Source organism: Triturus cristatus, chromosome 5_2 (genome assembly GCF_964204655.1).
Source record: "Triturus cristatus chromosome 5_2, aTriCri1.1, whole genome shotgun sequence".
NCBI lineage: Eukaryota > Metazoa > Chordata > Amphibia > Caudata > Salamandridae > Triturus > Triturus cristatus.
In genome coordinates, this window is record NC_140588.1 from 86,710,910 (window position 1) to 86,855,088 (window position 144,179).

The following is a 144,179-nucleotide window of genomic DNA, read 5'->3' on the forward strand; positions in this document are numbered from 1 at the left end:
TGGGGGGTGAACCACGACGTTGACCTGTGTGTGAGAGAGACAATGTTAATTTTGGTCCATGCAACATCCATGTTTCATCTGTTTCAAAGTTGGCACATTTCCTCTTGGAATTGGGATCTGTCTTGCATTCCACTCACAGTGCACTTGTGCATGGGTGTGTCCCTTGGGCACCACTTTGGCCCCTTTAACTATGTGTGGCACAGTCTTACTTGCTGCGTCAAGTGTGACTGCAGTCAGCAGTGGAGTGGGCAGGTGTGGCGAGCCATGCATTGGCGCCTTCCGTGTAGCACTGTACATGTGCACATGGAGTGGATCCACACACTTATATGATCCAGGTAGCTGTCGTTGTGCTCGTGAACAGGTTGTGACATGGCCCTGTGTCTTGCCATGGTGAAGAGGGGGGGTTCTGGGACTGGCCACCCTTGTCTACATGCACGCAGTCTACCTGCTGACGAGCAGACATTCGCACACGCCACACGGCTGATTTGGTATCCCTGTGTCTCGCTCCCTCTCTGTCCCCCTCTCCCTCCCTCTCTGTCGCCCTCTCCCTCCCTCTCTGTCCCCCTCTCCATCCCTCTCTGTCCCCCTCTCCCTCCCTCCGTGTGTCAGCCTCCTCCCTCTGTCCGTCTCCCTCCCTCTCTGTCCCCCTCTCCCTCCCTCTGTGTGTCACCCTCTGTCACCTCAGCCCAGCTTCCTGGGCACACACTGTTAGCAGATCTTTGAGTGGCCCTTGGTTTGTTTCTGATCTCCAGGCACCCATTGGGTGTGATGTGTGTCTGTGCGCTGCTGCTGTGGTGGTGTGTGCTGCCACTCTTTCACAATGTTGGCTGTTCATTAGCTGCTGTCATGTGCAAAACAGTGCCTTCACCCCCATGTGTTGATGCAAAGCGTCCGCCATTTGCTGGCGAGTCTTTCCTGTGTGGGGACACACTGCTTTTTCTGGCTGTGACCTGGGCCATATGGGCAGAGGGCATTGTTGTCTGCTTCTGAGTTGCACTATGTGATTTTTGGGGCCCACCCTCCCGCCATCCGGGTTACCGTGTCATGTGTTGGTGTCTTCTGTGGCCTGTGACTTGACATTGTCCAGCTGGGTGCATGGGGCATGGTGGCAGCAGTGGCATGTGCGTGCTCATGGAGTGTGGTTGAGTCATGCGATGGCTTGGGGTGGTTGCGTGCCTGTTAGTGATTTTGGTTGTGGATGCCGTTCCCCCCATGTGAGGTGCGTTGTTTGTGTACTCACCCGGGTCTCGGAGTCCTTCTAATCCTTCAACTGCCTCCACCGGCAGTATGGCCATCACCCTCTCCTCCCAGGGCTGGTAGTGTACGGGTCTGCGGGAGGGCCCTCCTCCGGTGGCGTTGGCCTGGTCGTGTTCCTCCTGCCTCTCGGCTCGGACCCTCCTCCGCAGATCGTACCACCTGTTCTGGCATTCCTGCCTGGTCCTTCTGGTGTCCGCAACAGCATTCACAGCATCGACGATGGTCTGCCACATGGCTGTTTTAGCTGCCATGCTGGTGTTTCTGACCAATGTTCCAAAGAGCTGTGGCTCGACTCTGAGGATTTCGTCGACAAGAACCTCCAACTCTCGGTTACTGAACTTTGGATTCTTGGTAGTGGGCATGGTGAGGGGTGTGGGTGTGGATGGTGGGGGGGGGGTGGATGGTGGGGGGGTGTGTGGATGGTTGTGGGTGTGTGGGTGTGGTTGTGCAGGTGTGTGTGTGAATGTGATGAGGGTGTGTTTGTGAAGGTGGTTGTGTGGAGATGTGCAAGTGTAAGGTGTGGTGAAGCTTGTAGTAAGGTGCTGTAAGTTGTCTGTGGTGTCTGGCAGCAGTGAGTCTGTTGCAAAGGCTCATGGTTTGTGTGTGTGGGCCCTTTTTATTGGTCCATTGGTGGGTGTGGCTGTGTTTGAAGTTTGGGTGGGTGTGTTATAAGGAGTGGTGGTGTTTAGGGCCTCTGTTTCTTTTTGGCAGTTGCAGGTCAGTGAATGTGTGTTTTATGAGTGTTTGTTGGCCATGTTTAGTGGCTTTGTGCCATTCGAATAGTGTATTCTTGTGTTGTTTTGTTTTGTCCTGGTTGTGTACGTGCGTTTTGAGCGTGTGTACGGTGTGTAGATGGGCCATTTGGTTGTACAGTGCTGTCCTTGTGTGTGGCTTGGCACGACTCGTACATGCGGTTGTGATGTTGGGGCATGGGGTGCGCTCCGTACTTAGGAGGTTGTTTCGGGAGTGCGACTGGAACGTACTGGGGTGTACTTAGACGGTGGTACGACACGTACAAGGGTGGGGGTATGACTCGAACGTACTGGGGTGTGGGTACACGGGGGTACGACACGTACAGGGGTGGGTGTACGACTCGAACGTACTGGGGTGTACTTAGACGGTGGTACGACACGTACTGGGGTGGGGGTACGACTCGAACGTACTGGGGTGTGGGTACACGGTGGTACGACACGTACAGGGGTGGGGGTACGACTCGAACGTACTGGGGTGTACTTAGACGGTGGTACGACACGTACAGGGGTGGGGGTACGACTCGAACGTACTGGGGTGTACTTAGATGGTGGTACGACACGTACTGGGGTGGGGTTACGACTCAAACGTACTGGGGTGTGGGTACACGGTGGTACGACATGTACAGGGGTGGGGGTACGACTCGAACGTACTGGGGTGTGGGTACACGGGGGTACGACACGTACAGGGGTGGGGGTACGACTCGAACGTACTGGGGTGTGGGTACACTGGGGTGCGACACGTACAGGGGTGGGGGTACGACTCGAACGTACTGGGGTGTGGGTACATGGGGGTGTGACACGTACAGGGGTGGGGGTACGACTCGAACGTACAGGGGTGTGGGTACACGGTGGTACGACACGTACAGGGGTGGGGGTACGACTCGAACGTACTGGGGTGTGGGTACACGGGGGTACGACACGTACAGGGGTGGGGGTACGACTCGAACGTACTGGGGTGTGGGTACACGGTGGTACGACACGTACAGGGGTGGGGGTACGACTCGAACGTACTGGGGTGTGGGTACACGGTGGTACGACACGTACAGGGGTGGGGGTACGACTCGAACGTACGGGGGTGTGGGTACACGGGGGTGTGACACGTACAGGGGTGGGGGTACGACTGGAACGTACTGGGGTGTGGGTACACGGGGGTGCGACACGTACAGGGGTGGGGGTACGACTCGAACGTACTGGGGTGTGGGTACACGGTGGTACGACACGTACAGGGGTGGTGGTACGACTCGAACGTACTGGGGTGTGGGTACACGGGGGTACGACACGTACAGGGGTGGGGGTACGACTCGAACGTACTGGGGTGTGGGTACACGGGGGTGCGACACGTACAGGGGTGGGGGTACGACTCGAACGTACTGGGGTGTACATACACGGGTGGGGGTTCGACACGTACACGGGTGTACATACGGGGGGGTGTACATTAACGGGGAGTACGACTCGAACGTAAGGGTGCTGGGGGGAGTGTTTGGCGCGTATGCGGGCACATATCTCCATGGTTGCAATGGGAGTTCGGTGCGGACGGTATTTTTTCCATACGGTTGTAACATCGGACGCACGGGATGGATCGTGATTCCTCGGTCGGACTTGACTTTTCACATTTGTACGGTAAATCGTCCGAGGACGTGTCGGACACATTTTCCGACCCGAGGACGTGTGGGGAATCATTCCCAATGCGGTTCGTATGGACTTTTTACCATGCGAATCGTGATTGCCAGTTCGTACGGCACTTGTACGATTCGTACGGTAAAAAGTCAGGATACGAGTCGCACGGGGAATTTTTTTGCCGGATCGTAATCGGCACCGAAATGTCTGAGTTAGAGGATTTGTTGCTTGAGAAAATTAGTTAAAAGATTGAACATATTATGAATGTTACGAGATACTTTACTAATCTGGTATTGTTTCTTTGCAGACTTCCTTATCCAGTTCCACAAGAAGTGTGATGAACCTCACATCAGTGTTTGCTATCTCATCCCCCTACCCTTTTCCCCTCTGAAAGGGCTGGTGTGATTTCTGTTACAATAAGAAGTAATATGTATTGGTGATGTAATTCTGTGGATCTTTTGAAGAATGCTTTGCGATCTTTGGCCCTGCTCTGATCCAATGAGGTCCTGATGTTCTTTTTTAGAAATTAACCAGTGTTTTGGCAACCGTTATTACATCCCTGTTTATTGGACTCCAGTTCTCAAGAAGGGGTGGTCCTAGTCCTCCAAATATATGTTGAATGATTCCACTCCTCGACACAAAGGCGAGAATATGTACAGGGGTTCTTTTTAGAGAACTCCAAGTCTTGGTGAAAGCCTTGAGGATTTCCCCCACCCACTACAACAAATTGAATTTAAGTAGTGAAACTAGCACAACGGTTTTGTGCTGTTGAAGATGTCTAGAAGGACACCTCATCGTGTTCATATGCTAATATATGGCTGCCTCATAGACTTGTCAACTGACTTTGATGAGATAATTATGGTAATGGTATGGGAGAAGTTGATAAAGTGGAGAATTAATTTTGCCTTTGAACGAGAATAGTGCTTCTCCACAATGAAATGTATGTTCAGGTGAAGGTAGACAACATCACCTATGTATGCACGAGAATTTATATTAAAGAGGTTTGAAACACATTTGTGTCCCGACCCCTCTCCTCTTCTCCCTACATACTTTTTAGATGGGCTAGAAACTTAGGGGGATATTCTCAAGAACGTGTGAAAACTACCGCAAAAAGTAGCTTAAGGCAACACTTCACATCGCAGTCCATCACGGGTAAATAAAACCGTGGTAACGTGGTATTCCCAAGCCGGTGTTACCATGCGATAGTCCCACGATAACATGTCAAATGTCCACGATACAGTCAACGTGACGCCGCAAAACTGCGAAACACAAACGACAAAAACGTTGCAATGAGGCCAATCGCGATACAAAAACCAGCGAAAAACAGCCACCGGCCTGCAAATCCCACGCGTCGGAAAATGCACTATAAAAGCAACAGGAAAAAAAAGGGAGGAAAAAAGTAACTGCGTAGCACCATGGATGCACCCGGACCGAGTGCAGAGGCCAACGTGAACCCCACAAGCCCCACGGACCACCAGCAAGGAACCTCGTGGTCGGGTAAGGCCAAGGAGAAGAGGAAGAGGCAGACAGGGTGCAGTCCACAGGAAAACCAGTTCGGCGGCACGGAGGTGACAGAACACCACCATCCACTGAACGACAATACGACAAACGTGAATGTAGTCGGAGTGTCGAGGAGGCCAAGAGGTGCTGTCACGATGTGTAAAGCCAAACTAAGTACAAACCCGCTGCCAACAGGAAGGCAGCAACGGCGACAGGTGGTGGGAGTCCAGCGCCACAGGAGGAGCTGGTGGAAATGGAGGCCACAGTCATCAGGGTGGAGATGGCGCAAGGAGTCGGGAGTCCGGACACAGCTTGATAGGAGTTGACACAACATCAACAGGGTGAGTAACAACCAGGGACTGGGGGGATAGAGGGAGATGGGCACAATGGCACACATGCAAGACGATGTGTAGCACACTGCACAACCACAATGACCCTGGATCATGTCCCTGATCCCCATGGCAAACCGCAGCACACACACATAGCAACAACAGCACATCCCACGACACTGTGGAACAAAGTGCAACACCGACACTGTGTCACCCCATGAGCAAAAAGAGGCCAATCACATCTAACATAGCAGGAAACTGCGGGATGGAAATGTACGTGTACAACCTCACCTACGTCATGTAGTCCAAATGTCCACTGTCCCGCATCAAACATATTGCACCTCGCAAACAGTCACAATGAACATCGTCATACAAACTGCTTGTAAACCAGAAGAATGCGCCAACAAACATGTCAACACAATGTCAACATGCATATCCCCTTCACATTGCAGAGGGACAAACAACACCTCCAGCAGAGCAGACCAGACTACTCATCAGTGATGTTGGAGAGGACTGCCACACCTTCGACACCGATGCCCTACAACAGCCCATGGACATCTTAGGTGACCCACCACCAGGAGCAGTGCAGCCAAGCCACATAGAGGAGACACCAACCCCTGCACAGACCACACAGCAGGGAGCACCCACCTCCACGTCTGGCTCCCATCACTCCACCTCGGCACACATCGCATTCCAACACCAGGTGTCAGAATTCCAAACGGAGGTGGCCACACAGGTGCGGGTGGGGTCAGAGCACTTGGAAGCCGAACTAGATCACACATGAGTGTGTTCAAGTCCCACCAGGGACCACCTACACCCCACAAAGTAGACCCACACCTCGACAGAGACACATGCATACTTTCTGCAATGAACCACGCCTAGAGCCCAGGAATCATCATACACACCCCCATGCAGGACCTCCATACGACGGCCCAGTCCACTCCTCCCACACACTGAGAAGGTGACGACAAAGCTGCATGTCCAAGGTCTTACCCGCTGCCAGAGGTAACATGGTTGCACCTGCTGTACACAGCACAATGTAATGTTGTAGGCCCAGGGACCCTCAAGCATACATCATGACCACACGGACACACTGAGATAGTTTCTGGAACTGGCTACGGGCACGTGCGCCCGGATCCTTTATTGGCAGGGACATATGTACAGTGATGCCTGTGCTGGATGGGTGTGGGGTGAGTGTAAGCCAGCCCGCATGGAGTGGCTGGTGATGGCAACAACTTTTACAGTCAACACTATGGAAACGGAAACAGAAAACACCAGCATTACAGAGACAACCGCGGAGCATCATGGTGGTAGCCGGAGCAAGAACAGAGGTCACCCAACATGCAAACAGAAGTGTCCATGAGTTGCAGTGCACTGATGTTGGGGCACTAGAGCTGAGCTTGCTCATGTGAAGAAAATGTCTAGGATTGTGTCCCTTTGAGAAACACCTGATGCAGCTGCAGTGGGGTGTGTTACACCTGCATCATCTTCCTCATCATCGTGCCAGGTCTCCCACACTGCCTGAGGTGACATTGTTGCGTGACCTCTCCCCAGCACAAAACTCAATCAGAAACGGTCCATGAGTCTTGGTGCTCTGAGTCAGTGGCACCTGGAGTGCAGAGCAGGGTATCAGGCAGATGATGGCATCCATGACAGGTGTGACCAACTCTGATAGTCTGGCAGCAAGACACTTTCGACTCTGGCAGTTGTCGGCTGGAGGTGGCCCTGGCAGTGGTGGCATGTGCCTCCTGCGATGATGCGACGTCCGGTCCGGTCAGGACTCGAATAGATGTGTGAGCCCTGGTGGCCTGCAGTTGAGGCTGGATGCAGCAGAAAGCGGAGGGCCACAGACACATGGCGTTGATGACCCAAGGCCACCGTCTCAGAGGCCATCCAATATCTCATTAGACAGGGTCCCTGACTTGTGCTGCACAGACTTAGTGGCCCCGGATGCACTGCGGGCGGCACAGGCACACCCGCAAGGAACGGTGACTTTTGGTGCACTGAGATAGGGGCACATGAAGTGCTGAGTGGGTCCTCGTCAATGTCCAAGGTGGATGTGGCAGAGGCTTGCGGGGGACAGTGGAAGGTGTCCTCCAGGGCATGATGCAGAGGGCAGAAGCCGGCAGGAAGCAGCAAATTGAGGAGTGGAATGCTACAGCCTCATTTCTGCCACAAAGTCAGTACCACCGACATGATGATGAAGACAACCCCCAGTCCATAGACTCAGTCGCCACCAAAGTTCACACAGGAAGTGTCCATGGATGTCGGGGAACAGACTTAGTGGCACCGGAGCTGAAAGGGGATGCAGTCTGCGATGAGGCCAGTGTAATGATTTACAATCTGCCATGAATAAAATCGAGACTGAGTTCCCTTTTTTTTTTTTTCCTTTTTCAAAACCTTTATTGAAGATAAATCAAAGTTACAGCCTTACTTGAGATATAAGCACGTACATACAGTGAAGGTATATAGTATAAACCGTTTCAAATAATTTTAAAACAAATTTATCTGAAGTTTTTTTCCTTTTTTTTTTTTTTCTTCCCCTTCCCCCTCCCCTCCCCTTAAAGAGAAAAGGAAAAAGAAGAAAAAAAAAACAAAAACAAAAAAAGGGAGATAGGAAACCAAGCTAAAAACCAAAAAAGATTTAACTATTATTGTGTAAATCATTTGCCCAATCACTAAGTGGTCTCCAAATCTTTAATCCCTTAATTTTTCCTCTTCTCCCCTTTTGAGCATAGAGGGCCGTCTCCAAATGAAATACATGTAGCAAACGTGTTTTCCATTGCCCAAATGTTGGAGGTTGTGGATCAAACCACGAGGAGGCAATACATAGTCTAAGTATAGACATCGAAATAAAAAGAAACTCCTTGCAGTTGTCCTCTGGTATTGATACCCCAAGTAGCATAAGTTGGGGAGATAACAATATCCTTCTGTTAAGAACATATTGCAGAAACGAGGTAACCTCCAGCCTAAGTTTCTCGAGCTCCGGGCATGTAGAAAAAATATGCACCAAGTCTGCACCCAGATTTTTACATCTAAAACAGTGAATACCCTCCGACCCACCCCATTTAATGATTTTAGCAGGAGAGATATAAAGATCAAAGAATGTTTTAAAACATTGTGCGCGGAGGTTAGCAGTAGACAATACAGTATTAGCTAATACAATAGCGCTTTCCAAACACGAGTCGGTAACCTCAAGCCTTTCCTGCCATTTATTAGAATGCTTTTCAATATCATCAGGTACCCCTTCCATGAGTATCCCATAGAGCCTCGAAATTGTGGGGGGGTCGCTGCCGGTAATGATCTCTAACAGCGGGATAGCAGTAAATCCAATAGTGCCTCCAATTATCTTAGTAATGAAATCCCTTATTTGTAGAAACTTAAAAAAGTCGCTGTTAGTAAGATTAAACCTATTTTTAACTATATCAAATGAGGCTAGCTGATGCCCATCCAGCAGATCTGCTATATTACGAACTCCGGCCCTTATCCACCGGTCAAAATATCCATCCAGCAGTGTTTCGGGGACCTGACTGTTGTCAAGGAATGGGGTGTATCTACTAAACCTGCCCATACCTAATTTGTTTCTAACCCTGGTCCAAATTTGATATGCAGTGATCAAACTCTTAAATCGAGTTCTTTTGTAGTAGCTGGGCTCATACATTTTTAAAAAACAGCCACGTACTCCCGGGCCCATTAGCATCTCATATATAGTAGGCAGGGCATTCACTATCGTGGTCCTATTATCGAGGGATCGAAACAGGGGCCAGTAATATTTGAGTGATGCCGCCAAATAGTATAGTCTAAAATTTGGTAACCCAAGTCCGCCTCTTTCAGCTGGTAGAGCTAGAAAACAATTTGCACGGCGGGTTTTTTTATAAGACCAAATGAATCTCGCTATCTCTCGCTCAATCAGCTGAAACCACGAATTATGTATTTCCAGGGGTATTGTGCGGAAAATGCATAGTAATTTCGGTAAAACTACCATTTTAACCAAGTTACATCTCCCGATAATAGATAGCTTCAGATTATCCCATCGACCCATATCCTTCTTAATTTTATGTATTATAGGAGTTATATTTGCCTCTACTATCTCCTCAGTTTTAGCCCTAACACGAATACCAAGATATACCGCCTCCTCCACTATTCTATCATCTATGGAAATCATAGATTTATTAACTAGAATCTGGGTTTTGTCCCTGTTAAGCCGATAGCCAGAAATTCGACCGAACTTCTCGGCCAGCATTTCGACTTAAGGCAATGCAGTGGATAATTCCGACGTGACAACAGCGACATCGTCAGCGTATGCCAACATTTTAATATCCATATGATTTAGTCTAAAAGGGGAGATGTTCTCTGAGGTCTCTAAGGCCCTGAGAAATGGGTCCATATACAGTGCATATAGCAAGGGGGAAGATGGGCATCCTTGTCTTGTTCCTCGTTCTATGGGGAAAGTTTCAGAGAGGACTCCCATGATCTGTACCTGCTCTGACGATTTGTAATAAAGAGCCTGCATTGCCCTAATGAAGCCTTCTCCTAAATTATTAGCTTTAAGGCATTTCCATAAATAGCTCCAGGAGACACGGTCAAATGCCTTTTTGGCGTCTAGAAGTGCCACTGCTACTGGGAGTTTTAAAACATCAGAGGCATCAAGCACTGTAATAAGTCTTCTTATGTGATCCTCTGTCCCCCTTCCGTGTATAAATCCGTGCTGCCACCGGGAAACCAATTGCGGCATAACTCTATTGAGGCGGGAAGAGAGAATCTTAGAATATAACTTAGCATCGCTGTTTAGGAGTGTTATGGGTCTATAGGATCCCATATTTAGCGGGTCCTTATCTTTTTTTAAGAATATGACAATATTTGCCGAACCCCAGGAGGCCGGTGGTATGTCTCCCCTCTTTATGGAATTAAAAAGACCAAGAAGCTCCGCTCCCAACTCCTTAAAATTTTTTTTATAAAATTCTAAGGGTATAGCGTCAATACCGGTAGCTTTAGATGATGGTAGATCATATAGTGCCTTCTGGAGTTCTTTATCTGAGAATCCCACATCGAGAAGACACGCCTCCTCGTCTGCCAGTTTTACTTTAGGTAAAAGCAGAGGATCCCAACCTTCTCTTGGGATCGCTTCTGGGGTCGCTTCTGCCACGTACAGGGCTCTATAGAAATCTTTAAAAGAGTTTCTAATCTCGACCTCATCAGAGATTAGAGCACCATTCATATTTTTTATTTGGCTTATATGATGGGCAGAAATTTGTTGTCTGGTCCTGATTGCAAGTAGTCGCCCGACAGATTCGCTATATTCATAGCATTCTCGCTGCTTACCTAAATATAGACCTGCCAGCTTGCTTAAGTAGAGATCGTTTAAAGTTGATTTGATCACTAAAATTGAGTCCAAAACATCAGAAAGTTCGGTTTTATCTCTTATTTTTACTATTAATTCAGACTCGAGTTGAGAAAGTTTCTGGTAATAGCCCTTCACCTGATCAGTGTATCTTTTCCTTCTGCCCGCTCCGAAGCTAATGGTCTTCCCTCGTATCCAGGCCTTAAATGTGTCCCAGACCATTCCTGGAGAAGCCGTGCCCTTGTTGGTGCTAAAAAATTCACCTATCCTACTTCTCATATAGTTTCTATAGTCTTGATCTAAAAGAATAGCCCTTTCGAATGACCATTTTTTATGTTTATTTACCATACAGTCAGTAGGAAACTCAAAAATCAATGGGTTGTGATCGGATAAAACCCTGGGGAGTCATTCAATTTTTGCAGCCTTACCAAGTGATGGTGAGACCAAGAAGTAATCCAGTCTGGCACATTTTTGATGAGGGGCTGAATAATAAGTGAAGCCTGGATCCTTGCCCCTTAATTTAGGCCAAACATCTATGAGCCCCATATCTATTATTAAGTCCTTTAATGCCCTACGCACTTGTGGTTTACGGTCGCTGGTTCCAGTGCTGCCAGCGATTTCAGCCCCATTGATATTTAAATCGCCACATAATATGTAAGGTTCTGGCCAGGACGGGAGCTCGCTAGATAGGAATCTCAGTACTGAGGGATCATCTAATACCGAGGAGTAGACCGAGCCCAATGTAAAGTGGCCAGATCCTCCCTTGATGACCATAAGAGTCCATCTACCCAATTTATCCACACTTTTGCGATCACAGATCAGACTAGTGTTTCTAGATAGCACGGCAACTCCTTTTGTCCTGCAGTCCTGGGTGGTATGTGCTAGTCTCTTAAACCCCATAGTATCTAACAAATTACATTCTTTATTGGATATGTGGGTCTCTTGTAGACATAATAAATCTACACCAAAAAGTTTGAAGTCTTCTTGTGCCCTTCTTCTGTTATTCTTATCGTTGAGCCCACATATGTTGATGGTGGCTATACAGAGATAAGAGCTAGTCATAGCTAATTATTATTACTTCCATCGATTTTATAAGAGCATTCTGGTCTAGTTCTAATTCTTTGGCCAGGGCCTAACTTGTCATAAAGATAGACAATAATCCTACTGAGTTTGACTTTCAAATAACAGTTTAATAGAAAAACCTTGCCCACACCTGGCTGTACTGTGCTTGCAAAACATGCTAACCTTACATCATTTAGACTAAACAACAAGTTGTGTTTTTCCCCCCCTTCCCCCCCCCCCCCACCTCTCACTCCCCCCCCGGGCCGCTCTAAACGAACCCCCTCCCCATCCCCCACCCCCTCCCCTTATACACGGCAAAAGGACCAGTGGGTCCCTAGTGATGTGGAGCGGCAAGGCTCCCCTGTAGAAATCCCCCCCCAAAAAAAGAAGAGAGGGAACAGAATACACCAGCACATACATAATAGTAACATGGCATAGCTGGGCTGGCCCCAAAAAAAAAAAAAAGATTAGTGACATTCAAGTCATATACTTATTAGCCCAGAGAATACACATCCCAGGAATTCCCAGGACTCACAGCGGCTAATTAGAATGTGTTTAGGAATTCTTTGGCCAAGATTTCTGATAAGAAAAACAGTTGCTTTCCTTGATGCAATATTTTTAGTTTTGCCGGATTGAGCAAAAATACTTGCACACCTTTCGCCTGAAACAGAGGCATTAGTGAGCGAAGCTGCCACCTTCGCTCAACTGTAGCCTGGCAAAAATCTGGCCTAACAAAAAATTCTTGACCCTTTCCCCTTCTCTTCCGATTAGGTCTGGCTACATTATAGACTGCTTCACGGGCCAAAAAGTTATTGAGGGAAATCAGTATGGCACGGGGTGGCACATTGTCTTGATTTGACTGCTGTCGCACTTTAAAGGGGAAACGATGGGCCCTTTGTATTTCAGAGTTCCAGTCCCAGCTCTTTAGATCCGGAAAAGCTTCAGTAAATAGTTCTACCACAAACTGACGCACATCTGATGTTTCAAGGCCTTCCGGTATACCAAGAATGCGAAGGTTGTTCCTTCTCATTCGATTTTCTAGGTCAGTGAGCTTCCAGGTGACATCCTCCCTCTGACTTCTCAGACTCTCGGTGGCCCCTCTCTGTGCACTCAGCTCATCCTCGAGTTTTGAGACCCGGTCCTCCACCTCGCATGTCCTAGCTGCGATATCGGCACACGTTTTGGCAACTCTTTTAATTGAATTCTGTAGTTTGCGGCAGGCGCTCTGGGCCCTAGAGCTCTCCGCCCTGGTCTCTGATCTGTGCGCCATAATAAGCTGGTAGATAGAATGAAGAGTGACTTCCTTAGGAGCCTCCTGTTCCGCACCAGGCCCCAAGGTAGCAACCCCTTGTTCAGTAGTTAAATCAGCAACACTGCTAGTGAATGAATAATCCCAAGCTAATGGCTCTTGTATATTATTAACCAAAGGGTCCCCCAGATACCCTTGTACCTTAGCTTTCCGGATTGTGTCTGGCTCATTGGTTGTCATCTCCTCCGGCTGATTTTCATCCTCGAAAGAAGAAATACTTTCGCTGTCCTCGTCAAGTAGTTTTTTACTCTGACTGCCGTCTTCGGATGATGTTGAGGGATCAGACATTGAGTAGAATTTATCACCCATTTCAGACTCCTTTACAGATTCAGACCCAGTAGTTGCAGAAAAGATGGTACCAGCTTGACTAATTATGCCACAAATATTGCTGTGGCCGTGTTTCTCAGGTGTAGACCCAGAGTTAGGCAGCAAAACTACAGGACCCAGAATGCCTCTGCCACTCTCAGCACCACTCTGTCCTGGATCACAGCTCGCAAGCCCCTCAGACAGAGATGGAATCGATCCGGAATTGACAACCGGCACCGGGGACGCATTCACCGCTGCCGGAACAGAGGCGGAAAACTCATGTGCGTTTGTAGGTTTACTTTCGTCTTTCGCGCGCTGCGGCTTGAAGAGTGGATGCACATCTTGCTTTGCTCGAACTGACTTAGGTGTCGGCTCCTTCTGATTACTGATTACCGGAGCTTTCTTAGTAACTTTTACCGGGCTATTGGTGCCGCCCGCTGTCTGACGAGACTTGGTGACCTTGGGGAGAGTTTTTGGCGCCATGCCGGAATGAGCTGACCACACCACCGGATACTTCAGTTGTAAGGCACGGAGCGGTCTGGAGGCGCTGCACGGGGGTCGCGGATCTGTATGCTGAGGTAAGACCAGCCGCCAAATCATCATAGTCCGTTGTACTGGTGAATTGCACTCCCTCCCTCTTACTGTCGGCTAAAAGGCATTAGCGGGGATCGTTAACATTGGAGCCCGGAAGTCCTGCTCACACGGCTGTCTGACCAGCCGCCATCTTGCCGCCTCTTCTCGAGACTGAGTTCCCAATGTGTGACCTACTGGACTGCAGTGTAGGCCGGAGACAGCTGGCCGCATGGGCCCACAGCCATGTGTCGTTGGGATGCTATGCACCGAGTTGCTGCCACCTGATTGAAGGGTGTACAGTGAAGTAAGGCTGTTAAAGATTGCAGGGACCTGTTAGCATGAGCTGAAAGTCATTTTGTACTCGGCGGCCATTTTAGTTAGCTATGTGCTGGCCATTTGCTTTCTCCCTCTTCCAGAGCCTTGCACATGCTCAGAAGGGCCTAGCTAGTAGAATGCACCTGTTCCTAGTATAGAACTGTCAGGCTGTTCTAACTGATGTCAGCAACTTATTACTCCTCCTACTTGTTGTCTGTGCATTTTCTGTATGACCATCTATGTGTGTAACTCTTCTCATGTGTACTTGTACCGCCTTCTTTTGAACCCCTGTGTGGGTATATAAGGCCCCTGTTCTCTGTACTCCTTAGAATGCCTCCTACAGTGACTTGAGATTACTGTATGATGCAATCTCCCTCTTCTGAGGTTAATAAAAAAGATGTATTTTATATTACAGCTTCTGTGCCAATCTCTTCTTTGCTGTTGGTTTAAAAGGACCAGGTGTATCAGTGAAACCACTGAGAAGGTTTTGATTTCTTCAAGGATGCCATGTATGTATGGCCTCTGACATCATGTAATCAAGACACAGTTCCATATGTGTGACCAAGTTCACCACAGTGTCAGCCCAAGGCAGCGGTCAGCAGGGGCACACAGGCACGTGTCGTTGGACCGTGATGCACAGAGTTAGTGACACCAGAGCCGTTGTCAGCAGTGTTCGATCACCTCCGTAACGATGATCATTGTCTCCTCCGGACTGAACCGCGTCTTCCTCTTACACCTCTCCCTGCGTGCAATGATATGAACTCTGGCATACATGGATCAAGACTCAGTTCCAAGTGTGTGACCAACTCGGACTCAGTGTAGGCTGAAGGTGGTAGTCAGCAAGGGACCACAGACAGGTGTAGTTCGAATGCCATGCACAAAGTTGGTGGCCCCACATAGAAGGGAGAACACAGATAAGACTCAGCCATGATGTGTGTACTCTTCCATTGAATAATCAAGATTGAGTTCCAAATGTGTGACCTACTTGACCGTAGTGTAGGCCGGGGGCAGCCGTAGGGTACGTCAACGAGAAAGGAGTAAAGCGGGCCTGTGACGTGGACGCTGTAATAGTCTGAGGAACCTGCCAAGGTCGCGGGCCTCGGCTTGGAGCTTGTGCCGGCATGTGGTGGGCCGTCCTCGACACACGCCTGTGTCAGCAGGTGAGCAGTGTGGCCTGGCTGCGCTGGGGCGGGCCTGATGGGTTCGGGGTCCAGCGGCCCGGGGTACAGCAGGCACACAGGATTGCAGGCAACTCAGCTCACGACGAAGGTGTCGGCCTCGTGGCAGTGTGAGAGGCGCCACCCTGGCAGAGACGTTGGGCATTCTGGAAGAGAACCACGCCCAGGGCTATGTGCTTTTTATTCACACCCCTACACTGGGCTGGTGTACACCGGTCCAGGTCACTCCGCTCATGCTTACAGGGGGGAAGTAACAGGCCACATTTCTGCGAACTCCCCCACTGACTGTTGTGACATAGTTGCGTCCACTGTCCACTACACTCCATACACCAGCCGTGTATGTCTCCATGGATATAGGTGTGTTCTGCATACTCTGGTCTGTCCAGCATATCTCTGCCACACTTGGCATTATGTACCTACCCATTCATGGTTCACTTGCCTCCTTCACACATGCCTGGTTCCCACTTCTCCCCACATTCCGCTATTGTGTGGCTGAGGTGCCATGACGTTGATGGCTCATGTTCACGGCTAGCCCAGGTTACCTTAGTAAGTTGTGCTGTTGTGTCTGGTGGGTGGGCATGTTGTTTTGCATGTTGTATGTGAGTTTGTGAAGTGTGCATTGCCAGAGTTGTGATTTCCATGGTTGTGGAGTTGAGGTGTGTGGGGTGTTCATGTGGTACTTGCCAAGGGGCTGTGCATTTCCATTGGTGCCATCCTGGAAGCGCTGGTTGATGATGGACTGTCAGACGATGAAGGAATAATGCACACTGCCTGGGTAGTTGGCAACGACGTTGGTGGTGATTCCATGATGTTCAGATGTTGCCTGCACATTGATGGAATGCGTGTGCTTTCTGTTGCGGTAATTGTGTGCAGTGTCACCAGGGGGCACAAGTAGGACATGTGTGTTGTCGATTGCCCCAACACGCGCGTGCATCCAGCTATGGCATATGGTCCTTGCTTGGTCTCCAGCTGTTTCTGCGCATTGTGGTGTAGGTATAGGTACTGGGGTACCAAGCTGATGATGGCATCCAGGAGAGGTGTGAGGGACTTGGATGTGGCTGGCTGTGAGACTCCTCCGACTCTGGAGGTTGTTGGTTCGGAGGTACCAGAGGCCAACAGGTGAAGCACAGCCAGCAGCTTTGTCTGGGGTGGGATGTTGGTTGTCCACTGTGTTGGTGCCATGAGCCTGTTGGGCGGTGATGGTCAGGATGCGTAGGATGGTTGTCCTTTTGAGCCTGTAGTGGGCAATGACATTGTCAGATATTAGGTCTGTGAGGCTGGTGCGTTTCCTGGGGGTCCGCCGTCTTTGTCCGCGCTGCCTCTGTGGGGGTCCGGGGGGGTGTTGCGGTTCTGGGTGTGGTGGCGGTGGGTGTTGGGGCCCTGTTGGGGTTCTGAGTTGCTTGATCAGTGGCTCCATGGTGTCTGTTGGTCTTCATGTGTGGCTGTGGTCTGGACTCCCTTTTCTGTTGCCGGTTGTCATCTGACTTTGCACCAGGTCAGAGCAGGTGTTAGATTCCTGTAGCTAATACGCCTTATCGCCTGTTTTGTGATCTTATCGCCGATGTGGCTGGTCGTTGAGAACGTTCGGGTGTGGTGTTGTCACGGGTTATTGCTCGGGAACGCCTACTCTGCATCTCATTAGCGATAGTTGCCGTGGTCATCTGTGGCGATGTTTTTTTAGGGTCCTATCGCAGGAATTCTGGTGATATTGGCTGTTTGCACCAGCTTGTGAATGGGGCGGTAATTTTATCGCAACTTTGGCTGCGGTAAAATGCCGATAACTCGGCATTCGCTCCTTGAGAATATGCCCCTTAGTAAAGAAAGATACTTCCCACTGAAATAGGGCAATGCACCTAACCCAATTATGCTGCAATACTATACTACCAGACCAACCAGCATGTGAACTTCAGTGTTCATTAAAAGCACTAATGATTTACATTAGGGAAACGAAGTCCTGAAAGTATTCTAACAATTGATACTGCCATAAATCTTGTCTTCTCAACTGTTGCTTGAGCTCACAGTGTGTGGAAAACAAATCTGCATAAAACTACATTGGAATCTGTATAGAATCGATAGAGAGTGACAAATTAGACCTGCATATTATAAATTCAAAGCCCAGCGATTTATCATTTGATGTACTCAGACTGGAAACATCCATCCAAGTCCAGCGATTGCCCCAGAACGTAGACATATGAAGATCAAGTGCCTGATATTGTTAATCTGTGGGATGCACAGCTTGAGAAACTGGGAATTTAGATGGATGTGATTCTAAGCAGTGATTAATTTATCAAGGAAGACGTGGATTATGTTGTGTTCCATTTGTCAATTTCAGTCCCCTGATCCGTTAACATTTCAAGACGGCCTGTTCTGTTATGGGATTACAGACAATTTATCTGAAATATACTCTCAAACCTTAGTGTGTACCAATTGACTAATTCTAGATTAAATTGCAGAATGGGGTTGAATATTTTAGAGACAATTTGTCAATTTCCTGGTACAAAAACCCGATAAAGAACCTACCTACCTTCAGGTTAACAGCAACTAAGGGGCATATCAACAACAACCGGCGATAATTATCGCTCAGCGCTCTTAGCGTGAGGATAATTATCGCCGGCTAGCGTGAATTTTTATCGCTGAGATAGCGTGCTATTAGCAACGCTTATCTCAATAGCGATAAAAATCTACACGCTAACAGGCTAACGTGAGATTATCGCTGGAAACCCAGCGATAATCACACGTTACCTTGTTGATAGGGACAGACAAACTTAGCCATGATATCCTCCTTCCATAGGATATCATGGCTAAGTCTGAAAATTAGCAGACGTAAAAAAGCAGCGTTAACCGCGGTTAGCGCTGCTTTTTTTGTCTCTAACAGGGTTAGCGACATTCTTGATAATAGGAGAAATGTCGCTTAGCGACATTTCTCCTGTTATTTTACTCTGTAACGCCCCCTTTGCATCTCATTAGAGATGCAAGGGGAAGCGTAGAGTAAAAGGGTGCTAACATGCAAATTTGCATGTTAGCACCCTGTTGTTGATAGGGCGCTAGTTTTATCTCTCCTTTTTTGGCTTTTAAAGCCAAAAAAGCAGAGATGAAGCCCTTGTTGATATGCCCCATAGTTTTCTGAAAAGCTTTAAATTAACTCTCAATCGTTCCTAAAACGGAAGTAAACGTATTGATGCGTATGGGCATTACATTAGGCATAATCTTGTTAATCAGGAGTTCTGCAAGACTGTGATTACTTTTCATTTTAATTCAAACACCAGGCTTTTTTTTAATACATTTTATATTTATTAACTGATGCTGTACAGATAGTATTTTTTAACTTTGCCTTTTCCTTACTGTAATGAAACGGTAGGAAAGTTGTTATATTTAATCAATGACGCCATGCTTTCAATACTTACTGCAGTCTTGAGGTTAGAGGCCGTAGTTTCATTAGGAGTTTATGGAAGTCAAACAACCCGAGTTCACAAGACACTTTCTGTATGTAAAAGCCATGGAGGAATTAAGGAGAAATACGCACATTATTCCAACTATGCATACATTGAACTAAGATGAAAGATAAAAATGTATTTAGTGCGTACATGCTGGAGGCAATTGTATAATTTTTTGCTGTCTTGTCAGGAAATCCCTTTAGGCTCTGTTAGTAAAGGCCCACATGTAATTATAGAGAAAAAAGTTGCAGAGAACTCCCTGATTAACATTATGACTCACAATCGACAACAGGGGATACCCAAGGGGTTAAGGAGCTGTGTTGTGCTATCATCTACTTTGAGCCAGATTTCACCAGGAGTGTGCAAAATGGATTTTTTTAAGCACATGCGCAACTACTGTTAAAAAATGTTCCGTGCAAACCAGTCTTCCGCAGGCATTTCTATTTATTTATTTAAATGAAATACATGTTCACTGGAAAAAGGTGCGCAAAATCATGTTATGTGAATTTTTGAGAAATTATTCATAACACAAAATACTGAAATTCTGCATATTCTGCCTACGTAATTAACATTTTCCACAAGTCTAATTTCGACCATATGGATAGATGTCAATTGTGCGAGTAACGGAGCCAGTGAAGCTTGAATTCATGATTATTTCATCATTTTAAGCAATTTCATTCAAGTGAGAAATAGCCAGGATTTGAGAGTGTCAAGGAAGATCCCGATAAGTATCTCATTCAGGATTACAATTCAGCACCTAAATTGCTGCGAACCGATGGGATTGTCCTTCCAAGTGCATGTCGGGTAACATGCTTTCCTAACTGAGACATGAGACTGTGGCCCACATTTCCTAATGGTTCGTGTTGGCTTTAGTATGATGTAAAGAGACATATGCTATTAACTATCTCATACAAAGGAAAATACCCTTTGAACTGGAAATGAGGGGGCAGATTTACAAGCCCCGAACGCCACAATTGCACCGCCGTTGCGTCACTTTTTTAACGCAGCGGCGGCGCAAAGCCAGCGCTATGCTGCGGGGTATTTACAACATTACGCATCTAGGGAGATGCGTCACGTTGTAAACCCCTGCACCACATGTGTGTGTTCCGGCACGGGGGGGGGCGTTCTGTGGTAAATAATTTAATTACCGGGACTTAATTTGATGCGGAAAATCTATAACAATAGCTCAGTAAAATAAGAGGCAAAATCCGTGGTATTAGAGGTTCGGAACGGGCTTTATTCCAGAATCAATTTAAATTGATGAGCTCCATATTCCATCACCACGAAGGTTCAGGAAGTGAAGACTCAACTTTATTGACAGGTAATCATTTTTATACAATAGGCATTACAGTGAAACGGATGGAGGAGGCGTAACAATTGATAGCAAAGATAAGACATACATGCGTAGCAAAAATGGGTGTAACTGGGTGTAACTAAAGAACGTCATTGGATATGACGTCATAAATGGGTGGTTCCATGAGAGAATTTCGCAATGTCAGCAGAAATACTTGGCAGAGATGCGCACGCAGCAGCATGACGTGTGACTGACGTGTAACTAGGGGGTGAAGGGGACTTGACATTTAGCTCTACATGTGGAGACAGAAGTCTGGGGTTATGTCAACCTAATCCCAAATCATATCTAATATCCTATGTTTAGAGAACTATGTTATCCAGAAAGAAAGGTCTTCTTAGAGTAGAATCTTATTCTATACTGACTATACTGACTGTTAGTGCGTGTACAAGCGTCTAAGTGTCTACACTAGATGCGAGGGCCGAAATCTTTCATATTAACAGGGCTATGAATTACTTGCATAAAAACAGAGAAGCCGGGCCTTTTGCTCGGTAGCTGAAAGAATGTTTACTTTAAACTACTAGACAGGAATGCATTGGATAGGGAGCGGAGCAAAGCAGATAATCTTGAAGGTGAAATACAGTTTTTGGCAAGCAACAGGCTAGAGTCAGGCACCGTTAGCCGCGCAGGGAGTAGGACAAAGTTCATGGGTACAGATGCGAGCTCGGACTGGAGCTTTCAGAGGCAGAAGGCAGGAAAAGGCTTGATGGCAGAATCAGGGCCTACTCGTCTGAACTGTAAAATGGGATAAGTGAACCATATAAAAGCCGGTGGCCTTTCATACTTAGGAATACAATATCCGGCCCATTCATGGTGGATCTGAAAGAGGACATGTTGGCGGTGGACGCACATGTGTTTGCGTCTTCATAACTGGAACTGGAGGAAACATACATGTACTTGTGATTTATACATGAAACCGTTGGGGTCCAAGATAGGGGACATAACCGACTAGAAAAATCCATATTTCCACATTCCCTCCTTGTCCCCTACTTGCCCGTCAAGAGATATCAATCTTCATTAATCCATCGATCTGTTCATATAGCATCATTTGTTCTTCTTTCTTCTTCCGTGATGAATGAAATCTTGGTGGTGGAATACACGATGTGGCACACAGACCACAGATCGCTGGTCCACATTGTAGGCATAAGCAGCAACTGAATAGTATGAGAAAGCCAATACCTAGGAAGGATAGGACCTTCCATCCAAAGGTAGATAATACACTCCAAAACCAACCGGACCAAGTCCAGGTGCCTGGATTCTGGTGTATCTGGCTTACAATCTTATGAAGGCGAGTTATGGCTTTATATACAGATGGCGAATTTTCTGGTATGAAAATGCAACAGTTTGATCCGATGACCCTACAAGCTCCGCCCCTATCGGCCAAGATGACGTCAAGGACAAGACGATTTTGAAGCACAACAATCCGCATAGCAGACTGTTCTTCTGTTAGATTGCCTAAGGCGGAAATAGTTTCGTTCACTACTGCTTAAAGGGTTCTGGTTAATCTACGTATCAGCTTACTATTGGTAACTGTACCTATATAGGGAAAAAGACCTTTATTGAAATCTGTGTATTTTTCCCATGCTGTCTCAGTGTAATCGACTATTGGGAGATCTCTCCTTTCTCTATTGTGTACTAAATGAGTATTTCTGTGATAATCAGGAGGAGCTAGGAAAACAGGTGGCAAAAGGAATCCGATGTAGCAAGTACCACCCCAATCTAGTGGCAAACGTATGTATGCCGTCTGACCACATATGAAGTAGGAATGGCGGGAAGCTTTAAATGTAGACTTGCCTTGATCACTGAATTCTATTACAGTGGTGCATTTACTGTGGCCCATGTGTATAGAGCCATTCTTTCTTATGCATAATTCACCTTTAACTGGAAATACTGACATAGCGGGCAAAATTGGGGCAGCTTCAGATTCAACATTCAAGATCAAGAGATTGAGCGTAAAATTACCTAATCCATACACTTCATTTTCTAGATCAGTTCCTGTTCTTTTGGGAAGTCCCTCCTTGTCAGGGTAGCAGACTTTAAGTAAAACTAAGTGCAAGTTTCCCCATACCCAGTTGTCTTGATAAACTACGGAATTCGAATCTAGGGAATTAATTAAACTAAACCATGCTCCACAGGAGCCATTGTGTGTGAACGGATATGGGAAGAGAGGCAGAATTCCTTGATAGTTCTGATAGGGAGGGAGTCGGCCACATATCCAACAATTTGTAGCATTGCTAACCTGATGGGAATGATGTAACATACTAATAAAAGTGTTGTTGCGCAGCGCAAATCTATATGACAACTCATGCGGGGGAAATTCACTAAAAGAATGTTCAGCAGTAACATTATGAACATGTTTAGAAATAGGATAATATGTGTGCAACAATATACTTGCAGTAATTATTAAAAGACTTAGGAAAAACAAAATTAATAACGTCACTGTGCAATGACTACGCAGTGATTTACAGTACGCATGTCGTTTCAACTTGATCCTTCTGTTGCTTTCTCTATACAGGTCTAATTGATGCATGTCAGAGACAAATTCGACCGATTCACCTTGGAGAGGACTTAAACAATCAAATTGCCTGACTTGTTAGACCTAAGTTTTAGTCTATATTGCTCTGAGTTATTTTGTTCAACCAAAGGAAGCTTTGAGTCAATCGGTGAAGAAATACAGGGTTTAGTCTCTATATCAGATGGTAGTCCATGAAATTTCTTGATATGACTTGAATGTATCCAGCCTTTTCGACCTTCGATCTTCACGGCTGTCCTCGTTGTTAACAACACGAGCTGAGGCGATCTCCACCTAGGATCCAGCTGGGACTTCCGATCAAAGTTCCTCACTAGAACTAGATCCCCTGGAATTACCTCATGGGGTTTCACCTCGGTGTTGTCGGGAAAGGCTGCAGCTACCTGTGAACGACAAGATTGTAGTGCAGACATCAAGGAAGCCAGGTAATCTGTCAGCATATTACAGTCAATATCAGTTCTTTTTCGTGGTATAGGCGTCCCCCACATATTTGGTGGTCTACCGAAGATCACCTCATAAGGGGATAGCCCTGTTCGAGAGTGCGCTACCATTCTCATGTAAAAGAGTGCAACTGGTAGGGCTACTACCCAGTCGACACCTTTCTCTCTACATATTTTGGACAATCTAATTTTCAGAGTTTGATTATGTCGTTCCACGAGACCTGCTGCCTCGGGGTGTCGGACACAGTGGAATCTCCACTGATAGCCTAACAAAAGTGAAACGTGTTTCATTAGTTCGGAGGAGAACGGCTGGCCGTTATCTGAGTAGACAGCACGTGGTAAACCGTACCGTGGGAAAAATTCTCGAACTAACTGTTTGGCAGTAGTCGGGGCAGTGTAATCTGAAACCGGGTATGCCTCTGTCCAACGGGAAAGAGCACAAACAACTACGAGAACATATTTGAATCCTCGACATCGTTCCATCTGGATATAATCCATCTGGAGGACTTCAAAAGGGTGATCAGGAGGCTGAAATCCACCCTGTTCTACGGGAATGCTTTTACCTGGGTTAAACTGACAACAGATCATACAGGTACGGACTTTTTGTTTAGCTGCTGCTCGTAAATGTTTGTTGAACCAAATGTGTTGAATGCTGTCTAGCATAGCTTTTTCTCCTAGGTGCGCTGGACTATGTACAGTGTTAATGACAACTTGGACCATTGAATCAGGAAGGAACCACACAGATTTTTCCTTCGTCATCCATCCTTGATCCGTTTGGGTCCCTCCTAATTCAGTCCATTTCTTTATTTCATCTGGTGTAGCATGTGTCTGTATGTCGATTACATCAAGAGCGGGATCCTTAACTGTCATGCAATGTGTTGGTGTCGGAACTATTGTCTTTGTCATGTCAGACGTGTGGGTTTGAGCAGTCTGTTTAGCTGTTCTGTCAGCTAAATCATTGCCTTGGGAAATGATATCAGTAACTTTCGTATGAGCTTTACATTTCATAATTGATATTGCAGTGGGTAGATGTATTGCATCTAGTAAGGCATGAATAAGGGGTCCGTGCTGGATGTGGGTACCGTGGGAAGTTAAATAACCTCTCTCTCGCCACAGCACGCCGAAGTCATGTACAACTCCGAATGCATAACGTGAATCAGTATATATGTTGACTTTCTTATTCGTAGCTTGAATACAGGCTTGTGTCAGAGCGATGAGCTCTGCTGCTTGAGCTGACAAGGTATTAATACGATTTGTTTCAATGACTTCAGTGCCTGTTGTGACTGCATACGCGGCCACTAACTCTCCTGTACTTGTTCTCATACATGAACCATCTACATACAACGTCAGGTCTGGATCTGACAATGGGACATCTGTCAAGTCTTGTCTAGGTTTCGTCGTGATAGTGATAACTTCAATACAATCATGTGCAAGTGGGTCTGTTCCGTTTACTGGTAACAGTGTGGCAGGATTCAATGTACTACAACGTCTGATTTCTATATGTGGCTGAAACAATGTTAACTCGTAACCAGTGAGTCGTGCTATAGTCAAGTGTTGTGTCTGTGTGCGGTTCAAGAGAACCTCTACTGCATGTGGTACTTGTACTGTCAATTGGTGTCCTAACACTATGGCATCGCTTTGTCTAATTGCTAAAGCTGTTGCTGCCACTGATTTCAGGCACGCAGGCAGAGCCTGAGCTACGGGATCTAATGTACTAGAAAAATAAGCACACGGTTTGTGTGATCCTGCTTGTTCCTGTGTGAGTACTGACAAAGCAGTACCTTCGCGTTCTGTAACAAAGAGCATACATTGTTTGCTGTAACATGGTGTTGCTAGGACAGGTGCTTGACATAAAGCTTTCTTTAGGCTTTCAAAAGCGTGTGTATGTTCCTGAGTCCAAGGGAGGACAGTCGATGTGGCTGCCTCCTGTGTTGTCAATTGAATGAGTGGTTTTGCTAGAAATGCATACTGAGGGATCCACTGCCTACAATATGAAGTGAGGCCTATAAAAGCCCGCACCTCCTTTTGTGTCTTGGGTATTGGCATGTTAGCTATTAACTGGATGCGATCTGGTGTAAGCTGCCTACCCTCCTTGGACAGCGAGTGACCAAGGTAAACAACTCGCTGGACACAGAATTGTAGCTTAGAAGGGGACACCTTGTGCCCCTTTTCGGCCAAAAAATGTAAAACCGTCAGTGAGGCTTTTTCACATTCAGGTTCGCTTCTAGCGGTGATCAGCAGATCATCGACATATTGAAGCAGGGCAGTGTTGACTGGCATGTGTATACTGTCAAGTTCTCGTTTCAGTGCTTGGCTATAGATGCTGGGGCTTTCTGTGAATCCTTGAGGTGCGCGTGTGAATTTAAAGCTTCGTCCATTTAAACTAAATCCGAACAAGTATTGGCTTCCCGGATCTATTGGGACGCTGAAAAAGGCATTTTTGAGATCAATTACAGTAAAGAATGTTGCTTCGGAATCAATAGCTGTCAGTAATGAAGAAATGTCTGGAACTACGGGGTATTGTGGTACAATACATTTATTTAATTCGCGCAGATCAATAACCAATCGATATACTGGCGGAGCCTTTGGATCAGTTCGTTTAAGAATCGGAATTATCGGTGAATTACATACATTGGAGTCGGTCTCCACAACCACTCCTTGGCCAATAAGCTCGTCAATGATTTGCAGTAAAGCCACTACAGCATCTGGGGGTAACTTGTATTGTCGCATTCGTGGTAGTACCACTCCTGCCTTTAGAGTGACTCGATATGGTGTAATGTTCATGCAACCAACATCTGTAGGGCCTTGTGCCCATAAATGTGTGGGTAAAGTCTGTAGTCGGGAATCCATGTCTCGGGACACATAGTGCCCTTTGAAATCACGTAAAAACAATCTTACTCCTTCCGGAGAACAACATATTATAGCTCCTAGAGCTTTCAAAGTTTTTATACCTAAAAAGTTTTCTGGGCATGATTTAGTAAGCAATAAATCTGTAGTTCGTGTCAAAGGACCAATCGTAAGTGGAAGAGGCTGTGATACTTCGTTAACGATAGGTTTTCCTGAAAACCCAAGGGAAATATTCTGTGAGCCTGAGAGGGGTGCCCCTGGAACTTCACTACGTTTTATTGTTGTTCGGCTTGCCCCTGTATCAAGTAAAAATTTTCTATCTTGGCCTAATAGTTCACTGTGTACATAAGGTCCTTCTTGATCTACAGGGACCTCAATAAGGGGTAAGCCAAGTTCCCTCTCTAGGCTGTTTCATGAGTATCGTTGATAATCAGGATAGTCATACTGTGCGGTCTGGTACATCTGTCGTGTCGTTGTTTGTGTGGCAGCAATAGGCTGCTGTGGCGGAGCTGGCATGGACTGTTGCGGAGCTGGCATGGACTGTGCATGCTGCGGAGCTCCTTGTGTGTTCTGATCCTGTCTAGGTGGCCGTGGTCTTTCTTTAGTATTACCTATGGCGATATTATGTTTTAAAACTGGACAATCGTGTACATAATGACCTGGCTGTTTACAATAGTTGCACATTCCTTTTACAGGACCTGTTGGAACACTGGACTGTGTCATACCCTTTTTATGACCGTCAGCTGGAACTGTCTGGGAAACTAGCATTTTCATTTTCGTGTCTTTCATGCGTCTTTGTTCATGTTCTTGTTCCTCTCTAATTCTATTGTGATGGTACTGTAGCATTTGTAACATTTGTGACGGAGTGTTACCTTGCCAGGTACTCTCGAATTTCAATACTCTATTCTTAACTTGGGGCAAAGAATTTTCAACTAACTTTGTCACAAACAGATGTGGATAAGATTCGCTACTTGCTTTTATTCCACTATTTATACCAAAACATTTTTCGAATCGGGCATAGAAATCACTAGTGTCTTCATCTTGCTTTTGTTTACAGGCTGAGATTGCACCCCAGTCTTCCTTTTTCGTAGTTAATAAACGTGGCAGTACCTGTACTAGTAAACCTGGTAGTGTTTTGGTCTTCTCCCCAAGCCCTGCACCTGGACCTCGGGCTTTTTCTTCGTTTTCTAATGCGGTCCAATCTATTTTTTGGTCTCCCACTTCCCAATCTTTTTCCTTGAGTTTTTCATAAATGCCCGCAGGCATTAATACCTTTAATATTGTCATAATGTCTGGATAGGTATACTCTCCCATGAGCAACATGTCTTTAATTTCACGGTGGAAACCCGCTGGGTCTTTGTCATGACTGGGTACCACCTTCTTCATTTCCAATAGTTCTATTTTAGATATGGGTGTGTATACAAACACACGTTTAAACTGATTGTCATCACCTTTTATCGGGTGCACTTCGCGTAAGGGATTCTGTCTATCCATATAGTACGTCGTTCTTTCCTTGATGGGCAGTGAAACATGTTCGGGACATACAAAAAGAATGTACTGCTTTCTGGATTCTAGTATTTCTCTAATTAACTCAGTACCTGAACCTCTCCATTTATTCGTGAGTAATTTAGTCAATATATCAGGTAATGGACCAGGATCGGAGTGTTGGCCTTTATATAATATAAGGAGTTGTTGAATCATATAGGTACCAGCTAAACGCTGTTCATCTGGAGCGAGGTTCAAAAACGTGTGTGCTAATGTATCATCACTATATTTTCCGGGACTGTCAACCCAATGAACGGCTGACCTGGCTAATTCTTGTTCGTCCATAGAATCGAGTATATGATAACCCCTTCGTTCTCGGAGTAGGTTGTCAGCGGCTTGAAACGAATGTTCGGGGGACCTTATATTTATTATAGGAGTTTGGAAATTTCTGCTATTATCTGGACGTACCGGACGTATCGGATCAGTGAAGCATCTAGTATTATTGCAAGATCTTCCTCTACCTACATAGGCCATGGTTTCTAACTGTCCTGTGGGCAGTTCTAATTCTTCCTCCTCCTCGTTTTGTTCAGGTTCGTCTACTGCTAATCTGTCTTCGTGTATTCGTTCTATTTCTTTGCGGATTTTTCGGCACATAGCTACTATACATGATCGTTTATCGTGTCTCCCCTCTGATATATTCTGACTCCATGTGGTAAGAATTTGCATTTCTTTCGGATTTACCCCTGGTCGGTCTTGATTTCTAATCACACAATTTATGAGGAAACGTAACAGTTCCCCCTGTATTTCCACTTTTTGGTACTCCATGGCTCGGTCAATACTTTCGGAATCTCGTCCTGACTGGACAAAGTGATATATATTTTCTAAGTGCGTAGTCATTCCTGGTAGCTTCCCTAAATATATAGCAGCTCGTCGGATACGTAATGATGCTAGCACCATTTCGTCCCCTTTTCTGGGCACCGGGTCATATCTACAGTCTATTAGAAGTTCCTTGAGCGTGTTGGGAGTTACTAGTTTGGGCGTACGTTGGTGAGCTAATTCTTGAAAGGAAAGTTTATTTACTCTGGGTGGCGTGGAAAAAATGTTTGATGCACCTCCGGTAGCCCCACCTGGGGTGCTGGATGTGAAAGGATTCGTCGAACGTGACATAGCAACTATAGGTGTGGATACAGATGTCGAAGCAGATGTGCTTGCCTGAACTTGTGTCGGAGTTTGCTGTTGCGGAGGTACAGACGGAAGAGGGTCTTGACGTTGAACCCCCTCTGCAGGCGGTCTATGTGGCGCAGCATTAGTATACTCGGGAGCTGCGTCGTCTAAATAAGAGGAAAGAAAAACATCTTCTGCGGTTCTGGGATGTCCTTTGGGATGTACCTTTATCGGAAACAATGGGGGTGGCAAGTCTTTTGGTATCTCCGGCGTAGCCTTAGGTAATCCTTCGGCCAGGAGAGGATACATACCATTCATAAGGGCATTTCGTTGTCTGTCTACTTGTTCTGATTTTACTCGAGTACCTTCTTCAATTAATATATTTTCTCGAACTTTATTTGAATTCTCCTTACTCTTCTCTTCCTGTCTACGTGCTTTTTCCGTACGTCTATACGATTCTTTACGCCATAATTCAATGGCGTCTTTCTGTGATTGTCTAGCTTTCTTTTTCCATAATTCTTCCTCTACTTTCACGATGCACTCTGCATCCCAGGTCCCAGCTGCGGGCCACCTGTGACTTTCTGGTAATTCCTTGGTGTAGTCTACCCATAAATCAAGAAATAATATGGCGTCTAGGCCATGTTTATGATACATAAAGTACCCTGGAGTGTCCCTAGGAGGAATGGGAACAGCTTCTTCGAGTAACCCTTTTCTAGTTTTGATCTGTCTTAATTTCGAAAAGAGCGGCATTTTGAGAACTGATCTGATCTGATACCTAAATTTTGAACATGTTTAATACAACGAGACACAATAATGAACAGTCATTCATACCACAATATGCAGAACATATTTAAAACATTTAACATTTAACATTTAATGAACAACAATGATGGCCGTTCACTAAGCATAATACTCGATACTAACTAGATAATTCTGACTTCATATACTAGACATACTTGATATACTGCTAAACAGTACAGATACACTGCTGAAACAGTGCAGACCGGATTTGTGTACCCAAACCCGTCTTGACCGGCACAACCTATGTGCACGTCAGAACGCCTCCCCGACAATGGTACTCACCGGGTAGCTCGGAACGGAAGGCCTCGGAACTGAACTGAACTGGACTTGGACCGGACTGGACTCGACTCGATACTTCGGAGCTTCGGGACTTCGGAACTGGTGGGCCTCTGTATACCTCGGATCTTGCTCTCTCAGCTAGGCTCTGGTCGGGATACTTCGCACTTCTCACCGCCTCGTCTGGGTGTTGATCGCAGCCTCAGTTACCCCCGCTCGGCAGGAGGGAGATACAGGAAATCCTGTGGGTACGCGTTGTTGTCCGTCCAGCTGTGACAGGAGACCGGGCCTGCAACGCACCGCCGGCGCGTGAGATGAGAAAGTGTCCCTGTTCGGGCGCCATTCATGTGGTAAATAATTTAATTACCGGGACTTAATTTGATGCGGAAAATCTATAACAATAGCTCAGTAAAATAAGAGGCAAAATCCGTGGTATTAGAGGTTCGGAACGGGCTTTATTCCAGAATCAATTTAAATTGATGAGCTCCATATTCCATCACCACGAAGGTTCAGGAAGTGAAGACTCAACTTTATTGACAGGTAATCATTTTTATACAATAGGCATTACAGTGAAACGGATGGAGGAGGCGTAACAATTGATAGCAAAGATAAGACATACATGCGTAGCAAAAATGGGTGTAACTGGGTGTAACTAAAGAACGTCATTGGATATGACGTCATAAATTGGTGGTTCCATGAGAGAATTTCGCAATGTCAGCAGAAATACTTGGCAGAGATGCGCACGCAGCAGCATGACGTGTGACTGACGTGTAACTAGGGGGTGAAGGGGACTTGACATTTAGCTCTACATGTGGAGACAGAAGTCTGGGGTTATGTCAACCTAATCCCAAATCATATCTAATATCCTATGTTTAGAGAACTATGTTATCCAGAAAGAAAGGTCTTCTTAGAGTAGAATCTTATTCTATACTGACTATACTGACTGTTAGTGCGTGTACAAGCGTCTAAGTGTCTACACTAGATGCGAGGGCCGAAATCTTTCATATTAACAGGGCTATGAATTACTTGCATAAAAACAGAGAAGCCGGGCCTTTTGCTCGGTAGCTGAAAGAATGTTTACTTTAAACTACTAGACAGGAATGCATTGGATAGGGAGCGGAGCAAAGCAGATAATCTTGAAGGTGAAATACAGTTTTTGGCAAGCAACAGGCTAGAGTCAGGCACCGTTAGCCGCGCAGGGAGTAGGACAAAGTTCATGGGTACAGATGCGAGCTCGGACTGGAGCTTTCAGAGGCAGAAGGCAGGAAAAGGCTTGATGGCAGAATCAGGGCCTACTCGTCTGAACTGTAAAATGGGATAAGTGAACCATATAAAAGCCGGTGGCCTTTCATACTTAGGAATACAATATCCGGCCCATTCATGGTGGATCTGAAAGAGGACATGTTGGCGGTGGACGCACATGTGTTTGCGTCTTCATAACTGGAACTGGAGGAAACATACATGTACTTGTGATTTATACATGAAACCGTTGGGGTCCAAGATAGGGGACATAACCGACTAGAAAAATCCATATTTCCACAGTTCCGGTGCAGGAACGCCTCCGAAAAGTGGCTGAGTGAAATCTACAAGATTTCACTCAGTCATTTTTACGGCCATGCTGCGTCAAAACCCTGCACCTGCTTGAAGCAGGCGTAAGGATTGACGCAGCATGTTAGGAATAGGGGCACCCCGAGCCTTGCTGGAGCTGTGTCGCACTTGCGATGAGACTCCAGCAATGTGCTGCCTTTCCGTCGGGGGATGCGACACGCATCTGCCCATCCGTGCGCCACGGTACGCCGCATTGTAAATGCGGCGTATCAGTGGTGGCGCACGGGTGGGCAGACTCTTTTGGCGCATACCTGCTGATTAGCAGAGATGCGCCAGAAGTTGTAAATCTGCCCTGTGGAGTTTTCACAGCTCAAAATCCACGTTGCACCACTTTGTTCAAAGGCGAGTGTTACTGAGGCAGATCAGCTCAAACAGCCATGGGCCTAATCTACTAAAATAGCAAGACTGGGCGTGGTGTCAAAAGCGAATACCTACTTGAGACAGGTGCAACATTTCTCAATTAAAACAATGCATTGCATTTGTGGTGTAAAACAATTCACAACTAATGCATAGGAACCTTCTGAGTTTTTCTACGTATGGCAAATTGATCTAGAAGGGTAGTCCTCCAGTACAAATCTAAAGCTTGACAGTGCTCACTCACCTCTGCACCATGGTGCAGGGCTATAGGCTACGCAAAGCAGCATGAGGTGAGCTCCAGCAAAGGGGACGTCACCAGAAGCATGCCAATTGTTGCAAATATTGAGCTGCACTGATGTGTCCTCCATTTTACAAAGTGTTGCATCATATTTGACAGTTGCAGTGTTGATTGGAAAATGTGTAATCCCTGAGATTATCCTGACCGAAATGGCAAATAAATATATTTCTCTAAAAGAAAGGTAATGCTCTGAAAGGGAGGCTGAAGCAAAAAATAACGTTCAGTGGACAAGTAAAATTAGCTTAGTTGAACATTAATGTACATATTTAATTACATATGTATTTATTTAACAGTTTCAAATAGTCCACCAGGGAAATAGTTGGAGTGCTTTATATTTGAAACAGATACATACATGTTGATGAATAGTTAGGTAGCAAGATTGTATAAGGGGTTAGATATAATATCAGAAAGGCAGCTTGTAGGCTACATCTAAAACTGGTAAGCAATTCAGGGGCATATTCACAAGGACTTATTTCTGATTTATCTCCACCTTGACGCATCAAAAGTGGAGATAGACCGAACACCCCATTCACAAGCTGGTGCAAACTGCAGACATCGCCAGTATTCCCACGATAACTGCCTCAAAATTTATCACAACGGTGGACGTTCCCGTGTAAAAAAATACTAAAAAAACCACAACACCACTTTCACAACGAACTGCTAGATCTGCAAAGCGAACCAAAAACAGGCGCTAAGCCGCGGTACCTGCAGGTATTTAACACCTGCCTCAAGCAGGTGTAAAGACGGACAACAACCTGCAGTAGGCAATGGAGCCCCGCACACAGCCACACCCGCAGAACAAACGACATCATGAAGCTACTCATCATGCAGCTCGGAGCCCCAACAGGGCCAAAACACTCACCGCCACCGCCTCCAGGACCACCACCACCCCCAGGACCCAGACCAGCCTCCCGGACCACCACAGAGGCAGCACAGAGTAAGACAGCGGACCTACAGAAAACGCACCACTCTCACAGACCTTACGCCCGAGGAAGTCATTGCCCACTACTGGCTCAAAAGGGCATCTATCCTCCATATGATGACCCACATCGCCCACAGGCTGATAGTCCCAATACAGTTGAGAACCAACATCCTTCCGCAGACAAAGATGCTGGCTGTGCTGCACCTGTTGGCCTCTGGTACCTTCCAACCAACAACTACCAGAGTCAGAGGGGTCTCACAGCCGGTCCTATCAAAGTTCATCACACCTGCCCTGGATGCCATCCTCAGCTTCATAACCCAGTACCTTCACTTCCCCAACACTATGCAGGAACAGCTGGAGACAAAGCAAGGCTTCTACGCCATAGCCAGATTCCCGGCCGTGTTGAGGGCAATCGACTGCACACATGTCCCACTTGTGCCCCCTGTGGATACTGCACACCACTACCACAACAGAAAGCATCAGCATTCCATCAAAGTGCAGGCAATAGTGGACCACCGGGCAGTGTGCATGATTCCTTCATCTTCCAACAGTCCATCATCAACCAGCGCTTCCAGGATGGCACACACCCCAAAGCCACCAACACACCTCCAGACACGACAACACCCCTCCATGGTCATCCTGGGCTACCCCTGAACCCAATACAGACATTTCATGGCACCATAGCCACACAACAGCTGAACGTGTGGAGATGCGAAATGCAGCCATGTGTGAGGATGCAAGTGACCTGTGAGTGGGAATGTACACAACGAGAAGTGAGGCATGAATGTGCAGGACAGACATGGCAATGCAAACCACTGATATGTCCATGCAGACCACAACTGCTGGTGAATGGAGAGTAGTGAGCAGTGGACGCAACCATGTCACCCCAGGCCGTGGGACAGATAGCGGAAGTGTCGCACGCTGCATCCCCCCCTGTGTGCATGAGCGTAGTGGGTTGGCCCTGAGCACGCCAGGGCTGCGCAGGGGTGTGGTGAAAAACCCCATTGTGCAGAGCGTGGTTCACTCCCGGGAGGGCCAACGTCACTGACAGTGCAGTACCACGCAGCCTGCCACGAGGCCGACACCGTGAACAGAGGGGCCTGCGACCCTGTGTGCCTGCTGCACCCCAGGACGCTGATGCACAGACCAGGCCTGCCCACCCCAGCGCACCAGGGCTGCACTGCTCACCTGCCGACACTGTCGTGTGTCAAAGAGGGCCCAAAAAATTCCACTGCAAGCTCCAATCCCCAGTCCTGCGACCTCTGCAGGCTCTGCAGACCATCGCGGCCCCTGGCGCTGGTCCACAACACTCCTTACTTATTAACATGCTCTACCAGCTTCCTCTTCGGTCCAGTAGGTCCCACATGAAACAGTGTCCTGAGTCCTGAATGGCAGTGACCCCAAGTCCGTGGCTGCGGCCACAGCACCAGACTCCCTTCGATCATTGAGGCATTATTCCATACTGCAGGCTTGCGACACGTGGTGCCACTAACCCTGTGCGCCATGAGTGACCGTCATCCTCCAGCGGAACATCGTTGGTGTCTGAGCCTGTGGCCTGGGGGTTGTCATCAGCAATGGACAGGTATGGACTTGGTGTCTGGCCTGGGTCTGTGGCATTCACATCCGCCATGTTGCCGAACACAGCTGGCAAGTGCCCTCTGCATCATACCCTGGGGTAGGCCTCCCATTCTCCCCCGTAACACTCCGCGGAAGGCACCCATGACACATGCGAGGCCCTGCTCTGCCCTTATGACCCTGCCCCAGACTCCCGCAGGTCAGCGTCCCGTGGTGGTGGGCCCGTGTTGGCCGCTGTACATCTGGGGCCACTACCCCTGTGCGACTCGAGTCATTCCCCCTTGTTGTACTGACATTGTATTTCTGAGTGCCCGATGACTGTTGGAGATGTTGCCAGCACCAGCTACTCACTGGGGGCTGGCTTACACTCACCCCACACACAGCCAGCACAGGAGTCACTGTATTAGTCGGCCTGCCATCACATTCTGCCAAACCAAGTATTGACTCTTTACTCCCTGCACTGTCACAGGTGATCAAGGATATGCACTCTGTCCTTGGATGATGACACCCCTCCGAGACCCGGACACAAACGTACAGAGGCAGTACAATGCAGGCCACATACGCACCAGGGGCATGGTTGAACGCACATTTGGCGTGTTGAAGACACGTTTCAGGTGCCTGGAAGGCACAGGTGGAAAGATCCTGTACAGCCCGGACATCGTGTGCAAGATGATCATTGCATGTTGTGTGTTGCACAACATCTGTGTTCGCACCAATGCCCCATGGATCCCAGTTCCAGAGGTATCGGACGATGGTGGTGACGATGGGGCAGGTGGTCCACATCCCACTGCAGCTGCGGCAGGAATGGCCCATAGAAACTCCATCAATGACACTTACTTCTCATGAGCACGTCTCATTGTGGTCGTCCATGCCAATCATGGGACAATAGAAGATGTCCAATTGCACTGCATGTGTGATTAAAACAGATTTGCAGGTTACAGGTTGTACTTGCAAATTGCCATGTTACATTTTCCTGCAGTTTCAGATGTGATTTGTCATGTTGTGCACATTTGCGGAACCAGTTGTGTCCTGTGTTCTGTTGTGGAGGGGTTGCTGTTTGTGCCGGGATGTTGTCAATGTCGAGGTGCACTTATGCTTATGTGCGTATGCTGCACGGTGGGCGAGTCGCTCCTGCAGCCCTGATTTGTCTGCCACTGGTTTCTTTCAAGTGGTGTTCCTGTCGGTTCTGTTCTTCCACGGTGCTTGGATGTTGTGGTGTACATGTTGTCCTCTGCAGTCAGTCAGGGAGCATCCGTGGTACTCCACTGTTGCTGTATTTTTTTCTGTGGCATTTTCCGTATGCTGTTCTTGTGCTTTTTCCCGCATTACGCGTGAGTATTGCTGCCCTCGCGCTGGCTGTCACTGTTTTCTTATCGCGCTTTGGTCCTCCGCAGGATTTTTGGCATTGGGGTTTGTGTTTTTATCTTCATCAAGGTGGTTGTTTCGTGGGCATTGGCCGCGGTTTCAGCAAACTATCGCATGGGGATGCCTTGTTGTGAATTTCACGTTGACACTGGTTTATTTTTCTGCGATGTGCAAAGTTGCGTTAACATGTTTTAGTGATGTTTAGCACACGTTCTTGTGATTAAACCCCTCAGTGTATTTTGAGCAAGGTATGGAAGATTGATCCAAAGATTCCGTGATAGAATTCCAACATGTTGCTATCTGCTCAAGAAAATAAGTAAATGGTGCTGGATTTGCCCTGTATTCTGAGCCCTAGCTTCTTTCTACTTTTGGTTTGTCAGATCTGTTGAGGAGATTGTCTAAATATTCTGGTTGATTCATGAGCAGGGATTTGAAGCGTAGGCATCACATTTTAAGCTACACTCGTGCTTTAATTCACAAAAAGTTTAGTGGGAAAGAATTGGGGAGATATTGTCCAACTTCTTTGTTGACGTTAACAGTCTGGATGTAGAGTGTAAATTTTTTTTGATAGGTTTGAGAGAGATTTGAGGCTCTCCTGGAAGAATGACATTGCCCAACCTCAAATGTTGAGAAAACAACATGTGGCTAACAATTTTTAGATGACAGAGGCGTAGGTATTTGAGAGCATAGAGGTGAAACTGCAATTTGGGCTATAGGGTCGCAGAATAAAATCTAAATATTTAACTGTAGAAGATAGGGAAGTAGAGACTTGGAATGTTTTGCACTAACACAGTTCATCTTAGGGCCCATGCATAAAGCCCTCCAAACTCTAGACGGTATATTCACAAACAGTCCCAAAATCACAGTGGATAAAGTATTACCCCTTATCTGGACTACTATAGGGCAATTTATTTTAATCTAACTTGAATGGAGAATAGTAGATCGCAGTCAAACAAACCGCCCAGCTAAAGAAAGATCATGGAAAAAAATCAAGAAAGAAGATCTGGTAGAGGCACTAGAAAAAAGCCTACCTCTGTTAGTGGCAGACATAAACAAGGGGGCAGACAATTGTGATGGTTGGATTATAGCAGCCACAGATCAGTTGGCCCCAGTAAGGACTATCAAAGTCCGGAAGAATAGAACCTCAGCACCTTAGTATAAATCAGTCCTCAAACTCATTGAATCTAAGTGTAGACGAGTAGAGAGGGTATGGAGGGCAGATTATAGTGAACAAGGTAAACATAACTACAATATAGCACTAGCGGAGTATGAGGTAGCAATTATAAGGACTACTTTACTACTAATTCGAATCTGCCAAAAACTCATCAAAAGAGCTTTTTAAAACCGTCATCGCCTTGTCCCAAATGCAACTAGTGAGTCCATTCACAACGGACCAAGCTCTCTGTGACAAAATGGCTAAATTCTTTCAGGAGAAGGTCAGTTCGGTATATGATGAACTAGCTAGAGAGGTCCCAGTTTCGACCGGACTCCCCCTACTGGTGGTGGAGGCCATGACCGATACCACAACATGCCAGTTGAACAATTTCTCCTTATTAACTATGGACAAAGTCAACAAGCTGCTATTAGATACAAAATCAGGGTCTCCGTATGATCCCTGTCCCCCGCAATAACACATCTGGCCTCTGATATCATCAGTTCCAACCTAACTCCACTTTTAAATAATGTTATTAGTACAGGATCTTATCCAGTCTCCTGGAAAAAACATGCATTAGACTTATTTTGAAAAAAAACCTCTCTCTTGACCCACTGGATGTGAAAAATAACCGATCTATATCCTGCATGCCACTGGTGGCAAAAATACTAGAAAAATCAATTAATCAAGATCTAATTGGCTATTTGGATGCCAATGATCTTTTGGACCAAGGCACTCCACAGAGTCAGTGCTAATCATGGCAATGGAGGAAATCTGCAAACAGCTGGACGGAGGAGGCAGAGCCGTACTGATACTTCTTGACCTATGAGCTGCGTTCGATACAATGAACCATTTGGTTCTGACGCAACCCTCCTCACCTCGTTCCTAACCACAAGAGAACAAAGGGTCTGTTGGGACAACTTTACATCTGAGAGGTTTTCCCTTCCCTGTGGAGTTCTGCCGGGTCAGTCATGTCACCAACCCTATTTAATATTTATGTCACCCCATTAGCCAACTTAACGAGGGCCACGGGTTCTCAGTGGTAACCTATGCCGATGACAGCAGACTGTCATCTCCATCTCCTCAAATGCCGACAAGGTGGCTAGAACATTTCATAACGGTTTGAAGCAAATCATGTAGTGGATGCACCAGAGCTATCTCAGACTGAATACAATTAAAACTGAGGTGATGGAGTTTGGGATAGGGCTTCCACTTGGGGACCAATCATGGTGGCTGGCAGAAGCGGGTCTTTGCCCAATCCCCGCAGCAAAGGTTAGGAATCCAGGATTTTTATTTGATATCCAACTTAACTTTGCTGGTCAGATTAACCAGCTAAACACACAAGATGATGGACAGAATGTTGCACATTGGCAAAACATTCACCCCCAGTCACAGATCTGGGTTTAATCCATCGTTATTTTGCTCACCAGACATGGCCATATGCAAATCAGTCTTGACCCTGTGCCTCATGGGAACAGTTCAGCCCGAACTGCCAAGCCATGACTTCCCTGGACCGGAATCAAGCATCCTAGGACCAGTTTCGGGGTTTCACCCCTCTTCAGCCAGGATAGCTTGACTCCAGTGTCGTAGTGAGCATGGGACCCACATCTGGGCGTACCCTTCCCACATAGGGCAAACAGCAAAATACACAAGATGATGGACGGAATGTTGCACATTGGCAAAACATTCACCCCCAGTCACAGATCTGGGTTTAATCCATCGTTATTTTGCTCACCAGCTCACCAGCTGACATCATCTTGCTTCTTCCTATTGAAAGTCTTGCGTAAAATCCTGCCATTCATCCCTTTAGACCTCAGGAAAATGGTCATAGTGTCCCTAGTCCTCCCCCATTACTGTAATGCACTTTTTCTGGGAGTTGAGAAGCGCCGACTGTTCAATCAGTGCAAAACACAGCAGCTCGAGTGTTGCTTAATATCCCTAAATATCAACACATCTCAAATAGTATAAGAGAACTGCTTTGGCTTCTAATCAAGAAGCACATTGAGTGTAAGACTCTGTACCTGGTGCTCAAAGCACTGCATGACGGAGGCACGGGAGGCCGCAGAAACAATTCCAGTGGTACTCACCTAAAATGCAGCTTAGATGAGCCAATAAAGGATTAGTTCAGGTCCCAGTAAGGCTAGATGGGACGGCAGAAGTCTCTCATACTGAGCATCCAAGCTCTGGAATGAGCTCCCATCAGGCATAAGATTCCAGAACTCCAGGCCACGGTTCAGAAAAATGTTAAAAACCTGGATTTTCCCGGGCAGGTAATGAAGCTGCATTTACCAGTTCAATACCTGCTCCCCGGCTACATATCATACCAACAACATAATTGCCAATACTGATCCTTATGCAACAAATAATTTGCACCGATCACACGTGACACTCATAGTGGCTGAAAAAAGATACATTTTTATTTTGCTTTTTTGTCTCTAAAGATTTGATTTCATAAAAGAATTGATTTGTAAGTTCATGTTATTGCTTCACTGAACAATCTCAGCAATTTGATCTGAACCACATTAAATTAAATACATATAAGACATTGATCATAAGTCACATATATGACAACACATTACTAAATGGCATTTAGACAGCACATTTTAGTGCATAAACAAGCTCAAGTTCCAAAAGAAATAGATGAAAAGAAAAGTAGAGAAAACACAGGGAAGGGGTTGAAAAGATATACAACAGATGAATTCTTTTTGTTGTGATCGGGGGTAAATCCCCCCTTCTCAGGTTGGACTTATTGTTGTTTCGGTCCAGAAACCCATATCCTTGCTTTTTACTGTGACGTGGAGCTTTATTTAAAATAATTGTTAGTCTGACCTAGTAGTATTCTTACGATGTCTTGCGCTGATATCCATACATAATTTTATTAATTATTTAAACAAATGTAGAGTGTTTTATCGATTGTATTTTTAAATAACTGTTCTGCTCTTTTATGGTATTGTTGGATACCGAATAAAGTAAATTTGAATTGAATTGAATTGAATTGATATACGTAGTAAATCAAGTTGAGGGAGATAGAAGGAGATGTGGTCCATTCACCTTCCGGCAAGTAGTTTGTAATCAAAAATAGGATGGATCACTTGTACCTGTTTTCCAGGGTTATATGGTTTTTCATCTAATCCTTAAAAAACCCTCATTCATGTTTAGATGGATCATATGGCGGTATATCTTGATTCTCCGCCTAAAAAACGTGACGGCATCATCATTGGGTTTTGTTTATGCTTCCTCCACCCGGAGGGAACCACTGGATATTTGCAGTAGTGATCAGAAATAAAAACTATAATAAAGTGCTTGTGCTCAGTGAAAAAATATGTTAAAAAAAGGGGGTTATTTCCTCATGCTACCTGGACTGTATTTTATTATTGTCTGGTGCATGGGAAAAGAATAAAATAGGAGGAAGTTGTGCAGAATGGGCGTATAATGTGTCCACTGCACAATCAGTCCAAGTGGTGGGTCGACATGTTTCAGCCCTTTATTTGCCCCGCAGGGTCGAGGGGGCTTTCGTCAGGACCTTAAGAGTGTTAAAGGGTGGTGATACAAGGGAATAATACCCAATATCGAAAAGGGGAGTTCAAATGTCAATTTGTTGAGCTCCGGAACAGAGGTTATTACCTGTGGCGGAGAAATAGTACAAAGATAAAGAATATGTCAATGTCCTTACCTAATAAGTAGGACATATGTTAAAAACCAATGATGAAACATGCTGTGTTGAAGCATAAAATGGCAATTCTTGTAGATACAGTAAAAAAGCAAGTGGTGTTCGAACACGTAGCTGGTGGTAGGACCAGAATTGGGACAAGAGCAAGTATAAAAATGGCAAACCTTTTCACTGATATCTGTATGTGTATTTTGGTATAGTCGTTTCTCGTTAAGCTCATTGGTATGAACTAGGACGAAACGTTCTCGGCATGTTAGTCGATATATAGCAACCCTTTTGGTACCACTAACCTGAAGGTTATTAGCATAGTGTGGCGTTTCAAAAGTATATTGCAGATATTTACGGGGAGCAATCATGCACAAGGGTGAGATATCTGTATGTTACTCGACCTAACCTAGGCACAATCTAGTACTTCAGCGTGGTGTTGTGGATAATTGGGGAGAGTAAACATACTGCCAATTTCAGTATATCTGCGGCGGTGGAATACGCTGTTGTCAGTTAGATTAGCTGCTTGTTGTCCAACATAACCCTCTACCATTACTAAATAGTGCGTCTTGAGCTTCAATACAAGGTGCTTAAATGGCGATATTCGTGTTAGTAGTCAAAAAAGGGAACAGACGGAACTTAAATGAAAACATAAATATATATATACAGCGTCGTCCGTGTACCTTCTGGTGCTTCAATTCGAAACTTCGCTAAATAGGTACGGACGCGATTTAGCTGTTGAGAGGTAAAGGAAAAAGGGGGGGGGAACAACGAGACAAAGTTTACAATTAAGAATTTAGTGGTGGAATAACGTTACGTGTCTTCTTTGCAGGCGGTCATCTGTGGGATGTTCCTACCAAATTTTCGCTGAGTGCACGACTTGTGCTGACGCTGTCTTCCTGTTTGTGAGGAGCAGCCCGGTTCGGTGTTTTCTTAGCAACTAAAACAGTGTGGAGTGAAGAAAGACTGCTGTGCTGTCGATGTTGGCAGCGAGCCCAGTGTTATATTAAACTGAAAAAAGGGGAACTAAAATGAAAAAATTGAAAAATTAAAAATAAAAGAGGACACTGATTAGGATATCGCCAAATTTGTGCCAATGAACTCTAGGTACAGTCAATATGGGTTTTAGTTCGTATTTGAGACATACTATGTTGTATTGATCGTAAAATGTCATTGTGGACTTTAAGAGTTATAGATTTATAGTACATTAAGCCAAGGGATGTCGTCGTTCAACCGTATTAAATTTGTTTTTAAACGGTGCACCCATCTTTGTTCTTTCTCAAACAGTAGTTTCTCGACGTTTGGTGATTTCGAGATCAGAGTCTCTAGAACAATCCATTTAAGGTCATTAAGGGTGTGTGGATGGTCAATATAATGACTACTCATCTTGGTGGTGCTTCGTTTGCACTTGACGTTGCTTCTGTGTTCACAGATTTGCTGCTTAATTTTGCGGCAAGTCATCCCAATGTATTTGAGTTTACAGGTACAGGTAATCATGTAAATAACATGCGTTGTATTGCAGTTAGTGTGTTGTCTCATTGTCCATTTTAGGTTCAGTGTCCATTCGATACATTTAGTAGTTTCTGTGAGATGGCATACAGAGCAATGTCCACAGGGATAATGACCTGGAACTGGTGGCATACCCCATAGGGTGTTCGTTGTGGAGTTCATCTCTTGTTCCAGAGGTCGGGTGTGGACCAACATGTCCTTAAAAATTTTTGTTCTCCTATTTGCAAAGAGGGGTCTAGGCCAGTCTAGATTGCCTGATGTCAGTATGCGCCAGTTTTTATTGATGATTTTCTTGACCGCATTACTAGCTGTGTTGTATGTTGTTACACATATTAGTTGGTCGGGCGACTGAGCTTTAGGTGTTGTCTCAAGAAGACTCTCTCTGGATTGATTTCTTGCTCTTTTTTGACATTTGTTAACAATTTTGATGGGGTAGTCACGTTTTGAAAGTTTTATGCAAAGGTCTTGTGCTAATAACCTTCAGGTTAGTGGTACCAAAAGGGTTGCTATATATCGACTAACATGCCGAGAACGTTTCGTCCTAGTTCATACCAATGAGCTTAACGAGAAACGACTATACCAAAATACACATACAGATATCAGTGAAAAGATTTGCCATTTTTATACTTGCTCTTGTCCCAATTCTGGTCCTACCACCAGCTACGTGTTCGAACACCACTTGCTTTTTTACTGTATCTACAAGATTTGCCATTTTATGCTTCAACACAGCATGTTTCATCATTGATTTTTAACATATGTCCTACTTATTAAGTAAGGACATTGACATATTCTTTATCTTTGTACTATTTCTCCCCCACAGGTAATAACCTCTGTTCCGGAGCTCAACAATTTGACATTTGAACTCCCCTTTTCGATATTGGGTATTATTCCCTTGTATCACCACCCTTTAACACTCTTAAGGTCCTGACGAAAGCCCCCTCGACCCTGCGGGGCGAATAAAGGGCTGAAACATGTCGACCCACCACTTGGACTGATTGTGCAGTGGACACATTAAACGCCCATTCTGCACAACTTCCTCCTATTTTATTCTTTTCCCATGCACCAGACAATAATAAAAATACAGTCCAGGTAGCATGAGGAAATAACCCCCTTTTTTTTAACATATTTTTTCACTGAACACGAGCACTTTATTATAGTTTTTATTTCTGATCACTACTGAAAATATCCAGTGGTTCCCTCCGGGTGGAGGAAGCATAAACAAAACCCAATGATGATGCCGTCACGTTTTGTAGGCGGAGAATCAAGATATACCGCCATATGATCCATCTAAACGTGAATGAGGGTTTTTTAAGGAATAGATGAAAAACCATATAACCCTGGAAAACAGGTACAAGTGATCCATTCTATTTTTGATTGAATTGATATACAACACAAAAATGTCTCTGAATTTTAAAGAGAAACACAAACCCTGTAGGCATAATAACCATACAATGCCGTATTCAGGTTGCCGGAATTAGATAAGCATATGTTTTCATAAAGAAGGACATTTAACTTTTTCTTGGACCTGATACTCAAAATTGAGGTAACTTGTTGGGTATCATAAAAAAAGGTTGACGCGTTTCAAACCCCTAATATACTTAAGGCGGGGTTCTCCTCAGGACCTGGAACAGAGGGGAGCTTATGTAAGCTTTCTTTTAAATGGCACTAACTGTGCCCTCTCCTTAAATTGTGGTGAAAGCAATAGGTGACAATGCAATAGTTTGCATGTGGATGGCTTCTAAGTCTTTAGTTGGGCTGATAGAGGCAATGTTTATTTCAGATGCACCGTCCTACGAAGGCCCTTTATTTGTCAAAAACAGGTGCCTCTTCTTAAAAACGCCACCATGGCAGCCATCAATCCTATTTTTGTGTCACTCTGGGTCGATTTCCTGTATGCCGTCAGTGTATCGGTTGCGCGTTTGTGTCTCACAGCCTGCAGCCAAGCCAAGACACGAACGTGCAACGCGCAACCGATACACTGACGGCGTACAGAAAATCGACTCATGGCTGCCGTGGTGGTGTTTTTAAGAAGAAGCACCCGTTTTTGAAAAATAAAGGTCCTTCGTAGGACGGTGTACCTGAAATACACATTGTCTCTATCCGCCCAACTACAGACTTAGAAGCCGTCCATATGCGAGCATCAGAATGTTGTCAGCCATTCATGTTTCAAGTTTGGAGAGGGAAGTGCTGAGGATTAGGAAGTAGTTTAGGGTGCTATCTGCCTATTGTTGTATAGAGACTCAAGCCTTCTGACAACTCAATGGCTCCATATATAAATTGAACAAGTAGCACTAATGTCATCATTAAGAGTGGCCAGTAAATGGCCGGATTTTTCCCACCCCTAAAATTACCAATACTGTGGATAGCAGTAACTCAGGGGTGGAGGAAATCCGGCCTATCACAAGTTGGAGCCTAAGGTTTCACAATTAAATTATGAATTACTAAGGGTATTAGGGATTCTGTGTCTGATTCCCCAGATAATTAATACTTTCTCCACATAGATTTCCGATGTTTTACCAGCCCCGATCACTGAATGAAAGTAAAGAAATACATGCTGTTCTCATGGAACTGATCATTCCAATGGGCCATTAACTGCTGAAACAGACCCCATCAAAATTTAGAGGCCACTAGTAATGAGCATGTTGTAAGCTACTGAAGCACTACAGAAGAATAGAGTCCAGTAGAGACTGCCTCAAGACTTGACACACAATTGTTGGATGGAATTCAGAACAACTCAAAACATTCACCCCCAGTCAAGAGATACGGGTTAAACCCATCATTCTTTTGCTCACCATGCCACCCTAGTTTAGACCTGGCCATATGCAAATCAGTCTTGACCCTGTGCCTCATGGGAACAGTCCAGCCCGAACTGCCAAGCGAAGTGAAAAGCTTGCAGGAACCAGTCCGAGATTAGCGAGACAGCTGGAGTGGGGTCGCTATCATGTCCCCCAACGGAGTGCCCTGGACAGGTAACTTTGGAGGCCAGATAAGTGCCGGAGATGGGCCCATACTACCTGAGTCCCAGTGTATATCAAATAAGACCTAGGGTGGACGTGATTACAGGGTGAGAGAAAGAGGAGCGGCGGCCGGCACCAGCAATATGGCAGTCCCACAGAAACACTAAAGTGAAGGCATACGAGACTGGGAAGCATAACCAGCCGGCAGTTGAAAATGGCGTGCCCATAATTACATCATATGGTGAGTGGTGATAGTGGATTACTGGTGCAGTTTGCAAGACCTCGGGTGCTCTGAATGGGACAAGACTGCCCATTCCCGAGGTGGAGGATGACGACGTAAGGCCCAACAGTGCTCCTGAGCCCTGTGTGCTGGCCAACTGTCTAGCAACCAAACCAGAAATGCAAGAAGGGCATATGCGAACCACCAGCAACGGCATGATAGAAGAAGCACCCCAAGGTTGAAGATCGAGCTGCAGAAAACGCTCTATTTTGAGGAGGGAGTGCATAATACATTTGCCAGCCTGTGAGAGGAATGGCGACCCAGTGGTCCTGGTGCCCGAGACAGAGAAGACACAGGAGCTAGCTAAGAAGATCCCGACAGTGATATCACCCCGAGTGCGAATGACAGACTGCGATTGCAGAGACTCTTGCTAAAGACCAGCTTTCAGGCGACCAAGTTGGGTGCAAAAGGATTCGAAACTACACTACAAACCAAATTTGATAAATACAAAGCGCCATAACAGGTGAAATTAGATCGATCGCAAAAGGGAAGCACAATCAAAGCTGTGGAATCAGACAAAGACGACCTGACACTACAAGACATTACGAATGCTATCGCAGGAGTGCGCACGTCGTTGGAGTACAGAATGGACTCAATTACTATTGAGATGACACTGATGAGAGTGGATTTACAAAAGACAGGTGAAATGGTCAAGGCCCTAGAAATGACAACCTATGCACTGGGACATCAAACAAATACAACAAGATATCAAAGAACTCCAAACGACTAGCAAATTGTTGGAGGCCAAGCTCAACGATTACGAGGGTCGCTCAAGAAGTAATAATGTCAGAATAATGGGAGCGCCCGCAAAAGCAGAGGGCCCGGCAAGGGATCTCTGTGCAGAGGACCTCATTGTTAATCACCTACAACCACAGAACCTATCCAGATTTTTCAAGGTGGAGAGAGCGCATAGAGTTCTGGGGGGCCGGCCTAAACCGAGAGCGCCCCATGTCCAATCCTGGAGACTTCGGTAGGATGTTCCCCCGGAGAAAAGCAGCCAACCTCTTAAGGATTCAAGTGCGGCTTCATCAGACCGCAGCGGAGTATATGGACACTCAACGTAGTGTCGCTGCTCCCGCTCAGAGCAGTCCGGCTCACCTACCCGCTCCTCTGCATCCTACCGAGAGAATGTAGAACCACACCATACACTGTAGATAGTTTTCATTTAGTCACTAGGTCCTGAGGAATCGCCAACTGATTTATTAGAGACATTTTATAGACGAGAAACATGTTGACCACTAAGGGGTAGAGCGTAATTTTTGTCAGATTAAAACAAAATAGTCGCCCTCCTTCTTCTTTTTACTTTTTAATCAGGTTGTGACCTCTCCAGAATAAAAATAATTATAGAGGATTCCCTTACCTGTTTTAACCCACACACCACATCTACATCTTAGCAGGCCCCTCACACCCACGGCACCTATACGGCAAGGAACAAAAGATCTCTGATAAAGAGCCCCTTTATGGGTGCCCGTCGAGCATTGCAGCGCCGTCTCGACGAGGAGCAGACCCATATTATGAAGCCTTACACCTAGCTTGCTGGGTGTGTGAGGGTCCTAGTTCCGAAAGGAGGTATTTCCCACCTCCCCACCACTCTGAATACTCACCAGGTGGCCAACTTGCCACCCAGGAACACCGTCTTTTGTCTTCTAGTTCTACCCAGGGCAAGTACGGTGGACCTTTATCAAGCCCTCATTGTCCCCCTTGTTGTTTACAAAAGAGCATAACGCCCAGAGAGGGCAAGACTGGCCCCCGGCAAATAAACCATCCCTAAAAGATGGAGTCACAAGAATGGCTGGAGGAGAGGGATCCGGGGAATGAAGACAAAGTTGGCAGGTGCATTAGCAGCAAGGATACGTAAAATCAACACTCAGAGAGGAACGCTAAGTGACACTATTAAAGTTAATTGATATAATAGCATGAATGGGGGTAAGAACAAAAGACAAAGTACATGCTTACTGACAGGGTCTGGGAAGGCTAAATCACCCGAGGTTTTACTTAGTTTATAATTAGGGCGACAGGCACTCTGCACAGTTGGGGACATGGGCAGTTTCAAGCCCAGAGTGCGGGGAAGCAGGGTGGGAGGATGTTGGGGTCTTATGTTAGAATGTAGTAATTTAGATAGCAGCACTCCACTGACAAAAAAGAATAGAGTCCAGTGTTCTTCAATTCAAAGCAGTTGGTTAGAAAAGAAGAGAGCCCACACAAGACTATTACCCTGTATCAAAATATTCTAATGTGCTGCTCCGAATGAAATAACTTAATTAGCATAAGCAGTCAGTAGTGGGCTGAAATAGGAATATTGAAAGGTGGGAGGTGCAGGATCTGATAACAACATTTATTTCAGGCTTGATGACCACTCAGCAGTATGATGATATTCAGCTAAACCTAGGCTCAGACAACCATTCAAATTGACTCTTAGCTTTGTAGTTAAATATATAGGTTGGTTATGCACAGTGGCACCTGCAATTGATTTTGTATGTATTTTATCAAGAGGCCGAGACGTGAAGTGCACATTTCAGGCAAGTTACAAACATTCTTCTTCTTTGGTATGGTGAAACTACCGTAAAACACTGGCATCTGAACGTATATTGATTAATTACTCTGTTTGAAAGCAAAGAATGAAGCTGTATTACATAATCAATGAGATGATGACTCAAATTATCATAATGCTTTGTGGTTATCAATCCTGAATGTAATGAAAGGATCATGTGAAAATGTTATGCACACTAATAATGTGACATACTGTCTTAAACTTTTAAACACTCTGGGTCTTTTGCCTCTGGTTTCCTGGGGACCACCACACTGCACACCTAAAACAGGGAACCCAGTACCCCATCTATCTCTTGACTGTCATTGTAGCGAGGCAGAGTGTGGTACTTTGAAATTTGGGACCGCGTAGGAGGCAGGGCCCTACCCCTGTCTATTCGGGTATTAGTGAACCGCGAATGGCCAATGCGTTATGTACAAGTGCTTTTCATTACATTTCATCGATAAATGCACTATGTATACGATATTATACATTGACTTCATGGGTTCCATCTTAGAGCGGTGGCCTTCTTATGGTTGCCCTCACAGAGGCTACACATTACAAACAAGTACGGGCCTTTAGAACACATGTACTTTCTGTTTGACTTCTCTTTGACCTGTACAGCTTGGCTCCGCTGCCCCAGGTCAGTCCGGTCTCACGAGCTCCCCGTCCTACGGCCACCTGTGATTAGCATCAGGATTTGACACACCATAAAGCCTTTTCATCCCACACAAGCCTCCGGCTAATCTCTTTCACATCTGACTCTGTTTCCTACTTTATGGCTTGTTTTACGAGCAGGTGGTGCCCGTTTTATTGGGGTCTGCTGATATCTGATGAGGGTTCTGAGCCTTGCTGGGTTAAATGATTGAGGGCTGAACGAACTGGAATGTGGGATTGTCATCATGACTCTGCCTTTTCTTTGAAGCCAAAATATGTGAATGACCACTTGTGAAACAGGGGCGCTGTTGCCCAAAGCGTAATATTCTGTATAAAAGGGAAGACTGGTTTTTGTTCTGGAGACTGCCTCAATCAGTTGCTAAGGCTTCTGTGCGACGTAGTCTCACTCATTTGAGTTTAATAAAGATGTCTTTTCATATTTCAGCTTCTTTGCCAAGTTCTTTGTTATATTACCATGCGAGTGGAATTTTATAATACTACGCCAACATGGAAAACGAAGTCATAGGGTGCTACCCCTGGCACCGCTGGGGTCCTAAAATCCCCGGTACTTCAAGAGAAGTCTAGGGAGGTTATCATGAAGCAATGCACTGGCTCAGTGCAGAACTGAACACCTGTTTTTCTGCATGTGACGTGCCTAAAATTAATATATGTAACTCATAATTTCTCTGAACTAGAGTGTGACATGCAGACCGAATAAATTGAAAACCATGAGCATGGAATGACTCTAGCCAGATCACTCACATAAGATCTATGAATACAATATCAAAACACAATAATTTCCACAAATAAATGTTGATACAAAAATATCACTTACATGTTCTTAACTAATAAAACCACAAATATGGAGACCACAAATATCGTTGTTAAAAATATAAATTTCTATATATATCGAAAACAAAAATATTAGAAACAAAAATATTGTCATCTTTGAATAATCTTATATTAATTCAAAACTACTGATTCACAAAATATCAACTACAATACTGTTGTCAAAAAATTTACAAAATCATTAATATAATATTAAATATAACACTTTTTATGTCAAATCAAGTGATAAAAAAATACACAAAACATTTCATACACACGTTTTAACTAAACATATTCCATCACCAAAATATTTACAATTTAACCCCAAAAAATAGACAAATATATTCCCATTACCTACAAACATTTATACTTAAGTCATATATATATTCACTGAAAAAAACAAAGGTTACAGGGCTGTTATAGTTAGGAAATTGAATAAATAAACTTAGAAATTCACTGAAAAAACAAAGGCTACAGAGGCGTTACAGTTAGGCTTATGTTTCACTTGTATAAAACCAGGGAACTTCAACAGTTATAGTTAGCTGATCTAACTATATAACTCACCCCCCACAATGCACTGCTTATGGCCTCACATATTACATCACTCATGACATGGTCAGTAACATCACTCATGACATCTCAAATGACTTCACTGAAGGCATCATTCACTTACTGTGAGTGTTTTTACAAAGTTTATGAGTATTAAATGTATATACACCAAGATGTATTGGTGAATCAGCGGGCCTATGAGTGCCTGCATGGACGCTTCAGTGGATGCATGACTGACTGTATAAGTGAGTGATTAGGCATCTCAGTGAATATATGGGTGAGAGACGAGGTTGTGTGAATGTCTGTATCAGCCTGTTGGTTGGTGTCTAAGTGGCTGTAAGGGTTGGTTAATGGGTATGGGAGTGGTTGTATAGGTGATTGATTGGTTGTCTGAGTACCTGTATGGGTGTATGACTTTGTGTGTGGGTGGGTGGGGGATGTGTGACTGTCTGCATGGAAGATTGAATGGGTGAGTCCGTGGCTGTATTGGTTAGTAAGTGCATCTGTGAGGGACAGTATGGGTGTGTTGGTGAGTGAATGGATGTGTCAGTGGTATATTGGTGGGTAACTGTATATGTGAAAGGCAGTATAGGTGAATGTTGTAGTATATGAGTGACTTTATGTGTGAGTGAGGAGTGATTGAGAGAGGGGCTGTATGGGTGAGTGTGTGCTTGTGTCTTTGTATAGGTGAGTTAATATCTGTATGAATAAGTGAGTAGGTGTGTGTATAACTGTATAGGAGAGTAAGTAGCTGTGTATGGGAGAGTGAGTAGGTGTGTTAGTAGCACTATGGGTGACTGACAGTGTGAGTGGCGTTATGGGTGGATGAGTGGATATATCAGTGGCTTTATTAGTGAGTGAGTTGGTATATGAGTGGCTGTATGGGTGACTGAGTGGATGTCTGTGTAGACCTATGAAGCAGTGAGTGGGTGAGTAAGTAGTGGTAGTGGTGTGTCAATGGTTTCAAGAATGGTAGTGTGGATGTTGGAGTGGGTTCATGAAAGGTTATATTGGTTTGTGAGTTGGTGCGTCAGAGATTCTGTGGATGATATCATCAGTGATGTAATTTGAGACATCATCAGTGAGCCACTGACCATGTCATGAGTGATGTTATGTGTGAGGTCATAAGAAGTGCATTGCGGGGGTGTGAGTTATAGTTAGCTTAGCTAACTATAGCTGCTGAATTTCTCTTGTTTTGTATGAGTGAAACCTGAGCCTAACTTTAAAGTCTCTGTGGTTTTTCAGTGAATTTCCAAGGTTTTTATAATTCTATTTCTTAACTATAAGGTTCCAGTAACCTTTGTTTTTTTTTGGTGAATTTCTAAGGTTTTTAAAATGCTAATTCTTAACTATAACGTCCTGGAACCTTTGTATTTTTCAGTAAATTTCCATTGTTTTTTAACTAGTATTCGCATTTGTAGATTGGTGGAGAAAGGGAGCTGGGCCTCTGACCAACTGTGTAGGACTTACAGAAGTTACCAGGAGGGTTTCTTGGCCCCCAAGGTCCCTCAAGAGTAAGGTGGACTTCATCCCCCAACCAGTAGTGCACCACGAGCTGCATTCTCAGAGTGGTGGAGAAAGGGGGTGTGACCTCCGAAGACCACTTAGCAATCCCTCTGGATGGGATTTATTGGAGATAACAGGAGGGGTAGCTAGACAACAAACCTGACTCTGAGGGCCATATTCTCAAGGAGCTATCGCCAATTTAACATCACTTTAACGCAGCCAAAGTCGCGATAAATTTACGGACCCATTCGCAAGCTGGTGCTAATGGTGCAGTTCAGAACACAAAATTTCCTCCTGCTTCCACGGACGGAATGATTTCTCAGTCACACGCACATACACACATCACACGCTGGTGGGGCCCATAACACCAACATTCATTCTCATCAACTATTCGTGCCTTATAGAGGAGATATCCCGATCTCGAACTACAGCTGTTCACTTTGGATAGAGGAAACACATCTATTGACTTACCCTAACAGTTCCTCCATCCGGAGGTCGAATAGATCATTTAGTTGATTTGGAATTTGATGAAAATCACTTTAACTCTCATATTAATCAATAAAATTTTACAAGAAATAATCACCCGACTCAGTTCTTCAAATAATGATTTTTCTTTATCTAATTAAAATTGCAGGTTAAATCCTAACAATGCCATATTATCTTTTGTCATATTTACCTATTCTGGCTATTTGTCGTTTTCTAAGTCAGCACCAGTCCTCAGAGAGTTCATCTGAATCCTAAAGTCCCGTCCTCTTCCGTCAGCATAAGATCTCCTAGCGAAGAGCAGCCTAAAGTGTCGCGTAGAATAGCATCGATCAGCTAGGGTCAAGAGCACGTTCTCCTCTAGCGTATAGCGGACATTTCCCCCTCTAGACTACTAATATTTATACCAAATTTTTATATAACAGTAACATTTTTCTTTATTTCCAGGCCCCTGATTGGCCATGTCCCAATACTTTAAGAAACATTCTCCAAATTTCACATACGGATGATGAATAAACTAGGCGCATGGGAAAAGCTGTTCCCAGGTCAGGAAAGTATCAGTCTATTGTGAATAGGTGGCTTTTGGTTCCCAAATGGCAACAATTGCTCCATGTTCAGGGACATTGGCATCTCGCCCAGGATAGTCTTCATGGACCTGGTTCGATAGTTCATGGAAAGGCCACGACAAAGTCGGTGCAGGCGCCTTCTCCATTGCTCAAATTATGAAGTCATGTACTTTGGTTAGGATTCAGTCAGCAGCCATCTTTTAGTAGGCCGAAATAGTCAACTTTAAGTAAAGAAACACAAAATCGTAATTAATACATAGAAATGATTAAAACAGTGTCATTCCCTTACTAATACCCTTATGTGTATGCATTTATCAAGCCATATGCAACATTTAAAGCCGTTAATGCTGGTTTATTTAAGCGCAAATCACATTAACACTGCTTAAGCCAAACATATAAATTTAATATGCGTACAATCTTAGTTCACTTATTATTTTAGCCCTGCAAATGCATTCCCACGTCTATTCTCTTGGTTAATAAGGTTGATTAATTAATCTCACATCACTCCATTATTCATTAGAATTAAGTATTATTCATTTTAATATAACATATATAAATGGATTGGGTATACTAAAAAATATATTTTACCCGCTTTATCAATCCCCCCTTTGGTGATTTTATCACCACAAAACCCACAAAAATTCAATTTATTTCCCCTTTTACAGAAATTTGAAATGTTTTCTTGCTTTATTAAAATTCTGTTTCCCTTTCGTCTTCTCTTTTTGTTTTGTCATACATACTCTCCTTCCACTCTTCCATTTCTATTTCATTGAGATCTTTTTCTGGTTTCTTTTCCCTCTTTTTGTAAATTTCTCGTTTAACCTTCTTTTTATTTCTTCTATATCTACAACACATACATCCTAATCTAAGTATTAATAATACAAATATCACACAGGTTAATGGGAATAATATTTTCCCTATTATAGTACTACCTAATTTACCTAGATAAGCTTTAATAGCAGCCATTTCATTACTAATTCTAGTCCAGATACTTTCAACCTCCAATGGTTTTATTTCATCATGCAATTCTGTAATATTCTTAATATAGACTTTTAGATCTCTGCTTTCGTCAGGAATGTAAGTGCAACAATGTTGGACTTTCAGCATTCCACAGACTCCACCCTGTTTTGCCAATAATATATCAAGGGCACGTCGATTTTGCATAATCATAGCAGGCATGGCAACCAGCTCAGTGTTTACCAAGAGAAATCCACCAGCGGTGCTTGTTGACAAGCGATCCACTATGGTTGACAATTTCCGAATATTATTTGCATTCCAAGATATTCCCACTGCTGGTATCAAGGCTCCAAAAATATCACCTACAATTTCTAACCAAGTTTCTCTTCTGCTACGCATTAGTAGGTTATTTGGTCCACTATTTTCTACTCTATCCATGTGAAAGATCTTTGGAAAGACCAGGCCAACATAACATGTGCCATACCAATGGTCGGGCAACCTGTAGTAAGCCTTGTTCCCACAAATATAGTACAGTCCAGGGATCTTCTCCACCTCTAAATCTCCATCCGGATGCAATGAAATATGTATCGTGACACTCACTTGTCCCTATATAAATATAATCATATTGGGACCTTTCCCTCATAATGCATAATTTGCCTTTCTGGGGTGAGTCTATAGCTATTGTTGATCTAACTCCACCCGGTGTCTCCTTTTTCCCATCTATTTCCCAAATGTTTTCCCCTTCCTTATGTCCCTCTGCATTCTTGTGTATTTTCAATCTTCTCTCTTCAACCGTTTTCAACCTGCAAGTTAAATTGTTCTTAAAAATATATTCTAGAGTTAGTCCTTTAGTTTCTATAAAAATTTCTCCTAATACATTAGCATCTTTAGCTGGATTTAATTCTTTATTCATGGGCAATCGTCCAAGAATATTATCTATATTAGACAAATTATACTCTAATTTTCCTACTTGATAAAATATACTAGTTAAAACGCTACATGTTATTCCATAAGTTGCTGGGAGGTGATGATAAGTCACCCCTTTTGAAACAGATGCAGGTAATTGCATACATACGTAGCAATCCCTTACGTCCATTGTTTTTACATATTCATACAATAATTTTGAAAAAACATTGCTAGAAAAATCAGTTATTGACCTATCTTGATGCATATGCTCAGTGCTTGTTCTAACTGGTATTATTTTTTGCGAGCTTTTCACTATGTTAGTCATATTCTCAGTATGTCCTGCTAGTGTATCTAAAGTTACTTTGAAAGAGATCAAAAGAGCGAGTACGCTCCAAAGAAGCATTAATAGTCCTGTACAACAACAACATGTCTTGCACCATCTTCTCATAAAAGTACATCTACCCTTGTTATTATCTATGTTAGCCATCTTGTTAGAATTAACCGTGTCTTTTGACATAGCCTCTTCTACTCCGCCTCTTGTAGCTTTCCTACAAGATCTAAGACCTTATCAGGTGATCCAAATACTTCAATTTCTTATTCAATCCTGTGTATTCCTACAAGGACCGATTTGAAATTACTCAGCTTAGCCTCTCGTCGTTTTTCAGTTCTTTCTCGTCATCCACATACAGGATTTCCTGATCTTCCTCTTCTTCTCCGATGTCGGATAAGATAACTCTCAGGATTTCCCCTGTTTCTTCTTCTTTTATTAATCTCAGCAAAGTCTCCTCTAGATTTCCTTGACTGTCTGCCTCTTCCCTTTGTTCACGCAGTGCCACGTACGTCCATTCAGGTGACTTATATTTCTGATTTGGTTTTCTTGATCGTTTGTTCGCTTCTGACACTTCTGTTTCTCCCTCTTTTTCTGGATGCTGGCTGGTTACTTCATTCACTTGTTCAGCCTCTGAGGGTTTAACTCGTGTCAATCGATATCTCAGCTTCCTAATTTTGTTTGGCCAAAGATCACCTTTAGCATTTCTTCTTGTTTTGCCGTTTCTTTCCTCAATCCAAGTTCTCTTTCTTAGAACTCGTCCCTCTGGTATTTCCGTTTCACTGTCCTCAGATTCTGTCTCGTTTGCCTTTTCCTTTTCAGTAATCTCTTTTTCCACCTCTTGGGTTGGCCCTACTTCTGTCCCTCCTCGGGTCTCCGGCACGCAATCTCCCTGCTGACTACTTGTCCCTTCACGTAGCTGGGTGTTGCAGTTCCCTACACCTCCTCTGGGTTTTTCTGCAATCTGTCCCTCTCTTTCTGTGACTGTCCCTTCTTCTTCTTCTAGTATTTTCTCAGGTGGAACTTCTTCTACTCTCTCATTTGGTGTAAATGTTACTTCTGACTGGACATTCTTTTCGTTTCTTTTCTTCTTTCTGTGTTCACCATTGGCGTTTTGCTCATCCCCAGATTCTGAACCATCTGAAATCTGCAATCTTTTCCGCAGAATTTCTTCTCTGGGAGTCTGAACTAGTCTTGGCTCATTTTCCCCCCTTTCAGGATTTTCTTTTGACTTTTTATTCTCATTGCTTGACTCATCACTTGATTCTGATTCGTCAAAGTATTCTTTTCCAATGCTGTCTACTGGATTTGGAACTCTCAAAGTGTGACTTGCATGTATCCAGTTTTTCAGTCCAGCACACTTCACAGCAGTTGTTGTGGTCAAGATGACTTGTCTTGGCCTTCCCCATCTTGGAACCAGGCAATTTCTTCTTCTGTGGACTTTTATCCTCACCCAGTCCCCTGGGCTCAAATCATGGGCTGGTTTCTTTTCAAGTGTGGTGGCATCCGCTCCAACCTGGTGAAACACAGAATGAACTGCGTCAGCCAGGCCTTTACAGTAATCCAAAATCATGTCATCAGTTATAGTCCTCAGCTTGTTGACTGGTACAAACACGTGTCTCTTGGCGCGTCCCATGATGATCTCGTGTGGACTCAAACCTGTAGATCTGTCTGGAGTAGACCTAATGGTCATCAAAACCAGAGGCAAGACATCAGGCCATTTCATACCTGTGGCTAAACACATTTTCCCAATTCTGTTTTTGATAGTACCATTCATTTGCTCGACCACACCAGAAGCCTCTGGTCGGTAGGCACAATGCAGTTTTTGTTGTACACCCAATCCTTCACAAATCAATTTCATGATCTCATTGTAGAAATGTCCTCCTTTGTCTGATTCTATGGTTATTGGGAACCCGTACCTTGGGATGAATTCCCTCAACAATAGCTTGGCCACTGTGATTCCATCATTTCTTCTGGTCGGGTATGCTTCCACCCACCTAGAGAACAGACAAACTACCACCAAAACATACCTCAGTTTGTTAAAAGGGGGCATTTCAATGAAATCTACTTGCATTCTGGTGAAAGGTCCTCCCTCCCGGCCTATGGTGCCTAGACTCACCACAGTTTTCCTTCCAGGGTTGTACTGCTGACATGTCAGGCATCTCTGACAGAGACTTTCTGCTATCAACCTGAATTTTGGGTTGTACCAGGTCTGCTTAAAAGCCCTTATCATGGCATCCCTTCCCAGATGTCCTTGGCCATGATACATCCGTGCCATGGTTGACATCATGCTATCAGGCATTACTGGTCTTCCATCCCGATAGACCCACACATGATCCTTTTCCCTGGGTGCACATCCTGCTTTTACCCACTGCCTCATTTCCTCATCAACTGCCTCATCCTGCAACTGCCTCACTTCATCCCATGTTCCCACAACGTTAGTAAAAATTATGGAGCAAGAAGACATTTCCCTTTCTTTTGACCGATTAATTGAGTATTTGTTTCGGGCACAATACTGAGCCATGTCGTTTGCAAAACGGTTTCCGGTAGTGATGTAATCACTACCTTGTCCATGAGCAGCACATTTGACCACACTCCTTGCTGGATCATTTTCTCAATCAAAGGGGTTACTCCTGCTATTATTTCAGGTGTCAGTCTGTTTTGTGGAATGTTTGGATAAACTGCTCCTTCCTTTACAGCGATTCTCACTGGGTCTACATTTCTCATCAGGCCTACATCTTCTCCAGTGAAATCCCAGACTGCTGCTTTCACTGTCTGTTTCAATTCTGGGGGCAGCTCATCTGGATTGAATACTGCATAGGTTCCAGAAACCTCACACTCTCGGTTAGCTATGGTCATTTTACCAGAACATCTTCATCTGGAGTTTCAAAGGCTATTCCGTCTGGTGTACAGAATATGGTGCAATTCATCTTGCACAACAAATCCCTACCTAGTAAATTCACAGGACTGGTGTCACACACCACAAATTTATGCATGTCTGAAAATTTCCCTATTCTGACCTTTACAGGATCAGTAAGGTACGTTTTAACCTGGGTGTTAGACACACCAACTACTTGGATTGTTTCATCCGAAAGAGGAAGATTTTTAACATCTGCTGATCTGACAGTGGATCGTGTAGCCCCAGTGTCTACTAGAAAAGTAATGTTTTCATCATTAACTTTCCCATCCACAAATGGTCCTGTCTGATCTATTTCTAGAGATGCGCCAAGTACGTACCCTGCTTCCTCTTTTCGGCACCGTCAATAAATCTCTTCTGGCTCACTTTCGTCATTTTGCAGCCAATACTGTGACACAGCGCTCGCGCGTTGCGGTTTGTTTACCTGTTCTTCATTGTAGAATCCCGTCTCTTTACTATACTTCTGTGTGCTCCGGCTCTGTGGTAAGGGCGGTTTTGGCACCTGATTCTGTGGATTAACAGCCTTCTGCTGTTGCGGCAGTGGGCCACTCCCTTCACACTGCACCTGTGGATTCAATGACGGATTTTCATTGTTAGTACCTGGTGGATATTTACACTTGGATTTCCAGTGCCCTAATCTTCCGCAATTGTGACAGGGGAATTTCTTTTTGGCTTCTTCTATATTACCCTTTCCTTTTCCTGGGCCAAATTTTGATTTAATGCCAGGATTATTAGCTTGTTCTATTAGCTGAGCTTCCTGTCTCTCTGCAACCTTCACTTGAGCCCACATTGCCTTTTCTTTTAATTTTCGCTGCTTTGCCTCAATCTCATCACTAAAGTATTTAGCATGCCTTAGGATCTCATCTATTTTCTTGCTCTGCCAGTCCACGGTGTGCTGCTTAATCATGTCCCCAATCTCGGGACACAGACCATACACAAATCTGTACACAAAATGACTCAGGTCCTTCTCTCCCAGACTGTCATCCCCACTAAACTGTTTGAAAGCCAAAATTAGCCTCTCATAGTGTACGTGGACTGACTCTTTTGCTTCCTGATGTGTTCGATCTATTTTAACCCAGTCTGTTTCTTTTGGAGGCACTTTGTTTTTCAAGAATACCATGACCTGTTCATATTTCTTCATTACCTCTGGGTCTGGGGCTCCTGTTTTGGGATCTCTCAGGTATTCTTTGGTTGGCCAATCTATGACTATCTTACATTCTGCCCACAAGTCTGCTGGCACTATTATATCAAACAGACTATTCAGATCAATCCACAGCACTTTTGACAATTTCACAAATCTGTCTACCTGTCTGTACCACTCGACCGACTTTTCCCGTAATCGAGGGAAGTCATTTTAAATGAAAAAATGTCCTGTCTGGTCCATGGGACATGCACATATCCCCCTCCTGGAATCTCTCTCATAGGGAACTCCATCACCACCTTCTCCTTTTCTCTCACAGGAAACGCTGGAAATGTTCTGTCTGAAGTGTCCTCCCGCTTCCTATACCACCTGCTCTTCCATTTGTCCACATCTCCCCATTTCCTCAATACCGTGATTATGTCCCTAATCTGCCCTATTCGTCCTGCAGCGTTCAGATTCTCAATGTCTTTTTCTGTGAAATCCACTCGGTATGGCTTCTGTAAAGCTTTTACCTTGTCCATGTCAATTCCCATTTCACTCGCTATTTCTGCTAGTCTGTCATGTAAATTCTCCGCTCTCCAAGTGACACTTTTGCATAAGAACAGTAATTCCTCATCTTGGTAATTTTTCAGCTTTTCTGTGGGGATGGTCCCTACAATCAACTCTTCTAACACCATCTGTAATTTCACCACATCAACGGTATGAGATTCTTTTTCTTTATCCTGCAAGCCTTTCAGCGATTCATTCAATTCTTCAATAGTTATGCTCACTGATTTCTCTACATTCCCTGCTTCTGTCAATCTCTGTGGTTCTAATATTGATCCTCCTACCATTCTGCTTCTCTCGGCAGTATCAGGACAATAAAATGGGTTCTTTGACACATGCAATTCCCCTTTACCCATAGTATGTCCCCAGGAATTCTCTTTTGCTCTCATCAGGGGTTGTTCTTCCTGTCTATTGTTCACATACGGGACTGTTAGTCCGTGCTCATTGTCTTTCTGCTTCTCAAAGATGGGCATAACAGGACCTATGGTCACAGGGACTGTAACTGCTTCTAGATTTTTCGTCAATTCTCTTATTTTCTCTGTCAATTCTAATGTGGTTTTTGCTAGTTCCCTAGAATTTTCACTCTCAGCCCTATTTTCCTTTCCCTTTTCCTTAAGAGAATTTCTTCTTTTTACTTCTGGAGTCACAACTTCTGTTTTAATGATTCTCAGAGTCTCTCTCACTGGTGTATCTGCGGTTGGCATTTCTGGTTCCTGCCTGTATGGAGGTGGACTTTTGTAAAACATATTATCTAGGACATCGTCGTCCGTTTCGTTGGCCCCATACCTCCGGGTTTCTACATGATTTTTCTTTTCTAGGCATTTCCTTCCTCCACTTTCTCCTTCTGTTCTAACGGGAAACAATCCTTCAGTCTTACTAGCATCTCGCCACCTTCTCATTCGATCACAATGAGCGTTTGGCCGTCCGAACATGTACTGATACCTACTGCCATTTCTCTGTTTCTCTCGCTCATGCATCTCATCTTCCCATTCTGTTAATGCCTCAAACTGCGTAGGCCTAGGTCGCGGATCTAATCTCATCATCCTCTCCCGTAAGTTCCTCAATATTGCCAAATTAAAGGACCCATCCTCTGGAAACGCTAGAACTCCGTCTTCCTTTGTATACTTTGCCCAATTGTCTAACCAGATGCACGTATGGTACCCATATTTCGCAACCATGAAGGATGCGGGGGATTTCGCTGGGGGAAGTAACTGTCCTTCCCTAGTCACAATCGCTTTGTCTTTCACAAACCAATTCCTCATTTTACTAAATAAAGATTTTTTCTTCTTTTCGGGTGAATGATAATACATTTTCCTTTCTTTTGTGAACCTTTTAATCTTTACTACAACGGTACGATCTTTAGTCCAATAGCAACGCGACTCTTACTCCTGCACCAATCTCGGCGCGTCTACGTCACTGTCACAATTTCCAATCCTTGCGCGACTCACACTAACGCGCCAATCCTGGAGCGTCTACGTCACTGTCACAACCTCCAATCCTTGCGCGACTCACACTAACACACGAATGCTGGAGCATCTACGTCACTGACTAACTGTCCAATGCCAGCGCGGTCCTCCTGACGTCAACAGTCGCTGCAGCAGCTCCTGCTCCTAACTCCTGTCTACGGTCTACCCCTCCTTTAAAAAACTACTCGGTAGACTTTGTTTCAATTTTTACAATACTGGTTAGTTACAACATACAAACATCTCCATTGTCTGTTCCGCTAACCACAGAATAGCAAAAGACCTTTCCCACGAGAATTCTGTTTTTCCCGAGAGCAGCGCTTACCTCTGTCCTACTACAGAATTATTACGTCCGTTGGCAAAATAGCACATCCCTCTACTTCGACCTTCTTTCAAGCATTAATTAACTGTTTTATCCGGAATTAAAACACATAGGTGGAAACGCAATGCTCCTGAGAGATAAAACCAGAGTTCCGCAATCAATCCGAATGCTATTTCATTCACGCACCTTTACACAAGAAAATATAGTTCATTCACACAGAATCCTGCTTTCCTGAGAACAGCGATCAGTCTGTCCTATTACAGAATTATAACATACATTAACGAAGCAGCGCTTACCTCTACTTCGTCCTTCTAACAAGCTCAGAGAACACCTGCTACCTTTTCAGTGATAAGCGTTATCGGCATACCAATTGGTTTCCTGGTACTTAAGACCAAAATTTCACAGGTAACCCTTTGCTATCACACTTCTCTCACACAGAAAGTGTCTCTAATGGCAACACACAGCGATGTCACCGAATCGAACCCAGACAATGCGACGTGCAACTTCAATTGTCACACATTTTCCCCGTGTACCTACGGGCAACCACAATCCCGTCTTTCCCGAGAGCAGCGCTTACCTCTGCCCTACTACGGAACTGTCACCGACTTCTTACATCCCAGAAGCCGTACAGGCTACATAAACTCAATACGACTTCAACATATAGTGTTAGTACATACATCAATACCAATCAATAATAGATAAGCTATATATACATGCCAAAATCATCAAACCAAAACAATAAAAACCATCATCTTGCTACCAGAAATACTGGTGCAGTTCAGAACACAAAATCTCCTCCTGCTTCCACGGACGGAATGATTTCTCAGTCACACGCACATACACACATCACACGCTGGTGGGGCCCATAACACCAACATTCATTCTCATCAACTATCCGTGCCTTATAGAGGAGATATCCCGATCCCGAACTACAGCTATTCACTTTGGATAGAGGAAACACATCTATTGACTTACCCTAACAGTTCCTCCATCCGGAGGTCGAATAGATCATTTAGTTGATTTTGAATTTGATGAAAATCACTTTAACTCTCATATTAATCAATAAAATTTTACAAGAAATAATCACCCGGCACAGTTCTTCAAATAATGATTTTTCTTTATCTAATTAAAATTGCAGGTTAAATCCTAACAATGCCATATTATCTTTTGTCATATTTACCTATTCTGGCTATTTGTCGTTTTCTAAGTCAGCACCAGTCCTCAGAGAGTTCATCTGAATCCTAAAGTCCCGTCCTCTTCCGTCAGCATAAGATCTCCTAGCGAAGAGCAGCCTAAAGTGTCGCGTAGAATAGCATCGATCAGCTAAGGTCAAGAGCGCGTTCTCCTCTAGCGTATAGCGGAAATTTCCCCCTCTAGACTACTAATATTTATACCAAATTTTTATATAACAGTAACATTTTTCTTTATTTCCAAGCCCCTGATTGGCTGAAATCAGCCACGTCCCAATACTTTAAGAAACATTCTCCAAATTTCACATACAGATGATGAATAAACTAGGCGCATGGGAAAAGCTGTTCCCAGGTCAGGAAAGTATCAGTCTATTGTGAATAGGTGGCTTTTGGTTCCCAAATGGCAACAATTGCTCCATGTTCAGGGACATTGGCATCTCGCCCAGGATAGTCTTCATGGACCTGGTTCGATAGTTCATGGAAAGGCCACCACGAAGTCGGTGCAGGCGCCTTCTCCATTGCTCAAATTATGAAGTCATGTACTTTGGTTAGGATTCAGTCGGCAGCCGTCTTTTAGTAGGCCAAAATAGTCAACTTTAAGTAAAGAAACACAAAATCGTAATTAATACATAGAAATGATTAAAACAGTGTCATTCCCTTACTAATACCCTTATGTGTATGCATTTATCTAGCCATATGCAACATTTAAAGCCGTTAATGCTGGTTTATTTAAGCGCAAATCGCTTAAGCCAAACATATAAATTTAATATGCGTACAATCTTAGTTCACTTATTATTTTAGCCATGCAAATGCATTCCCACGTGTATTCTCTTGGTTAATAAGGTTGATTAATTAATCTCACATCACTCCATTATTCATTAGAATTAAGTATTATTCATTTTAATATAACATATATAAATGGATTGGGTATACTAAAAAATATATTTTACCCGCTCCATCACTAACAGCTCATATCACCAGATTTCCGAGTACAGCAGCCGCAAAAAACATCACCACAGATGACCCGTACAACTATCGCTAATGAGATGAAGAGTAGGCATTCCCGTGCAGAAAGCCACTACAACACCACACCCCAACATTCTCAACGACCAGCCTGATCTGCGATAAGATCATAAAAAAGGCGATAAGCGCGTTAGCACCAGGAAATTAACACCTGCTCCGACCTGGTGCAAAGTTGGACTACAACCTGCACCAGAAAAGAGAGCCCAGCCCAGACCCACACCTGAAGAACAACAGATGCCATGGAGCCACTGAACATGCATGCAGGACACCCAAGAGGGCCACAACACACACCGCCACCACCCCCAGGACCCTCCTCTCCGGCACCTCCCAGCCAAAGACATGCCACATCAACTACACAGAATCATGTACCAAATAACCCGCATGATGTCGCACAATCACATCTGGTGACATGCATGTGTCGTCACAAAAATGAGCATCACAAATTCACCTTCAAAGCAACAAATGATAATTTATTAAAATAAACACAGATCAGAAATGAAGACACATGGCGGTTCCCCTCGGGACAATCCGTAGGTCACAGCCTGCAAGACAAAAATCATGATGAGAAGGTGTGTCCTGCGCACATCAAAGGACAGAGAGAGAGCGAAGGAGAGAGAGAGAAAGAAAGAAAGAGAGATAGACGGACAGAGAGGGGGAGAGAGACAGTCGGACAGAGAGGGGGAGAGAGAGATAGAGAAAAGAAGAGAGGGACAGGGAGAGAGAGATCCGACACTGCGCACCCAGGCCACACTGCTCACCTACTGCCACTGGTGTGTCTCCAACCACGTGCCGGTATGTAGTGCAGTTCACCAGGTCCCACATCTGAGACAGACCCGTCATCTTAAACAGAGTCCAGATACCTGAATGGCAAAGTACATACAATTGCACGCGACATCATCGCCTGTCCGCCCCTCCGCACCCAGGCAGCTGCATCCCAGCCCCTCCCGACACCCAGCAGTGCATGCCCGCCCCAGCACACCCAGGCAGCTGCACCCCAGCCCCTCCCGCCACCCAGCGGTGCATGCCTGCCCCTGCGCACGCAGGCCTCACTGCTCACCTTCCATCACAGGCATGTAGAAAAGAGGGCCCACAACGTGCTGCTGCAAGCCAAAAGCCCGGGGCTCGCAGGCATGGCACCCTCCACATCATGCAGCCCCACTCTGCAGGCCACCAGGTCTCACATTAGGTGCTGGGTCTTGATTACTTCATGGCAGAGGACATACCAGTGCACCTGGCATCATAGCAACCTGATAGGTGCCACTAACTCTGTGATCCAGGAGACGATGCCACGTGGCAGTAGGCCCATGCTGCCCGCTGGCTCAGGCCTACACTGTGGTCCAGCAGGGCACACAAAACCTGAGCCATCCGGACTGCTGGGACAGGGCATTATAGCAAGCTGCACACCCACTCAGCACTTAAGGTGCCCATACCTCAGTGCACCAAAAGTCACAGCCCCATGGCGGTGTGCCATGCTGGCCGCAGTGTATCCGGTGCCACCAAGTCTGTGCCCCGCTAGTCATGGACCCTCTATGATTGGGTATCGTGGTGCGGAGGTCATCATGTCACCTCCAGGCCTGCGGAATGTGATGTCGCAGGCCCCTGGGCCCCCATGCCTATATGCACACCACACGGATACATCCCGAGAGAGGTTGGAAATTGCGTCGTGCACGTGCGCCCGGCCCTATTTATTGGCAGGGTCACATGTGCTGTGACACCTGTGCTGGATGGGTGTGGTGAGGGGGGAAACCAGCCATGAGGGAGTGGCTGTGGCATGCTGACAACTAGACCTGTGAGCAGCAGAACACAACAGGGGAGTCCTGGCACATGTGGTGTTGTTGTCCCCCCTGGAGCGTAAGCAGAGTGGGCTGGCCTGGCATATGCCAGTCCAGCTTAAGGGTTTGAACAGTGACCCCGGGTCACTAGGCATGGTTCCGTATGGGTCTGGACATGGAAGTAACAAATGCATATGTCGCTGTTGTTGCGTTGGCCCCACCCGGACGAAAATCAGCAATGTGTCACCCTGCGACCCAAGTCCAACAACATGAGCCACATGGACGTAAGAGGAATTCACTGACCCTACATTCATCCATACTACCACACTTGAAAGACCATAAAGACGACACATCAGTGTGATTTGGAATGTTTAATGCACATTCAGTGGAGTGTTGCATCTGAAGCAGTACAGGGCCATGAAAACCCCACTTTCAAATGTTGGCCTGTGGAGGGCCAGCCAGAGTCATTCAGGGAAGGACAAGTCCAAAGGAAGTGGAAGAGTTCAGTCCGCTGTCTGTTTGATGTGTCATTGGCGATCAAACAGAATATGGCAGTCCATTGCAAGGTCCAAGGTGAGTGTCGCAGATTGTATCAGGGACGATAGAAGGTGATGATGCAGAGGGCAGAACAAATCTGAAACCGGCCATATGACATAGATGAATGCAACAGTTTTCTTCATACAAGTAATGCGGTTTCATCCACATCTTCGTCCTCTGCTGTTACATGTGCCTCACGTGTGGGTGGTGCTAGCCTTTCTCCAGCACTGTGTGGCAGTGGCACCTCAGGGGCCCGAGGTGGAATGTCTGCCGCACTGTGTGGCACTGACACTTTAGGGGGCAGAGATTTGAATGTAGTGGTAGCAGCAGCATGCATCAGCGCCAGGCCTTGTGGCAGCAATGCCATGAGGATGGGTTTGAGGTCATTGTGGAACCCAGCTACCTCTCGCTGGTGTGCAGCCGTGGCAGCCGCTCTTTCCGCATTGGCCCGCTCCATGGTCTCCATGAACCTCCGCATGAGTCCCAACTCCCGGGCGAGCTCGTTTGAGCCACCCTGACTAGACAGTCGCTCTTGTTGCACAGTCAGGACTATGGCAATGTCAGCCATGGTTCATTGGAGGGCATGGAGCAGTCTGTCGGTGTCTCTTAGGGATTGTGAGTGGTCCCTAGTGGGACTTAGACACCCACGTATGGCATCTAGTTTGTGTGCCATGCGATCGAAGCCCACCCGCACCTGTACAGCCAGCTGATCCTGGCATCCCAACACACAGTGTTGGAAGGCCATGTGTTCTTCGTGGGGGTCCTGGGAGGCAGCCGTGGTGGTGGGTGCTGCCTGCTGTGTGGTCTGTGCAGTGGGTGGGGTGTCCCCATTGCAGCTGGGCTGCCCTGCTTCTGGAGGTGGGCTGCAGATACTGTTAATGAACTCTTGGAGGGCATCAGAGTCGAAGCTGTGGTGGTCCTCTCTGTCATCAGAGAAGAGAGGTTCGGGCTACTCTGCAGGAGGTGTTGATTGTCCCTCTGCAATGTGAAGGGGAGATGCAGTTTAACAATGTGTTCACATGTGTGTTTTCGCATTATACATGTTTACATACAGACTGCATGACCGTGTACATCATGGCTGATTCGGAGGGACTGCCCATTTGCTGCGGGACAGTGGACATTTCGACAAGATCGCAGATGTGAGTTTTTACTTGTACAATATCAACTCAGATTTCCCTGCAATGCCACTTGTGATTGGCCATCAATGAATCAATCAATCATTTGTAGAGCGCACTACATACCCGCGAGGGTCTCAAGGCGCTGGGAGGAGGGGCCGCTACTGGTCAAACAGCCAAGCCTTGAGTAGCCTCCTGAAGGTCAGCAGGTCTTGGATCTGTCGTAGGCTCAGTGGGAGGGTGTTCTAGGTCTTGGCGGCGAGGTGGGAGAAGGATCTCCCGCCGGTGGTTGTTCTTTGGATGCGAAGGACGGTGGCGAGTGTGAGGTCGGCAGAGCAGAGCTGGGGGTTGGGAATGTAGAAGGAAAGTCATCTGTTGAGGTAGACTGGGCCGGTCTTGTGGAGTGCCTTGTGTTCGTGGATGAGGAGCTTGAAGGATATCCTCTGGTTGACGGGGAGCCACTGCAGGTTTCTCAGGTGGGGGGTGATGTGGCTGTGGTGAGGTACATCGAGGATCAGTCCTGCAGATGCGTTTTGGATGCGTTGCAGTCGTTTGATGAGCTTGGTCGGGGCTCCCGCGTAGAGGGTGTTTCCGTAGTCGAGTCTGCTGCTGACGAGGGCCTCGGTGTCTACACCCAGTTGGCACCAGTTGTGTCCTGTGTTCTGGTGTGGACATGTTGAGGTTTGTGCCACTTTGTTGTCAGTGTTGATGTGCTCTGCATGTTATGTGTGTGTGTTGCATTGGGGGGTGGCCCCTGCTGCTCTGTTTTGCTGCTCCTTATCCCTTTAATGTGGTGTGCCTTTGACTTCTGTGCTTGTACAGTGCTGACATGTAGCATACTTGGGTACATTGTTCTCTTGGTGGGAGTTTGGGTCTGGGGCATGGTTTGTCCGCAGATGTGCTGTGCTTACTTGTGCATGTGTGCCATTGTGCCCATCTCCCCATCCCCCCAGTCCCTGGTCATCACTCACCCTGGTGCTGTTGTGTCCGGTCCTGTTGAGAAGTGCCAGGTTCCCCAACTCCAGCCACTGTCTACCCACTGATAACTGTGGACACCATTTCCTCCATGTCGTCCAGCTCCTCCTGTGGCGCAGGACTCCCACCTCCAGTCTGCATTGCTGCTTTCCGGTTGTTGGCAAGTTTCAGTTTGGTTTTGTGCTTGACGTCATTCCAGCGCCTCATGACCTCTTCCATTGTCCTCTTCAGCACTCCGACTGCATTCACCTTGTCCACGATGGACTGCGATAGTCCATTTCTTTTTTGCCATTGACACAGTGGAGGTGACGAACAGTAGTTGATGGTGTTCGACCACCTCTGTTATCAGGATCCTGTTTTACTGCGGACTGAAGCGCTTCTTCCTACACTTCTTGTCCTTGCCCTTCCCTGACCCCGAGGTCCCAGGCAGGTCCTCCAAGGGGCTTGTGGGGTTCACATCCATTGTGCTTGGCTGTTGTTTGGCATTTGTCAGTTTTTTTTCTGCTTTTATGGTGATTGCTCCTGCCTGATGCGTGTGAATTGCATGCCTGTAGCTAGTTTTCACTGATTTTTGTATCACGATTGGCCACATCGCAGCTTTTTTTGCATTCGCGTTTCACATTTTTGTGGTGTGGCATCGATTTTATGCACATCTTCACACATGACAATATCCAACACGGTTGATACGAAACGCAAACAAGAGAGCGATCAACAATAACAGAGAAGCCTTACTTGAAACATATGTCAAACCTCCTTCTAATCGTCTGGTGTGTGTCAGTACTTTCAGCTATCTAAGCACAACGATCAAGAAAGCCATCTATTCAAACTGGCATATTTAAAATAAAGGTAAAAAGTCTTGTGAAAAACCGCTGTTTGCTTTTAAACAAAGCAGGAATCTTGGCAATATCCTAGTGCACTCTCGGCCGAGAGCCACACATGATACTAGCCAACAACGGACTATACACACAGGTATACCTGTCCAAGGCCACTTTCCGTATGGCTCTTGTGTAGTCTGTCACCTGACTACACGTATATCACCATTGGATTTAGGATTGAAGACATCCTGGGTACTAACGAGTCACACAAATTGCAATACGGAGGGTGTCGTATATCTCATACAATGCCCCTGTAAATTGTACTACGTGGGAATGACCACTCGTAGAGTTAAAACCAGGATTATTGAACATAAAATTTCAATAAAGCACAAGAAATCCAATACAAAACTAACCAGACATTATTTGGATGTTGGCCATACTGAATAAGATCTACGCTGGGTGGTACTGGACAAACCACACAATCACAAGAACATGGGTCCTCTGAGACGACATTGTTTCATAGAGAACAGCGCTGGATGTTTAGATTGGGCAGCCATCTTAATGGCCTGAATGATGATATACCCTGGTGTGCATTGGTTTCTCACTAACATATACCATATACTCATTTTGATAATGGGCTCACGCGCTATGCGGCTGCATAGCGCTATCTATGTTGGTTTATTTATTATTTTTCTAAACACATAGTTATGCCTCATAATGAATAATATCATCTGAAAATATATAAAAAGTATAGAGAAAATATACTTGATTTCTTTTTTACCCGGCTGCTATTAATCTGAGCTTTGCTCTCTGTGTAGGCTGCTGCCCTTTCTCTGACTTTGGGTAGTATTGTGTTGTCTTCTTCCACTAGTGTTTTAATTGAGTATGATGCTAGTTGCACTTGGCGATTTGGGACCGCGACAATTTTCGTTTCTTTTTACTTTGTGCGCATGGGTATTACACGTTCTTTTAGTTTGGGCTTGATTATCACAACCGCTAATGGCGCTCGGAGCGTTGTTTACCCCATTACTATGACAATCATACGCATGCGAATCATGACGTAGGACGTACGTCGTCGTCCAGACCGGAGTCACTTCCGGATAAATACATGATTCGAACGCCCAGTCCAGTTCTCCCCTCAGAGTCCCGGAAGAAACGCCAAATAATTAACAGGTGAGCGGACGGCACACACGTCTAACTATAGATAAAACTCTTAGCGTTACAATGACTTTTATTGGTTACATGATTGTTATCTTGGAGGCCTGAATTGACCAACAGGAATATCGGTACATTATAGATGCACTGATTGTATAATGAATATTAGAATCAAGAGATGCATGTTTTGAGTCACACGTCATGTAAATTGGAGCCGATAACTACATGTTGACTTGATACATTGACCCGTTCAAGTCAAGGGGATATATAAAGGCACTTCAGGTCATTTCGCTTATCACAGCGGGGTATAGATGTTTTTTCTTTCTTTTCATGAGCAAATTCAATTTTTTCTTTCTCTTTATGAGCAAATTTCTTGTTTTGAGTAAGTTTAACATACTCATAATAATAGCACATAAGATTGCAAACCCCAGATGGCATATTGGGAGTGATACCTGCTATTGGGTGATGAAAGATCATATTACTAGTGAAATAGTTTGAAACCCTGATTCTTTTTCTTGGTGTATCTCTACTATGGTGTCTGCAATATGAACTATTATGACATTGCTAATAAGCATTTACGTTTCCTAATAGCATATCTGACATGGTGTGAGACTGCTGATGGTTGAATATACACATAGACAATATGCTATAGGTAAGAATTTCATTTCTGCCACTGATACTGGGCTATGGTGTACACGGGTGTATGTTTGAATATTTTTAAGACATAGTTCTATTGTTTTTACAGAGCCTTCTGATCCATCATACAGATCTACATTGCGTTTGATGGTCAAGAGATTGAGGCCTAAGTATCACATTATGATTTATACACTTTATCAGCAGAGTGACTAGCTTATGATCCTGATGAATGCCTCAAACTATTTTGTCACCTGGGCAGAAACATGTTGATCACTAGATAGGGTATTTACTTTCAACCCTATAATCGCTTGCATTTTAACTGACTACTACACAGGCAGGAAGAATAAAGGCGTTGCCCCTATGTAGATAGCTTTTTAACTACACTTATTCTTTCTTTTTTCTGCACTCTGTCCCTCCTTACCATATTGAGTTGGTAGAACCAACCCGTGCTTTGCACTCCTGCTCCTTCCCTCTTGGGTGAAGTTGTAGCCCCACCTTGTGGTCCCCGTGTGTTGGAGAAACCCAATGATGAAGCATGTCACCCTCGGGTGAGTGAGGGTTTATGTCCATGCCCGTTTCCCATTGCTATTTTTACTAGTTTTTCTAAGAGCGCTACCCTATACTAAGTGTGAGTACCATCGATTTTATCGTCGTCAGTTGACGCGTTATCTGGTGACTATCGCATGGTACCGCCGTGTTGTGAACTCCTGGTTAACACGGTGTAAAATTCCCGCAATGGACTGCGATGTTGTAGGTTGCGTTAAGTAACTTTTGCGATGGTTATCTCACGTTCTTGAGAATATACCCCTGAGATGTTACAGTTGTTTATATTTTTTCCTTTTGCATTGAGGCTATTTAAGGTTTCCCAGAAATGTGTTGGGTTAGGCTGCCAAGTGTTGTGTATTATTGTTGCCCAAAATTTGTCCTCAGCTGGTCTTTTATCTTCCCATAGCTATTTTTAAGGCTATCTTGAGGCCTTTTTTAAACATGCAGCAAGCAGGCAATTTGAGGGATGCATTTTAAGTTGCCTGGCTAGTTTCTTTAGCTCCTTTCACAACTGAGTACACTGTTTGAGAGGTGGGCTTTCAATCATTTCCTGACTTGCAGGACTGAGAGCTTCTGTGCTGGTGATGTTGGGGTTTGCATTAATGGAGCTTCCACAAAGTCTGAACAGGTAATAATGCAATTTCCCATAGTGCTAATGCATTTGATCATTTACTTTTTGACTAGTATTGTGAGGTCTGCTATGGTTTTTGTTGACCATTGCACTTCTGTTAAATTTGTAGTCGTCGTTAAACCAACTTCTGATTGGGCTCATGTGTGTGTACATGGGGCTATTTCTATCACCTGGAACTGGGATGAGTGATTGCTGCATGTATTGTATTTTATCGAGAAGTGTTTGATCAGCGGGATTAAAGACACAGAAACAATTGTGTAGTCGATTAGTGATTGTCAGTTGGGGCGGTGTATCATCTGGGAACCTTCCATTTATGACCCTCATTTTAAGGAATTTTAGGTCATGGCTATCTTTTCACCTCTTATATCTCATTGCCTGGATTTAAATATGGCCTGGGTCGGGATGTTCAAAAATATATCAGCGAAGTTGAGTATGTCATCATCCTCTATGGTGTACATTAAATTTGAATTAAAATCACCAGTCATTATTACATCCCAAGTGGGATTAGCTTCATTGTAGCTGGATTTTGTGTCTATTGTTTTCTCTATTAAGGCTTTCTTTTTGGCAGTGGTAGGGCGAATATATGACTTGAATGATAGTACTGGAGGTCTATTGTTCTGTGACCATTTTCTTAGGGCCTGATTACAATGACGGTGGGACTACCACTGACAGCATGTCGGTGGTAGTCCCACCACTATGGTAATTGGGTTTTCCGCCCGCCACATTAGGATGGCAGGCGGATGGGTGGTGGTCGGAGAGATCAGCCGCCACAGATCCATTGTGCTCAGGAAGACTGTCAGTCTGTCGGAGGAGCAGCAATACCTACAATGGTGGCGGTGCCTGTCAGGCACTGACGTAGGTATTACAATGTTCCTTTCCGACGGCTCATTCATGGCGGTGAACCCACCATAAAAAGGCAGATGGAAAGGGACCTTAGGGGACTGTGGTGGCCCCCCTTGGCCCCTGGGCCTCACCTTTGTGTTTTGGAGGGCACCTATGGTGACCCCTACATACACCTGCACCATGTGCCTGCCACGTAGTGCAGGGATATGTGTTATGTTCATATTTTGTACTGCAACGTGTTCTGCAATACAAAATATGGACATTGTGACCACCGTGGTGGCAGTCGCATCCTAATGTGCCCAGTGGGACATTCCGACTTGTCGTCAGACGGTCCCATTTGCTAAAGGATGGCGGTTGGGCGAAAGTTTGACCGTCATCCTATTAGTTTGACGATTTGAAGGCCGGCATTTACATGCTGTAATTCTTCTGTGACAATGTTTCATCAGAGGGATATATAGACAGCTAGGCCTTCTTTGAGTCTCCCATATATGATTGATTTGACGGCCAGAGTTTGGTAGGAGAGAAACCTTCTATCTGGAGGTCTGCCACTGACACATTTTTTGAAGGGTGATTATATCCACGTTTGTCAATATCTTTGGGGGATACAATCTTGAAGCAACAATTTTGCCCCAGCTATGTTCCATGATAGAAGGCATAACGCTTCTGCTTCTGGTACTTGGATACTTCATGTGGAGTGTGGGGCAATTAGCGCTGAGAAAAGCCAGTCCCATCTTGACCTGATTTGGTTTGACCTAGGTGTATCCGGGCGCTGGTCCTCCAAGGGATTGGGGGAGGTACTTCTTGTGCCTCTCAGAACTGATTTGACCTCTTTAGTGGTATGGGGGCAGCAAGTTCTTTTGTAACAGTAGGTAAGGGTACTTGGAGAGCAGATGTCTTTTTAGCGAGATACACAAACTTTCAAAGGACGATGTGTAGCAGTAGATCAAGTCTACAGTTTAATTTAACTTCCAGGTTGTTAGAGTGTATTCTGCTTGATGACGGTTATCATTTGGCTGAAATTCTGCTGCTAATGAGTCTGCAGATGTTATGGCTCTTAATCCTGGACTGCCCAAGCAGCTTTAAGATATTTCCTCTGTTGAGGATGTCCTGGTTACCTTGGGTGGTGTATTCAGGCGGGAAAAGAGTTTGGTTAGGGCTGCCTTCAGTTTTAAATGACGATTCTTATGTGAAAGGGATTTTTGAATGGGGATGTTGGATGTTCGTGCTTATCTGGCCACATTTGAACTTGTGCGATACTTAAAGAAAAGGTTTTGAAGTACTCTGGAGGATGATGTGTTTTAGCTCATTGGCTGCGTACATGCTTCTTTTGGAGCTGGTGTTGCATGTTTTGGGTAGGAGAATTTTTCACACCCTGGTTCCACACAAGCTCCACTGTGAGCACCTCATAGCACACCTAACATTTTCAGCTTCGTTTTTTAAGAGTGCTATTTGACTATCAATTCAAGTGTCAGCTGTCAATAAGGCTCGAGGGATAAAGGATCCACAAGGCGGTTTACACAGGCAGAAAAGAGCACTGGCTGGCACGGTACTGGGTGGGCGCACTCAGGCCGCAAGCTGCACCTGATCCAGGTTGGGCTGCTTCTGCGTGCCTGCGACTCAGTCAGTTGGAGTTTGACCTAGGTCCACTACGCCCCTATTTATCAATTTATTCATAATATGATTAATTTAATTTAACAAAATTCATATTTGGAGTTAAGATTGAAGGGGGACATGATGGTGCTGAAGGGCAGGTGGGTACGCTGGTTCCTTGGTGTGGCGCAAGCCACACAACCTATTGCCAGCCGCTTCCACACTGTCGTTAAGGGGACCACAGCCTAATGCCTGACCTCACGCTGCCTACTGCCATGCAATTCCCCCAGTGTGATCCCTCGTCCAGCGTGTCTCACCTGCAGCTCATCTGCAGCCGGGGTCAAGAGCTGCTGCTGGCTCTCCCCCCACCTTCCATTCCATTTGCTTCTGACACACAGGGAGGAGAAGGATGGCGGCAGCATGTGGGCCACAGGAGCACTGGAGTGCTGAAGTGCGTCTCTTCAACCCCCATCAGGGAGCTGAGTGGGTGTCGCCTAAAAGCTACTCCTCCAACCTGACACCTGGTAATTTGTCAGCCAGGCTCCGCATTCTACTGTGTGCCTGCACACCCTGCTCCTCGACTCTTCTTGCAAGCCTGGCAAGTCACGCCTAACTGTTTCAACTTGTGCATCACTCAAATGAGGAAACTAGAGAATGCCACTTAAAAAAAATGAGACCCTTTGGTCTTCATAGATTTTTCAAGGGGGAAAATGTAACTATATAGTTATCATAGTTAATATTGATTTTAATTATTTTAAAATGATTCTTTATAACACTATTATTGTAGCAAAATACATTTACACATTTAACAATATTAATTTGCTTATCTTTAACATAATTAACATTCAATTTTATATAAAATATACATTATTAAAAATCTCTACACCCTAATTCCCTAACATCCTAATATCCCACTGCTAAAAAAATATAAAACCATTATTTGTATACAATAATACAACTACAAACACACATTTTAGCAATTTTATTAATACATTATCCTACTAAAAGGACAAATAAAATAAAAAGCATATAGACTAAACCCCACTACAATGAATTACATAGAAAATAAAACAAATGATAAAACAATCAACAATATTTTCTAAATCAATATGTTTTAAACAATATTAAAAACAAAACTCAAAATGATATTTTTCCCTTCTATATTCCTGTCAATGATATTTTTTACTTCCCAATATTCTAAACAAGTGTTTGTGTATCACAGAAAAACAATCCTGATATTTTGGCCATATACCCTCCAGTCTGTGCTGTCTGAAATAAACTAGTGAATTTCCAGAAAAGAGATTAGGTGTAAGATATGGAGATAGAGAACTTCTGAAAGATGTGAGGACAACAAAGCATCAGACATCAGAAAAGAGTGGTGTGGACAGGAGAACAGCAGTGATTGAAACACTCTAAAGACTACTTCCTCCTCCACAGATCATAGTAATATTTAATTCCCAGTCTGCTTAAAGTAGTTAAAGGACTGTTTGTTGGAAATTGCCTTTTTTGCAGGGCTACACCAAACTTTTTGGCTTCCTCCTCCGATTTTTCTGACCTTCTTTTTGTTGACCTTTGGTCTTTGAGCTAAAGTGTGTGTGCTTCTCCACTGAACATGGTGACATTACTGAATACCTGATTGCCATATTTAGTTTACTTATAAGTCCCTTGTAAAGTGGAATACCATATGCCCAGGGTCTGTAAAGTAATCTAAATGTTACTAGTGGGTCTGCAGCAATGATTGTGCCACCCACGCAAGTAGCCTTTCAAACCTGTCTCAGGGCTACCATTGCACGGCCTGTGTGTGCAGTTTACTACCACTTTGACTTGGTATTTAAAACCAATTGCCAAGTGTTAAACTCTCCTTTTAATACACATAGGTCTCCCTTATGGTAGGCCCTAGATTGCCCATAGGGCAGGGTGCCGTATCACTAAACGTTAGGACATGTACTTTTAAGTTTTGTTTTTTTAAATTCTTTTTATTTAACAGGCTCATCATACATTACAAGTCTGATCAAATTCACATGCACTTTTCCAATGTTCGATTTGCATGCAGAATTACAATTTGGTTAGGTAGGTAATCCATAACCACACATGAGTCATTTGAAGTTTTTCCGCCCTGTATGGTGCGCAAGTCGCTCTCAGTTTATGCTATCTCAGGATCTAACATTTGTATCAGCATATTGGAGGAATCACAACCTCCTTGACATACCTCTGTATTCCTGCCAAGGGGACCATATCTTTACCCACTTTTTAATGCACCCTCTGATTTTGTGAATTACTTTCTCTGCTCTTTGACACCAATCCGAATCAGCCTCCCACTCCACCACTAGTGGAGGACGTGGCGCCTTCTACCGATGTGCTATGTTTCATTTTGCTACTCCTGCTGCCAATGCTAGCCAGAGTCTGCTATGTCAGGCCAGTCTTCCTCTCCCTGTATCATCGGCAGTAGCCACTTAGTGTCCATGGGCACCTTCACCCCACGACCCTGAACATCACTGTCGTCACACCTTGCCAATATGAGCAGATCACGGGGAATTCCCATAAGATGTTGTAGGAGGATCACTCTTGCTTGCATCCCCTCAGACACTGCAGTGTATATACCACTCCCCATTTATGTAGGAAGTGTGAGGGTAGTATGAACGGTGTAAGACTTTAAGTTGTATTATCCGAAATTTCGCTCGGATCGCACTGTCTCTAGGGCTCTGTGATGCTTCTTTCCACTCTTCGGCATCAATGCTGCCTACGTTGTCCATCCAGGCACATCTCAGGGGTCCCAAGGAGTCAGGGGCGTTATTCAATAGCTTCCAATAGACAGTCGATGTCCCCCTATTGGGAATGGGGTCTGCCAATATTTGATCTTTCTGAGAGGAGGAGTCAGGAAAGTCCATGCCCTGCTGAATGTGTACACTGAGGCAGTGCATGAGTCTCAGGTAAGGGAACCTCTGGGAGGGTGCCAGGTTGTATTCTTGACTCAGGGTGTCAAAGGGAAAACGTGCCCTGTTCCTCCACACATCCCCTAGAAGCTCAACACCTATTGTTGACCATCATCTCCCCCGCAGATTGTACACCTCTCTTAGTTGATCCCGAAGCCACTGAGGTCCTACTCATCAATCTAGAGTGCCAACCTAGGTATCAATTTGCCTCTGTCTAACACTTTACCACTGTTGCAGTATGTGATGGAAGGTCTGGATTAGTCTTACCGGCATATAGGAGAGACTCATAATTACCAGCCGGCATCGCCACACTGCCTACCATGTAGGCCGGTTCCTAACGCACCTTTAAGTTTGACACGTAGTGGTAATGACAAACAACTACATTCTTTTTTTTGTTTAAATCTCTTTTACTGAGTTTGTAAACAGAGGAAAAAATATTAACAGCACCAGGCAATTGGCAGAATTAGTCAGGCGAGAATACAGCGCATAAAGCGTTGGTCCACATCAGTGAGGTGTAAATATAGAGCACGCCAATTAGCCACCCATTACAAGAAAATAAGTGCTCAATAAACCATAATTAAAAGGAGGGGTCCCTCCCAGCTCAGAAGTATCAGTATTATTGAAGCAGAAAGGGGACCCTCTATTTCTCGAGCCAAATATACCTGGGCAATTATTTTCGTGTCTACTGCAGAGGGCGTAAGGCACTGAGTGTGAAAGCTAAGTAACATTGTGAAACACAAAGCAGTAAGTACAGCAAGAGGATAAGATCATGGAGGGCAATAACAAGTATAGCATAAGTCAGTCAGTCAGAAAACACTTTATTCGATTAATTAAAATCATAAAAGTACAAATTTCATACGATAATTAAAAACAATAAAAAAACATAAGATATACCAACAATATTAAAACATATTCACAAAGTTAAAAATTCCATGCCTAAAACAACCATTAAAAGTCACTCAAGGATTATACAGATTAAAGAGAATTTTTGATTTACGATGCACAGCTGCTGCCAGAAAATTTGCCACATTAAATATAATACGAGTGCTACTTAGCTGCTGAAGGAATAACAGGGCAGGTCTAACTTGTACAAAACCGGCTTCCTTCAAAATTGGGAGCAGATATTTTTTCCGGCTTGCAGAATATAGGTCACAAAACATAATAAAGTGCAGTGTGTCTTGAAAAGAAAAATTATCACAATGGCATGGCCTACTGCAATCAGATTTACCCCAAGATGGATAAAGACCAAGTGAGTGCTGTATCATATTAAAACGGAATCTCACCAAAAGAAATCTATGATGTGGATTAGATACAATACTTAGATAAGGTTCCAGCGAAGGAGATAAGAGAAGCATAAAATGCGCTCTGACACATGGTTTTAAAAGTTCCCTCTCTTCGCGATCCAATTTAACCCTATCAATAAAGGACTGCTTGATCCAGGCTATATCAGCCTTAAAAATGTGTGATGGGAATGAGAAAAGCTCTGGGCTCCCAAGACGGGAGAGCGCCACTCTGACGTACTCCAGCCAGGGCATTCTTTTAACATGATCCAAAGCTAGGATATCGTTGAGAATCAGATGGTTTAGAGTGATTTCCTGATTAAGCCAGGTTTTCACCCAGCACAACAAACGATCCATCTTCAGCTTATCCGAAACATAGCCCAAACCCGCCTCCACATGAATAGAAAAGACAGGGGTCGATTGCGGGACTGAGAGCAAGTGTCTCAAAAATCTATTTTCAACCACTTGGATCATGTCCTGCGCAACATAGCCCCACAGTGCCGCGCCATAAGTGGCGATAGCCAGACATTTTGAGATATAAACTTTTAGTAGAGCCTCCATTGGTCTTGCCCCCAGTCTTTTAGCAAAGCTCAAAAGCGCAGAAGTGGACCTGGCTACAGAATTGCTTTTGAGCTTTATTTGCGGGCCCCAAGGACCTCTCTCATCAAAGAGAACACCCAGGTAGCAGAAAACCTTAACTCTCGTAATCTCCTCCCCATTACAAAAAAAAGGATAGAGATTTAAGTTTTCTACCCTGTTTCCCCACCACCATAAAATGAGATTTCTTTATGTTCACCTTAAGGTCTAAAGCAGCCATAAAGGCGCCAAAGGCATCCAACAGTCTCTGAAGCCCCACACCAGTGCGTGCCAACAAAACAGCGTCGTCAGTGTATAGGAGAACCGGTATAACTAGATCCCCTACACGCGGTGCATCCGCCCTTGGGATCCCCAGAGACCTTTCTAGACCATTAATATAAATAGTAAAGAGGAGTGGGGCGAGGATACACCCCTGCCTCACCCCTCTCTCTGACCTAAAGTGCTTAGTGCATTTCCCATCCTGAGTGACCCTCACTGAAGCAGAAAGGTCCTGGTGCAGTGCAGCTAAGAAACCTACCAGGGGAGGATCAATACCCAAATCCAACATAATAGACCATAGCTTTGACCGATTGACTAAATCAAAAGCGGAGGACAGGTCCATAAAAGCCATAAAAAGGGAACCATCCTTTGCCACTGTGCATTTACTGAATGAAAGCTGAAGATTTAGACATTGATCCAAAGTCCCCCTATTCGCTCTAAACCCATATTGTAAATTAGACAGAATACCCGACTGTCTAAAGCATCCCTGAGTTTGAGGAGTAAGACCCTGCCCAAGATCTTCACTGCAGAGTCTAACAGGGAGATGGGTCTGTAGCAGGAAGGGTCTCCCCGTTGGCCCTTTTTAAAAATTGGGATAATTACCGCCGTAGCCCATGAATCCGGGAACCTATGACCAGAAACTGCGTTAAAAACGTTTGTTAAAATCCTTGACCATACGTTAGGGGAGGAGCCATATAGGTCTGCCGGCACACCATCAGGGCCCGGCGCCTTGTTACTTGCAGAATCCTTTATGACTTTCTCCACATCCAAAAGGTCAAAAAATAAGCAGGGCAACGAATGAGGTTTTAAGCAAATACTGCCACATGGAGGACTTGGGCCACCCGCCCTGTACATGTTACTAAAATAATCAAACCATTGCTCATCCGGGATTACACAGTCCAACTCAGTGCCCTCGATACCCGAGAAAAAAGGGTGATTAATTGTTGCCCAGAACTTACCGCTGTCCTGTAGGACATCGATAGATAATAGATTGTCCCAGGCCTCTAATTTGATTGCCTTTTTCCGTTTGGCAATAGCCTGTTTATAGGCCCCTCTGGCTGCTACAATTGCCCCCTTATCCCTAGGACAGCTATTTAGCGCCTTGTGAAAAATCCTATGGGCACTAGTACAACTTCCGTCAAACCATCTAGAAGGATTACTGCTTCTGCGGTTATTGGTGGAAGACAGGTCCCTGGAGATCTGAGAACAGATTGCCTTAAAGGCACTAACTACCTCCACCGCAGGTGAGTTATCATTAAGGCAAGTGGCCCGGTGCCCATTAACTTTAGTACAGAGCTCCTCCATAAATGTGACTGGCACCACCTTAGCCCATTTGACCCTACGACCCTTATCTTTCGTGATCAGGGGAAGGTCACTTTGGCAGACATGGCGCGAGTCGCCCAAACTTTCAGCCATAGCCAACTCCAAATAAACCGGGTTATGATCACTAAGGGCAGACGGGACAACATTATAAGCTCTTGCCCTTGCTAAAACGCCAGAGGACATAAAAATGTAGTCAATCACTGACCCTGAGGTAGTACCTTTGTACGTGGTAGCCCTGCCGCCATCCTCTATAATATTAGACTCCAAAATATTGGTGGTGGCAAGGAGTTCCTCTAGGGCCTCCCCCTGCTTAGTGTGCTCAAAATGCGAGGCTACAGCACCAAATGGTCCCTCATAAGCTTCATAGGCCCTCGCATGGCACTCGTCCTCACAGGGATGAACATTAAAATCGCCCATAAGGACGATCTCGAAACCAGTGTTCTGTTTCTGACTGTACTCTAATATAAAACACTGTAAAGCGACCATGTGTTGATTAAGGTCCACACAGTCTCTGGAATTATAAAAATTAATCAATAACATTTTCAGGGAATGGGAGATGGACCATTCGACACAGGGAAAATTATTTGAACCAGAGGCCAGGCAAGTAAATGTACCCTTCAAATGAAGTGCAAAAAGAAGTACTAGGCCCCCTTTCGCTCGACCCGCCCCACCCACAACTGCCGGTAATACATAGCTAGAATAGCCATCCAGATAGAAAATACTTGAAGAGTCCCAGGTTTCCTGCATGGCAATAATGTCATGTCTACCTATGAGGTGAAGCCAAGATACATCCGCTCTCTTGGATCTGATCCCAGCAACATTCCAGCTAATTAATTTACAACTACCCCTGATAACAGGGATTCCCTGACAGGGAACAGAAGGGTGCGTTGAGGTTATCAGTCAATCATTCACCGCCAAATTTGACAGAGGGGTGTAGTAGTTACTCAAAATCAAATTAGTGGAATGGGGCAGAGAAACATTATTGGGTACCAGGCAATCTCTAGGCCTTAACGTCTCCCCCGGACTATGACACCCCGCCCAGGAAGGATGTCTATAAGAAGATTGTGACCTGGGGGGTGGAGGGAGGGAGTTTTTAACAAAACGAACTTCATCCGAGTGACTGTGAATGCCAACTGACAGTATTGTTGTGGGTGGGTAGAAGAACCCTGAGGGGACTGGTCTAATTCCCCTTTGCCCAACCTCGGACCCATCCCAGAACAGTCTGTCTGCAATGTCCGGGCTATTAAAATTGACTATAACACAATCCCCCACAAGCTGCTTCGGCCGCCGCCCAACCCACCCCACCCTTCTCGCCATGATGATATTGGGGGCAATGTCCATTCCCCCACAGCTGGAGGCTGTACACCAGGATCTGGTCGCCCTCAGCAGGTCAAAGGTAGATTCCTGCACTCCCTCACGGAGCGGTGGAACCCCTACAAAAACAGCCACCAATGGGGCCGCTTCTGGGGGAAGGTCAAGGGTAACCAGACTACCCCTTGCCTGCCACACGCTACGGTCCATGGGCTGGGGTACCTCATGACTACATCAATATAAAGGGTCAATGGGACCCAACCTCTGTGCACTGTTGCTGTTACCTATTGGTATAACAACATAATCAATTTTACCAACGTATATTTGTGTGTTTACACCATAAATTAAATCCACAATAGACTCATAAGTTTGTTCAAATGTATTTACAAAATGATCTTCGAATATCAATTCGAAAATAATCAAAGAATGTCCATGAATCCTTCACTACAGGAATATTTTCAAATTAAATTCTTTCACAGGAGTTTTTCAAATTCAATCCATTCATATTGAATCAAAAAAAAATTCGGATGCCCAATGCATTTCGAGTCGGACTGACTCTTCTTCAGGGGCTTCAATTCTATGAAAGAATGAATAAATGAACATAAACAATATATACAACAGGTATGCTATAAGCATCTAACAAATCATGACAACACTAAAACATGACAGTGTTATGTCTTCATTGCGTTACTAAGGTTATTCAAACATTAGCTCATAGACAAAGCAAGAAAGATGAAAGCCTTTCGTTCACCATAAAATTGTCAATAAAATAAACGCAACCAATTAAAACGAGTGAAAGTGAGAAACACTTTCGTGCATCCATATATGTCTTCAAACTGCTAATGTGCCTAGCTCGATGAGCCACCCGTGAAACACCCATTGTATTTGAAAATGCCACAAGAATACCTTTTGTATATCTTGATGTAACTCTTACTATCAGGGACAAGCTGATCCACACACAAGTACACAGAAAACCTACTGATGCTAACAATTCCTTGCACTTCCAAAGTTTTCATCCTCCCAATCTAAAACAGAATTTACCTTATTCACAGTTTTTGCGGATAAAAAGAATTTGTTCTGAACCGGAGGACATGAGCAATCACTTTTCATCACAACAGAAATTGTTTCTAAAAAGAGGGTATCCCCTGAATGCTTATAGCATACCTGTTGTATATATTGTTTATGTTCATTTATTCATTCTTTCTTAGAATTGAAGCCCCTGAAGAAGAGTCAGTCCGACTCGAAATGCATTGGGCATCTGAAATTTTTTTTGATTCAATATGAATGGATTGAATTTGAAAAACTCCTGTGAAAGAATTTAATTTGAAAATATTCCTGTAGTGAAGGATTCATGGACATTCTTTGACTATTTTCGAATTGATATTCGAAGATCATTTTGTAAATACATTTGAACAAACTTATGAGTCTATTGTGGGTTTAATTTATGGTGTAAACACACAAATATACGTTGGTAAAATTGATTATGTTGTTATACCAATAGGTAACAGCAACAGTGCACAGAGGTTGGGTCCCATTGACCCTTTATATTGATGTGGTTTAAGTGGCATGTGTTTGACTGTTACATGCCTTCCCCTGTTGCACGCTTATGATGAAAGTTTAGCAAAATTTGTATAATACTGTGTTGATTTGAAAAAGTATTTTTAAATAAGTGTGTGCCTCTCCGTTTTCATATTGTTGTACCGCATGACTAACCACATGATGCATATTTACGAAAGTGTGTTTGCCTAATAACGGCTGTACAGTAGAAGGGGGTCGGCCCATGCTCAGTACCCTACCTGGGGTACTGCGAATACCCTGTGGATGTGATTGAATCATTGGCCCAGAAGATACTCCCGTGCCCCCTTCTGGCCTATGTGGGCTGTGCATGACCTGACTAATCCCCCCTTGTTGTAAACTAAACTCTTTAATGGAGGCTACAATTTTAGAGCATTTGTTAAGCAGGTCAGCAACACAGGCATTTAAAGTCTCAACAATGTCTTTAGCGATGCCCACCAATAGTGGTTCTAAACGTGAGGTGATTATATCTTCTAGTAAGTCCGCCGTGAGAATCCCTAATGACCCCTCAGTAGATTGCGGAGCTTTGGGGGTTTTAGGGCGTTTCATGTTCTTCTTCTTACTAGGCCTTACAGTTCCAGCAGTACCCCGGGCCAAATGCCCCTGTTGAACATCCACAACCTGAGTAAAATTAACAGGATCACTAACTATGGCGGGATTTGACACAACCACCACCGGTTCCAGAGGTATACTAGGTACTACCACACAATCCGTAGGTTCACAGGGCAATGTAGGGGGTACCAGGCCAAGTTCCTGTTCAGCATTAGCAATTTCTTTGGTTAAAGCCCCAACAGCAGTTGACAGATAGGAAATAATGCAGTCCGATTTTCTAGCAACCTTCGCTTTGTTCCCATCCCCCTCCACAGTCACTGCTTGTTTGCGCTTACCCATAGCAGGAAGTTGGAGGGGTGGCCCGGCCCGACCTCCTCTGGCCTCTGACGGCCGTAGATGGCCCGCCCTTTGCCCGGGCTTCGCCCGGCTCCGCCCGCGCGCGTCCCGTGGGGCGTGAGGCGCGAGGTAGATTTGAAGGTCTGGTGCAGGGGGGAGGGGCCGCGGGTGTTGACGCTGCCCCTCTGCCTCCTGGTGCTTGTAGTCCTCCGGGCGCTAGTGTGGTAAGTTATTCACCCCCTTGTTAGCTCCTGCGGTGCTGCGCGTCCCGCGAAGCGGGAGGCGCGAGGTAGATTTGAAGGTCCGGTGCAGGGGGGAGGGGCCGCTGGTGTTGACCCTGCCCCTCTGCCTCCTGGTGCCTGTAGTCCTCCGGGCGCTAGTGTGGTAAGTTATTCACCCCCTTGTTAGCTCCTGCAGCGCTGCGCGTCCCGCGAAGCAGGAGGCGCGAGGTAGATTTGAAGGTCCGGTGCAGGGGGAGGGGCCGCTGGTGTTGATGCTGCCCCTCTGCCTCCTGGTGCCTGTAGTCCTCCGGGCGCTAGTGTGGTAAGTTATTCACCACCTTGTTAGCTCCTGCGGCGCTGCGCATCCCGCGAAGCGGGAGGCGCGAGGCAGATTTGAAGGTCCGGTGCAGGGGGGAGGGGCTGCTGGTGTTGACGCTGCCCCTCTGCCTCCTGGTGCCTGTAGTCCTCCGGGCGCTAGTGTGGTAAGTTATTCACCCCCTTGTTAGCTCCTGCGGCATAGCATAAGTGTAACAGGACTGAAGGCCATCACTGCGGTTCCCAGAGGTGTATAACATGCCACTTACGCCAAAATAGGCTTGTCGACCTCGTTTAATAACAAGCTCATCTAGGACCAACAGCCGCTAGGTGTACAAAATACATTCTTTTTTAACTACTGTGAGGCCTACTGCTCTCTTTGGCAAGGATTGTGAATTGCTTAAAACACTTTAAAGCTGCAATTCCTGATTTGAAAGGAATAGCTAAATAATGTTTCACTTGTTTGGAATGATAAATCATCTTTAGTGGTAAAGTTGGATTTGCAATTGCTATTTTAGAAATGCTACTTTTTGAAAGCGGACATTTTTCTGCTCTTAACTTTGCTCTGTGAGCCTGAAGCCTGTCTCCAATACACGTCTGGGCTGAAGGACTTTGTGCATTCCCTCTAGAGACATTCCCTCTAGAGATCCATAAACAGTGGAAGGTGAGGCTCATATGTATTCTGAGCACTTATCTTCAATAGGTAGTATTCCGTCTACACACAAAGCACTTATTTACCCCTTACAGATAGCCTGGCAGAAAGGACTGAATTGAAAGGGATCCTTGTGCACTTCAGAGAGCTTCTTTGAAGTCACCCCCTGCATTAAAGACACTTTTGGGTATAAGTTATGGGGCTCTGACTCTATCAAATCAATACACTACTGGACCTGGGAAGACCTATGCTGATCTCTGCCCTACTGATGGCAAGGACTGGACCCATTTCACTTAAATCCAGTGACTCCAAGGGCTTGATGGCTTGCCTCTTGTTTTCTGAAGTCTCAGGGCCACAAAAGACTTCCTGCAATCCTGCTGGTGCTGCTGGACTCTGGAATCTCTGAGTCCTAAGCTTGCCTGAGGTGCCCCCTCCAGTCATGGACCTCAGAAATGGGTTCTGCGGCTGCTTTAACACTCGACATCGACACAGCAGCAACTTCGCACTGCCCAGCACTTCTCCCTTCAATGCAGAGGCAGCGGCTGATCGACAACAGCGTTTCCCGCCTTGATGCAGTTCGATAGCAGTGTTCCGTAAAACAAAGCCGCTTGATGACGACAGCGCGGCTCGATATCGACACCACACTTTTATCGAAAAAAGGTTTGACACCAATACTTTCATTGGTGGTGCAGATTGGTGCTGACGCTCGCCTCCATCCACAGATCGAAAGCGTTGAGGCACCTTCTCAAGTCAAGTCATCAACATCGACAAAAGCTCTGTCCAAAATACTTTGTTAGCAGGACCTTTCTGGGCCCTGAGGCCGGCCTGCCCTTGAGAGCAGTCGACCTGTATTTTGAATTTGAACCAGTCCCTCACGACCTCAAGTAACCTTTCGACCACTAGTGACTTCTAAGCACTGTTTTCACATTTAATCTTTAAAAATTCATATCACAACTTTTAATTATTTGACTTTTGTTGCTTTGATCTTGTTAACCCAGTTAAATTATGTATTTCCCTAAACCAGTAAGGAGATTCTGTAGTGTTTTCATTGAGTTACTGTAATGTGAGTGTTACACAAACACATTATTCATTGCCTCCTAAGTTAAGCCTGACTGCTCTGTGCCAAACAACCGGAGGGTGAGCACAGGTTAATTTAGTGTGTGTATCTGACTTACCCTTACTAGGGTAATGGTCAACATTAGAACAGGGTGCAAACCTCTGCCAACTAGAGACCCCTTTCAAACATTGGTGATCAGCGGTAAGGATAGAACCTGTGTTTGTGTATTAACTTATAATAATTAAGTGTTCACTACAACTCTACACCTAAGACCAATTCAAATATATATATATTCCAGATTGGCAAATTGTTTGTCTGCCTTGTGTTAATTGGCTTTTTTAATTTTTCGATTCTCCCTGAACGCAGGAATTGAATTTGCGCTGCATGGACTTACAAGTTTCTACAAGGGGCTTCATAAGGAATATGCAGCAACAGAAAGTTTTGAGGGCCTGGGCAGAGACGCAGGAGATGGGGGATGACATTCCAGAAGAGGAGGAGCAGGAGATGCATGAGGAGTACGTGACCTGAATCTAGAGTCTGAAGTGGCTCTGGAAATGCCTGTGGATGGGGCCCATGACTTGCTAGGAGCAGTAGGGGTTACCAGATCAGGGAGCAGTGTCTCCTCAAAGAGCCTGTCACCAGAGGCGCTGGCAGACAGGAGGGAGGAAAGAATATTAAAATGTGAGCTTGCCAAGTTGGAGCAGGTTTGTGAAGAAAGGAGGCTGGCCGTGAAGGAGAGGAAACTTGCCCATGAGTAAAGCCTGAGAGAGCTGAACATAACAGCCCTACAAGTGGAGTCCAGCAACAGCAGTAATGATGACAATATACCTACTGGACCTTCAAGCAAGCCCAGATTCCAACTCACCAAAGATATGGTACCCAGCTACAATGTGTGGGATGACATAGATAAATGGTTTGCAGATTATGAAATGGCTTTGAGAGTGCACAAGGTCCCAGAACAGTTCTAGGGTGAGAGTTTGTGGAGGTGTATGCCCATGGTGGGGTGGTACACACTCCTTACACTAGTGATGGAGGACCTAACATGCTACACTGCAATGAAAGCCTTGCTAGTCAGCACACTTGGACTGACCTCTCAGAGGTATAGGCTCAGGTTCAGAGATAGCCGCAGGACCTCTTCACAGACATGTGTGTATTTCTTGGATTATGCCAGCAAAGGACTGAAGGGCTGGGTGAGGGGCAGCAAAGTTTTTGATTATTCATGGCTGTAAAACTAGATTTTGAAGGAGCAGAAGTTTGATATTTGATTTCCAGAGCTGCTCAGACACCAGGTTGATAGCAAGTGAACAGACCACAGGAAGCTTGCTGAGGAGGCAGAAATCTGGGTTAGCACCAGCGTGTCCAGAAAGGTATCTGGGAGTGACCCCAAGAAGGGTGGTTCAGGTTACCTCCAAGAGAGTGTGGGGGAGGTCAAGAGAGACCAAGACAGGTCCCAGGGTAAGAGGGAAGAAAAGGATTCCCATGTCCCTATTGAGAAGACGGAGGGAGGTTCTAGTGGGCGGTGGCCCAGGGCACCCCATTTCCAACCCCTCTGCTTTGATTGTTCCCAGTTAGGACACAAGCACAGGGACTCTGTCTGTGCAAAGAAACTATCTAATGATGGGAATCCAACAGGGCTAGCCCATGTGTCCGAGGGAAAGGTAATCCCTAGGGGCAGGTCATAGAACATGTCATGGTCTCCCTGATATGGGAGATAGACTCAGAGGGTAAGTTGATAATCCCTGATGGTAGAAGTTGTCAATTCCACCAGGTGGGAGTAAAAGGGGTCCCAACCACTGCTCTGAGGGATACTGCGGCTAGCAGGACCATGGTTGTGGAAGAGCTAGTCTCCTCAGAGCAGTACACCTGCGAGGTGTGTAGAGTAACTCCAGCCCATAGGCAGGACTTTTCCCCCCATGGCCCTGGTGTCCCTAGAGTTGGGTGGGGAGGTGACCTGGAGAAGGGCCATAGTTATTTCCCTGATTCCCATTAACTGCATTCTGGGGCAAGTGTTGCCCCAGTGTCAGGTGAACTGGGAGGGGTGCCCACCATAGGCACCCAGACAATGACAGCACGGCTGGAGATCGACGCCATGCCTGCATCTAAATATGGTTCGACACCGATGCCTCCATTGACGGAGTGGATCAGCGCCAACACTCGCCTCCAACTACAGATTGACGATGACCAACCACCTCCTGAACTCCTGACCTCGAGTCTTTGACATCAACAAAAGCTCTGTCCAGGGTATTTTGTTAGCAAGACCTTTCTGGGCCCTCTAGCTGGCCTGCCGTCAATAGCGGTTGGCCTGTATTTTGGATGTGCACTGTTCCCTTACGACCGCAAGTAAACATTTGACCTCTAGTGACTTCTGAGCACTGTTTTCACATTTAGGCCCACATTACGTTGTCAGGCAGACTTGAGTCAGCCAGACACCGTTTCAGTGTGGGAATCGACCGACCATAGGTTGGTGGTTCCGAACCATGTATTATGATGCCATCGCACATGGTGTGGTTGCAACCTCCCTTTTCTCTATGGGAGGTCATGCTGTAGGCTGTTTCTGCCTGCAGCACAAGCTCCCATTGAGAAATTATAGCTTGTGTAAATCCCTGCACCATGTGGCAGGCACCTCATGGTGCCTGCCACACGGTGCAGGGATTTACCCCACAACTGGAGGCCGCTGAGGGATTTGGCCCTGCTAGTGGCCCCCTAAGTCACTTTCCGACAGGCTTTGAATAAAAGAACTCTTCACTATACTCACCCACTCCACAGTCTCAGCCAATTCCTCCACCCCATCACAATACCTCTCCATTTAGCTTGCCAACTTTTTTCACAACTTATCTCCAACATCTATAAGAACTTCCACACACAACCTACTCCCTTGACCCATCAACTATCACCGCGGTTCATTGCAAGAACACCCATACTTTCCAAATGGACACCATCACCACTGACAAAACCACATCACTGATGGCATCTACCCCATCAGGGGCCCCCTTTGACCTATGCCCCCACCAACTCTTCAACCTCAGAGGACCAACAATAAACACAACACTTAAAACAATCATCAACACTTCCATCAGCACTGCCACCATCCCTGATGCCTGGAAGCACACAGAAGACACCCCACTCCTCAAGAAACCAACCGCTGACCCCGAAATCCTCGTCAACTATTGTCCCATCTCACTGCTGCCTTTCCCCATGGAAATCATGGCAAAAACAATCAATACCCTGCTCTCCCAATACATTGAACAACACAACATCCCGGACCACTCACAATCAGGTTTTCACAACAACCACAGCATTTAAACGGCCCTCATCGTGGCAACAGATGACATCTGCATCATCATGGACCAAGGCCACACAGCACCCTGAACCTCCTCAACCTGTACACTGCTTTTGAGACAGTCTCCCAACACACCCTTATCAAGAGGCCGCATGACAGAGAAATCCAGATCTATACCCTCCATTGGCTGTGCTCCTTTCTGACTGGAAGAACATTCCCAAAGACATCATCTGCAGAGTCCCTCAGTGGTCATCACTCAGCCCCACCCTCTTCAATGTCTACATGGCATCACTAGCAGAGATCACTAGATTCTACAGCCACAGCATCATCTCCTATGACATAATATGCAACTAATCCTCTCCCACTCCAAAGACCCCACCAACACGAAAAACAACTTCTAACATTTTGTGGCGGAAGTGTTCAGCACAGGACCCACCAAATCAACCTGAGAGACCCACCCCATCCCCACCCATCGAGCAAGGAACTTGGACATAATCATCGAAACCATCCTCTCCATGAGACTCCAATGGCTCCCCATCTAAGCACTCTGTCTGGTCAAGATCCTCAACCACACCTACAAAGCACTGCACCAGATGGGCTCCAGACTACCTCAACCACCATTTTAACTTCCAGCAACATCCCAAAACCTCCACTCTAACTCCCTTGCTTTTGCCCAGACCCCAAGAATCTGCAGGAGTAAATCTGGAGGATGCTCCTTTTCCTACCTTGAACACCATTCTGCTAGACATCAGATCAGCCTCTATGCTCATAATCTTCTGCAAGAAACTGAAGACCTGTCTATTCCAGTGATTCTGCTCAGTGCCTGTATACCCTCACAGGTGATAAGTTTGCACACTACAAATCTGCCCACATTACAATTGTAATTTTTATATGGCACTGCCTAGTGACTTTGGAAGTGAAGGGAGCTGAGAAAAAAGTCCAGTGCATGCAAGGCACAAGCCATAAGATTGAGTCCATATCGGAATTCATAGTAATTGCTGCATTGCAAAGGCGATGGTAAAGCTTATGTGAATGAATAAAGTGGAGGATAGATTCAATTTTTCACTGCCTACTTGAAAAGGAGGCCAGGAAAGCCTTTACATCTATGAAATTACAATAGGATGATGAGATTGGCCTGACATTTCTGGGAATTTCCCTTGCCAGCATCTCACATGAAAACTGAATGACAGGTCAAATTTAACAATCAAAACACACATGAAACACTGACAGGACACTTATTGGAGGAGAAATGTTCTTCTGCAAGATATATTTACTAGGGCCGGACTGGGAGTTAAAAGCAGTCATAGCAACCAGGGTGGGGCTGCAACGGCTTTTAATTGGTTTTTACAGTTTTATGAGTGACCTTGACCTCAAGACTAATGTTGCAAAATCTCAGATTATTGTGCTGGGTAAACATCCTATCGCTGTAAAGACGTTTTTTATAGGCAGTGAGAAACTGATTCACGTGCCCACCTTTTCCTACTTAGGAGTTATTTTTGACACAAAAGGCACATGGTTGCAGTTAATGGAGACAAGGATTAGGGGGTACTTTAATCAAAGCCTGGAAGCTATCTTTAGATTTAGTAAAAAGCTAGGCTGACGCCCTATAAATGCAATAATTGAGATTTATAAGGCTCGCACGTGCGCTGCCACTTTATATGGAGCAGGAATCTGGGGCTCATGCAATATTTTAGGTCTTCAGCGAGAGGAAAATATGTTTCTGAAACGCTTGCTGACCCTTCCACGAAGCACCCCAGCCCCCATGTGCCATAGCGAACTTGGTGTGATTCCCCTATCCTTTCACTAGCACCTCTCTTACTGTGCAAAAGAAGAAACAGTATTGAATCGTGCCATTATCGCAGATTGCTTAAAACTAGAGTGGGCAAGCAAAATCCCTTGGCTCTCCTATGTTAAAGACCAACTGAGGAATCTGGGTGTGTCAGATTGCTTCGACAACCCAGTAAATATTGCTAAAACATGAAGGGCCAAGTTAAAGAAAGAATACATGGCGTACTTGTACTAGGAAAGAGATACGCAGGAGATGGGAAAAAGAAGGGTCGCTGACCATTCACTTTTAGTTTGCTTAATGGGGACCGAGACTTACCTTTCTTTTTACTTTAGTCATGTCAAATTATTTTACCTTATAAGGTTTAGGTTTGAAACCTCAAATATATTGGTTTTATATCTACAAAATGTTTCTATCGATGCTGGACTGGATTTCTGCCCTTGTGGTTCAAAATCGAAGCAGAGCACGTTGCACTTTATTTTTTTGCAATCTCTATAATATTCCAAGGCGCACTTTTTGAATACCATTTTTAAAACACTTGAAAATAAGAAGATGCCAGGCAGCATTGCACTATCTCCAGCTTTTAAAGGATGAATTTATTTGTCTGATGGTTTATAGATATATCTCTTCTTCAGTTCGACTTAGAAATATTGTTGGGAAATGAGCTCATATTGCATTCCATCATTGCACTATATATTCTTTGATGTTTTACAAAATTTGGCCATATGGCACTAGGAATGTAGATTCTCCTTTGTTTCAGTATAATTATCGTTGTGTCTAGGGCGGTGATACAAATTTTATGAGTTCTTTTTTTTTTTTTAAGAAATATTGTTTATATTGTTTATTTTTCTAAATTAGAAATTCTTTTTTTTAATTTTTTATAATGTATTCTTTTATGGCTTGGAATATAGCCGAATAAGATCTTTGAATGAATGAATGAATGAAGCAGTCATAGCAAAAATATTCAAACCAGCCATGCTCCATTTCTCCCCATTTCTTTATATATTTCTCCCTCTCTTATCCCTGTCTCTTTCTCTCTCCTGAAGCTAGTGCGGTTGCTGCTCTAACTAACCTTAGGGATCTAGAGAAAGTGACAGACGCTACAACAGCTTTCCTGGCTTTTGAAAACCAGCTACTCCCTCCCGGCAGCGAAATGCCTGTTTGGATACATTTTCAGAACCATCCTGCATTTCATAAGAATTCCTAGAAAACCCATTTATATCTGAATTCAGAAATGTCATGAATTTGGAAGGTCAGCAATTTTTTCTGCAGGATTTTTTTAATATCCAAATATTTTATTTATAATATTTTCTTGATTTTCAGAGTGAGAAGGACACTACATAAAAGAATAGCGAAATTATACATTATATAAAAAGATAATAAAATACAACATATTCAACTATTAATGTACCCATAAAAAGTTATAAAAAGTTAAATACTCATGTAATTAGTACAGAAGAACCTAAAAGTGAAGGAAACAAACAAGAGTACTTCATGCATAATGATTCGAATAGATTGGAGAAATCTATATATGTATATATAAGCAATAAACATTACATATACAGTGCAATATGGTCATCAACTGCTTTCCAAAACAATTGAAAAGAAGTAGAAGTATTCACAAAATCTTTAAGGGACAAACGTGCTCCTCGTCTAGTGAACGTAATCCAGGACAACCAGGTGTGAACTGATAATAGAGATGCAGTTTTCTAATTATTTGTAATTGATTTCATAGCTGAAGAATCGAAAAAGTTGTTATGTATGTAAGATAGTTTGGGAGACAAGGAAATTGAAATACAGATGAGCCTCTCATAATAGAGATTATCAGTAATGTGAAGTATTTTTATAATAATGTCCTGAACATCTTTCGAAAAATGTTAAACAACACTACATTAATTCAAACAATGCATGCTATAATGAACCATCAATCATTTTGCAATGCCAACACAGTGGAGATTCTAAAGGTTTGGCTTCGAGTAATTTATATGGAGTCTATATACAGTTAAACAAGGTAAATGTATTAGTTTGCTATAAGGCAAAGGTGGGCCATCCTGAAATGTTTGCTAACCATTTGTTTCTCAAACTATCTACATTCTGGAGAGTTCATTTTTCTAAAAATTACTAATAGCTTGTGTTATGTAGTTGTTTGTAAAAATTAGATACAGCATGTGAAGGAGCATGAAAAGCAGTGATGTATATTTCTGAATCAGATATTTTAAGATTAGGTAAAGTGTCTGGAAATCAATTAAGTACGGAACGTTCATATCTTTAAATATCTGCTGAGGATAATGTAAACATATGTTGTAACTCTGAGAAAGACATGGAGATATTATCACAAATATCACTAAGGTAAAAAATATGTTGTTACTCTGAAAAAGACATGAAGATATTATTATCACAAATATCACTAAGGTAAAAAATACCACCATCAATCCAAGATTTCAAAAATGTGACGGTATTATCAAATTTTAGTAGGGGATTATGCCATAAAGCCAGTTTTGCAGATGCAGCAATAAATGATCAGAATAAAGAGTTAATGTCTTGTGAAGTGAAGTTATTGCATTAGGGCCTGATTTCAAGTTAGGCGTTTCATCGGTCTGCCACACTTGCGATGGCATGGAGTGAAGCGCTGCTCTGGTGGTCCGACCGCTGCATTATGAGTGTGGCAGTCCCACTGCCAGAGTACTGTCACAACCCCTGGGGAACTCTGATTCCTTGGCTGTGGCATGGCAGTCTGGCCCAGCAATATGCTGGCGGTACCGCTGCTTCACTGCCAAGCCTATTATGAATTTCCTCACAAACACAGTTTTCATGGCGGTGAGCCCCCCATGAAAACTCTGCCAGTGAGAAAACTAAGGGGTACTCACAGGGCCGCCTGTTGCCTCTGAGCCAGGAGGTGCATGCATGGGGGCACATGGTGTGCCCCCTTGTCTGCATGCACCCTCAGCTCCTGCACGGCCTGGACTTGAAAGTCATGCCATGCAGGAACATGCTTTCACGCTCCATCTCCGGTGCCTTTCTAACAGGCACCAGCGGGGGACTGCCAAAGCACCGCCAACAGACCAAAAATTAACTAGTAATCTGGTGGGTGGTGTGCAGATGAGTTTGGCGGTGTGGGAGGAGGGCGTTGGCATGGCAGCGCTCTCTCACACTGCCAAACTCATAATCAGGCCTTAATATTTGTGGAGGATTTTACAAGCATATTGGAGTTAGACATGTATAATAATGCTGAAAAGGTAAAAGGCATAACTAATCTTTGTTTAATTTGAAGCCTCTTCAGTGAACTAGTTGGGTCTACCTGTCTAACCCATAAGAAACCTTGTTTTAAAATAAAAGCTTTATGATATTTATAAATATCTGATAAACCAAGACCACAATTTTTTGGGGAAAAATTGAGTTTGGCATAGCTTAAACATGGGGTTAATTGATTCAAAATAAATGTAGATATAAATCTAATAAATATTTTATATAATGTGAGAGGTAATTTCATTGGAAGCACAGATAAAATCTGAAGTATTTGAGGAGCAAGAACCATTTCAATGGACTAAATTCTTACCCAACATGAAGGATGACCAGCAATGAACTTCTGTAATTTTAGAAAGTAAGGGACATATTATCAAGCACTGCGTTAAAATTATCGCCGCTTTAGCGACAGAGAACTGCCGCTAAAGTGGCGATAATGGGCTTGATAATATGCCACAGAGAATTCCCATAGTAGGCCATGTTGACACCAGAACATGGGCTTCTATGGGAATTCTCCAGGTTATATTATCAAGCCCATTATCGTCGCTTTAGCGGCAGTTTTCTGCCACTAAAGCGGCGATAGTTTTAACGCCGTTTCTTGATAATATGCCCCTTAATACTTACAATTAAATGTGAATAATTGTTTAATACAGTGTGAAAATTGAATTTTGACTTTTTGCCATATGATTTGGTAGTGTTAAACATATCAGGGGTAAAAAGAACATTCCAAGGGGGAAAAACTGTTTTATTTGCATTTAAATTATATCCAGAAACAAAAGAATAGTCATGTCTAAGAGTGAGAATATTAAATCTAGCAGTTTCTGGGGTGCTAATAAATAGTAAAACATTGTACATAGCGGCAGCGGTTTTAACGGAAATGTTTTTAATAGTGATTTGTATCAAGCCCTGACACACATACAAACAGTATTCTAAGTTAATGACTTATAGCAAAGAAACAAGCATGGCGTATATAGGTTAATTTAATGTTCTCTTGTAGTAGCTCCAGCCAACACATGTTTTGTCGATCGGGACAAGAGACCCGCGACTTCCTCAGGGCTTTATATATACACCGGATAGCGTTTTGAGCCTTTTAACTGGTTGTAATTCCGTCCCAGCCTTAGTGTGGCTGGGAAAATTCCAAAAGTGGAGTGGTTCCTTCTGTCCTAAATATATCCGACACACACGGTTCAGTGTTGCGTCTGTGCGTCCGATTTAGGCGGTGTATTTTGGCAGCAAGCGATATGCTGTGTGTGGCAGCGTCCTAGTAACATCCGGCCTCGGCACCTCAATATGGCCGTGTGAGTCCACCCAGGGCATAATCATCCCATTTAGTACTCTGTTTTTAATAGTGAGTTCTTGAATTTCATAAGAATTAATGATAATGGAAAGCAAAGGACTAATGACCTCTAAAGAAACATAAAGGTGATAATGGGCCACATTATCTTGTGTCCGTTTCAAGGGTAAATGATTTGGAAAACTCTCCACTGATAAAAAAAGTCTTGTAGAGAAGTGTGAGTATAGAGCTGATATCATTCTAATAAATTATTCTCCATAATTAAAAGTAGAAAGAGTACAAAATAAAAATTGCCAATGAGCCTTGATCAAAGCTTTTTCAACGTCAAGTGCTAGAAGGTCAGAAGGAAAAGGTAAATATGGAATAGCTTCAATAACATGCTACAAAAGTCTTGTATTATTAACAGAATGTCTATTTTTCATAAAATCAATTTGATCCACATCAATGATAGTTGACAAAATGTGAATTATTAAAGAGATAGGGTGGTAATGAGAGACATTAGTATGATCTTTATCTGGCTTTGGTAGCACTATCTATGATCAATGCTTCAGAAAACGATCCTGAAACCATACCAGTAGTACTAAATGTAGTCAATAGTTGAAAACAATAAGGAGTGAGGTGAGAAGAAAATGATTTATAAAATTCCGCTGGGATTCCATCTGGTATCAGTAGCTATTGAAATTTCTTCACTAGAAATGGGTAAATCTAAATTAACCTGTCAGAGTGGGAGAATAGAGGAAGATTAAATATGTTCAAAAAAGAGCCTGTAATATGATTATCAGGGCTTTCAGATTTGCTGTATAATGAAGTCTAAAGTTATAGAAATTCATTAACAATCTCTACAATAGATAATGCAATTTTCCTGCTGTTTGCATGAATAGCATGAATTTTAGTTCTGTCCTTTTTAATGCAAAAACAATTTACTGGCAATTTGGCATTAAACTTAGCTTTTTGATTTGAAACTTGCACTCAGGTTCTTTTACTTAGTAAAGAATTATATTCATAATGAAGCTTCTGCAATTGAAGTGTAAAAGAATTATTATCAGATGTAAGAAATGGATGTTAATACTTAGCTATTTCTTTATCTAGGTCAGGGATGATTTTTGTCTAAATATATTATTTACTTGTGCCATTATGGAAATTGTTAGACCCCTAAAATATACATTATACCATAATGATTAGGAGAAAATTATTCTTCAATTGCATACACCATTTTTGCCTTATTAGCATAATTGAGCGCAGAATCGATATTCATACACCATTTTGATTGAGAAATATTAGAAATATCCGATTGTAAACATGTACAAGTCATAGATTGGTCTGAAATGTCAAAATTTCCAAATATAGGGTCATTGAAAAAATGTACTACACTTCTTAATGATAATAAACAATGAGTTCATGAGTATGAATTGTGAGGATTAGAGAAAAAATCTACATTTTTGGGAGTTATAAAATGCAAGTGCCAAATATCAACAGGTTTAGTCTTTTGAATAATTGTTTGAGTGGTCGAGAAGCTTTGGGCGGTCTTAATTTAGTAGGAGAGACTCCGTCAAACAGAGGATCACAATTAGTGGAACATTACCCAATTTCACAATTTCAGAAGTGATATTTTTCAAAAAAGTCAAGTCATCAGCTGTTGGACCATAAATATTGAATAATGCAACACAGTAGTATCAATTTTTGACCCTAACAAATACAAATCTACCATCTGTATCAGAACACATATCTAATATCTGTAATTTATGTTTTTAGGAAATAAAATTTCCACGCCATTTTTTTACTTATACCCAGAGAAGAAAGCATGTGTCCAATCCATTTAGTATGGTTATTAGATTTTAAAAAACCATTAACACAGTGTTTTTTGAAGAAAACAAATGTCAGCTTTATGTCTAGCTAAGTAATCTAATATTTGTATGCATTTAACTGGATGCCTGAAATATTTAACAATAAAATAAACTATTTTTATACTGTTAGATGTGTCCATAACGGTACCATTTTGAAAAAGCAGAAGTGGGTAAACAGGCATAAACAATGGTACAAGAAAAATATGGACAGAACCAAGAGTTTGAAGTAGCCCTAAGAGTGGGAACACATGAAAAACAAAAGGATGAAAGACAACATAGAAAAGACAATAGTAATCTTGAATCACATATGTGCACGTACAAGAGTAGCCAGAGGGGAGGAAAAGCACGCAATTGAGATTTCATAGTGAATGAAAGCCAATATGTAAATAAAGATGAATGCAATGTATGCATTAGTTGGAAGTCTCATGGTATCCAGAGAGAGAGGAAAATAATGATCTTAAAATGCACCAAGTTCTTCAGGGTGAATAAATGTTTTAAAATGTTTGTCTTTCCAGGTGCACTTAGTTGAAGGATTAAAAAGACCATATTTTAATCCAAATGATTTTAGTCTTGTTCATAAAACAGTGAATTATTTCCATAACGAATAAATGTTTTATTGCTTTCAACCAGAAGAGAAGGGATTTCTCTTGCAGCCTTCCTTAGCATTACTAAGGGCCTTATTACAACTTTAGCAGTTCTCCAGTGATGGATGCCGGCTGGATTACAAGTGTAATCCAGGTCAGGCAGATGGTGCAGCGAGAGCCTAACATGTAGCCCACCACTGTGAAAGTGCCTGCAGCATGTTCCTGCATGGTGTGGCATGCATGCCATACCATGCAAGAACTGTGGTGCAATTGCAGGGGGGCACAAAGTTTACCCTCCTGCATGCACCCCAGACCCAAATCCAGATTTGCATCTCACCACCATTTTCATGGCTGGCTCCCCGCCATAAAGAGGGCGGTAAAAATTCAACTATGCTTGTTGGTGACGGCAGCAGCACCGCCAGCATATTTCGGGTTGCAGACCACCGGGCCAGTAGGACCCTAGATCCCATCAGTGCTGGTGGTCTCGTGTCAGTCAGACTGCCACACTTGTAGTACTGCGGGCAGGCCTGCAGTGTGGTGGTGGTCGGGCCGCCACCGCAAGTATGGTGGTCCTATACACTGCCGTAGTCCTAATCAGGCCCTAAATGATTATGAAGTAGAACCTTAAATAGGACATGTGGTAGTTTGGTTTGATCAGATTTACAGCATGGTGATATGATGTGTGCTCTATTTGTCTCCAATTTCTCAGAAAATTCTAAATTAAGAAGCTAGGTAGTAAGTTATTCTAGTACCAGCTACAATTATTGTCTTGACTGTTTTCAGTCAAATTGAAAATTCTTAAATTATATTGTATAGTTTCATTTTCCAAGGCTATTAGAAGTGTATTCATAGGGAGTAGTTTGTCTGTCTCAGGTTTGTTGTGTATTTCAATTTCATTGTCTGAAACTTTCATGGACAAACTAGCAATATCTTTGCAATTTTATCTATGTGACAGTATTATCAGTAATAGATCAGACAGCTTGTAATTTTTCCAGGATTGTGACCAGAGATGAGTCCGCCAATTCAACAATTTGTGATTTAATTGGTGGTGGAGAAACTGCTTTCTAACACCTATTAGAGGTAACAAAAATACACTTTTCCTCCCTGGGTGATGAAAATAAAAAGGACAATGCCAAGTTGTAATATGAAAGGAAAGAAATAGTGAGATATTTTAAAACAGAGTGAATATGCAGGTGTAGCAGCTAAAACCAGCAGTAGAAGGGTTGTAGGCCAAAGTTGCACCCTTTCCTATACAGACTTCACCTCTCCTTACAGGAATCTCAGCTACGGGAGACAGAGAGCTTCAGAGCAGTTCCCAGCAGCAAACCTGTTGCTTCAACCTGCATAAAACCTGGAACCAAAATCACCATGGATAGCCACAAACATCATGAGTAAGAATAGCTAAGTTTAAAGATCAAAATTGGCCTTAAATAAGTCTTAAATGCTTGTTATTCTTGACGGACTGACAAGGAGCTAACAGAAGGTGGATATCTTGTTTCACACTCTCTTGCAGGTCTTTCTGTCTCAGGATTAATCCAATGCCTTAGGGCCCGATTCACAGAACTAATTTAAGACAAAATCCTAAACTTACTACTTTTGGTATTAACAGAAGTTAGGATTTTGCCTTATGTTTGTCTTAAGACAAACTTAAGACAGACCTAAGACAGACTTAAGACAGACTTAAGACAAATTTAAGACAGACTTAAGACAGACTTAAGACCAACTTAAGACAGACTTAAGACAGACTTAAGTTATTGTGTTAAGTCTGTCTTAAGTCTGTCTTAAGTCTGTCTTAAGTTTGTCTTAAGTTTGTCTTAAGTCTGTCTTAAGTTTGTCTTAAGTCTGTCTTAAGTTTGTCATAAGTCTGTCTTAAGTCTGTCTTAAGTCTGTCTTAAGTTTGTCTTAAGACAAACTTAAGACAAAATCCTAACTTCTGTGAATACCAACAGTAGTAAGTTTAGGATTTTGACTTAAGTTAGTTCTGTGAATCGGCCCCGCAGTGAGGCCATTCCTAACCTGCGGTTCGACAGTTCGATAAAGCATACTGGCATTTCGAAAAGGGCTATCTAATAGGTCAGTATGTGAGACTTTTTTTTACTGACTTTTTTGGCTGTTTGTGGGCCTGTTTTATGGTCTGTTGGGCCAATTTGTTCTGTTGATTTCCAGGATATCACCACAAACATTAGGTGCAGCAAGCACAAATACATGCAGTCTCCCATATCTTGCAAAACATCTATGCAGAGTGACTTTACAAATTATAAACTGCCCCAATATGCAAATGTGGGTCACTTTTTGTAGCTATATGAATCACTTACTGAACTTTGATGCATTTGGACCTGGTTCACAGTATGATACTATGAGAAATAATGAACTTTTGGTTTTAGGTACTTTTACAAACCTTAATTATTGTACTTATAGCTGTTTTATGATGGTATATGTAGTTTAAAGACCAATTGGTCATAATAAACCTATTTTAGATTGATTGATTGATTGCATTGCTTATGGAGCAATATCATTTTGGTGCCCATTTTCTAACCTCTCAACCAAAAGGAGAAAAAAGTCAGCGGGCCTTCAGCTCTCCTGGACACGCGAGTAAATCTGCCTCCGGTGGGAAATTCTCATCATAAAATGCCCTGCACATGAAGAAACATTATTCCATATTGAAACGCCCTGCGCGTGAATAATCATAAATCCAAAATGAAAAGCCCTGCGCATGAAGAAGCATTAACACAAGAGGCCTAAAAAGGGTTGGACTGAAAGACCTTTCAGATATTTGTAAACTCGACCAAACTCCACTTTATTTCTTTTTGGCGCCTTTATGGCAACAAAACCAGTCATGGCCAGGAACAGCAGACAAGACTGCCACTTCACACGCTCACAAATGCATGTTTTAGCTGCCACAGATCACAGAGATTACCACTGTTCTCTGTAGCCCCTCTCTGAAACAAATATATACCCAATACCTGCCTATTTGTATTTAATAATTGTTAAAAAAAACGCCTGGCTTTACAAATGCTAAAATGTGGAAAGTATTCTTTTATATTTCCATGATGAAAGCCACTCTTGCAATTATTTGTCATTCAATATCTGTATTTCATTGCCTTTCTAATGTCAACTGGGACTCAGACATGAATACTGAATTTACAAGAATGCAGAATTGCTCCCAATCCTTCAAATGCTTTTCAAAAAATGAGAGCGCGCTTTCTGAGAAGGCAAGCTCCTGAGAGAATATTGCTTCCCAGCGGGCCGGGAGAAATATTCAAGAGTGCTTTATGTATTAAAATTAGATTTAATTTGCTTCTCCTTCTTCTTGAGAAACTAAAATATGCTAAGTGCTGTAATAATAACTTGGCAGTCGAATGCATCTTTGCTTCCGAAGCTTCCCTGATATGAGTTTAGGATTATAGGCAGCAAGAACATAAAAGATGACTGACGAGTCAGCGTGTGTGGGAAAATTAATACACCTGAACCTTTCCTGAGTGGAGGTAATCCATATGTGCGATATTGCATATTTCCGACCATATTCACCCCAGGTCAATGGATTGCTTTATTTCTCAACTTTAGTCCATTAAGTTCAAATTTTACAAATGTGATGGCTTTCTGGATAATAACTGAACCTGGCAAAAAATAAAAACATTTTTTAGCCTTAATTCGTCTGGGATTTTGTATTAAGTCTCTGCCTCCATTCAATCTATGCGACTGTGTTGCAGTATTTGTAAGTGGTCTTCCATGGTGCTGGACTTACTCCAAAGTTGGGATGAAGTACATTTACGCGGCTTTGAGACATTTTTGGGTGTAGTAAGTTTAGAAGTGCAGTTCATGAATATCAATAAGCTTGCTCTTTTGTGGGTGGATGTTTGTATTTGCGTGTCCATCCTTAAACCCCTCCTTACCCTCACAGTGCTTAATTTGTTAGAGAATAAGTGCTAGGGCCCTGGTCAGGAGGTCACTTCAGCTTGCACCACCCATTGCGCTTGCCAACACTACTAACACAAATACTAACCATCACACTTTTACAAGTGTGACAATTGAGCCTATTCCAGGACCCTAAAGGCATAAGAATAGCTCGGACGGTAGAACTTTGAAATTTTTTGTGTATATATAATTAGTAAACAACTGCTGTTGCGCTCATTGTAAATCAGTCAAACAGTGCCACCATGGTCTGGCAGTTTGGGCTGGACTGTTCCCATTGGGCGCAGGGTCAAAACTGATTTGCATGTGGCTGGGTCCAAACCGGAATGGCATGGTGAGCAAAACAACGATGGATTAAGGCCCAGATCTCTGTCCTGGGGTGAATGTATGACATTGTTCTGCATTCTGTCCATCAATTGTTTTTGCATTTGTCACCCCGAGCGGGTCGGGTATGCCCAGACGTGGGTCCCGTGCTCTCCATGGCACTGGAGTCAAGCTATCCTGGCTGATGAGGGCTGAAAGCCCGAAACCGGTCCTAGGATGCTTGTTTCCAGTCCAGGGAGGACCTGGCCTGGCAGTTCGGGCTGGACTGTTCCCATTGGGCGCAGGGTCAAGACTGATTTGCATATGGCTGGGTCCAAACTGGAATGGCATGGTGAGCAACAAAACGATGGATTAAGACCCAGATCTCGGCACTGGGGTAAATGTACGACATTGTTCTGCATTCTGTCCATCAATTTTTGTTTTTGCACCATGTGGCAGACTGTCATAGGTGCAGGTGTTGACTGTCATAGGTGCAGGTGTTGGCAAATAAGTGCTGGTGCCAAGCCCTGGAAACCACCTGCTCAGGTAGTAAGCATTCACAATTTTCCTTCCACATCCGTAGGCTCCTCACACATTTACTATTAAAGTTATACCTACATGTGCGGAGACCTCTGCAACATGAGCGGAGACCTCCTCATTAAAAAAATAGAAGATACTGAGGTCTCCACATTTAGGTTTGTTAATAGAGTTTTTAGTACTCGAGTAGTATTACTGTAGTACTACTAAACCTGTTACAAAGATCAGTTTGTGAATAGACCCCATGGTTAAATACAAATCTCGTCTATTGATGGCCCACCAATTTTTCCCCATGGCGCTCATCTTCCAAGTAGGTTCTCAGAACACGACTAATAGAGTGGGGTTTATTCTCAAAGATTTTGCTGCAACTTACTCCTGTAGTACTATAGGCATGTTTCTGGAATTCAATAGTAAGTCATAAAGACTACAAGAGTAAATCACACAAACTCAAAAGCAAAGTCTTGCTGAATACAACCCCATATTCCTATGAGACACACTCTAATGTGTTCTCAACTTAGCAGGCACATATGAAGCAGGTGTTAGGACCCAGAGAGCAATTCAACATGCAAATACATTCAAAAATATATTAAAGAGAAATGGGGCACACTAAAAGGATCATATGGGATGACGGGCTGCATTCTCTTAAGTGTCCACCGGTGGCAGTGCAGTCTAATGCTTACATGTCCATGGTGAAAGTTAACTCTCTTCAGCAATATTTATTGTTTATATCAAGATGTGTTTCAACATACATGGGCAAAGTGAAAGTCAACTCTCTTCCTTAATTGGTATTGTTTCCCTATCAGGATATGTTTCAATGGTTTTTTTCAGCACTACCTTGTTGGTAGACAATCACATAGTGTGTATTTGGAGTTAGTTTCACCTATATATGAAATGTGAAGGGTTTCCTTATAAGATATGATGTTTTATAGCAATGTGGATTCTGGTAATTATATGCTGATTTACCTGTTACATTGTGTTTATATATCGATTATGGGGGTTAGATGGTCATTTAATATATTTAGGACTTTATTAGCGTTGTTTCATATAGGAAATGGGAACAGGTGTTTTCTACATTATCATGTGTCCCAGTTAGGACTAGTAGGAAATGTTGCCATTTTTACACGTACACCGATATTTCCTAAAGTTCCCTTCACTTTTTCACATTGACTTTTGACATACATTTGCAACTCTTGGGTTAATTTCTTGGAAACACTGACCTTGCCTACACAAATAAACTTTGCGATCATATTGCCTTGGCACTGTGTACATGGCCTATACGTATGTTGCACAAATGTGTTTGTTAATTACGTCCCTAGGGTGACACAGTTATCTGTAGAATACAAAACAATGACAGCCTGGTCACAATCGTGGCCTAAAGCGAGGGTGCCTTTTTCCATATATAAACATCTGTTTCTGAGTATAGTCAGAGGAGTCACTTCTGCTGACTTCGAGAGTTCTCTATATCCTGAAGCTTTCTCCCAACAGTGAACTGATATTTCCGCGAGGGTGTCCAGTTTTTGACCACGACGGGGTCCTACATTCTTACCCACCAGGTAATCGGGTTGATCATCCAGTAGGTGGTTTCTTGGTAGAACATACACATACACCCTAGACATGTAGGTTAGAGTTTTGCATAGTAGAAGTGCACCAGATTGTTTTATTATTTCATATGCTTTCATATGCACGTTGCTTCAGAACAATGGTGGAACTTTTCATTCTGTTCACTGTCCTGATGCTTATTATAACTTTCATCTGCTTCTGTCCATTGATCATTGCAGCACATGCTTTCTATACAAGAATCACTTTGGTTCACGAAACATTGACAACTCCCCTTTTTGTATTCTTTTATATTTTCTGAGCAAACAATAGCACAAGTGTATGACTGAAAAGTTTTAGGCCTGTCACCATGGTTCCTAAGGGATCAGGGTTGTCATGTTCAGTGGTTGTCAGAACTGCTCGCTCTCTGTGTAGATTTGGGATGGGTTTATGGTGGCACTCTGAGCTAGTTGGTCTAAGGGACAACTTACTCTGTGGGGGTGCATGAAATCAGTCTGGCACCATCCCAAAGTTTATGTCTCCCCCAATTGCACAGTTTTTACTGATTACTGGAAACTACACGACAACATCAGGAAGATGGCATTTAGTACTTTTTACATATACCTACCACTGTATTTTCTTGATTACTGTAAGGAAATGGTAATGACATTAACAATTTCTACTTGCAGGATGATCAGTGTAAAATGGCTATAGCATATACCTGTCACTATTTTCACTGACCTACCCCTCCAAGGGTGATTTGTCCGCATTATAATTTAAATTAACATAACATAACTGTAGTATAATGACATGTGATGAGGAAACAGACATATGTATTTTTTACATGGGGGTGATGGGGGTTAATTGGCTTTTACATATTCCTGCCACTGTGTTTTCATGAATACTATAAGGAAATGGTAATAGCTACTTTACTCATAGGGGATTATGGGCTTTCAACAGCCATTAATCACATTTCCCCCTATGTTATAATGGTCCTGTTGTGAGAATAGATCCTTTTTAAATGTGGTATTATGGTGGGTAAATGGCTGCTACATACCCTGGGCATGGTATTTAATGTAACCCTCTTGAGATAATGGCCATGATGATTTCCACATGGGGATTGATGGGTGTTAAATCGCTGTTACATACACCTTCCGTTGTAGTGTAGTGACGTGTGTTGAGAAAATGGGTATATTCTTTTAATGTGGATGATGGGGTTTAAATGGCTGGCACATAACAGTAAAGCGCATCAACACGGAGCCGAGAGGCAGGGGCTGGAGCAGGATAATATAGCTCACCTCATGGCAGACCACCAGCATTTTAACAGCAGAAACGTTATTATATGCCATTGGAGCTGGAACTACTGCTGCTGGGTGCACAAGACGGGCCCTCTAATAGATCTTCTGTGTACTCATTTCAATTACAGTGCCTCAAAAGAGTCCTGTATTGTTATATATTGTCAATACCGCCCTAAGATTGGAGTGGGTAATTTGCACACCTGCTGCCTTTCTTGAATGGGGTTGTCGTTTCTCAGGCTCCCTCCCCAGAATCAAACCCTTACTCCCCATTACCTATGGTCACCATGGTAGGCACAAAAAGTACCATCGAAAGTTGCTAGGGCAGACCCAGGACCTGGCTGCACCCAGATGTAGAAAAACTGGACCACAAGGGGGTTCAGAGTACTTGTCCCTAATAATCCAGAGAAAGGGTACCCCCTGTCTTGTAAATCTGTGCGCACCTAGTAAGAGAGGGGATCATCAGTACAAATGCGCCTGACCTCTTGGAGCACTGGAGGAGCTCAAACAAGGAAATGGGCCATCATCTGGACTTGCAGGGCAGCCCAGCCATCTGGATGTGCCTTTGGAATGCATGGAGCACAACCAGATGCCTGAAGGCTTGGAGCGACCAGATGGCTGCCCTCAATGGAAAGCCATCTGGTTGAATGAGAACAATTGGCCATCACGGCATCACACCGCAGGCATCCTCACTTCTCCCCTTGAATTCACGCTACTGCGGACCCTTCTCTTGACACGGACCTAAACCAAATCCTTAGTAAAGGTTGGACCTACATCCCGGCCTACCAGTTGCCTACCACCCTGTCTGAGGCAGCCCAGCTCTTCCTTCAGAGATACCACTGCATAATCTCTGTCACATGCAACTGTGGACTTCTCCTCACACGGACCCAGTCTCTTTTTGCCTCAAAGGTCTCCTTCTCGGCCATCCAGCCATCGACCACCGTCTCTGAGGTATCCTTTCCCTCGATCAGTCAGATCATCGCGGAATCCCGATACCTTCTGTGCATATTCTGCAGGTCACGATTCTGCCAGCTCCCAGGCTCTCCCGAGTGCGCCTCCGGTCCTCGACTCAGACTGGGCTCCATCGCTGGTGCTGGACCGCACCTACCTCCTCACAGGCCACATGGCCCTCAGGCTTGCATTTAATTTACCCTGATGATGATCCCATTATTTCCAGAAAGGGATTGAAACGTCGTCAACTTGTTTTACACCGTATACACAATTTAATTTGAGACCTAAGTGTAACAGTCATTTTCCTCATTTTGTGCTTGTTTCATTGCTCACACTGTGTACAACCCCCTTCGCCTTGCCTGAATGTTTGTTTTTTTTCTGTGCTTTTGTTGTTCACTGTTATATGTAGGATGCAGGATTGTGTCCCATTTTATTTGCTTTTGTAAAAATTCCTCACTACAAGTTTATTAAATCGTAATGTCCGGCTGGGCAGAAGCAATATAGCACTGATTCTAGTCTATATTTATTTCTTGTTTCAACTAAATTTCTGTCAATAACCACTGTTCCTAGAAATAGCCATCTGGTTGCAGCATCCCTTTGCAAAAAGGCTACTACATTCCCTTGGAGGGGACAGGAACTCTGAGGCAGGATTCTCGGATCCCCAGACGGGTCTCAGGTGAGGGAGGCCTGATGGAGCTCTGACCCAGGGCCCAGATGCACCCTTATATGCCCATGGGACACCATCTATGGTGCTTTGCCATTCAGTGAGCCACAAAAGGGAGCATAGGGCTAATGTCCCTGGGCTAGCATGGGGCTCTAACCCAGGGCTGGGTCAGAGCTTCTCCACCCAGGCCACCAGAGGATGGATCCCGGGCCCATAGGACCCCATCCTGGGCACCTTGCTGCATTGTGATCCAAAAGACAGAGCCCAGGAAGGGGGCTCCCAACCCAGGGCCCATCAGAGTCCTGAACCTGGCCAGAGTGCCTGAACACAGCCGAACAGAGGAATTCTCCATGGGTTCCCTGCCCTGGGTCCTTTGTGATGAGCCATGCTGGGGGACAAAGCTCAAGATGAAGGGGGTGCCCTCCCTAGGGCTAAGCCCTAGCCCGGGTACAGCAGATCAAGTTTCCCCTGGACCATCGGACCCCATCCTGGGCACTTTGTGACTCGAAGAACCGGGGTAGGGAGCCTGGTTTGAGGTTTCCACCCAGGCACAGCCAGAGCTTCCAAGCAGTGCCCCGCAGAGATTCTCTCCCCCATCCTGGGCACTGTGTGACATGAAAGGCCAGATAAGGGAGACCAGGGCCCTTGTGCACTTGTAGCCCCAGGCCTACTGCTTCAGTTGCCTTGCAGGCCAAGGCCTGCTGGTTCTCTGACCCTGCAGTACCTCATCCTGTACCCTGAGTGGCACGAAAGCCCTGACTGGGGTGCAAAGTCAGGTGTTTCCAACAAAGCAGCCAAACTCCAAATAGTGCTAAGTCAGCCACCCTGTCTGGGACCCCGGAGCTCTGCCCAATGTGCTGTGGCAGAGAAAGCCAGCAAACGGGGCCCAGGCCCTGCCACAGCTCTGAACAGGGGCACAACCATGGCTTCCATCCCTGCTGGAGGAATCAGTGAGAGATTCTAAGGCCTGCAGATTCCCCTTTGCCAAGCTCTGCTCTCGTGGGGGGCCCAGCGATTGGCTGAGGGCTTCTCGGAGCTCTCCTTGGCTCATGGTCCAGCTCAGTGCCCCAGGGCATGGTGCTGGGCCTCCATGAAGAGCTGGTCTCCACTCTAGGCCAAAGCCAGTGGAGGAGCATGACACCTTGGCCTGCAGCCACCCTGCTCTTAGTAATGAATCTCATCACCATACCATGGACTGAGGGTGCTGCCTTTGGTGGGTACCTTCCACCTTCCTGGTGCCCAGGCAGCTAAGGAGGGTTTTTAAATCATTTTTTGGGGGAGTTTTATATAGCACCAGTTTCATTACACAAGGACACATTCATATTTGTTAGGCACGTGGAGATTAAGTGATTTGCTCAGAATCACAGGCTGTTGAGCGTCGTTGCCGAGACTCAAACCCGGTTCCCCAGCTTCGAGGTCAACCACTCTAGCCATAAGGCTATATCCTCTACCCCTTGGTGGGTTAAGCCTAGCCCAACCCACCCCAAACATTTTCCCCTCAGGCCTGCTCAGGAAGTTGATTTTCCTTGACTATTACAGATACTGGGGGGCACAAAAGTCAGAGGTAGCCCCCAGGTTGACCCCCAGCCATCTGGTCAGCCAGCCCAGTGACCAGATGGCCTGGGATGCCCCAGCAACCAGATGACCTGGGCCGACCCAGCTGCTAGATGGCCCAGGCTGACCCAGTGGCCAGATGACCCAGGCCCACCAGAGTGACCCAGACGTCAGGCACACAGCAGTCCTATTATGACAAGATTTTCTGTGCACTGTGAGTCAAGCACTCAGGAGGCTAATTGCCTCTCAGTGACTCCTGCGGGGGAGAGGAAGGATTCTGCTTCAGCCATCTGGCTGCCCTGCTGACCCACAAGGTGTTGTGGACTCTGTCCCTGCACCAGGAAACACAGGGCGGGAGGGGAAGGCCCCTGTGCCGAGTGGAGCATGGTGGAGGTGGGGCCGCTTCCTACCTGTTCCTCCCTGACAGAAAAGGGACCCCAGGGTGCGGGGGCACAAGAACCCACAGACAAACACAAAAGCTTGGCTTAGAGGATGACTTTAAATAGATCACAGCGATTTAGCTGCTCTGCTACTTAGGAAAACTCTGACCCAGAATAAGGTCATTTATAAATGATCTAGCACCGGATGCCCCACAAACATGCGGTGTAGTAAGAGCGATGGAGGCGGCCCTCTTCTGTCTGCTCCAGTCCCCAAACAAGCAGCCCTATGCACAGTCCCAGAGGACTGATATCCCAGGCCAACTGAGACTCAATGACACTGCAGTATCATAATGTTTTAGGGGGCATTATGAAGATATTTATGGCAGCATGTTTTTTGCACACTAAAGGCCATTACCAGAAAAATAGTATATCACTGTATCTATGTGCACACTGTGAGGCTCTGCATTTTTAAAATTTGACTTACACTAAATATGTACCAATATCTTTTTCCAACCAGTTACTAACTGGTTTTTGATGTGTTTAATGTTCTACTAGACTCCGCTTTTATTTTTCATGTCTGCTACCATGCTACCTCTTTCATATGAATGAGCAAGATACCAAGGATTTAAGAAATCTGAGGAAAAGGTGATGGAGATGGCCATGGAGTATAAGGAGTAAAATTCCCTCTGACACACATTTTAAGAATATTCCAAGTGATCCTGGAGTTCCATGACATAATGAAGTACCTTGGCCTTCTGCCTCGTTCATCTGTATGGTCACAGAACTCCTCAGTAACTTGTAAAATCCTAATGATGTGCAGCTGAGGTACTTTATTCTATATTTAAAGAGGTTCCTGATAACATGTGGACAGTTATCTCTGCACTATTGCTAACATGATACAGTTCACAACACACCAAGACTGGATCTACCTACAATGATAGACTACTAGCACTGGTAGAGCCGCCTTGGAAAAATAGACACATTTACAGCTCAATCCAAACTCTCTTAAACATCCAAAACAAGTGATGCCAAACAGCTCAGAGAGCTATACTGCAACATAATGTAGGCAAAACAGAAAATGAGCACAAAGAAGATAAAGTTTAAAGCCAAACCTTTTTTTCATCATTTATATGGCACCTTCTGTTTCAGAGTGCTATCACTTGCACTGTGTGTCTTGCTTGTGACAGGATTATAAAGGACTGAGTTGGAGATCTGTATTTCACAACACAAAGCATAGCTATTCTAACGTTAATGAATTCAGGGTAGGCAGGTAAACTAAACACTGTAATGCTTTATATATAATGGTGAAGAGTGGATTGAAAACAACTATGGCTATCCAAAGAGACTTCCAAAGCGCTAGAGATGCAGAGTGAGAGCCGTATTCGGAAAGAGGAAATCAGATAACAAAGGTTCAAGATGACAGAAGTTGATCAACACAAGATGCAGGAATTTCTAATGCGGTTGGTGGAGGCCAATGGACCAATGTTTTTTCACTTGCAAGGCAGATGACCTATACCTGGTTTTTGTCTAGCACAACATTTCAATTTGTGTTTCATAACTACAGAAACATGTAATGATGCCACTGATGTTTGGCTAAGCTGGCACCATACTGCACTGGAGAAAAGAAAGAAAGCCCTTATTAGAAACCTTAGGGGAAATGGAAAACAAGACAAATTGAAAGGAAACCTTTAGAGTGATAAACCTTGATCTACTTTACACCTCCTGAATTAAAAATATCAGGTCTCTGAGACTGATTCCCAAAATATTTACTAAGATTTTCTCTTGGCGTACTTCTTTCTAACTATTGATATCCAGGAGTAAGCCAGGCATCAATCATGAGAATTTCTGGCTTACTTCTGGAATTCAGCAATGACCCAAGGCTACCACAATGGAAGTCACACCTACTCACAGCAAACTTTTTATGAATCAGATGCTTTATCACTTCTTTTAGAGTATAGGATCTACATATATCTTTCTCTAGGATGGAAGCTCAACTCTAAAATTATGATCCCTGTTCTCCCACACATGCCCATGCCAACTGTTGTTGGTTTAACCCTTGTCTTCCCAAGAGTCACTGCTTTTCGTTCCAAAGACTTTAACCAATTTAAACAAATTCTAGCCCCATTAAAAGGCCTTCTCAGTCATTCTAGTCATCTTGCCTATTCAGAACTGCATTCCTCCTTATAAGATCGATCTATACCCCTTGAACAGTTCTGTATAAACCTGTCAGTCTCCACTGTATACAAAAACTAATGTTGTTCCCCATTTTCTATGGCCCAAACATTATAAACACCTACGTGTTCTGCAGAAAAACCTTATTCTGGTATAAGGCAATGACTATTTAAACCTCTTTTATAGGATCCTACATGGAAGAAGACCAAGGAATTTATGGGAAATCATGCCCAGTGTACTGTTCAAGTGTATGTCTGTTTTCCCTAAAACATCAGCTCTCTTATACACAAAGTTGTTTGAGGTATAAACAAGGCACACACACCTCCTCAGTGCCAGTATACCCTCACTAGTGACAGTGTGCTTTACAAATACAAATAACATAATATAACAGACAAGAAGTTGGTAACGTTTACCTCAGTGTGACTTCTGATGCTTACTAAATATTTTCTCCCTTCAATTCTTCCCCAGCACTGTGCTACAGCACACAAGCTTTGCACCAAGCACCCAGTTTTTCACTCCCAGTCTGTTCTCTGCAGAGTTTTAATAGTAAACTATGCTGTTTTCCTCAGGTGCCATAGTCCACACTCATAGTACTACAATCAATCTATACTGACCATGATGTCATTCACAGATTGTAAACTCACAGATTAATCTCTAGCTATGAACTCCAGTTCTCTGTAATTGGTCTCAAGAAGACAAAAGTTATCTCGATCTGTTAAAGTGCCCCTCTCTTAGTCCACTGATATAAATAATGTTTAATATATTTAGTTTGGAAAGCCACAGTTTTAAGTATGTGGCCCTATTTGTTCGGATTGCATTTTTCTTAGTGAGGGGGCTCAGCTTCAAATGCTGATATTATGTTGACTGTAGGCAAAACATAGTCGGCCTGATTACAAGTGGGAAGGTGAGAAGGTGCTATTTATTGCACCTCATATACAACTATAACCCAGGGTTTGTTATTTATTGGATGCGATAAATATAGCCTTTTATGAGTTTTTGGGGTTAACAAGCGAATTTGGGTTTTTAACGCACCAAAATCAGCATGATACAGTAAATAACTTACACTATTCCACTTTATAATTTTGGCAGGTTTGACCAGCCCCCAAAAAACAATGGAGGTTGAGGTATTTAACACATCCTATAATTTTCAGATGTGTTAAATATAAGCAAACACGTAATTCCTACCCCTGAGAAAACAGGGGTTTACAAATGGGTCAGACACCAACAACTTTCTCGCATCCGCATCCCAGTGGTGTCTTCTGGCCGGTTAATAGAAAGCAAGGTGATTTGCCAGACATCAGTATATTCCTTCTGGTGCCCACAATTGTAAATGTGTAATAATTTGTAGAAAAAAATTAGGTATCATAAATATTTTAAAATACATTTTGAGCTCCTCAATTACTTATGTAACACCACTTAAGTCCTGTATTTAGGGGCCGATTAGGATGGCGGGCGGACATTCGTCCACCCACCACCCTAGCGGTGCTGGGACCGGCCGCCAGTGGTGCGGCGGTCCTGCACAGGCAATTAGGATGCCACCGCCGCAGTGGCATCCTCCATTCCCAGCATTGTGATGGGTGGTGCTCACAGCACCGCCCACCACAATGCTCGGAATGCACGTTGTGCATTGTTATGCACAATTTGACAGGCACCGCACGGTGCCTGCCACCCTGTCCATGACAATGTAGGGGGGTACCATAGGCACCCCCCATCTGCAACCCCACCCCACCAATACACCGGGGGCCCACAATGGGCCCCCACAAGCAAAATCCGCATGCCTTGCTGTGGCAGCAACCCTGCCATGGAAAGGCTGCTTCCCGCTCCCTTGCTAATATGGTGGCGGCATCTAGGAGACACCGCCACCATATTCAGCCCCTTTTCTGCCCGGTCGACTGGTCGCCAGGTGGAAAACCAGCGGACGGTCTTTCCGTCTGCCGGGGTTCACCCCGCCATACAAATATGGCGGGGGGGCAAATGGGTGGCAGGCGGAGGGAAATGTAAGGAGGATCGCCACTGCCATGCGGGCAGTGGCAATCCGCCCTACATCATAATCAGCCCCTTAGTTTGAGCCATTGATTGCATGTGGGGCCATCTGGCACTTATATTTGGGGACCGACATGTACTTTATCTCATCAAATTCTGATCCAGAACAAGAGAGAGAAAAACACAAAAGGAGGAAAGGAGGAGGAAGAGAAAGATTGTCAAACAGTGACAATGGGAGAAAGCAGGGATAAAAAAAACCTGCAAGGGACAGGGAGCATTTGGTGCTGGGAGAGAGACATGAGGTAAAGTTAACACTATGCATCATTGTTTTTTGGCAATCCCTACATTCATTGGTGTTATTTCCGGGCGTTTGAGAAAGGCGATGAGCATCGGTACATATTGTTTTACAAATTGTGCACTGCAGAAATCAAATATAAGGTCACCCAAAGAATAGAATGGTATTAAAACAGATTCATATGGTTTTTATTTACGAGTATTAGATTTCGTTTGGTGCTCCCTTGATAGCTAGTGTCAGCCATTACATACCTGATTAAATTGATAACTTGCTTAGGTAGAACCATTGTTTGTAAAACTATTAATTAACAGGTACAGCCATGTTAGTAAGCGGATTCCTGGTTGGCTGAGGTGTGCAACCAGGCCAGGCAGGAACCACCACTCTAGGCAGGTTAAGCTAGATACACAATAAGGTAACCCTTGCTCACTCTCTAGTAGCTTGGCACAGAACAGTCATGCTTCTCTACAAAGGCAATGTGTAAAGTATTTGTGCAACACATGCACACATAACACAATGAATTCATCACAAAAATCCTCCACACTAGTTTAGAAAAATGTAGAATATGCATCTGAGCTAAATAAGACCAAGCAACAAAAATCCCAAAAGTAGAGGTTGAGATATGAATTTGTAAAATTTAACCAAACATAGTGCTTAGAAGTCACTAACGGTCAAAAGGTTACTTGAGGTCCAAATCCAAAGTTCAGGCTGACCGTGATTAAGGGCAGGCCAGCAACAGGACCCACGCAGTGTCCGCTGAGAAACTTCCTTAGATGGAGAAAAGCGTCTACTGTGTAGGCTTGATTCATCTATCTTTTCCAAGCAGTCCTGTCACTGTGTCATTGTCTAGCTTTGCTGAAGCGAAAGTAATACATCATCTTTGGGCCAAGCAGAGTGTTGTCGCCGAGCCACACAAGCTGTTGACCCACTCATCGGGCAGCCACTGGATAGGCATTGAAGGGCGATGTAGGGAAATTTCATACGCAGTCAATGCACTGCATCAGTTTTTGATTAAAGCAGCTGCAGATCCCACTTCTGAGGCCCAGAACTTGGAGGGGCACCTGAGGCAAGGTTAGGACTTACAGAAGGCAGAGTCCAGCAACAACAGCAGAAATGCAGGAAGTCTTTTGCATCCCTGAGACTTCAGAAGAACAGGAGGCAAGCCCTTGAAGATCACTTGGAGGGAAAGTAGAGTCCAGCTCTCCTTCCAGCTGAGTCAGGGAGCAGCAGTGAGCATGGCAACAAGCAGAAAAACAGTCCTTCTAGAAAAACAATTCAGCAGAGTCCTTTAAGCAGCTCATCAGTCGTTCGGACAGAGGTTCAGTTCAAGATCAAGAAGTGTTTGATTTATGGGAGTCAGAGACCAAGTGCCTTTGATGTAGGGATGACTTTAGAAGATCTCTCTGAAGTGCAGTTTCAACCCAGTCCTGTGTAAGTATCAGCCCCTCCCATTCATCCCTGCCCAGGAAGTCCCATGAGCATGCAGCTGAATGCAGATGAGTGCCTGGAATGCAGATGAGACTCACCTTCCTATGTTTGTGGCTCTCTATAAGGAATGTACAAAGTGTCGATATCACCCAGTCCAGACATGAATTGCAGACAGGCTGTCCGGCCCAAAGTACAGTTAGTACAGGGAAATGTCCACTTTCTAAAAGTGCCATTTCTAAAACATTATTGTTAAATCCAACTTCATCAGTAAGGAGGATTTATCAGTACCATTCCAAATATATGAACATGAAAAAGCTACTCGTCTGCGACCAGGACTTACAGCTTAAAATGTATTAAGGAATTCCCAATGCTGGCCTATGAGAGGGGTAGGCCTCACAGCAGTGAAAAACTAACTAGGCTGCTTGTCACTGCCAGGACATGTAAAACATACATGTATATGTCCTACCTTTTAATTACATACCAGCATGCCCTTACGGTTACATAGGGCCTACCTTACGAGTGACTTGCATGTAATAAAAGAGGAGTTTAAGGCCTGGCAAGTTGTTTTAAATGCCAAGTCAAAGTGGCAGTAAACTGTACACACAGGTATTGCAGTCGCAGGCCTGAGACAGGTTTGAAAGGCAACTTCTGTGAGTAGTACATTCAGTGCTGCAGTCCACTAGAAGCATTTAATTTACAGGCCATGGGAATATGATAAACCATATTACAAAGGACTAATAAGTAAATTAAATATGTCAATGAGGTATACACCAATTACACATGTTTAGGGAACAAGCACTTGCACTTTAGCACTGATTAGCAGTGGTAAGGTGCTAAGAGGCCTAAGGACAATAAAAAGAGTTCAGCAAAAAGAGCAGGATGATGGCAGAAGGTTTGGGGTGACCCTTCAGAGAGGGACATTTTCCAGCAAGCCATCAAATACTTATAGGGTGATTTGGAGTTTGGTGGGCAGAAGTAGGTACTTTGGTATAGTGGAGTACTGTACTCCCGCCATACCGAGGGTCCTCCACCCCCAAATTTAGAGTTGACCCCAAAGCCCTGTGGACAACTCTACATATTGTTCCTGCCAGTTTTTTTAATATTTGGCAGATGCGTCCAACAAACATGATGGTTTCCCATCAAGTGTTTACAATGTTTTACGTTTTCCAAAAGACTTCACTCCCCGTACATCGCTGTAACTGGAATCGGTATGATCATGCAACTGCGTGCAAGCAGTCCAATCTCTGTGCTGCACCCGCCTCGGGCTCCAATGTAAGGCTTCACTAATGCGCTCAGACCTGGCTACTACCTCTTCACTGCGAGCTCTTTCAGACCCCTATTGAGGGACATTGATTCTCTCATCGAGCCCCTTGTTCTCCTGAAAGGCGCTTCTCAGGCATATATCAGTGCATCCAGATGATGATCCCCAAATCTTAGTTGAGATTGAAATGTCGTCGATTTGCACATCTTTTTCTGCAAGCTATCCTGCCTAGGCTACGCAGAGGACATGGAGAGACATGTGCTACTCACTGATATATTTCATGGGAGAAGGTCGTAATATGAAATGTATGTTTTTGCTATGCTTTAATGAGGGCATGGATTTAATGTGTGAACAAATACTGGTGCTGAGGCAACAAGAGAGGGGCGGAATGCTGAATGAATGAAACATTCACCTCTATTCAAGAGATCTGGGTTAAATCATCCATCATTCTATTGCTCACAATGCCACCCCAGTTTGGACCCAGCCATATGCAAATTAGTCTTCACCCTGCTCCTCATGGAAACATTCCGTCCCGAACTGCCAAGCCAGGTCCTACCTGAACTGGAAACAAGCATCCTAGGGCCAGTTTTGGGGTATTACCCCTTATCATCCAGGCTAGCTTGAATCCAGTGGCTAGGACTATTCCCATGGGGACCAGGGTCAAGATTGATATTCATAATGGCTGGGTTTAAACTGGAATTGCAAAAAAAAGATGGATTTAGGACCAGATCTCTGTACTGGGGTGACATTGTTAACAATTCTGTCCGCCAATTGTTCTTTTTGCATTGAACAAATACTGGACCTTAGCCAGTTATCATGCGAAGAGGTGGGTGAGCCACTTAAAGCTTGAGCCAGGCTTGAGCTTGAAGCCTGGCTCTGGCTCAACTCTGGGTCCTAATGGAACATCAAGCCCATAACGAGCCGAGCTTTCATGTGGGTCAGCCTGGCTCCCTCCCTGTACAGTGGATCTGGCGTTATTGTCAGACCTGTTAACTATGGACTTGGGTGAACCAGACTGGAGTCTCAGGTCAGCTCAAGATTTTGTAATTCTGGGCAAATCACTTAAATCTCCCTATCCCTATAAACAATGAATTGGGACCTTGTGGAATGTAATTGGTGCTCATGTGAAGGCTTCAAACCTTCGGGGTTCACTGATAGATCATCAGTGAAACAAATAACGATGTGAAAAATATTGAGTAAAAAGTATAGAATACAAAAATATCAACTCCCATACCTAAACAGGTAAATACAAAAATATAGATGTAAAAATATTGATGTAAATATATATATATTCACTGAAAAAACCATAGGTTTCAGGGGCGTTATAGTTAGCTAGACTTTTCACTCGTACAAAACCATTGAAATTCCCCCGTTATAGTTAGTTCAGCTAACTATAACTCGCGCGCCCGCAATGCACTGCTGATGACGTCACATATTACATCACTCATGACATGGTCAGTGACATCACTCATGACATCACTCATGACATCTCAAATGACATCACTGATGACATCATCCAGTGAATGAGTGTTTTTATGAAAATTACATATGTTTTATATATGTATATCTCAAGGTCGATGGAAGAATAAATGGGTATGTAAGTGTCTAAATGGATGATTTGTTTTTGAAAAATTGATTGTATAACTGACTGATTAAGTGTATCTTAGTGAATACATGGCTTATTGAGTAATGTTTAAATGTGTAAATATCTGTTTCAGTCTCTCACTTTGTGTATAAGTGGCTGCATGGGTTGGTGAGTAGCTACATGAGTGTCTATATAGGTTATTAGTTGGTTTTTTAGTATCAGTATGAGTGTCTGAGTGTCTGTATGGTTCGGTGGGGGGTATTACGTAGTGCATAGGTGCATGAATGAGTGACTCACTGTTTGTATGTGTTGAAGACAGCATGTGTGCAGGACTGTATGGGTGGATGAGTGTGTGCATGGGTGTGTTAATGAGTGATAGACTGTCTCAATAGTGTCTTTATGAGTAACTACATATGTTTTAAACTAGTATATGTGACTATTGGTGTATATAAGTGAGTTTATGTGAGAGTGAGAGATTGAAAGAGTTCCTGTATGAATAAGTATGTGTTTCTATAAGTGATTGTTTAAAAGACTAAGTATGTGTAAGTTTCTGTAGAAGTAAGTGTGGTGGTGTGTGTATACCTGTATATGCAAGTAAATGGATGTTTGATTCTTTATTAGCATGAGTGACTATGTGTGTGAGTAACTCTATGGATGAGTGGTGTTGTGTAACAGGATGTATAGGTGTGTGAGTACTAGGGGTGGGCAGAATTTGCGTAATCACGTTACGCAAATCTCCGCGAAACGGTAAAAAATCTCCGCGAACATGCAGAAATTCCGCGAACACGCGGAGTTGCTTGTTCGCGATGCTTTTTTCCTGTTCACAGTTGCTGTTTGCGTGCTCGAGGAGAAATATCTCGCGAACACGCATTTTGAGAACGCGAACAAGAAAAAACTTCGCGAAGTCGCGGAAAGCAGAATTTTGGGCAATTTCGCGTTCTCCGCGGAACGCGAAATTACCGAAATTCCGCAAATTCCGCGATCGGAACGGAATTTGCCGCCCAGGCCTAGTGAGTACATATGATGAGTGAGTACATGTATGAGTGACTGTATAGGACTGTTGGTGAATGAGTGGATGTGTATGTGGATGTTAGAATTTCTGAATAGGTTGTTGTAACTGGTATTGGTATGTCCATTGTTTTGAACATTGTAGTTTCTATTTTTGAATGTGTGTACCAAAGGTTATATTAGGGGAAGAGGAGGTCTGCCACTCTATCACAAGGATGATGTCATCAGTGATGTCATTAGTGATGTCATTTGAGATGTCATCAGTGATGTCATGAGTGATGTCACTGACCATGTCATGAGTGATGTAATATGTGACGTCATCAGCAGTCCATTGCGGGCGCGCGAGTTATAGTTAGCTGAACTAACTATAACGGGGGAATTTCAATGGTTTTGTACGAGTGAAAAGTCCAGCTAACTATAACGCCCCTGAAACCTATGTTTTTTTCAGTGAATTTCTAAGGTTTTTTAAATGCTAATTCCTAACTATAACGTACCTGAAACCTATGGGTTTTTTCAGTGAATTTCAAAGGTTTTTTAAATGCTAATTTCTAACTATGCCTACAGAAATAGGACATGTGAAGAAAGAAGAAAAAACGGACAGAAAGAAAAAAAAGAAATGCAGAAAGAAGCAACAGAAGTCCTCAAAGACGAAGAAAAGTGCAGGAAGAAGGATAACGTGCAGAAAGAACAAACAGAAGAGCAGAAAGAAGCCTTGTTGCAAAATCATCCTGTACCCTCAACTTTTTCAGACGAATACTGGTGGTAACTGAGTCTGACTAACCAGTCCTAGAGCCAGTGCTATGTTAAAAGACACTCAAAATACAGTGAAAACACCTACATACACTAGGGAACACTATGCGTTGGGGTCCCCCTGTGATCAGCATGACCTCCTCTGTAAGCCCCTAGTATATAATAGGGCAGGGGATTAAAACTACCTCTTAAAACGCACCACAGGGCGTGTTTGCACACGTCACCTCAGGCCCCGTCCCCTCACTTCCCCACTGTGTAAACACGCCCTGTGGCCATTTTAAGTTGGGAGATTAAGTCCCCTTGAATCCTGAGGGTCCCTAGGGTCCAACTAGACCACTAGGTACCTCCAGTAAGCGCCACAGAGCTGCGTTGCAGAGAGATGTAAAAAGGGGCACGGCCTAGACCACCTCTCTGCAACACAGCTTAGTGGCGCTTACTGGAAGCACCTGGTGGGCTAGTTAGCCCCCAGGGGCCCTCAGGATTGAAGGGGAATTATTTTCCCAACTTAAAACGCGCCATAGGGCGTGTTTGCACACGTCACCTCAGGCCCCATCCTCTTCCTTCCCCACTGTGTAAACATGCCCTGTGGCCGTTGTTTAAGTTTTTCTTACAGTGTTTTTTCCATACGGTTGTGCATTCGGACAGACGGGACAGATCGTACTTGTGCGCTCGGACTTCAGTTTCCCGATTCGTACGTAAAACTGTCCAGGGGTGCTTACTGGAAGCACCTGGTGGGCTAGTTGGTCCCCAGGGTCCCTCAGGATTGAAGGGGAATTATTTCCCCAACTTAAAATGCGCCACAGGGCTTGTTTGCACACGTTAACTCAGGCCCCGTCCCCTCCCTTCACCACTGTGTAAACACGCCCTGTGGCCGTTTTTAGTTGGGAGATTAAGTTCATTTGAATCCTGAGGGTCCCTAGGGTCCAACTAGCCCACTAGGTACCTCCAGTATGCGCCACAGAGCTGCGTTGCAGAGAGGTGTAAAAAGTGGAACGGCCTGGACCACCTCTCTGCAACGCAGCTCAGTGGCGCTTACTGGAAGCACCTGGTGGGCTAGTTTGCCCCCAGGGGCCCTCAGGATTGAAGGGGAATTTTTTCCCCAACTTAAAACGCGCCACAGGGCTTGTTTGCACACGTTAACTCAGGCCCCTCCCCTCTCTTCACCACTGTGTAAACAAGCCCTGTGGCCGTTTTTATTTGGGAGATTAAGTTAATTTGAATCCTGAGGGTCCCTAGGGTCCAACTAGCCCACTAGGTACCTCCAGTATGCGCCACAGAGCTGCGTTGCAGAGAGGTGTAAAAAGTGGCACGGCCTGGACCACCTCTCTGCAACGCAGCTCAGTGGCGCTTACTGGAAGCACCTGGTGGGCTAGTTAGCCCCCAGGGGCCCTCAGGATTGAAGGGGAATTATTTTCCCAACTTAAAACGCGCCATAGGGCGTGTTTGCACACGTCACCTCAGGCCCCATCCTCTTCCTTCCCCACTGTGTAAACATGCCCTGTGGCCGTTGTTTAAGTTTTTTTACGGTGTTTTTTCCATACGGTTGTGCATTCGGACGGACGGGACGGATCGTACTTGCGCGCTCGGACTTCAGTTTCCCGATTCGTACGTAAAAATGTCCAGGGACGTGTCGGACACTTTTCCCGACCCGAGGACGTGTCGGGGAATTTTCCCAATGCGATTCGTATGGATTTTTTAACATACGGATCGTACTTGCCAGTTTGTACGGGACTTGTACGATTCGTACGTTAAAAAATCCGGATACGATTCGTACAGGGAATAATTTTAACGGATCGGAATCGGCACCAAAGAGTCCAGTGTTTCTGTGCTATACATATACATGTGACTAAGGAGATAGCCATAGAAAACGGACTGTAATTACAGATGCTTGGTACTGTGCAAAGTAAATATGGCGGCCATCTTATAATAGCAAAACAATCAAAATAAAGAGTGTATACATATAGATACAAGTAATAAACACATTCTTACATAGTCAATCTGAATATATTCAACAGATGTGAAACGCAGAGTACAGGCAAATGAAAATGAAAAGGTAGGACAATATATGTGGTTTCAGAGGAATATATACTAGGGGTGGGCGGAATTTGCAAAAGTGACTTTCGCAAATTATCGCAAAAATGTTAAAAATCTCCGCAAACACGCGGAAATATCGTGAAGATGCAGAAGTTTTTTTCCCACCCGTTCGAGGTATTTTCTGCGTGGTCGCGGCTCGCCAACTTACCCATGCGGTTGCTCGCGGGCGCGGCCATCTTGTTTTCACTCTTCTTGCGGTGCATGATCGCGAGAAGAAAGATGTGATCGCGCGACCAATGACATTACTGCGGGTGCGAACTGTCGCGAGACAGTGCAAATGGCTACCAACAATCCAACATCTCGTGGAGAACGCGACCGGATCGGGAAAACTTGTCGGCAAACGCGGGGATTCAGGTAAGGCGATCGCGCACGCGCAAGAATGTATTATTTTACAGCGCGAGCAAGAAACAAATTATCACTAAGCTTCGGAATGCAGAAATGTTGACATTTTTGCGCTCTCCGCGGAACGTAAAAATGTCAAATTATCGCAATTTCCGCGAGCGGAACGGAAATTTAGCCCAGGCCTAATATATACACATGGTGCCTGCGTAGCCATACCATACTTAAAATTACTACTCCCACTCCAATGAGTACAACAGTAAGGAAAGTGTTGGATAGCGAAGGGGTAAAAAGTACTGTTCCCACTCCAGTGAATGCAACTGTAAGGTAAGTGTTGGATAATGGAAGGAAAGGATTACATTTACTGTCCCAACTCCAGTGTGCAACAGTAGGAAAAGTGTTAGATAGCGAAGGGGTGAACATTACTATTCCCACTCCAATGAGTGCAACAGTAGGGAAAGTGTTGGAAAGCGAAGGGGTGAACATTACTATTCCCACTCCAATGAGTGCAACAGTAGGAAAAGTGTTGGATAGCGAAGGTGTAAAAATTACTATTCCCACTCCAGTGAGTGCAACAGTAGGGTAAGTGTTGGATAGCGAAGGGGTAAAAAGTACTGTTCCCACTCCAGTGAATGCAACAGTAAGGTAAGTGTTGGATAATGGAAGGAAAGGATTAAATTTACTATCCCAACTACAGTGACTGCAATAGTAGGGTAAGTGTTGGGTCGCAGAGGGGTAAGAATTACTATTCCCACTCCAGTGAGTGCAACAGTAGGGTAAGCGTTGGATAGTGGAGGGATTAAATTTACTATTCCAACTCCAGTGAGTGCAACAGTAGGGATAGTGTTGGTTAGTGGAGTGGTAAAAAATTATTATTCCCACTACAGTGAGTGCAACAGTAGGGTAAGTGTTGGAAAGCGGAGGGATTAAATTTATCATTCCTACTCTAGTGAGTGCAACATTAGGGAAAGTTTTGGATAGCGGAGGGGTAAAAATTACTATTTCCTCTCCAGTGAGTGCAACAGTAGAGAAAGTGTTGGATAGCGGAAGGGTAAAAATTACTATTCCCCCTCCAGAGAGTGCAACAGTAGGGAAAGTGTTGGATAGCAGAGGGGTAAATTTAATATTAGCACTTCAAGCAATTCAAAAATAAAAACTAAATGCATTTTTAAAAATCTAAAATAATATTATTAGAATAAATTAGAAAATAGATTTAAAATTATGTTGAAAATGAAAAAAACAATATATTTAATGTAAAAAATATAATATTTATTGCATATAACAAATGCATACAAATAATATGTAAAATTAAATAATAAATACATTTCCCAAAAATAAATATTTTGAACTAGAAAACCTCTACAATCAAAAACATTATTTATTAGATAAATGTATTTTGTTTCCTGCCCTATAACACCACACAAATAACAAAACACTTTTAAAGTTTATTTAAAAAAATATACTTCCATAATTAACATAATTATTTTTCAATTACAAAATATTAGTAATAAAAACAATTATACAAATTAATTAACTACCCACACTTAAACCCTATAAACCCCACAACACACAACTAAATTAAACTGTGAAATAATACATTACAGAATTAAAACTTCCTTTAAAATTAAAAACTATTACTTTAAAACAACTAATTATGAAGTGAAATGTATTTAATACCCACCCTTTACCCCTTTAAAAATAAAAACAGCGCCCAAAAAATTAAACAATGACCCAAAATAAATATCAAATAATTATGTTTAATTAACAACTATATATTAAATAATTAAAAACAATTTACTTGCTACCCTTTAACCCCATACACCCCAAAACACACACCTAAAATTAATTACCCAAATACCACAATTAAGAACCAGTTAATATTTAATATTAATAAACAACAACTTAATAATTCAGCAATAAAAAATAATTACTTTACACCCTTTACAGCTATAAACACAAAATGACACATCTAAAATTAAATACACGATTACCATAATTAATTGCCAATTGTTTAATTAATATTAATTTACAACCAATTATTAATTAATTCATAATAAATTAATGTACACATGTAATACTTTAACATCTCAATTAATATGAATAAATTACAAATAATCATTCATTTAAAATAATTAAATTACTTCCCCCAAAATTCAAATTGCGCAAAATTAATAACTACAATAATTTAACACATATATTAAAAAATATAAACAATTCTCATACAAAAAAATACATTAATGACATTTAAAATATATACTAAAATACATAACATTAATTAAAATGTCAATATTTTTAACAAGGATAATTTTGCAAACGATATTAAACACTTCAATATTTTTAAATTCGATATTACGTACCTTAAGTCAATATTCTTGACAATGATATTCTTGCTGTCAATGTTTCTCAATCACAATATTCCGCACCACCTTCGGATCGAATTGTACTACATGAAAAGTGCACACCAAGGTAAAATCATAAAGGAAGAAAAATAGATCTCTATTTACTGGCAGATTTTTTCTAAGTCAAACCAAAAAACCTGGATAAGTTGCAGCTTGCAAACTCAAATTGTGTGGTCTTAGGCAAATAATGTATTGCTTCAAACCACTTTTTTCTTCCTAATCGGGCATGGTAGCACTTTCAAACATGTGAGTTTCTAATACCAGTTGCACAATAACCTATTGTGATTGATTTAATAGACTATAATGTTGGTCTATAAAAATCTCAGCCACCTACTCAGTGCAATGCTATAATAGGAGGATTAATGTCAAATCTTCCACATGTTAAAGAATTAAACTTTTGGAATTTTGTGGAGACTTTATCATTTTTTACATAAAGGGGTCGATTCCGATCCTGTATTTTTTTTTTTCCCGTACGACTCGTATCCGTATTTTTTTCCGTACGAATCGTACAAGTCACGTCCGACACGTGAAGTACGATCCGTACGGGAAAAAGTACATACGGATCGGCCCGATCCGTACGAATCGTAGCGGGTAAATTAGTATGAGACGGACCCAGACACTTCTCCGTACAAATCGTAAATATGAAGTCCGACCGTACTAGTACGATCCGGACAGGCGTTACAATTTACGATTCGTACAGAAAACGTCCCGTACACGGGGAATGACTTTGCTCGCTATGAAGTGAAGTTTGTACGTACCGTACCGCCAGCGCGAATGTATGGTGCATACCCCCAGCGCGTAGGTATGCACCGTACCCCCAGCGCATAGGTACGCACCGTACCCCCAGTGCGAATGTATGGTGCGTACCCCCAGCGCGTAGGTACGCACCGTACCCCCAGCGCGTAGGTATAACCGTACCCCCCGGGCGAATGTACAGTGCGTACCCCCAGTGCGTAGGTACGCACCGTACCCCCAGCGCGTAGGTACGCACCGTACCCCCAACGCATAGGTACGCACCGTACCCCCCCCCGGCGAATGTATGGTGCGTACCCCCAGTGCGAATGTACGGTGCGTACCCCCATGCGTAGGTGTGCACCGTACCCCCAGCACGTAGGTACGCACCGTACCCCCCTGGCGAATGTACGGTGCGTACCCCCAGCGCATAGGTACGCACCGTACCCCCAGCGCGTAGGTATGCACCGTACCCCCCCGCATAGGTACGCACCGTACGCCCAGTGCGATTGTACAGTGTGTACCCCCAGCGCGTATGTACGGTGCGTACCCCCAGCGCGTATGTACGCACCGTACCCCCATTGCGAATGTACGGTGCGTACCCCCAACATCTCGTATGTACGGTGGATGTTGCGATACGCGATGGCGGTCTATGCACCCACACCGTACAGAAGCAATGAGGTGTACGCACCATACATAGCAATGTCCGTGTACGCGCCATACATACGCAACGCATGGGGGTGTGTGGCCATATGACTCGTACCCCTGTACTGTACTGAACCACGGACACTGTAAAACAGCACAAGGAGGGCCTATTCGACTCGCACAACACCAAAAAACACGTCTACACTGCACAAAAAATGAAAAGGACTGACCTGGACACATCCAAACAGGCAAACAGAGGGGCAACCTCACAACCACCCCTTATAACACACCCACCAAAAATTCAAACTGAGCCCCACCCACAAATGGACCAATAAAAAGGGACCACACACACAAACCATGAGCCTTTCCAACAGACTCACCACTGCTACAGAGCACACACAAACCACTGCACCCATCCATCTAAACATATACACCTACACACACACCCCTTTACACATACACCCTCTCCACATTCACACACACACCGTCACATTCAGACCCACGCACCCACAACCATCTACACCCTCACCCCACACCATGCCCACCAACAAGAATCCAAAGTTCACAAGGGAGGAGCTGGACATCCTTGTCAATGAAGTCATCAGAGTCGAGCCACAGCTGTTTGGAACATTGGTCAGACAGACCAGCATAGCTGAAAAATCACGCCTGTGGCAGAGGATCGTCAAGAGGGTGAATGATGTTGCACCCATAAGAAGGACCAGGAATAAATGCCAAGCCAGGTGGTACGATCTGCGGAGAGCGGTCAAGAGAAAATTGAATGAAGAGCACGCCCAGACCAACATCACTGGAGGTGGTGCGCCCCGCAGACTGGTACATTACCATCCCTGGGAGGAGAAGGTGATGGCCATGCTTCTGCCGGTGGGAGTACATGGACTCCAAGGACCTCCAGAGCCTGGTGAGTACACAAACCACTTACGTAACATGGGGGTAATGGCATCCACACCCCAACTACACCTAATTCACGCAACTACCCCCAAGCCCTCACCCACCAGAACCACAGTCACAAACAACGCGAATGCCAATAACATGTGTATGCCCCATTGAGAAAGCAAGGCCATGCCATGTCCCATGCTACACGAAGCACCAACTCAAGAATGGATGTCCCGTATGCTGGGAGGGTGGGTGCACCAAAACTCATGTTTGAATTCCAAATCAGACACAATTGCCCATATGGCCCAGCTACATACCCATGCACCATGCGCAATGCACAGGGATTGGGAAAGTACTGACAAGATAGCTCACACTTGGCCCTGGTGTAGGCAGCACAAGGCCCTCCTGTGACCAGTGCAAACACAAACACCAACACAACAAGGTCAATATCTAGGATAGGAACTCACACTCACTGTCATGTCAGCATGCTCCATGGGGGGACAGCTACATCACCTGGGAGCCCAGGGCCAAATCACACTACACCCACCTGCAGGCCCTGTCACACACAGCCCTTCCACAAGCACACACCACCAGGACAGGCAATGTATTTACCTCTGCCACAATGGACATGTAACACAACAACACCAATGCATAGCCAAAGAAGCATCCAAGCCACAAATGGACATGTCAAAGACTCAGGCGAACATATCAATCTGTCCCCCGCAACATACCCATACACAAGTGAACATTGAGGAGAATGCTAGGCACATACAACTACCTGGAGGAACTGTGCCAACTTGAATGTGTATGAAACATGCATGTTGCATTAAACAGCTTTAACATTGTCTCTCTCTCACACACAGGGCAACGTGATGAACATCCCCCCAACAATGGGGGGGAAGAATCACTGTCACAGGCTCGGGAGGAACCGGATCCCACAAGCAGCGACGCCTCTCAACAGTCCGCGGATGACCCCGACCGACCTGGACCCTCTGGTGTCCAAGCCCCTGCAGCAACTGGTTCAGGAAAAGCTGTGCCAACCCCCACCCCCATTCCTGCCACATCACAGGAGGCACCCAGGAGCCCTGCCCGCAGTGAACAGAGCCAGTCTGACCAGGAGGGACAAGGTGCGGCGGGCACCCAGGAGGAGGCAGACAACACTACCACTGCCATCCCTCAGGGGTCCCGTCGACCCGATGTGCCCACAACGGCAGGCCCGGCTCGTGTGGGCAGGGGTGGCGGGAGTGGAGGCAGGCGGAGGCGAGAACCTGACCAGCCAGCTGAAGGGACCGGTATGTCACACATCCGCAACATCATGGAGGCATACCGGCGTGACACCAGGGAGATCAGCCAGGTAGTGGGGACCCTCACAGAGATAAAAAAACAACAGGCCGAGCAACACGCCAGTCAACAACAACACCAAGGATGGATGGAGGCAAGACTGGCTGAGCTCCTGGCGGTGCAAAGGGACATAAGCCATTCACTCCGTCGCCGACAACATGGGCAACCCTCCCTGTGACACCAGGCGCAGACCAGCACCAGCCACAGGGAGGGAGGAGGAGGAGGATTCGTCCGACGAAGCGTACCAAACATCGTCAAGGCCTGCATCTGAGGGTCCCCGGAGGAAGGTTGGTCATCCACGGAAAAGACCATGAGAGGCAGCGGGCCATCCACATCTCCCAGGTCACCTGGCCAGGCATCTGGCCTTCATGTGCGACAGCATCACCCCATTGACTGACATCATCTGCCACATGGACTTGCTGGTCACAGTCTGACCAATGATGAGAAACACTGTGGGCTGGACTCTGATGACTTCAAATGCCAAGAATCCCATCTCCCCCTGTGAACTTTGGATTCTATGGTCCCTGCATTTCCCCATTTTCTGTGCACAAATCACGCCCCAGAGCTCGAAATTAAAATTTTAATAATTTAAATTTCATGTTGCAGTCATTTAGCATGAGTCCACAACCTACGCGTGGGGATAGGTTAAAGTATGCCTGAGTGTGGAACTAACTCCAGCCATCCATACACTTGGATCTGAGTTCGGTCGAGGACACACATGGCTCACAATGTATCACAAAATACAGACATCGAGCCTAACACTCACCCGTGATGGCCTCAAGCTGCTGAGGGGGGGCTTGCTATATTGCTTTGACAGACCAATTTGGTAGAGTTACATGAAGGTGTAGAGGTCATGGGTCATGTTGATGTGCCCGGGGAGGGAGTACCAGGTCTGTTTTGCGAGGTGGGAGAACTATTTCCTGCATGCAGAGGTTATGTGGATGTGATGAATGGTGGCCAGGGCAAGGTGGGCTGCATGGAGTAGGGCCAACGGGGTGTTGGATGACACACGTCCATGGTGGGTTTCGGTCTGGGGTTGTGGACTGCCTTCTGAGTGTGGTTGAGGAGTCTGAAGGTGATCCTTAGCACACAGTGAGCCATGGTACCTCTCTCAGGTGGACGGTAATGAGGCTGGGGCGGGGGATGTTGCAGATGAGGTGTGCGGATGCACCCTGGATGTGGATAAGTTCTCCTGCATGTTTACTGTTGTCCTCTGTAGAGGCCGGTGCTGTTTTTGAGCCGGCTGGTGTCCTGGACTAGGGGGACGGTCTGTTTTGCCTTGGAGTGGATCTATCTGGGGGCCATCAGCAGCATGTGGAGGGTGTTGCAGCATGAGGTACAGATGTTGGTGAGTTGCATGTTAATTGTGAGCGATGGGTCCATGATGAACACCAGCTTGCCTGCGTGGCCACTGGGTGCTGGTGCGGTGCACAGACCAGTGGGACGCAAGGAGTTGACCCAGCCGTAAGGGGACAATCCTCAGATGATGACCTCTGTCCCGTCCAAGTCCTGCCTCAGATGGCTGATGTTCAGCAATTCATCAACGGATCTCATGCCTTCTTGAAGTTTGGATCTGGCAATGGCTGGCTCTTTGGTGAGTTTGAGGAGCAGCTGGGTGTCAATGGCATTCCAGATGATGATGAAGTTGTCTATGCATGTGATGGTGGAGAGGGGGGTCATGGAGACATTGAAGATCGTCACGCTGAGAGAAGAGCCCTGTGGCATTTGCCAGATGACCCCAGTGTACTACATGTTACAGGGTGGAGGCAGACTCCCTGGGCCTTGCTGGTGAGCTACTTCCTGAGTGAATCCTGGGCCCTCCTCTGGATACCACTGTTGGAGATGTGTGAGCTGACAGTGTGGTAGCACATGGTGTAGAATGGCGTTGAGAGGTCAAGGGTGGTGGCCTCACCATTGGTGAGCAGGGCAAAGTAGTTGTTGGTGTTGGCAATGATGACAGTTGCAGTGGTGTGATTACTGTGTAAAACGGTCTGGTGCCAGTTGGCTGGAGCTGGTTGCATGTAGGAAATTGGTCAGTTGCTAGTTGAGTGTCTTCCTGGTGACATTTGCTGGGTAGGGAAGTAGGCTGATGTACTAGGAGATCCTGCGGTACTGCCGTCTGTTGTTTAAGAAGGGCCTGGGGCTCTGCATGCCTCCTGCAGCCATGGAATGTGGCTAACTCAAAGGAGACATTCATGACGCGCAGGACGTGGGCTTCAAGGATGGCAAATGATGTGGCTGAGATGTTGTGTGGGAAGGGGCCTGATGGAGAGCCAGAGTGGATGGTGCATCTGATCCCGGTTGTGTACTTGCTGCTGACGGGAGTCCATGACCTGAGGGGGGTTTGTCCAGCGGAAAATAGTGCTGTCTGCCTCTGTGTGCCAAGGCTGTTGTCCATGGCCATGAGCTTGCAGTGGTACAAAGTAGCAAGGGATGGGATCTGCCTTACAAGGGTGGGGTGTCTTGGATGGAGATCTGCTGTCAGTTCACTCACAATGCTGATGAGCTCCTTGATGTCGTGTGTTTGGGTGTCTCTGCACTATCTGAAGGATCTCCCCTTGGCCTTGCTGATGATATGGTGATGGCTGTGTGTGGTGTTTTCCAGGGCTGTAAGGAAAATGATGTCTCTTTGTGTTGCAAGGTTTGCACAAGAGTCCGGCTAGGTCTGCAGGAGTCCAGGAGGTTTGCCTTGTTCCAGGTGCATTAACTGTTGTTGTGCTTCACAGGAAAGTCCGTCAATGTGGCAAGATTGATGGATCAGTTGCTGATCCAGTGTGTGAGTTTGCAGGGTGTGGTGGTGGTGTTGTTTTGAGTGTCCCACACAGCTTGTCTGTGGCGACTTACATCAGGCATCTTTGAGGAATCGGTAGCGGGGTGAGTGGCACTGTGTTGCTTGTTGGAGACGTGGATTCAAATGTTCATGGACCAATGATGGATGGTGGTGTGTGTCCCATCCAGCAAGAAGTTACTGGCCCCCAGCCACATGTTGCCTGTGAAGGTGAGGGCCTCCGTGCAGATGTACGTGTTGATGGCTTAGCGGAATTGTGGCTGTAGGCCTGCAGATCTGTAGATGAGTGTTACTCCGAGGGTTGCTAGGGAGTTGCTGCGAACCCCGACTTGTGACTCTGAGGGTGTACTTGTCAATAATTACCAATTCAGCCCCTGGGAGTGGTGGTGGCGTCCCTGTGGGTGATCTTGGATCCGTCTGAGATGACAATGAAGATGTCATGTGCTGAGAAGGTGATGTGTGGGGCTGTAGTGTTGAGGAAGTAACAGAGTCCAATGGCGTGCTGGTGGATGGAGCGGGTGTGGAGTCGGAGGTACACAACCTGGTTGGAATGACAGGGTCTGGTAGGCTGGGCAGTGCTGTGTACGCAGTTGGAGTAGCACATTTGTCTGGGCACTGCTGGGAGTGATAGGCACCCACCCCTCATATGTCTGGGCACTGCTGGTAGTGATATGCACCCACCCCTCATATGTCTGGGCACTGCTGGGAGTCCTCTGCACCCACCCCTCATGTGTCTGGGCACTGCTGGTAGTCCTCTGCACCCACCCCTCATATGTCCGGGCACTGCTGGGAGTGATATGCTCCCACACCTCATATGGCTGGGCACTACTGGTAGTCCTCTGCACCCACCCCTCATATGTCTGGGCACTGCTGGTAGTCCTCTGCACCCATCCCTCATATGTCTGGGCACTGCTGGTAGTGATATGCACCCATCCCTCATATGTCTGGGCACTGCTGGGAGTCCTCTGCACCCACACCTCATGTGTCTGGGCACTGCTGGGAGTGATATGCACCCACCCCTCATATGGCTGGGCACTTCTGGTAATCCTCTGCACCCACCCCTCATATGTCTGGGAACTGCTGGTAGTCCTCTGCACCCACCCTCATATGTCTGGGCACTGCTGGTAGTGATATGCACCCACCCCTCATATGTCTGGGCACTGCTGGTAGTGATATGCACCCTCCCCACATATGTCCGGGCACTGCTGGGAGTGATATGCACCCACCCCTCATATGGCTGGGCACTACTGGTAGTCCTCTGCACCCAGCCCTCATATGTCTGGGCACTGCTGGTAGTCCTCTGAACCCACCCCTCATATGTCTGGGCACTGCTGGTAGTGATATGCACCCACCCCTCATATGTCTGAGCACTGCTGGTAGTGATATGCACCCACCCCTCATATGTCTGAGCACTGCTGGGAGTCCTCTGCACCCACCCCTCATATGTTTGGGCACTGCTGGTAGTGATATGCACCCACCCCTCATATGTCTGGACACTGCTGGGAGTGATATGCACCCACTCCTCATATGTCTGGGCACTGCTGGTAGTGATATGCACCCACCCCTCATATGTCTGGGCACTGCTGGTAGTGATATGCATCCACCCCTCATATGTCTGGGCACTGCTGGTAGTCCTCTGCACCCACCCCTCATATGTCTGGGCACTGCTGGGAGTGATTGCACCCACCCCTCATATGTCTGGGCACTGCTGGTAGTCCTCTGCACCCACCCCTCATATGTCTGGGCACTGCTGGTAGTGATATGCACCCACCCCTCCTATGTCTGGGCACTGCTGGGAGTGATATGCACCCACCCCTCATATGTCTGGGCACTGCTGGGAGTGATATGCACCCACCCCTCATATGTCTGGGCACTGCTGGTAGTGATATGCACCCACCCCTCATGTGTCTGGGCACTGCTGGGAGTCCTCTGCACCCACCCCTCATATGTCTGGGCACTGCTGGTAGTCCTCTGCACCCACCCTTCATATGTCTGGGCACTGCTGGGAGTGATATGCACCCACCCCTCATATGTCTGGGCACTGCTGGTAGTCCTCTGCACTCACCCCTCATATGTCTGGGCACTGCTGGGAGTGATATGCACCCACCCTTCATACGTCTGGGCACTGCTGGGAGTGATATGCACCCACCCCTCATATGTCTGGGCACTGCTGGGAGTCCTCTGCATCCACCCCTCATATGTCTGGGCACTGCTGGTAGTCCTCTGCACCCACCCCTCATATGTCTGGGCACTGCTGGTAGTGATATGCACCCACCTCTCATATGTCTGGGCACTGCTGGGAGTCCTCTGCACCCACCCCTCATATGTCTGGGCACTGCTGGGAGTCCTCTGCACCCACCCCTCATATGTCTGGGCACTGCTGGTGGTCCTCTGCACCCACCCCTCATATGTCTGGGCAGTGCTGGGAGTGATATGCACCCACCCCTCATATGTCTAGGCACTGCTGGGAGGCCTCTGCACCCACCCACGCACCCCATTGGAGCTGTACACTGCTGGCCAGGACCTACACACACAACAATTTGTAGGTAACATGCTGGGCCAGTCCTCTATGCCCACATTCCTGGCGTGTGTACGCCTCGTATCCAAATTTTCATGCTGATGTAAGGGGGTATGTGTGGTACGGACCGTACACACACATGTATGCGTGGGTACGGTCCGTACCTGATTAATCATGGGGCCGTAGGGGTACGTACCGTACACACGTATTCATGCGTGGGTACGGTCCGTACCTGATTAATCATGGGGCTGTAGGGGTCTGCAACATACACACGCATTCGGGTACAGTCCGTACCTGAGAACTCATGGGGCCGTAGGGGTACGCACCATACCCACGCATTCATGCGTGGGTACGGTCTGTACCTAATTACTCATGGGGCTGTAGGTATGCGCACCGTAACCACGTATTCATGCGTTTGTACTGTCCGTACCACTGTTGGCATGGTGCCGTAGGGGTACGTATGGTACGCACTGTAACCACGCATTCATGCGTGGGTACGGTCCGTACCTGAGTACTCATGAGGCCGTAGGGGTGCGCACCGTACCCACGTATTCATGCGTGGGTACGGTCCCTACCACTGTTGGTATGGTGCCGTAGGGGTACGTATGGTATGCACCATACCCACGCATTCATGCGTGGGTACGGTCCGTACCACTTTTGTCATGGCGCCATAGGGGTACGTGTGGTACGCACCGTACCCACCCATGTTTTTCTCACCTTCTGCGGCGTGTGCGTCGGGTGCGGTGCACCAGGTCGTAGGCCAAGAGAACCGGGATGACACGTACAATGGGGTTCATGGCTGTATGTCGCGTACCGGGGCTACTTGGCGTTGCCGTTCGCGTCGGACTCTTCTTCTCCGGCTGTGTTTGGCTCCCGTAAACAAAGAGCCGTACGGAGTGACGTTGGTATGAATCGTACTTGCTGGGCCAGAAAACGCTGGTGAAATACGTACGGACGTCGCGTACAAGCATTTCCGGATCGGAATCGTGGGTATTTTTTTCTTTCTGTACGAATCGTACTTCCTAGGTTGTGAAATGAGTTTACCTGGTACGAGTCGTACGGAGAAAACGCTCCGTACGACTATTTGTAGGGCCTTTTTACAGGATCGGAATCGACCCCATAGTGTTGTGTATGATTTACATAGCAAACATTTTCAGTGCTCGGCTTGAACACTTGCTCCAAGATCCGAAGCAGACCTTGGCTCGGCTCTTGCTCAGCTCTCCCTGTTTGTTTGTTGGCTCACCCACCTCAAATTATATTAGTTGCTTGATAATTGTAATCTGCACTATTACATAGTGTTGACAGATTTAGGATATATTCAGAATAACATGTTGCTGGATACTTTTGTGACAATATATTTTATCTGTCTGATTCATACAGCAACATGTTGTAAAACCTTGTTAAAACATGGATAAATTGTCGATTATAATTTTATAGTTTCCATGTGCAGAAACACTGATTGGTGGCTGTAACAATTAATAATTATTGGGGCTTGACCAGGCTACGGACCAAGATGGTTGCGCCGCACTGAAGCACTACAGCATAGCCCGACATCCTGGCCCTTCCAACGTGGATCCTGACTCCTAAACCCCAAAACTGACACACCATAAAACAGCAGAGACTCCGATCCCCAAGCTCAGGGAAAGAGCGGGGGCTAAAAGCACCAGATACGGCATAACCCGCTGCGGCCTGTGAGGCCTTTAGCACGGCGGGCCGGGTGTGTGGGTTGGAATTCTGCCCTGCCCCAGAAGCACTCCAGCTGAGACGGCGGTGCCGCGGTGCAATCGTAGACCCGGCGACCGCTGACTCACATCTCTCCTTGGCCTGCATGCAGTGCGGTGATCCCTGTGGCGGCCTAAAGGGGTACTTCTGACCTTCTGGCGATGGAGTAAGCCAGCCCGCCTGGCCTGGGTCGACTACCGATGCGGGCGACTTGGATTGCTGTGCGCTGAGAGGAGGCTGACTGCATAAGGGGTGGGGACGCCGGGATTGCGATTTTGCCTCACATGAGTGACTGCCCTGAACTGCAACCAGAAACAATGTGCCATGGTGGAACACAGTGAGTAAATCGAGTTGGGGCAAGTAGGGGTTGTTGTATCCTGCCTGTGGAGCCCCCGTGGACTGTGCTAAGCTATCTGTGTGAAGTAATTTGCACAGTATATGATCCCCTTTGTCTGGTGGAGTGACATCTGCCTGAGTGGTTCTCCCAAAGTGCCTTCGTGAGACCCCTACATCTGTGATCCAGTCCCTCTGATTCATCTCAGAGAGCACCATTTTGGTGTAATACTATCCCCCTTGTGTTGCATTGGTGACTTTGCCTGTGTCTAGCAGACTGGTTCCTATGGGTGCAAGGACAGGAAACAAGCTCTGATATGGGTCAGAAAGACCTGAAGCAGCGCCTACTACAGTTTAGCTGTGCTGATACTGTGGAGACCGCGGTGACCATGGCGGAGGGGGGAGTTGAGGGTGCTTCTTTGATCCCTCCCCTTCTGGGCTCTGAGGCACAGATGCTGGAAGTTAGAGCTGGCTTTAGTGCGTTGGACGGGCACTTTGACTCGCTAGAAAAGAGGCTAGACACTATGGGGGCCAGGTTGGACACTCATGAAAGGAGATTGGACACTGTAGAGGGCAGGGTGTCGAATTTGGAAGACGGCGCGGCACAGTCCACGAAGAAAATAGACTGAATGGAGAAATACTGAAGTCGGTGGCACTGAAGAATGAGGACTTTGGAGCGTGCAGTAGGTGCAATATTATCCGCATTTTAGGGGTTCCGGAGTCCACCAATGTGGGGCGTATGGATTTATTCATGGAGAAACTGCTCACCGATCTCTTTGGCAAAGAAGATTTCACTCCTGCATCCTTGATAGAACGGATGCATCGTTCCCTTGGTCCCAGGCCTAATCTGGGATGTCCCCCTGGCCTCTAATTGCCCGCCTGACGAATTGCCGTGATAGGGACACAATGGTCAGATTGGCCAGGGAAAGTGGCGCAACAACATGGCAGGGGTCCACTCTGGCGCTGTATCCTGACTTTAATGCTATAGTCCAGGAGGCGAGAAGGAAATATACAGGTGTGAAGGCCACGCTACGCAATCTGGGCCTTCGGTATGGCATGATTTACCCAGCTCACCTCTGGGTGGACATAGATGGCAGATCTAGAATGTTTGATTCCCCTGCGGCAGTCCAAGTTTTTTGTCAAAATTATAAAACAAACTCCAGTGGGAAGACCAGAGACCAAACTGGAGATCTCCTCCGCACAGTGAATCGGCGCCCAGTGGTGAACTTTTCTCAACTGAATGATCGATAAGCATTGTATCCTTCGCACACACACCGTATTCCTATGTGTTGTATATTGTATTGTTTGCAGGGCAAATGTAAATTATTTTGTAAATGTCCAAGATTCTATATAATTGGGCTTGTTGCGTGGCGTTGCCTCGCCCCTAGTGTTGTAACACCTTTAAATTCTGATATCTGGTTGGAATGTATGTGCACTTGTTACCTTTTTACTATGATGTATGTACAAATGTTACATTCTTTAGGGTTGTTAAAGCGGGTTGTCCCTGCTTGGGATTGGGCAGGGATGGGAGGGGTGTTCGGAGAGAGGAGACAGATGACCTAGGGGTTTAATTGCGCACAGTTTTAAATGTTCACCATGACAAGCTTAGTAATTGTTGTCACACACTCATGCAAGCACATTTGAGCTGTACCTATGAGTACTGGAGATAGACTTCCTAAATATTCGGATCTCACATTAATTACTTGGAATATGCGGGGACTCAACAACCCTAGGAAAGGGAAACAGGTTCTTCAGTATTTGCAGCGGCACCAAGTTGATGTCGCGTTTTTGCAGGAGACACACCTTCCTATACATACTGTCACTCACTTTGCTACTGCCTGGGGCTCTCATCGGTATTTTGCAAATTTTAGTATCTATGTTAGGGGAACAGCTGTCTTACTCCATAAGCGCTTGCCCTTTCAGATGGAGTGTGTTCGCAACGATGAGGAGGGGCGATACATAATAGTTGCAGGGCGTTTAATGGGCCATAGGGTGGCTTTTGCATGTGTATATGCCCCGAGCACTGACAATCCAGGCTTTTTCCATGACCTTCACACACAGCTATTAAACCTCAACTTAGACTACATATTTATGGGTGGGGATTTTAATTTGCTATTAGACCAGACAAAAGACAGCACGTCGGGCTCTTTGGATCCCATGCCCCGAGCCTCCTGCACATTATTGGAGTTCTGTGTCAAGGGCCCCTCCCAAGGCTTACCTTCTCCTTGGTGGGGTGTTCCTGCAGAGGCGACAAGAACCACCACCCCGTTTCCCGCCGTGCCCTAGTCGGGGTTGAGCACCGCTTAGGACAAGGGGGTACCCGGGGTAGAAGCCAGAGAGGCGCGGGTCCGGAGGACGCTGGACACCAGGCTGGTAGGGAAAGAAGGGAACACGATTACGTCCCTGTCCGCTCCTTCTCTTCCCTCCTCTGTGTCGTGCCCACCCACTAACCACTGGGTTACCTGGTGCGATGTTGTGAGACCCTTCTCAAAAGTCTGGCTTCCATTTCGCTGGTTCTGGACTACAGTGGCCACAAAGTCTTGTAGCTCACCGATGGTGACAACCCCAAAACCAAAGAAACAAAACCAGCGCTCCTGCGCAAATAATAAAGGTCCCTGGCGTACCTGTCCGGTACTATCCTGTCAGGGAAGGTGAGAGGCCAAAATCAAGAGAACAAAACCAGCGCTCCTGCGCAAATAATAAGGGTCCCTGGCGTACCTGTCCGGTACTCTCCTGTTCAGGGAAAGAGTGCAGCCAAAATCAAGGAAATAAAACCAGCGCTCCTGCGCAAATAATAATGCTAGGTGAGTATCCCGCTCCACTGCACACTCCTTGGTCTGCAGTGGGATGACTGACTTAAGAAGTTTGGGAATGGCAGAGTCAGACGTCCACCTACCTTCGGAGCGTCCTCTGCTACTGCTGTGCCGGTCCCTCTCGAAGTCCGCAGCGGCGTCCTTCTTCGGTGGTAGATCAGGAGCTCGTGAGCGGCGTCTTCTCCTTCCGCAGCTGAGGCGAGAATTCAAAGCGCTAAGCAGCCGGAGTTCCCGGCTGTTATGCGCGACCAACCGGAAGTGAGGATTTCGGCCTTCCGTTGTGGTCCCGCAAACACTAGACCGCTAACCTCTCCTCCACGGAAGCGGGCGGATCGGAATCATGACACTCTGCGACTTGATAGGGTTGGTAGATGTTTGGAAGCTTTGCCGACCGGGGGAGACAGCTTTTACTCATCATGCGGCACAATACAAAACCTGAACTAGGCTTAATTTTTGGTTAGTATCCCCAAATTTTACTTTGTGGTACCGCGAGACGAAACATCTTCCCAGAACGCTCTTGAACCACTCTCCAGTGGTCCTCATTGTCAGGATCTCTAGACCAGAGGGCTGTGAAAGGCAGTGGAGGATTCCGGGACTGACACTGATGGATGCAGTGTTTAATGCTGAGTTCCGTACAGCTATTGTCGATTACTTCATGTTGAATAAAGGTTCAGTACAGACTTGGGCAGTTCTATGGGAAGCATTCAAAGTTTATGTGTGGATATCTGAATTGCCAGCACTCTGGGGTGCTTAGGGTCCTAAGGGGCACATTAACTTGTGTCAAGCAGCAGCTTGAGGCATTGGATAAAGCACTTATTGCTTGTCCAGCCCTCGATGATCAGAACCGCAGTCTGGCACTCCTGCTGGAGTTCTGGGAGGCAGTGGAACGGGAGATGCTATTTTTAAGTAAATATGCCATTGCTCGGCTTTATGGGGAAGGAGACCAGCCGGCCGCACCTTGGCGCAGCTACTGCACCCGGTGACAGGACAGTTGTATATTCCCTTTATCCAGGCCCCTGATGGCAAGATACTGTCTGACACTCTGGAGATATGAGATTTATTTTTAGCATACTACACCGAGCTAAACACCTCGGGAGCTACACATAGTGAGGAGATCCAAAGGGACTATTTGTTGGAGATAGCCCTCGTGGGCTGGAGTAAGGTATGAAGGACTTTTTGGCGGAACCATTTTCCGTCGAGGAAATTGTAAGTGCCATTGATGCCTTGAATGGCTTTATCGCTCCCGGGCTAGATGGGTTCACCGGGAATTTCTATAAAGCCTATAGGGACCTATTAGCCCCATATTTGCCTGAGGTCTATGATGAAGCACTGAAGAGTAAAGAATTGCCACCCACATTGTGCGAGGCAGTTAAAATACTATTGCCCAAACCTGGGAAAGACCCTCTCATGTGTGGTTCATATAGGCCATTATCGCTCCTTAATCTCGATTATAAAATCCTGGCCAAAATGATTGCTTTGAGATTGGACCTCCTATTAGACCACATCATCTCTCCAGCCCTATTGGGATTTGTCACCCATAGATCACTGGCATTTATAGTCCTGCATAGGATATCACTTGGGGTCCCCGCAGAGGCGGTGTGACTAGACTCGGAAAAGGCCTTCGATTCCCTGGAGTGGCCCTTCTTTTTAATGGTCATGCAGAGGATGGGAATGCCTAAGGGCTTTGTGGAGCTTATTTCGGTCATATACACCTCCCCCACCGCACGGCTGCAGCTCAATGGTACTTTGTCTTCGCAGTTTTGTCTCTCTCGGGGCACGAGACATTACTGTCCACTCTCCCCTTCACTATTCATAATTGTTCTAGATCCATTGGTCTGGCACTTTCAGGAAAGGCATTTACTCAGAGGATTACAATTCAAGAAAGGCCCTTTATTGGTTTTGCTCTATGCTGATGATGTTATCCTCTATGTCCGATATCCTGTGGACAATTTAGAGCCATTAATTAGGGAGATCATTCGATTTGGGGGGTTCTCGGGACTTGGTATCAATTGGGGCAAATCGGTCATTTTTTCCCTCACAGCTAGTACGGCGAAATGGGACTTTGAGTTTCCATTGCAATGGTGCGAGGAGTCGACTAGATACTTGGGCATCCAGATACAGAGAGATTCTCATCAGTTGATATTGCTAAATTATGGCCCAGCCATTTGCAAATTAGAGCAACAGATAGAGCACTGGTAAAAACTTCCCTTATCCTTGGAGAGCCGCGTGGCTTACATAAAGATGATGGTACTTCCCAAATGTTTGTATTTATTCCATAATATCCCCATCCCACACTCCAATAGCTTTTTTAAAACCATCCAATCTCACCTTACAAGACTAGTCTGGGGAGGGAAGAGGGCTAGAGTAAGTTGGGATACATTGACCCTGCCCTAGGAGAGGGGTGGCCTGGATGTTCCAAATTTTCAGATTTACTACCTGGTAGCACTATGCAGCTTTGCCTACTCCTGTTATCACCCAGATGCAAGAATTCCCTATGCGAGCCCGGAAGCTGACTTGGTATTGCCAGCGCCATTGAGAACAGTTCTACCGAGGGGATTCCCACGGGATCCTCGCGACATCCAAACAGTCTCAACAACGAGTTGGGCTTGGCAAAAGTTGGTAAGAGTGGCAGGAGATTGCCTATTATACTTGTCTGAGATACCCTTGAGTAATAACCCTTGGCGACCCTTCACAGAGGAAAAATTAGTTCAGCAAACCTTTGACTCCTGTTCCCTGGAAAAATTTGGAGACCTGTTTCCCTGGGAACATGTGTTAATGTGACAGAAGGTGAGCGGTTCAGAGGTGCAACATTCATGCACAGGTTTGTCTTTTGTAGAGTGTGTGGTGCACTCAGAGATAGGATTGCTATCGAGTAAAGAGGGAGACCACTTGATTTCGAAACTCTATAGAAAATCAATGGCTCTTGTACCCAGCAGAGGTGCCGGAATTAGAGAAGTGTGGGAATGTGACCAAGGACATACAATATAAGATGCACAGTGGTCTTTCTGCTGTGCCCAGACAAAAGAGGTATCTCTTAACAGCAGATGTAAATTACTCCATGTTAAATTCTTGCGGAGGACATACATTTACAGCAATTGCTTTACTGTTAGCAAAAAAGGAAATTGCAATCCACTGGGGTAGCTACCCCAGTGGACTGCAACCCCTAACTAACCCTAACACAAAAGCCTGGCTTGCTAGCCACACATACTGTAATACCAACTGTGATTTGTTTGCATCTTTGCAGACACTCGCTTCCAGGCCAAAAGATATTTGGTATTCTCTGAAAGATTATCTTCTGCCGACCTGAACACCCCCCGAGCAGTGCAACCTGGGGGTATTTTTCCCACTGGGGTGGCTTAAACTCCTGTTTATAGAGGGGTATTATGTCAGACTGTTTGTTTTTCACTAACATGCAGAACTGTGTAAGCTATGGTGCCAAACAGGTTTTAATAAGGGGATGTGGGGTCTCGGAAGGCGCTCAAATGGCATGCAATTTTTGATTGTATCTATACTTGTGAGGAGTGTGTAGACCAAGTACAGAGTATTCTTTCATACGTACTGTTGTAATAACTTTGTCGTGACGCTTTGGCAATGTCATTCTTTTTGTTGGTCGCATAGTAATGAAAAAAGGTAAATAAAGTTTAAAAACAATAAAAATTAATAATTATCTTTGTGCTTAAAAAATCATATGGATTGTCGTAAAGCATAGAAAGACAAATCAGTAATTCTTGCTTCAGATTGGAAAAAAACCAAAGGCCACAAGACTTAAGAACATTAAAGAAGATGTTGTTTCAGCCAGCAATGATACTTTTGTAGATGTGCATATATGATTCATCTGAGAAAATCCCTGCTCACATTCTGCAGTACTGATAGCAATATTGTGTAATGCTATCAAAAGCTCCTTGAACTGCATTTCAATTTAGTTCCATCCAGATTCCTAATACTCTCTGTAAGCACATATGGCTCCTCGATTGGCAATGTTGGATCTGTTATACAGAGACTCAATATCACTTCCACCAAAATGAGCAGGTAGTTCACCAGGCCAGTACTGTTTCTCTAAAACATTCAATTCACTAATCAATATATCATACTCAGCCTTTTTGTCAATAGAATTAGTTCCTCCAGTAGATAACAAACAATGTCCTACATTTTCTGAAAGGCTATGAAAAAATTATCCCTGTTCAATTAGTTTGTCAGTGGTCTCTCCTTTGTGGAGTATCACACCTTGGGATATATTTTCTTCTATGGCCTTTTACAATGTAAAAAATGGTTCCTTTACCTGTCTACCATTGCCTCAAACACTGCTATTTGATGACAAATACCTCGATAAACATGATTTTAGAGTGATATTTCTGTAATTCAAGTGATAACTCTGATTACTACTGAAGAGCATCATACAGAAGCCAAGATTAGCAACAAACTGGATAGATGATAACCACCTTCCTAGGCCTGTGTACATATTTTATTTCGAACTGTCATAGAAACCATCATCAGCTGCACTAGAAAAGTGCTTGTAGAGAGCAGGATAAGCATTCCAAAATAGCCTCCACTGTTCTGAAGCTTGATGCAACCCAACAAGTATCTATCTATTCTGCAAAGCTGAGTGTCAAGAGCTTCTGCACATTCTTTTAGCTCCAACCATTTTTTAACGGATGTGGCAAATAGAGAATATAGCTTATCAAGTAAGTTTTTAAATGATTTATAGCACCAGTATCTTTCATGAACTGCAAGTTCCAGGTGATGTTCTGAGCAGTGCCAAATGACAATATTGGGAGAGATTTTTCTTGCAACCTCTTTACAACACCAATGGGGCGGCCAAACATTACTGAAGCTCTATCGCAGGCAACTGAAACCACGCCTTTCCAGAGAAAGTCCTCACTTATGTTAACTGGATCTTTATTTAGTACAGAGAGTAAACATTTTACTATGCGGTCAGCTGACAAATCATTCAGCTCAATGAGGTCATCAAATATATTAGCTGGGGAATCCATGCTAGGTAGCTGCATTCACAAGTACGCAATTAAATAACTTTTCCTATTTAAAGCAATGGCTTCATCTTGTATAAGACTTACTTTTCAATTATTCTGGCAAATATCTTCCTATTCATTTCTGAGAACATGTGGCATTGTATGTTTGAGAAAGCCATATTGGAGTGCACAATTCACCCCATATCTAGTCCATTCAACTGGTGGCCGTCTATCCCTGTTTCAAAACCATATGCTGGCCTGTTTCACTTTGCTTCCTGATAGGCTACACAGAATGTTCTGGCTGTTGCCGACATTTGTACAGTTTGGGCTTTTGCAGTTATTCGCAATAAAGGATTTATTTTGCATTTTCTAATATTTTTAAAGTTGCAACATGAGCCTTGATTTGTGCATGTTCTGCAAACATTTTCCTCAATGATTTCTGCTGTTGGTCTTTATTGGTGCCATATGCCTTAAC